The sequence below is a fragment of the Onychomys torridus genome, chromosome 11, assembly GCF_903995425.1.
Source record: "Onychomys torridus chromosome 11, mOncTor1.1, whole genome shotgun sequence".
NCBI classification, from domain to species: domain Eukaryota; kingdom Metazoa; phylum Chordata; class Mammalia; order Rodentia; family Cricetidae; genus Onychomys; species Onychomys torridus.
In genome coordinates, this window is record NC_050453.1 from 31,730,908 (window position 1) to 31,875,086 (window position 144,179).

General features: G+C 40.5%; 2 protein-coding genes across 9 annotated transcripts in view; one reads left to right on the top strand and one right to left on the bottom strand.

Moving 5' to 3' along the window:
- The first annotated feature begins 43,671 nt into the window (after positions 1-43,671).
- On the top strand, positions 43,672-114,394 carry Prrc2c (proline rich coiled-coil 2C). Of its 8 annotated transcripts, XM_036203044.1 has the most exons (36): positions 43,695-43,896; positions 60,012-60,177; positions 61,299-61,476; positions 63,164-63,273; positions 64,132-64,257; positions 65,798-66,018; positions 68,815-68,897; positions 69,416-69,549; positions 69,629-69,716; positions 72,571-72,715; positions 73,441-73,494; positions 74,066-74,630; positions 75,444-75,613; positions 76,175-76,430; positions 77,255-77,462; positions 79,194-81,449; positions 83,305-83,513; positions 84,902-85,056; positions 85,793-86,627; positions 87,835-87,920; positions 92,294-92,482; positions 92,605-92,856; positions 94,006-94,098; positions 96,968-97,069; positions 100,742-100,943; positions 102,765-102,968; positions 104,319-104,431; positions 104,755-104,891; positions 106,167-106,398; positions 106,745-106,867; positions 108,215-108,433; positions 108,979-109,082; positions 109,383-109,509; positions 110,314-110,550; positions 111,971-112,023; positions 112,465-112,604. In XM_036203044.1, the coding sequence occupies exons 2-36, from the start codon at positions 60,066-60,068 to the stop codon at positions 112,535-112,537; spliced, it is 8,451 nt and encodes a 2,816-aa protein (XP_036058937.1). In that variant the 5' UTR covers positions 43,695-43,896; positions 60,012-60,065; the 3' UTR covers positions 112,538-112,604. The 8 variants fall into 8 exon arrangements, with proteins under 8 accessions (XP_036058933.1, XP_036058937.1, XP_036058930.1 ...); XM_036203040.1 differs by lacking the exon at positions 111,971-112,023 and having other exon boundaries at positions 43,672-43,896; positions 106,745-106,852; positions 112,465-114,394; XM_036203037.1 differs by lacking the exon at positions 111,971-112,023 and having other exon boundaries at positions 112,465-114,394.
- A 22,355-nt stretch (positions 114,395-136,749) lies between these two features.
- The window catches only part of Myoc (myocilin), a 10,988-nt gene continuing 3,558 nt past the window's right edge, over positions 136,750-144,179 (bottom strand). Inside the window, exons 2-3 of the mRNA XM_036202996.1 lie at positions 139,160-139,285; positions 136,750-137,765 (exon numbers count right to left, since the gene is read on the bottom strand). Of these exons, the coding sequence (XP_036058889.1) occupies positions 136,981-137,765; positions 139,160-139,285 (911 nt within the window). The 3' untranslated portion in view covers positions 136,750-136,980. The remainder of the gene's footprint in view (positions 137,766-139,159; positions 139,286-144,179) is intronic.

Below are 144,179 nucleotides of genomic sequence, written 5' to 3' on the forward strand. Positions count from 1 at the left end.
CAAGATGCCAAGAGAAATTAATGCATGCATATTTAATGTTCAGCTAGCTTTCTCTACTTTTGTACAGATCATGGCCCAGCCCATGGAATTGTGCCTCTCACATTCACAGTGGGTCTTGCCACCTCATTAACATACTTAATAAAAATCCCTCACAGACATGCCCATAGGCCGCTTCCCCACTGAAATTTTATTTCAAGATGATTTTAAGCTCTGCAAAGATGATAAGTACTTATCACATGTAAAACCACATGTCTTTTTGTTTGGGGAAGTTTGTGGGTTTTGTGGGGCTTGGTGTTTGGGGAGTATTTTTGTAGTGTTTTTTGTTTAAGACAGGGTCTCACTATGGTGGCTTTGGCTGGCCTGGAACTCACAGTGTAGAATGGGCTTGCCTTGAACTCTTACAGCAGTCTGCCTAACTGCTGTAATTTAAACAATATGCCTCCAAGCCCCAGCTATCACTTGACATTTTATATCTCATAATAAATGATGGATCCTTCCAAAGTATCATTTTTTTATTCCAAGCATTATTTAATACAGAGCATTTCTAAATAAATATTTGATTGTTTGATGAATAAACAGACTTCACTGACTGACATTTTTGTCTGTCTTCATCTAGCCTCATTCTTCTGCCAACATAAATGCCTCCCCTCCAATTAACTAAACTTTGTAAACAAGCAAGAACACACTACCAATGGTCAGTTACTCTTTAAGTAAAGGGCAATCCATGAGGCAATCAGAACTGTAACTGCTTGGTGACCGTGAAACAGGTATACTGTTTAGGATGACTAGCCAGGAGGAATCTGAACTAACTAGAACTAATGAGAATAAAACCTGGATTTCCATCTCAGCTCCATCGAGAGCTCTGAGGCCTTGGCCAAATGACTCAGCCTCAGGGTCATCATCCAGAAAATGATGGTACTGACAACGGGCCCTTGTCTGAGACATGCAGAGTGTGTGAGGCACAGGAAATTCACTGCTGATGGTTGCAAAATCAATTTCCATTCTCTGAATTAAAAGATTAGAAAGCTACCACTTGTTCCCTGTTGCTGTTTTCCTGTTGTATAACCAGGAGGTGTGGCCATCTCTTCCCTTGAATTCTCCAGGGCAAAGCTCTCCAGCTAGTATTGCTCTTCTGTCCCTGGGTCCTCCATCACGGTCACCTACATGCACCCTCTGATATGCAGCAGCAAGTGAACATTAACAAGGAAGAGCCTGTTTTCAAGCTTTCGAAGTGGCCCTTCTTTTACAGCTGGTTAATGTGTCTAGGTTCTTACTGACAACTCCCCAGTACAAGGGGCAACTTCAAAACCAGCTGAAGCTGACCAACCACAGATAAAGGTCTTTATCTATGTTATTCTTATTCCTCCTCAAGCAAGGGAGTAGAACAGAGATGTCTTTATTAGCCTATCATAACTTAGATCATATACTGGCTTTTCCCTATGTATAAATTTTCAAAGAAGAAATCAAAGAGTCAGAGAAGTAATTTTTCCTAGTTCACACAGCAGGTAGGAGACAACCCAGGGATCTGAATCCCTAAAGCCCAGTCTATCTCACTGGCGGCCTTGAGAAGAAATGCCTTGGCCTCCAGCCACCTCTGTTACTAAGCCCCAACCTGAGCAACCAGCACTGCCTCTTCCAGGGAGCTTTCCCCGCTTACTCACTCCTCCTTGCTAACGCTACACTTTGAAGAGATCTCTAAATATTGTGGGTACCACAGGCCATGACTTCAAACACTCCAAGTACAGATGGTACCAGGAAATGACCATCATAACTGAATCCATTTTTCAATGAGAATCAGAAGTTCATAGTAAATAATAGGTTTGACCCAAGACTTCAACATCAGAAATTAAATTAGAAATTATGAAAATAAGTATGTGTTGCCTTTTATTTAACAAAGTATCGATTATAATTGGGATTGTAGGTCTACAGGGAGTACCTGTGTAACAATTCATGTGACAGCAAGTCAGAACCATCTTTGGTCTCATACTACTTTCAAGACTAGAATATAAGATAAGTGATTTAAAAAAAACTTTATTACATGTATGTATTTATTGTGTGTGTGCACACACATGCCATGAAGCACAGGAGGAGGTCAAAGGACAACTTGTGGAACCTGACTCTCCTCATCTGTCATGTTGGGATCTAGGGGTCCAACTCAGATCATCAGGATTGGAGGCAAAGTCCTCTACCTGCTGAGTCAGCTCTCCATCCCAAGATTAGTGATGTTTATAATAGTCAAAGTCTGACTTTTTTTTTTTTTTGCCAAATGACTCCGACTTTAATTACTTCATCTTTTTGTCAATGTCTTTTGAAATATCTCTCACGTTGGATACTTGTCAACTACCTTTATGACATTTTTTTTTTCTTATATGGAGTGTTATGCCCAACTTTGCAGCCGAAACCCACTACAGTCTCCTTTTCCTCACTGACCCCATCCCCAGTGGATCACAAAGATCTTCTCCCCCAGTCTTCCTTCCCCCAGCTCTTCCCAGTATCCCAGCAGACATACCAGCTTAGCAGAACAGGGAAACAGGTAAGCCAACTGAAGATCCCCCACTACTTCCTCTTCTTCTCCAAATCCAATCTCCCAGAGCTGCAATAGAACACCAGCTGCAGCCTTCCTTTACCCTACCCAAATCCTCTGTGGAGTCCAAAGTCCATCTCCTCCTAACCTTCCCCCCAGCTCAGTCACTTTATCCCAAAGCTGCACCATAACGCCCATGGCAGCCTTCTCTGCCCTCCTGTTGCCACTTCCTGTGACTCCCACATCTCTTCCCTTCTAACATTCCTCCCCCAACTTACTGCTTTGTCCCAGACTACAACCCTAGCAGGCACCCAAGGGCAGATCCTCTCAGGACATCAAGTAGACTTAAGACTGACCTACACTTCTACTGTTCCTGAGAGCCAATTCCCCCAGTCTCATCCCCACTTCTATAGCAAGAAACCCACTGATATCTTCCTTTCATCTTTGACTCCCCGTCCCCAACAGGTCACAAGACCTTCTCCTCCAAGTTTTCTTCCCCCAACTCATCCCAATATCCCAGCCTCCAACACCAGCAGGCATTCACTGTGAACATACCAGCTGATCAGGCCAGGAAAACAGGCAACACACAACTATCACTCTCTCTGAAAATCCAGAGAGGAAATTTAAAAAAAAAAAATACAATGAGCAAAACATCCACACAACAACAAAAAAATCAGTACCTAGACCTATAATCACCCCAAACCCAGATTCCTAGAAAGCCATCGTGAAAACACTATCACTAACAGTCAGGACAATATGTCTCCACTAGAGCCAAACTATCCTACCACACCTGAATATTCCAGCATAGCTGAAACACCTGAAAACGACCTTAAAACTAACTATATGAGGAAGAAGTCTTTAAAGAAGAAATAAATAAATCCCTTAAAGAAAGCCAAGAAAGCACAAAGAGTTGAAAAATTGCATAAACTGTTCAGGACCTGAAAATGGAAATAGAATCAAATAAAGAAAACATAAACTGAGGGAATTCTAAAAATGAAAGTTGTAAGAATTTGAACAGGAACTACAGAGCCAAAAGAGTATAAAAGATGGAAGAGAGAAACTCAGGCATTGAGGATATGATAGAAGAAATGGATATATCAGTCAAAGAAAATGTTAAATTTTAGAAATTCCTGACACAAAACATAGGAAATCTGGAACACTATGAAAAGACCAAACCTAAGAATTATAGGAATAGAGGAAGGAAAAGAAACCCAGGTCAAAGGCCTAGAAAACATTTTGAACAATATCATAGAAGAAAATTTTTCTAAGATAGAGAGATGCCTATAAATGTACAGAATATCAAATAGATTGGACAAGGAAAGAAAGTCCCCTTACCGCATAATAATCAAAACAGTAAACGTATATAACAAAGAAAGACTATTCAAAGCTGAAAGGGGAAAAGACCAAGTAACATATAAATGTAGGCCTATTAGAATTACATCTGACTTCTCAATGGAGACTCTAAAAGTCAGAAAGGCCTGGATGTGCTGCAGACTCTAAAAGACCACAGACCCAGACTACTACACCCAGCAAAACTTTCAATCACCACAGATGGAGAAAATAAGATATCCCATGATAAAGTCAAATTTAAACAACATGTATCTCTAAATACAGCCCTACAGAAGAGGCTAGAAGGAAAACTCCAACCTCAGGATGTTAACAACACCCACGGAGATGCAGGAAATAAATAATCTCACACCAGCAAAACCAAAAAAAGGGAAGCAGACACTCTTTCTCACACACACACACACACACACACACACACACACAGCACCACCACCAACAAAACAATGGGAACAATAGGAATCAATAATCATTATTCATTGATACCTCTCAATATCAATGGTCTCAATTACCCAATAAAAAGACACATACTAACAGAATGGATACAAAAACAGTTTCCATCATTCTGCTGCATCCAAGAAACACACTTCAACATTGAAGATAGACATTACCTCAAGGTCAAGGGTTGGAAAAAGATATTTCAAGTAAATGGACCTAAAAAGCAAGCTGGTGTAGCCATTTTAATATCCAACAAAATAGACTTCAAACCAAAACTAATAAAAAGAAATATATATATACTCATCAAAGGAAAAATCCACCAAGATGACATTTTTTTTTTCCGGAGGACCAAACCCAGGGCCTTGCGCTTGCTAGGCAAGTGCTCTACCACTGAGGTGACATCCCCAACCCCCAAGATGACATTTTAATTCTTATCATCTATGCCCCAAATACTAGGGCACCCAAGTTTGTAAAAGAAACACCCCTACAGCTTAAATCACATATTGACATACATACACTGATAGTGGAGAGACTTCAATACCACACTCCAGAGGTTTAATTATGGCCCACATAGACTCATGTGTTTTAATGCTTGGCCCATAGAGAGTGGCACTATTAGGAGGCATGGCCTTGTTGGAGTGGGTGTGTCCTTGTCAGAGTAAGTATATCACTGAGTGGTGGGCTTTGAAGTCTTATATGCTCAAGCTATACCCAGTGGGGAATGTAGTTGTTTCTGCTGCCTGCGGATCAAGATGTAGAACTCTCAGCTCCTTCTCCAGCATCATGTCTGCCTGCATGCAACCATGAAGATAACAGACTAAACCTCTGAAACTGTAAGCCAGCCCCAGTTAAATGTTTTCCTTTATAATAGTTGCCATGGTGTCTCTTTACAGCAATAGAAACTCTAACTAAGACACCCACTTTTACCAATGGACAGGTCATCTAGACAAAAACTAAACAGAGAAATACTGGACCTAATAGATGTTATAAATCAAATGGACCTAACAGATATTTACAGAACATTTCACCCAAACACAAAAGAATATACCTTCTTCTCTGCACCTCATGGAACTTTCTCCAAAATTGACCACATACTTGAACATAAAACAAGTCTCACAGATAAAGCAAGTCTCATAGACAAAGCAAATATCACAAGAAAATTGAAATAACTCCCTGCATCCTATCAGAGCACCATAGATTAAAGTTGGATTTCAGAAATAACAGAAAGCTTACAAACTCATGGAAACTGAACAACTCTCTACTGAATGAAAAATAGGTCAAGACAAAAAGAAAGAAAGAAATTAAAGTATTTCTAGAACTGAATGAAAATGAATACACAGCATACTCAAACTTATGAAACACAATGAAAGCAGTGCTAAGTGAAAAGGTCATAGCACTAAGTGACTGCATTAAAAAAATAGAGAGCTCTCATATAGCAACTTAACAGCACACCTGAAAGCTCTAGAACAACAACAAAAAACATAAGCACACCCAAGAGGAGTAGATAGCAAGAAATAATCAAACTGAGGGCTATAATCAATAAAATAGAAATAAAGAACACAATATAAAGAATCAATAAAACAAAGAAGAACTCAAAGCATCATTATTTGCAGATAAGATAATAGTATACATAAGTGACCCTAAAAATTCCTCCAGGAACTCCTTCAGCTTATAAACACTTTCGGCTGGATACGAGTTTAACTCAAAAAATTAGTAGCCCTCCTACATACAAATGAAAAATGTATTGAGAAAAAAATCAGAGAAACAACCACTTTCACAATAGTCTCAAATAATATAAAACATCTTGGGGTATTTCACTTGCTTCTAACCAAGGAAATGAAAGACTCATATGATAAAAATTTCAAGTCTTTGAAGAAAGGAATTGAAGGATATATTAGAAGATGGAAAGATTCTCCCATGCTCGTGGATTAGAAGGATTAACACAGTAAAAATGGCCATCCCACCAAAAGCTATTGGCAGATTAAACACAATCCCCATCAAAATTCCAACACAATTTATTACAGATCTTAAAAGGACAATTCTCTACTTCAAAAGGAAAAACAAAAAACCCAGGATATCTAAATCAATCCTGGACAACAACAACAGAAATACTGGAGGTCCCACCATTCCTGATTTCAACTTGTACTGTAGAGCTATAGCAATAAAAACCACATGGTATCTGGAAAAAAAACAAAAAAAAAAAAACAAAAAAACAAAAAAACAGACACATTGATCAATGGTCAATGGAATCAAATTAAAGACCCAGTTATAAATCCAAGCACATATGGACATCTGAGTTTTGATAAATAAGCCAGAAATACACACTGGAAAAAAGATAGCTTCTTCAACAAATGGTGGTAGACATGCTGAATGTCGGCATGTAAAAGAATCCAAACAGATCCACACTAATCACCTTGTACGAAACTCAACTCCAAATGGATCAAAGACCTCAACATAAAACCAGATACACTGAACCTGGCAGAAGAGAAAGTGGGGAATAGCCTTGAATTCATTTATTGTGGAACTGATCTGCCTCAGAACCCAACTATACCACTCGTGGGCATATTCCTAAGGAATGCTCCATCCTGCCAAGAACCAGAGACAAGATAACCCAGAGACCTAGAGTAAAATTCAAAGACTGGTCTTAAAAAATTGTATCAAAAAAATGACTCCTAATGATATTCTGCTATACTCATAGATCTGTGCTTCATGTAGTCATCATCAGAGAAACTTCTCCTGACAGCAGATGGCAACAGAGACCCGCAGCCAGACATTAACATGAAGAAGAGTCTAAATGGGAGGTCTCCATCAGCCCCTCCCCTCAGAGTTCAGGGAATCTTGTGGAACGGGGTGGAAAGATTGTAAGATCCAGAGGGGCTGGAGAACAAGGCCCTCTGAATCTACTAAGCAAGTCACATACGAGCTCACAGAGACTGAAACAGCAAGCACAGGACCTACATGAATCTGCACCAGGTCCTCTGCAGACATAACTACTAGGCTGGTGTTTTTATGGGACTCCTGACTATGAGAACAAGAGGGTCTCTGATGCCTGTGCCTGCTCTTGGGACTCTTCTCCTCTTGTTGGGTTGCCATGTCCAACTTTGATATGATAGTTTTTGCTTCATCTTATTAAGTTTTATTTTGTCATGTTTGGTTGTTGTCTTATAGAAGCCTGCTCTTTTCTAATAAGAGACAGAAAGGGAGTAGATCCGAAGGGGAGGGGAGGTGGAGAGGAGTTGGGAGGAGGAAAAGGAGGAGAAGCTATAATCAGGATATATTGTATGAGAAAAGAATCTATTTTCAATAAAAGAAAAATGGAAAATACCTTCTTATATGGTCTAGTTTTGCTAGATTCAATTTTACCAATGGCTTGACCTTTCTCCAGTGTCACCCTCATCAATTTTATGAAATCTTTTCTGTTTTGCTGGCTATGCAGTGGCCCTTTGTCACCGATTCCCATTACATGGTCTGCATTATTATGCAAACAGACACAGACAATTGATGAGATATTAAGTATCAAAATCTATGGCCACATTAGTATCTTACACAAAGTAAATGGCATAGAATTTGCCTACAACCTATACACATTCTCCTTTATACTTTAAGTCACCTCTGCATTGTTTCTAATTCTTAATAAATATAAATGCTATGGAGAAAAAAATCTCTTTATCCTGACAGTTGTCCTAATTCGTAGATCCAGTGCTGCATTATTTTTTCTCATTGCACTTTGTGGCTTCGCATCAAATCCTTCTTGTACTAATTTATAGCCATCAGATACTAACTTTTATCACAACTAATAGGCGATAAAGTGCCATTAAGACCAAGACTATATCTGTTTTATTCCTGATACATTATCAGAATCTGGTTCAGTATACAAAGATGAGATTCATAAATATGTGTTGAATTAATAAAGAAAATGTGCACCTGAAGATGGATGACAGGTAGGCTGATAGGTGTGGGTGAGTGGTTTTCAGATGGATGGTGGATGGACAAATGGAACGATTTTTGTCTCTTCCAAATTTCACTAAAGTCTTTTCTTTTCCTTTTATTTTCTTTTTTCCTTTCTTTCTTTTTTATTTTATTTTATTTTATTTTTTGGAAAAGTCTCACTACATAGTACTGGCTAGCCTTCAACTCACAACTCACAAAGATCATCTGCCTTTGTCTCCCAAGTGCTGGTATTAAAGCATACATCATCAAGCCCAGCTGCATTGCTTTTATCTCTCCCTTAAACTCTTCACAAAGCTGGTCAAATCAGGATTTTGTGGAAGAAAAACATTTGCATTTTTTTTGATTACTGGAAACTATACTAGAGGGGCGGGTTTCCCCTTGGCGGCAGTCATTAATGAACTGGATGTCCCAATGCTTGCTGTTTCAGCTGAGTGACAGCTTGCTACTGATGCCTCTGAAATGAAGACAGTTCTCCGGGGTTTACTTTAGAGCTCAGACCTGCTCTGTTTTCTTCCGCATGAATTTCACACCACCACTGACACATAATGTGTTCTGTCCAAGTTACAGAATAACTTGCATCAGTCTCCACGGGGTGGATTGTCATAAAGCAAGGCTGCCTCTTGTTTCATTACTTTTTTGTACATTTATTTGCCCCTCAGCCTTTCTACCATGTAATGATAGCATTTACACAGCTTAACTCTTCACCAGAAAAATGTTTTCATTTATAACAACAAATATTTTCTCATAGTCAGAATTAGCCTCTTTGTTTTCATGAGTTTTTTTTTCTGAAAGCAGATTTTAAAACATGAAATTGACTCACATATGTGAGATTTTTTTATTATTCATTAAGAATCTGAGACATCTCCCTAGTCATATCTCTTTAGATAATTGTCTTTAATTTACACAAATCTGAGAGAGGGGGAAAGATCAAAGAGGCTGAGACTGTAGCTCTGTGACAGAATTCTTGCTTAGGTTCTGTCCTAAGCAAGATGTAAGACCCAGGATTCCAAAACTGAAACAAAAGAGAACCTTAAATAAAACTAATGAGCATGAGCCAGAGAGCTGGCTCAGTTAGGAAAGTGCCTACCTTGCAAGCATGAGGTCCTCAGTTTGATCCCCAGAACCCACATTTTAAAATCCAGTAGTGGGGCTGGGGACTTAGGTCAGTGGTAGAGCGCTTGCCTAGGAAGCAGAAGGCCCTGGGTTCGGTCCTCAGCTAAAAAAAAAAAAAAAAAAAAAAAAGTAGCAATTAAAATCCAGTAGTGGTGAATGTTTATAACACAAGCACTGGGGAGGTGGAAACTAGTGAACCCATGGGTCTTGCTAGTAGGTCACCCAGCCCACTTGTCAAGCTCCAGGCCAGTAAGAGATTCTGTCTTAAAGAAAAGTAGACAATAGCTCAAGATTGTCCCCTGACCTCCATAAACATATATACATTCGTACATATGCGTCTGAGCACATGCATGCACCCATACACCCACACTAAAATAATAGTAAAAAATTAGAATGAGAGGTCGATTAGGTATGCATAGCCATCACCTATGTGCAATGTGGGGAGTGAAGCATGAGGTTTGTAATTTTGCTATCTGATGTTACAGAATTCTTTTGGGAGATTTTTCAATTTCAACCACTTACCACAATGACAAGTGAAGTGTGGCCTGTAAGCCATATGCTGTCAACTTAAGCATGGGATGCAGCTTAGGATCCAATTTCTGGAATCCTTTAATCCTAATAACTGAGAAATACATTCTTCTTAGAGAAACTCAACTGAACTCCAGCTGACCTTCATTGATCAAGTATTTCTGTACAGGCCAAGGAGACAGAAAAGAGTCAGTCAGCTATGGATGTGATATGTACAATCATTGGGAGAGGTTATTATCCAGTCTGGGCCTGAGTCTGATCTTGGATGTTTGCAAAGGATTAGAAAAGCAGCTGTGAGTGTTTCCACTTCCTCATTGAGAATGAAGACTCCCAAGATAATCTAGAAACTCATTACATTATTAAAATCACTTTGTCTCCTGTCAGTGATGACAGAATCCATATAGAGGTCAGCATAAAAATAGAGTTCAAATGAAATCATGCAATTTCAAGAAGTGGAGCCAAAATCAAACTTTGCAAGATAACACTCAAGGAAATTAAAATTAAACCAATGTAATATAGATATAGATATAGATATAGATATAGATATAGATATATCATGCTCAACATGAAAATACAACCACAAAGCTCAGCATTGTACTTTATTACATATCTTTCCGGTACAAGTTCTGAAAACATATCTGCTCTAAAGGAAACCCTTTGAGTGAAGGGAACATTCATTTTTCAAAAAATGTTAAGCTTCAAATATAGCATTTTTACTTTAATAAAAAAAATGCATAGAATAACTTGAGATGAAATAAATTCTCCTTGAAAGCATCTACTTTTATTCTCTTGGACTACGTTTCTGGATATGCACATGTATTCTAACATCTCAGTCTTCCAAACTGGGTTCACTGGATATGTTCAGGGTAACTCTTAAGTCTCTATAGTAATAGCAATCACAAGGCAGCCATTAACTCTGCAAGAGAGACACAAAAATATATATACATTTACACACGAGTTCACCTGAGGTCATTTTACTTGTAACAAAGAGGTCTCCTTCAGCTACCTAAAAGAATCTTACCTGGCATATGACAGATAAGATGTATACAAAAGATAGAATGGCCCATTGACAACAGCAAAAAAAAAAAAAATACTAATAGGCAAAGCAGAGAAGAGGAGCAACCAAGACAGAGAGAAGCAGAGACTCCAGCTTAAACAGCAGAGACGTCCTGGTAACGCAGAAGAAATAAGCCACTCTCAATAACACTTGAGAGACCCCTCGGCAAAAACTATGTCTGTCTGAGGCCAGGTGTACTAGTACATGCCTGTGATTCTAGCAGTGAGGAAGTAGAGCCAGAGAGACTAGGAGTTCAAGGCCAACCTAGGCTACACAGTGGGGATGAGGCCAGTCTGGATTGCATGAAATGCCATGCCAAAAGCAAGCAAATGAAAATAATGCATCATTAACACCAAAAGAACTATGATCTATGTATTCTGAGGGGTAAAGTATCATTGCAGTCATAAAACAAGAACAGAGTGTTATATAAAAACAACACAAAAGGAGCTCACAGAAATTTAAAATGGGAATGAAAGGGAAGTTTAGAATTCTACAGAAAGTGAGACCAAAGATAAAATAATGAATCATAACAAAACTAAGAATGGGGGTATCCTTCTAGGAAACAGAACATGGTTTTTTATTGGCCTGTTTTATTTTGTTATTGCTTTTGTCTGTAATGAGGATCAAATGCAGAACCTCACACAAACTGGCCAAACACTCTACCGTCTATTAGATTTCTTTGGAAATTAGACATCCGAACAAGAGGGCTTCCAGAAAGAGAAATGAACAATCAAAATAAAATATCAAAGAAAGAACGTATCTTCCTAAGAAAACTGAAAGGCTAGATTGCAATAGCTCACTGAAAACATCGAACAGTGAGTGAGAAAAGTCTCAAGCAAGGCTCCCAGAGTTCTGTTTCAGACGTGTGATGCTTACGAGTCCTGTTACAAGGAATAGTGAGCTGTCGTGGAAATAGATACAAGAGTCCAGCTCAGAGTTCTGGTTGGAGGTGTGAGTTGGGAGATGTCTGCATACAAAAAGTATTTGAAGACAAACACAAATGGAACAACTTATGAGGAGTTGTGCAGGCATGATGATAGGTACCTGTAATCTCACACTTGGAAGACTGAGACAAGAAGATTGCTTCAGCTACACAGTGAGTGCTGGGCCAGTGTTTGGCCTTGTTTCCATATACTTCTTCCCACAATCCCAACAGAAAGACTTTGTTCAGTGTTCAGGGCTGTCCAGATTATATAATGTGTGTGTGTATATATATTAATATATTAAGTGAGGTCACACAATCCCAGAAAGAAAAAAAAAACAGCATGTTCTCTTACATATTTGGATCATATCCTATAAGACACACACACACACACACACACACACACACACACACACACACACACACACACACAGGACAACACATAGAATAGAGAACAAGAAAGTAAATATACTGGCGGTAGGGGCACACACCTTTAATCCCAGCACTCAGGAGGCAGAACCAGGCAGATCTCTGTGAGTTTGAGGCCAGCCTGGTCTACAGAGCAAGATCCAGGACAGGCACCAAAACTACATAGAGAAACCCTGTCTCAAAAAAATTAAAAAAAAAAAAAAAAGGGTAAATAGGTGATGAGGAAAGAATGAATGCAGGCAGTTAATACTTGAATCACAGAAGAGGATATAAAGCTAATTATTTTTTAATTCTGCCCAGATTTTAATCTTAATACATTAGCTATTCTGAAGGAAAGCTGGAAAGGGCCCCACTTAGGACATATGAACATTATTAAACAGCTCCCCCTGCTGACCTGGTTTTTAATGATGCTCTTGAAAGTCCTGAGATGGGATTAATGGACAAGCCAGAACACTTGATGACTCAAGAAAAAATAACTGTTCTGTTCACAGACCATGTTTATCCCTAGTATATGACTGCTGTGGAATATTATTTTAAGATGTGTTACATTTGTTTATGCTTTGGAATGTTTGTTAATGATGCAAAGATGTGTTGCATTCTTTTATGTTGCATTTGTTTTATGTTGCATTAACTCTGTGAAGCTGTGTCTAAAACACCTGATTGGTCTAATAAAGAACTGAACAGCCAATAGCAAGGCAGGAGAAAAGATAGACAGAGCTTATAGGCAGAGAGAATAAAGAGGAGAATAAATCTGAGAAAAGAGAGCCAGAGGATCAAGGAGCGAGAAAAGAAGGGACCAGGCACACAGCCAGACATAGAATAAGAAGGAAAGAAAAGATATACAGAAATAGAGAAAGATAGATGGTAAATTTTAAGAAAAGCTGACAAGAAACAAGCCAAACTAAGACCAGGCATTCACAAATAAGAATAAGCCTCCATGTGTATTCATTTGGGAGCTGGGTGGTGCATCCCCCCCGCCGCCCCACAAAAGAGCAAAGAGTAAAAACCAACTATATATGGCTTCTACAGAAGGATATGTTACTATCTCCTTAGTATTTGAGGGGGAAACCCACTCTGCCTTCTGAAAACCATTTGCCATGTGAAGGAGCTCTATCAAATCATGCTGGATTGGTACATTGTTCCAAGATGAAATCACCTTGAGGAATTAACTTCAGAAAGGCTAATTTGGCATATTTTACTATATGAGGCAAGACATGCATTCTCTGGGCAGGGATATTCCTCACATACTAAGGGTACTCTGCACCCACCTACTAGTACTTTGTTGAAAAAAAACTATACTCTGCTAAAAATTTGTAAGTCATCATCCCTATAAACTCTAATACAGATGGATTCCACGAATGAGTGCTAAGTCAGTCAGTCATCTTGCTTACTCTCACCCCGGTAATGTATCATCCAACTTCAGATAGCCAGTAGGTAGCTGAATATTCAAGTGTGGAGCCCTTGAGAGAAAGTGAATACTCATTAGCGTCAGACAGCAGAGATGGCACCATTACCAAACAAGCATGAGGACCTGAGTTTGAACACCTGGCATCCATATAAAATAAGGAAGCTGAGTGCAGCATCATGTACCTGTAACCCCAGCACCGGGGATGGAGACAAGTGGATTCCTGGAGCTCTCTGTTCAGCTTAGACAGCTGAACTGATGAGTTTCACTGAGTGCAGCAGCATGTATGTGTCTGTAACTCCAGCACTGGGGATGGAAACAAGCAGATTTCTGGAGCTCTCTGTCCAGCTTAGATTGCTGAACTGATAAGTTTCAGGTGAGACACCTTATCTCAAAAAATAAGGCAGTGAGCAATAGAGAAAGACATCAACATTTGGCTTTCTCATGTTCATGTGTTTGCGTGTGTATGTGTGTGTGTGTGTGTGTGTGTGTGTGTGTGTGTGTGTGTGTGTAAACATACACAGGTACATGTGCCTCTAGAAACATACACAAACTTGCACACAAATGCATGAAGATGATGATACTGATGATAAATAAGATTATTATATTTATAGCATTATATAGATGGATTATAGCATTATAATTGGAACTTGGTTTCCCATCTACTAAATATGAGTCTGAATGATATCATAGACTAGTCATACTCAATAAGTATGTAACTCTATAAGCATAGGATTGTAGGAAGAATTGGCACAGTAACACCCCGAGGGGAAAAATGTTCCAGAATTATTATCTTACCACAAACTGAGAAACACACACATATATATGTGGATATAAGAATAGCATCTACATCAAAAAAGATAACAGCTTAAGAAGGGCACTCTGCCATTCCCAGAGCACACTCAGAACACCACATCTATTCTAAGAAACATTCTAGCAACAGCACTGATAAAGTAGAATGTAACAGTAGAGGGTGATGAGGAATGGGAGGTAACAGGATATCATTTGCTCTAGAGAACATCAGGAGGAACCTGAAAAGCAAGCAAACCTTTTTTCAGAGCTCTTAGTGAAACTGGCCCTTCAAAATCCCTGAAAACATGCATACGAGTAACATTATACAGACTGAGCAGGTTAACTTTAGGAATATATATGTACATACATATACATGTATGCATGTACCGACAATTAGTGAAAAAAGAAGCCAGGGATTTGAAAGAGGAAGAGGAGGGGTATATGGGAGAATGGATTTGAGGGAGAAAAGGGATGGAAGGAATTATGTAATTATAATCACAAAAATAAAAGAGAAAAATCCAACCACAACAAATTTCCTAGAATCCAAGCAAAAGAACAAGCTACACATGAAGTGATTATCCCTGTCCTCCCAGGAGTTCCTGGGAGCTACAGTCATATTACCCATTGAGCATCTCAAGTCAAAACCCAAGATACATCCTTAGTCCCTTTCTTTACTCACCTCCCCATCTAATACAAGATCTTCAGATTCCATAATGTGCTGATGGAAGCAGATCTCCACACTTGGCTCCCACTTGAGCTAAGGCATCTGTCTCCTTGCTTCTACCCTTAAAATCCATGCTCCCTTCCAAATCCATACTCCCAAAAGTATACATTTCCCTGTCCAAAACATTGCATTAGCTTCCTCTCCCACTGACAATGAATCGCAGACTCTTTAAACACATCAAGTTTTCCCCTCCTCCTATAATAGTGTAAGCTACTTGACTTGATATTATCATTTAAACACCCACCAAAGGAATTTAAGGAAAGAAAGGTTTATTTAAGCTCCTAGTTCAAAGGCAGAGGTCATCACAGTAGATGTAGTGATAGAAACAAGGTTTTGAGGGACCTGGTCACATTGTATCTGCAGTCTGGAGGCAGAAAGGGCAAGAGTTGGTTCCCTTTTACTCCATCTAGGACTCCAGACCATGAAATGGTACCACCCACATTCTGGTGGGTCTTCCCATCTCCACTAATCTAATCTGAATAGTTCCTCATGATCATGCCCAGAAGCTTGTCTCTTAGGTGATTCTAGGCCAGTAACCTTGACTTCCCTGCCTTCTTCAAGCAGAAACTGCACTGCTTCTTAGGGTTCTTCTTAGATGTTCCAGTCTGGGACAAACTCTGCATAATAAGGATGGGAGTCACTCCTTGCTATCTATGGGGTAATGACCACAGGACTGCCCAACTTAATCTAAATAATAATATTTAGTATTATCTAATACTAAAATCTAGGGTTGCTTGTCCCTTATACAAAATGTTACCGGTCTGGGGAGACAGCTCAGTTGGTAGAGTACTTGCCTTGCAAGCTTGAGTGCCTGAGTTCTATCCCCGAAATCCTCACCCTTTTGAGACAGACTCTTCTATAGTCCTGGCTGGCTGCAAATTGTGATATAGACTAGGATGGCCTCAACTCACAGAGATCCACCTGTCTCTATTGCCTGAGTGCTAAGAGTAAAGTCATGCACCACCATGCCCCTGGTACAAGATGGCTACATCATCTTAAGGTCTTTATACATAGTTCTTAAATAAATCCCTTGGTATTTCCTGAGGGGCAGTGGTAAGGGCAGTACTTTTTATTGTAATGTATGATGTCTGTAAAGAGCTACTAAAACTCTCTAATTTTCTGAGTGATGGGAGCATCTCGTGTTCTTTATAACAAGCTGTGGTGGTCTGAATGAAAATGGCCGCCACAGGCTCATCAGGAGTGGCACTCTTAGGAGGTGTGACCTTGTTCAAGTAGGTGTGGTTTTGTTGGAGGAAATATGTCACTAGGAATGGGCTTTGAGGTTTCAGATGCTCAAGCCAGGCTCCGGGTCTCTCTCTCTCTTGCTGCTACCTGGAGATCCAGATGTGGAATTCTCAGCTCCCTCTCCAGTACCGTGTCTGCCTGCATGCCACCATGCATCCATCCCACCACGATGATAATGGACTAAACTTCTGAACCTGTAAGGCAGCCCCAATTAAATGTTTTTTTGTTTTTTGGTTTTTTTAAATAAGAGTTGCTGTGGTCATGATGTCTCTTCACAGCAATAGAAACAAACCCTAACTAAGCCTTTGGGTCCCATCTGAGTTTACAGAGCCCTTGAGCACAAGGATGATGGAATTAATGGCCTAAAACTGCAGTGGTCAGAGGGTGAGAAGGCTTAGCTTCATTCAGCAATCTCCAAGGAGGAGGGCAGGGCCCAAAGCTCCATGCAGAGATTATATAAGCTTCTGATTTCTGAACACTTGGAGGTAATAGGAAGGTGGTGTACCTAGAAAGGGCTCAGAAGCTCTGGGCTTGTCCCTGATCCTTTGCTCTGTCTATCTCCTCATCCAGTTCTTTATTTGTGTCATTTGTAATATACTTTATAGTAAAACAGTAAATATAAAGTATTTCCCTGGGCTCTGTGAGCTGCTCTTAGTAAATTGAACAAGTAGAGTGAGGGGAGAGTCACAGGAACCCCCATTTACAGCAAGTCACTCACACACAGCACAATGTAGGGCTGTCTCTTGGCACGTGAAGTGGGGATTACCTCAGAGAATTGCTTTGCTTTGTGAGAGTCACTGAGCTTACTCAGTTTTTGCTCCAAGAAAGAACAGGCAGATTCAGGGGGGAGCCTAGCCTAAGAAGCAAAGCTTGATGACTGAAAGGCATTGTGGAAATTAGAACAAAACCAGCTTTCTAAAATACAGTAGTGGCACATCCCAGCACTCAGGAGGCAGAGGTGGAGGATCTCTGAGTTCAAGGCCAGCCTGGTCTACAAAGCAAGTTCCAGGACAAGCAGAGCTACACAGAGAAACCCTGCTTGGGGAGGGGGGTGATATTTTACCCCAATAAAGTTTATCTGAGGATCAGAGGAAAAAGCCAGCCACTATAGTAAACATGGTCAGGCAATGTTAGCACACACCTTTAATCCTATCACTCAGAAGGCAGAGATCTGTCTGGATCTCTGTGAGTTCAAGGCCACACTGGGAACAGAGCCAGGCGAGGTAGTACATACCTTTAAACCCAGCACTAACCATAAAGGTCTGAAGGTCTGTACAGACAGACAGGAAGTGACAGAGCTGGGCAGGAAGAGGAAGTGATGTAGTTGGGCAGAGAGAGGAAATGAGATGGCAGAACAGAAAGGCATATAGGCAAGGGTATACAGGAAGCAGGTTTCTTTGGAGGCTGAGGTGTCGATGAGGTGAGGTTGTCGTAGTTTGTCCTATTTCTCTGATCTCTTGGTTTTTCACCCCAATATCTGACTCCAGGTTTTTCATTAATAAGACCATTTAGCAATTTGTGTTACAGAAAAGAAGAGAAGAGAAGAGAAGAGAAGAGAAGAGAAGAGAAGAGAAGAGAAGAGAAGAGAAGAGAAAAGCAAAGCAGCTTTCTCCAAGTGAGCAGAGCTGGTGCAGAGTCCATAGGAGCACCTCTAACTGAGCTCTACTTTCTGGGTTCAACTCTTTTGGTCCCAAAGTTGTCACATTCTGTTAATCTGACCAGCCAATCAACCCCTTGACCTCAGTGAATTCAGATAATCGTCTTGATAGAAACTCAAACAGTCAAGGTGGTTTGTCACTAGCAGAGCCTGGTACATGCCCAAGATTTCCAGGACAGTTTCCCTGAGTTTCCCCACTGCTGGCCAGCGTTGCAATAGCAAAAGTGTAGTACTGTGTTTTTCAAAATCTGAGTGCTTGAATTCACATTTTTTCCTATCCAATGAGGCCATAAATACAGTATTTAGTATAGACAGCAACGAAGACACCATCTTTACTTTTGCAAGAAATGGCTTTTTTTTAAAAAGGCAGCACTAACATTGTGTCAAGTCTGCACGACATTTAAAGTGCTAGTGTGATACTGGAGGAAGAAAGAGGACGAGAGAAGTCCTCAAAAGTCGTGAGGAGTAAGCACAGTTTTATAGGTGGTAACACAGAGGAAGGAATTCCAAGAGAGAGGCAGCTGGAGACAACTGAAAAACAAGTCGAAGATGACTGGAGTAGAGAAATATGGAGTTAAAATAGGTCTGCCTAGAAGCCAAATCCTGAACCTTCCTGTGTCTTCTTAAGTCCATTGGGGGCTAAGGAAACTTCACTTACCCATTCCTTAATCTTCGGTGGCTCTGGTATAATACTTGGCATGCAGAAGCAGATGATTAAATATTTGTTACATGAAAAGCAAATTGTGAAGTTACATTCATTCGTGCTTAGCTGAGTCAGGCGGCCTAAATAACTGTGAAGAATCCTGGCAGATGGAAGAGGCTGTGAGTCAAGATAGGAAATTTACATGAGTTATGCACGCTACTTGATGAGCTCATTAGATGATTCAGAAATTGTTTTCTCAGTGTTCCTATATAGAGTCAGATGGTGGTAAAGGCAAAACTTATTTCCTTCCAAAAATTTTCTTTAAAGAAAAAAAAAGAATCATGAAAATAGAGTATGCTCACTTCAGAAAAATCTGGACACACCTCAAAGCTATGATAAAGACTGCTTAAGTCCCTGTGAGCTCACCAACTAGTGATGTCACAGCACAGCAGTAGCCTCTCTGGTGTCATCAGAGACTGTCCTAAAAATTAGTTTGGTGATGGGGTTTTTCTACTGGCACATACACCAATAACCCTTCATTAAACCTATCTTCTCTTGTTGGACATGGTAACAGTTTCCATGTGTTCACTTCACTTTTGTCAGCATATCTTGAAATGCATCCCTAACATGTTCTGCACTCAACAGTCCTAAATATAGTCTTTCATTGAAGACATAAAAAGAAGGCCAGAAAAGATATACCACATTTATGCAAATTAGCTTACAAGTAGAATTCTCTAGGTTCTTCTGAAACTAACACATATTCAGAATATATTTTCAGCTCCATTGGAATTTTGAGGAGCTGTAAGGAACAGTTTGTAATGCATACAAAGAATAGCAGGTATTTTGAGTCCTACTACACCTTGTAAGTTGCAAAGTTCATTGTAATGTGAGACCTCTGACACCAAGGGACGAGTGAGAGAGCACCATTGTGTACTTGGTATAGATAAGGAGTTAGGGGGGACAGCCTAAAAAGCACACTTGTTGGTGCAGTAATTCATAGGTTTAAACCATAAAAACACAGATTGTTTTTCAAGAAGAATGTCATAAAGCTAGTTGACAAGAAACAGCTGAGAATATATGCCAGCTAGGCATGATCGTGCACTTTGGAGAGGGAGGAGGGAAGACCAAGAATTTGAGGTTACCCTGGGATACAAAGCAAGTTCTAGGCCAGTTTGAGTTGTGGGAGAGCCTGTCTCAGAAAAAAAAAATTATCTGTCATCTCTAAAATTCTAGAATTATATAGAAAATATTGAGAATTTCTGAAAGTCAATAAACAAAAGACAGACCAGGTGGCGGTGGCGCATACCTTTAATCCTAGCACTTGGGAGGCAGAGGCAGGTGGATCTCTGAGACCAGACTGGTCTACAGAGCGAGTTCCAGGATAACCAGGGCTACACCAGAAACCCTGTCTCAAAAAACCTAAATAAATAAATATAAAGGCAGAAAAATTGGATAAAATATTACACTGGGAAAAATCACAGCAGAAAGAATCTGATATCTCATCTATGAAAAATAATTTTTAGAAACTCTAGTAATCAAAAGAATACAAGTTAAAATAGCAATGAGAGAACTGGGCCATGATATAATCCCAGCATGTGGAGGATGGAACAGAAAGACCAGGAATTCAAAAACATTCTGGGCTCCATCATAAGTTCCAGACCAGCTTGGGCTACACAAGATCCTATCTCAAAAAGAGAGAGAGAGAGAGATGGAGGGAGAGAAAGAAAAGGAAAAGAAACAGAAGGAAAAGATGAAGAAGAAATGAAGGAAGGAAATAAAAAGGGAAATAAAAAGAAAAATAGCAATGAAATACCACCTCACAAACACTTAAAGCTTCCACACTAATAAGGATTGATAAGAATTTAGAAAACATGGATATTCTCAATACTGTTCATCTGAGCAAGGTGCGGTGGTAGTGCACACCTTTGATCCCAGCACTTGGGAGGCAGAAGAAGGCTGATCTCTGAGAGCTTGAGGCCAGCCTGGTTACTAAAAAGTGAATTCCCAGAATAGTCAGTCCTCTATAACTGTGGGTTCTATGCCTAGAGATTCAACAAACAAACAAAAAATTGTATCTGCATGGACAAACTCCTTAAACAATATAACAGGTATTTGCATTATATTCTATAGATAGATAGATAGATAGATAGATAGATAGATAGATAGATGGATGATTAAAACATAGGGATGTTATATGTAAGTAATATCTGATATCTAAATACTGTGACATATTACCCTAGAAAGATACTTGTGTCTGCAGAAGAGGTCTAATTTCCACAGAATACTAAGAGATAACTGTATTTGTGCAACTAAATAGAAACAAGAAATCAGTATTATCCCCAGAGAAACTTGTATGTAGACTTTATCAGAATCTGAAAGAGAATGTACATCTCGATATTGTTTGTTGCAGTCAGGAATACAACTCTGTCAGATGTGACACATGTGTTCATTGAGAAACTAGGCAGCAGGGCTGGAGAGATGGCTCAGCGGTCTCTTCCAGAGGTCCTAGTTCAATTCCCAGCAACCACATGGTGGCTCACAAGCACCTGTAATGAGATGAGATCTAGTGCCCTCTTCTGGCCTGCTGGGACACATGCAGGCAAAATGCTATATACATAATAAATAAATAAATCTAAAAAAAAAAAAAAAAAAAAAAAACTAGGCAGCAGTCAGCATTTGTGAGCCAGGCACAGTCAGCTGTGTAGCTACTCCTCAAAGACACAGTGTCGTGAGAGCCAAAATAAATGAGATATGTATTATGATAGCAATGTAATTTTTTTTAAATGACACATATACTTTAAAAAAAAAAAAATACTTTGTTATCTGAGAGGGAAACCTCTGACCTTTCAGTGAAAACTGAAAATCAAGTCTAAGATGACTGGGGTGGAGAAATATGGATTTAAAATAGGTCAGCCTAAATGCCAAATCCTGAACCTTGTTGTGTCTTATTAAGTCCATTTGGAGCTAAGGTAGTTTCCTTTGGTGGCTCTGGTATAATACTTGGCACACAGAAGCACTAGATGAACTAAATGACTTCAATTCTGCAGTGTTTAGAAAAAGAAATTAGGAGGAGGAGAGAGATAGTGAGACCATAAGTAGAATATTAAGGTGATAAATTCTAAGACTGCACACTTCACTTTTCAGGTTCATATTACCCAGGTTGTTTGTGTCAGCCCATAATATCAATATTCTAAGATTTCCAGACTCCTGATACTTTTTTTTAAACAGTCCCATTGTGTAGCCCAGGCTGGCCTTGAACAAGTCTCCTTCCTGAGGCCCCTAAATGGTAGCATCGCAAGCATGTACCACATCCCCAGATTGATTACTCACTTGCTAGCGTAACAAACATATCTTCTGATGTTCCTCTTAATGGAATAGTAGCTCAGTTTAAAATGATCCTGGTTCCTAAAAGCTTGTCCAAGTTTCTCAGTAGAAAATATACTAGAAAAGCTACAGAAGCCTGTTTCTTAGAGTGTCAACTTTCATTAATGTAAAACTCAGTGGAAACTACCTCTTATGTAAATGTAATTACTGTTTACCTCAAGAAATAGATTACTTGATTAATGGTCTCCTGTAGTAATAAAACAAACAATGTAAAAAGGGTGGTATATTCAATTAACAAGCTAAGAGAATAAAAAGGCATAAAAACATTACCTTAAAAATTGTTATGAACTAAAAATACACAAATCACTTTTTATTTCCTTCAGGGGCACACCAATACTTACAATAAATGAAAAGGAAAATTGTGTCAACTATTTGATTTTAAAATCATACTTTCAAGTGATACTGGGAGTCAATATTGTTTTTACCAAAATCTCAATTGTTCAATTTTACCAATAAAATCTCGGGAACCTGATGCTGGGTGAAAACCTGCTAGCTCAAAAAGGCAGAGAAAGCATCCAGCTGATCTGTCCTCTGCTAACATCCCCAAAAGAGACCTTGCTCCTCCATCTCCAAACTCAATATCCTTCCCTTCTACTTCCTGTGTGTCTCTCTATCCATCCTCCTGACTCCCTCTTACTCTCTATGGTTTTTCTCTATGTTTTTTTTTTTTCCCCTGTCAACTGGTTGCTTGCTCTGCCTCTTCACCTATGGTTAACTTTATTTAGTCCTGTTTACAATAAGCAGGATGTTCTTGGATTAAAGGTGGGTGAGCCACACCACAGCTAGAAAGTGGTTTTTCAGTAAATAACAAAATCTCAGTGTTTACAGTGTGACCAAATATACTGTAACAGAACGTTGTGTTTAACTTTAAACACTGAATAACTATTGGTAGATTTTAACCTTCTTTAAAAGGTTTTCCCTTTCAACATTTTAAAATTTTTATTGAGGGACTTAAATTATCTTAGCTGTAAGCAGCTTTTCTCCCAGCTTCCTATAAGAAAACAAACAATAAAACCCAGTCTGACTAAATAAGTCTTTGAAGGGGCAACAGTTTAAGAGACCATCCTTGGTTGTGAGCTTAGCCTCTAAGAGCTGATCCATCTCTCCAGCCCAAGAACTCATTTTTTATGAGTTTCTAAGGTGATTGCTTCAGGCTAACAGGACCGTTTTCTCACATCCCTTTGGAATTTCATTACAAGATCAGAAAGAGATGCACTCACTGGAAAATAATTGATGGGATACTTTGCTGGTTTTCCTCTTATGTGTGAACTTCTACAGGGAAATACAATCACACACACACACACACACACACACACACACACACACACTCAGAAATACTCAGACACTCACACAATACTCACATACATACACTCACACTCATGTACACATTCACATATACTCATACTCACACATACACACTCATATACACACACATACAGGGACACACACAATCAGATGCTACCTTCAACTTAGACGCAAACACCATCCTTATACTCTCAGCATGCCATTTTTATATACAAATAGCCCACAGGACACACATAAATCACATCATCATCATCCTCTCACCTACTCCCTTATAAGGGATAAAACACTGAAAAGAAAGAGATAAACCAATTTAGGAAATCATGGATGTAGTTTTAAGTTATTTAGGGATGCAAGAATATCCAAACTATTAGACCCTCAAACCACTGAAATCTCTGTTCTGTGTGAAAGTCATGGTACTTAGCATCGATGCCATATTCCTTACTGATACTATGAGTTCTGTTTCCACATGAGCATTCACATTTGCTCATCTTTAAGAAGTGAACTTACTTTGAAAACTGAAATTCAGGAAGGTTTTTTATAAATTATATTTTCATAGGCAAGAGCACAATTGAAACAAACTATTGTCTCAACATCTAGAGGAGTCTTGAAAAGAATGTAAATAATCATAAGTACAGCCATCTCTCAGAGTCTGTGGATCCCAGGGAATATCAAAATCTGTGGCTGCTCGAGTCCCTTATATAAAGTAGTATAGTAGTCACATATAACCTGCATAATTCTCCCATATATTCGCAATCAGCCCTTGATTGTGTCTACTACACAACACAATGTAAATGCTATGTAAATAGGTGCTATATTGTGCAGTTTAAGGAATAATGGGAAGGGATAACTTTTGTACATGTTCAATACAAATGCAATTTTTCTTCCAATATTTTTGATCCCACGTTGGTTGAACCCACAGGTGCAGTACTCACAGACACGAAGGGGTGGCACTATGTATGTAGTAAGGCCTGCTTGGCCTTTGCACACTGCCATCGGAAACTATCTTTATACACACCCACTTGTTTAGAATGTTTCCCATACCAGAATAAAAGATCAGAAACCTCAGGGACATTCTTGGATTTTTCTTTTTTGGGGGTGGGGTGGGGAGTAATACATGTGTCTAGAACATAATAGGTGCTAACCAATATTTACTAAATCAATGAAGACATGCCAGCTGGGCATGGTACACAGCTGTCATCTCAGCACTCGGGAGGCTAGGGAGGGGGTCTGCAGAGTTGCACTGTTCCAAGTCAGCTTCTTGGAGTTGTTGGTTCTTTTATTCTGAGCTCTTTACTTTTTTTTGTGGGGGGGGGGCACCACTCAGCTATCAAATAATCACACAGAGACTTTTTCTTACTTATGAATGCCCAGCTTTAGCTTGGCTTGTTGCTAGCCAACTTTTTAAAAATTATCCTGTTTACTTTTTGCCTCTGGGCTTTTTCCTTTTCCTGTTTCGGTAATCTTACTTTCATGCTTGGTAGCTGGGTGGCTGGGTGGCTTGGTGGCTGGGTGGCTGGCCCCTAGAATCCTCCTCTCCTTGTTCTCTTGCTCCTTCTTTTTTTTCCTTCCAGGTTTCTCCTATTTATTCTCTCAGCCTGCCAGCCCCACCTATCCTTTCTCCTTGCTATTGGTCGCTCAGCTCTTTATTAAACCAATCAGATGTTTTAGGCAGGCAAAGTGACACAGCTTCACAGAGTTAAACAAATGCAACATAAAAGAGTGCAACACATCTTTGCATCATTAAACAAATGTTCCACAGCATAAACAAATGTAACACATCTTAAAATAATATTCTATGACAGTTTCTGATGGAGAGAAGCATTTTTTTACAGCACAACCAACTAGCCACATAATTTTCTCTTTCTGCTGCCTCTAGAGGAGCATTACTGTTTGCCACGAAGCTGTCTTCCCCACCTCTCAGCAGCATTACCTTCTGGAGAAGAAGCAGTAGTTCACTAATGAATTGCCTCAAAAGGTATTCCCTCCGCTGCAGTTTGTTTATGTCACCAAAGTTGTTCCTTGGAGGTCTCGCAGTGTTCCCTGGTTACGCAGCCACGGCACAAGAGGTGAGTTTAAGTTGGCTGGTGACTCCTGGAAATTTTTAACAAGTCATTTTTACGTTGAATCTAGGAGCCAAGAGCGACTCTGATATAGCCTGAGTTCACATCAGGAACATCAGCAGATGCACAGAAGATCTGTGCTGAGCAGCTCGGCATTCTCAAAAGCAAAGCCCAGGCAGGATCTTCTGAAGACACACGCAGCCCGGAAAGAGAACTGGATTGTTCTGACACATCTATCGCATCCACTCACTGCCTGTTCACAACACCAAGTTCCCTCCTGCCTCTAGGGGTTCCCCTGCCCACAGTCTTTGACTTTCGGCGTTTCTATGAGACTGTTGTTACCTTCACCTGATGTCACTCTGGTGAAGGTGGCAGAAGAACTTTTGAAATTCACCGAGTTTATATTTTTAAAAATGTGAATATTTATTTTTAATTTCAACTTCCAATGCATGGTCAAAAGTAATCTCATAGCTGGCCTGGAGAGATTACCTAGCAGTTAAGAACATAAACTGTGCCGGGCGGTGGTGGTGCCTGCCTTTAATCCCAGCACTCGGGAGGCAGAGGCAGGTGGATCTCTGTGAGTTTGAGGCCAGCCTGGTCTCCAAAACGAGTTCCAGGAAAGGCACAAAGCTACACAGAGAAACCCTGTCTCGAAAAACCAAAACCAAAACAAACAAACAAACAAAAAACCCATAAATTGCTTTTCCAGAGGACCTGAGTTCAATTCCCAGCACCTACATCAGGAAGCTCAAAACTGCTTGTAACCCCAACTCCAAGGGGACCCAATACCTCTAGCCTTGGCAGAGAGACCTGTACTCACATGCACAAACGCTCACACAAATACACACAGGCATCCTGCCATAATGGACTGTAGACGCTCTCAAACTAGTTAATAAAGGAGTAGAGGCTGTCTTGCTGGAGGTGAATAAACAGCACTAAAGGAGGACTGTTTTTCTGTTTTCTTAGGAAAGTCTCGATTGATTGGCAGCTTATCTCCAATCACTGCTTTTCAGTCAAGCCCGGGTGCTCCAATAGCAACATTTTTTTACAGTCTTAACAAAGCTTGTGTCCCATACATTGAGTTTACCATTGCATTTGGACTAAGCACTGATTTTTCCTGGGTCCTCTTTATGGCTGAGCCTCCTCAAAAAGGTGCTGCCCTCTCCCTGAAGCTAATCCTGGTTGGAGTGCCCTCACAGACCTCCCCAAGATGGGTGCTTTAGTCAACTCCTGCTACAATCAAGATTTAAGTATTTAAAAAAAATATTTAAGTATCACACTGCATTATACTTTTTTAATAACTGAGATATCAAAGCAATGTCAAGGGGACAAGCACATTTAAAGAAAGTAAATACATGTCAACACTCCCACATGTGGTGATGTATTGTGTCCCCAATATACTGGGTTCCCCAATAAAATTTACCTGAGGATCAGAGGAAAAGCCAGACACTATATTAAACATAGAAGTCAGGCAATGTTATCACTCACCTTTATTCCTATCACTTGGGAGGCAGGGATCTGTCTAGATCTTGAACTCTGTGAGTTCAAAGCCACACTGGAACAGAACCAGGCATGGTGATACACGCCTTTAATCCAAGCACTAACCACAGAGGTCTGAAGGTCTGTACAGACAGACAGGAAGTGACAGAACTAGGCAGAAAGAGGAAGTGATGTAGCTGGGCTGAGAGAGCAAATGAGTGATCAGAACAGAAAGGAATATAGGCGTAGATATACAGGAAGTAAGTCTCTTTTTGGAGACTGGGGTGTTGGTGAGGTGAGGTTAGCTTGTGGTTTTTCCTTTTTCCCTGATCTCTCTAGTCTCAACCCCAATATCTGGCTCCATGTTTTTTATTTAATAAGACCATTTAGCAATTCATTGACACCCACAAGACAAAATGAGAACACACTGGATGTGGAGAGTGGCACTTTATGGTGGAATCTGTGCTCTGAGAAAGTAATTATCACTCTGAGTGTAGCTTGAGCACAGAAGACCTCAAAGCCCACCTCCACAGTGACACACTTCCTCCAACAAGGCCACACTTAGTCCAACAAAGTCACACCTCCTAATAGTGCCACTCCCTTTGGGGGCCATATTCTTTCAAACCACTTCAACAGGTCTGTGATGCCATACCAAGACAGCATAAGTCTTTAATTATTTTACACAATCTGAACAAAAAGGTCATGATAGTCCTTATTACCAAGAAGCTGGACTTAAAGGAGAGTAAAGATGATTGCTGAGGTCATAGAGTCTAGTATTCTCATTCTTATTAGTTTCTAATAAGGAAACTAAAGATAAATCTTAGAAATGTGACTTGTTCGTGGTGACCGGATCATGAGCTTCTTTGAATTTTCTTGTGTCAGCAGCAATTGCACAAACCACCAAGCATCCAACAAATGTGTGCCAGATTATACTGTGAACAAAGAATGGGAGGGATGTTATTGCTTATGTGTTAGATGTGCTTCTAGAACGAGGCATTGGGCAATAAATGTGCCTGCTAAATTTTGTTTGTTAAAGCCTTACCTTCAATGTGGTAGAATGAGGAGGTGGGCCCTGGAGCGGCAATTAAAGAGTCCATAGGAGGTGTGTGTGTGTGTGTGTGTGTGTGTGTGTGTGTGTGTGTGTGTATTAGGGCCCCACAAGAGGGATCGTGCTATCTTCCATATCCACTACAGACACTTGAAAGAAAGCTTTCATTAGGAACCAAATTTCCTTGCTATTCTTTTTCTTTTTATATTTATATTACTCTATGTGTATGGAAGATTAACATGTATGTGCACCACGCATGTACCTGTTAGATGCCCAGGAACTTGGTTTATGGGTAATAGTGAGCCACAGTGTGGGTGCTGAGAATCAAACACAGGTCTTTCCAAGAGCAACAAACGCTCTTAACCACTGAGCCATGTCTCCAGCCCCAAGCCTTGCTCTTGTACTTCCTACCCTCTGTGACTGTGAGAAATAACTGTCTGCTGTTTAAACGACCCCGGGTGCAGTAGTTTGTTACAGCAGGCTGAGCTGGCTGAGGAAGAAAATTTGTGAAAAGAACAATTTCAAAAGGAATCTGAAAAAATAATAAGGTGTGGGGTAAGTCGCAAGAAAATATTTTAAAAAAATACTTCATTATGAAATTTTTCTTCAATTCATGAAATAAGGGAATATAATAAACTCCTAAGCATTCATAGACCCACTTGGAACAATTATCAACATTCTTCCATCTCATTCAAAGTGCTTTCTTACTTAATTTTCTATTTTTATTTGCTTAATGGAATTTAGCTTTAGATTTATTTTACCTTTAATTATGTGTTTGTGTGTTGGGGGAGGTATGTGCACATGAATGTGGATGTCTAGGGAAAACAGAAGAGAATACCAGAACCCCTGAGCTGGAGTCACAGAGATCTAAAAGCCATCCAATGGGTGGTTGTTAGGAACCAAACTTGAGTTCTCTGTAAAAGCAACAAGTGTTCTTTTTTTTTTTTAATTTATTTATTTATTATGCATACAGAAGAGGGCGCCAGATCTCATTACAAATGGTTGTGAGCCACCATGTGGGTGCTGGGAAATGAACTCGGAACCTCTTAACCTCTGAGCCCTCTCTCCAGCCCACAACAAGTGTTCTTAACAGCTAAGCCATCTCTCAGGTCAAGTGGACTATTTTTAAAGCAAAATCAAAACACCATATCATTATACCTACAAACATTTCTATAATTATAAGAGATGAAGATTTTTTTTAAATAATATGCCCACATTAACTTTGTCATATTTCATAAAATTGGGGGCAAATCTTTAAATATACCAATGTCTAGACCTAGAGAAACATAACTTTATGTATACACAAATCAATCAAGTTTATAAATTACAATTTCAATAAAGCAATAAAATAAAATAAAAGTTTAAAAAGAAGAAAATCTCAAAACTAAAATTTTCTACCTCATTTTTCCTTCTGTCGCTGTGCAAATGTAAATCTGGGTGCTCAGAGTCCAGAAAATAAAAACAGGCTGTGAATCAAAACCATTAATCATGCCCTGTTATTTTTAGTTATTTGTCTCTTCCTGAGATTTTACTTAGCCTCGGTTCAATATATTTCATCATACTTTTTTCTGGGTGAAAAGTGTTTTTGATCAATTGTGGAAATTTTTGACAAAAAAAAAAAAAATCAACCTAAATCTGAAACTGAGCCCCTCCCTTCCCTGGGGTGATTCCTTCATCACCAAACCTCCTGTGTCAACTGTCTGTCCTAAAGTCACCCGAGGTGGGCAGACCTCTAATCCCAGCACTTGGGAGGTAGAGGAGTGAGGATTAGAAGTTCAACGTCACCCTCTGAGACACAGCAAGTTTGAGGCCAGCCTGAGTTAGATGAGATTCTGCCTAAGGGGGGAAATTGTCCCCAAGTTAAACTATGATTCAAGCATCTTCCATAGAGTTTATATAAAACCCTCTCAAAAAAAACTCAACACCTAGAAATTTAAAACTCACAAACCATAAATGGCAGGGCAACAGATCATATTGCCTTCCTTATGAAAACAAAACTGGCCAGGAGGTGGTGGTGCACACCTGTAATCCCAGCACTCGGGAGGCAGAGGCAGGTGGATCTCTGTGAGTTTGAGGCCAGCCTGGTCTACAGAGCTAGTCCAGGACAGGCTCCAAAGCTACAGAGAAACCCTGACTCGAAAAACCAAAAAAGAAAAAAAGACCCATCTATCCTTAATAGGTGCACAATAATATTTGTTAATCAGGGAGGGTAGGGAGGAAGTTCAGTGGATAGAGCACTTCCTGTGCAAACATGAGGACCAGAGTTCAGATCCCTGGCACCCACATAAATGCTGACTGAGTATAATGGTCACTTTTAATCCCAGAGTTCATGAATTGGAGAAAAGGAATCCCCCAAACAAGATAGTTAGCTGTATTTGCCAAATTAGGGTAACCTGGGTTGAATTAAAAAATCAGAGATGCTTACCTTACAGATGCTTTCAGAGATGGCAGCCAGGAAGAAAAAGGAAGAAGGAACGAAAAACAAGAGGGAGGAGGAGGAGGAGCCAGCCCATAGTCTCAATGTCTCTTTCAAGTCATTGGTTTGTCTCCAATAACATTACCCCCCTCCCACTAGGTCCCACCTCTTAAAGGTTCTGCTACCTACCAATACCACTACCTACTGGTAACAGAGATCTAACACCTGTGCCTCCTGTAGACATATTAGACCCAACCTATGGCAGGATCATGCCGCAGCTATGTTGGCATGAGTGAAGTCATCTTATATCCTCCATCACCACCATTCTTTTAAGGACACCCGAGAATTGTCTACAGGGAAAGTGAAGCCTAAGAATTTTCTTCATAGAGAGGCACTTATCAATACTGGTTTATGTCAATGAAATCCTGATTTTCTAGCTGGACAGCCTGCTTGGCACATCTCTCTAAACAATTCTATTTCACGCTTTCTTGGCCAGAAACTCACCAGCCCTAATATACTTGGATTGACATCATCATGTATGCTTCCAACCACAGACCAGAATACATGCAAACACATTCTTGTCAGCCCATGGGTCTTTCCACTGGTACCATTTTTACTGCCATCTACAGCAGCATGAATAAAATAAAAATATTGCTTGACCTTCTCTTTAGGTAGCGTTTTGTAGACGGGTGGGTATGAGCAAATGCATTCATGTTACTCAGAGTGACAAAGTGACAAAAAAAAGACCCAGCTTTCCTTGTGTCATGTTTAGTTCTCTCCTCGGCATCTCTATGATTTTGAGCAATGTTGCCAGTATATTACTTCAGAATGGTTCATGAGAATCACATAAAGGGATTGTTTTTAAATGCCATTCCCATCAACTAACCAACAAACAAAAACCAGAATTTCCCCAGGTCATTTTTCTGCTGGACAACACCAAGAATATGTGAGAATAATTACCGGGGGGGGGGGGGGGGGCTTCTACAATCTCTACATACAGTAATCCTATATAAATGTTTGATGAATGAGTATATAAATGTGTCGAAACCAGAAACTAACAACTCCTCAATAAGATCTGACCACATCCGCCGAGGTCTGGACCAACTGGAGGCTCATTCAGCTTTGGTCTGTTCCCACTCACATTTCCTCCTGAATAACACTTCTCTGCTCAGAAATGGTGGTTTGTTTGTTTTTTTTAAGTGCTTTGCCTTATTTATTCCTTGGCTTATAAAGGAAGGATTCTACTATCATAAACACTGTCCCCACAGAAACGCCCACTAGAATTCAACAGAATCCTAAAATGATTAAGTAGGAGGCCACCGGCCGAGAAGGCCACAGTACCTTGAATCCTTACAGAAGGAAAGGACACCAAGAACAGCATGGATAGTGACAAGAGTGGATGGAAGAAAATGTAAGCGTGATCACTTAGGAGTCACTCGCTAATACTAACAAGGGACCTTGCCCATTTTCAACTGCAACTAACTACTTCCACTTTAACCAATCAGGTAGTTTTGTTCTTTAACTTGTTCCAACAAACTTTGTGAACCATTTCCCATTGTGACTCACTGAACTGCTGTGGTCCGGTGTTGCTTGTTTCATGAATCACCGAGCACTCAATTCTGCCTGCTAAAAACAACTTAATGAGCCTGTTTATTTTTTAACAAGTGTAAGTAAGAGAAAGTTGGTCTACCTTACAGTACCTACCATACAGTTCAAAGTCAACGACTCTTTCTGACACTGATACCAAGGAGAGTGGAAGAGAAGAGATGTCACCCGTGGACCAAAGGCAGAATAGTTCCCTAACGGCTTCCGTCTCAAGTCACATTGCATTCTAACTTAATATTCTAAAACCACAAGGTGAAATGAGCAGGCAAGCAGAAGCATAGATGAAGTTAGCTTTCGGGGTTTTGGTTTTCGAAGGCAAATGTTAGAGCAGACAGGGGTAAGGTTTTTTTGGTCAGGTTGCTAAAGGCAATGAACAATTGTTTCAGCCATTTCTCTAGGTCATTCTGTTCCAGGTAGTAAGTGAAGTCTGCTAGGCAGTAAGTAGTACAAACAATGTTTCAAGTGAATCACTAAATAAATCAATAAGTAACTATGTGATAATTGGTCTTTTCTACCTTATTCTACTTCAATAGCACATATTCAATTGGCCGGGTGTTTTAGGATCTGGTTTTTTAATATCTTTGAAGTTTCCTTCTTTTGTCCTTCCCCTCACTTCTCTTTCATGATCAAAACCACAAAGCTACTAATTAAAACACTTCGAAATCCTCAACTATGCCTGGCTTTAGGGAGTCTTTCCACATGATATTCCCTGTGTCTCAAGCATTCTTCACCCTCCCTAAATTTTATTTTATTTTTTATATTCATTCATTTGTGTGTGCGGTCAGTGGACATGTCATGGCATGTGAGTGGAGGTCAGAGGACATGTCATGGCATGTGAGTGGAGGTCAGAGGACATCTTTCAGGAGTTCTCTCTTTCTACCATGTGGATTTCTGGGGTCCTGTCAAGGATTGTTACCTGCTAAGTCATCTTGCTGGCCCTCTTTACATGTCTCTATATACAAACCAACTGCCTCCTTTGTGTCCAAACATGGTCCCAGGTATAAACTCCCTGAAAGAAAAAACTAATTCAGGAGCTAGAGAGATGGGTCAGCAGTTAAGATCACAGACTGCTTTTCCAAAAGACCCGGGTTTAATTCCCTGCACCCACATGGCAGCTCACAACAACTGTTTGTAACTCCAGGATTCAACACCCTCATACAGACATATATGCAGGCAAAACACAAATTCACATAAAATAATAATAAATAAATTATTTTTAAAAAGAAAAAAAAACTATTCTATCTGGGTGTGATGGTGCACACCTTTAATCTCAGAACTCTGGACATAGAAGCAGGCTGAGTTCGAGCAACCCTGGTTGACATAGTGAGACTGTCTAAAATAATAATAATAATAATAATAATAATAACAATAACAATAACAATAACAATAACAATAATTCAAGTATATCTTAAGTTGAAAACACTGTTAAAAATAAAGCCAAAAATATATATTTATGACATATGACATGCCATAAGATACCTAAAATCTTTCAAACTATTAGTTAAAATAAAGTTTCCTTCCACTCACTCTTTATGTTAAGACAGGATCTTACTGTGGAACTCACTCTATTGACCAGGCTGGCCTTGAACTCACAGAGATCCACCAGCCTCTGCCTCCCAAGTGCTGGGATTAAAGGCGTGTACCACCTTTCCTCATTTTAAATCAACTATCCCTGATATATTTGTTACAATGATAGAAAGCTGGCTAACATATTTTAACAGTAGTCATGGACTCTCAGGGTAAAGGAAGAGTGTGATGTCATCAACAGGACCAGCCACTAGAGTTCCACGTAATGGTTAAGCTTTATTGTCCACTTGACTAAATTTAGAATCACCTGGCAAACATATTTCTAGGCAGGTGTGTGAGGGTGTTCTCCCTTCCTGAACATGGACAGCATATCCCATGTTCTAGGGTCCTAAAGTAAACAAAAAGGAAATCACTCTGCTTCCTGGTTAGGGACACAATGTGACCTCAACCATTGCCATGCCTTTCCTGCCATGATGGACTGTCAGCAGCCATGTCAGAGGAGCTGCAGTCAGCAATGGAGCTTATGGAGTTCAAACTAAACCCTGGAAAGGCAAACCCCACTTCCTGGCGGGGAAGTGGGGGAGGATTGTCTCCGAAAGGCCCCTTGCTTCTGCCGTGCTTCCTCCTGTTTGCTGCTGCCTGTTCTGCAGTCTGTGGCCCGGTGTGAAAGGATCCCACTGTATCTAGTATAGCATGGTTGTTTCTCTGGAAAATCCCAAATACTTCCAAATCATAATGAAGATGATTTTTGTAAGAGCAATGATGATTGGTTAGATCTATGGTTTAGTTGGACTGTCTGAGTGAGCCTAAAAGATACAGGTGGTTAGGACAGTTAGTGAAGATAATTAGGGAAATGGTTTAGATTATTCTGCCAATTACTCCAATAAGAGATACAAAAAAAGGCAAAAATAGGCTAGAAGTCACCTTCCCCTTTGGTAAATATGAGATTGGTAGTGGATGGAAAACAAGAACAAGGAAATTTCAAGCATCATAGACCTATTAATTCTGCCTGTGAAAAAAACAGGTTGATGATTAAAGAGAACAATTATGTCCCTACACCCAAGGTTAGGCCTGAGTTCCTTGATCATGTAACTTACAGGCCCCGGTATGCACCTTGAAAAAACAAAGTTGTAAGAGGAAATTAAATGACCCTATTATGTGTAAAAGAAAATACATGAATAGAAATAGAAATAGAAATCTGCTACACTAAAACCACAAACAGCTGTCTGCTAGTACAAAGGAACTGACTGAAATGTACTTTGTTATTCAATTATAAAAGAATCACTGCTTTGGGGTGAAGATGTTATGGTGGGAAAATTAATACAAAGAAAAATGTTTAACTACTTGTGGGATTCTAAGGAAAACATGTAACTGGTAATCTTGATGTGATTTCTTCTTATGTAAAGATTTTAATTTGCTTTTGGAAAATATGTAACTTATGGTTGTGAGGTAATCTTTCCTTGCGTAGAAACTTTTGTCTTAGGAGGTATTAAAGGGTAAGAGAAAAATAGGAGATGGAGAAAGAAATAATAAGAAGGGAAGATGTAGAAGAAAAACATCAGGAAAGAGGTAGAAGGAAAAGCATCAGGAAAAAAATTGAAGGGAGTCAACTGGGAACAAGAAAAAGGAAAACATCAGGTAAAAACAGAACAGAGAAAGAACAGGTCAGAAGAACAACCAACAGACAGAAAATAAGATGGAGAACTAGGCTTTGGCTTAGTGTCTGTGTGTCTGTTCCAGTCGCTCACCTAGTCCACATCTCCTGTCCAGTTTCTCTGACCTGCTGGGGGCTGGGCCCCTTGGCAACAAGGGAGTGTAGCCTTTAACACGATAAACCAAAATAACTCTTCCTTCCTTGAGTTTCTCCATCCTAGGTATTCTGCCAGACTGTAAAAACAAACAAACAAACAAACAAACAAACAAACAAAAACACCTGCCTAGTACATCCATACCAGAAAGCATGTGAGGAGGAGAGGCCCTCCCGGAGTGAGGAGGACTCAGGCAGAGGATGTGTGAAATTGGACCTGCGTTCAAGCACCACCTCTGACACTAGTATTAGCTAGAGGCTAATCACTTCATCTCTGAGCCTCAGTTTTATAATTTGTACTACAAATCGGTGTATCAAATATGTGCACAGGTTTCACACTGTGTTGGCCACCAATAGATATTCAGAACTTGGCAGCTGTAACAAAGTAGAAGGAATTAATAGAGGGATGACAGCCCAGACGGAAGCATAGAGGCAGTGCGTCTTTTTGCTGTCTTGGGCAGCTGGGGCCTACCTTCTCAGCTCTCTGTAGCCTGGCTTACCCCTGGATGAATAGGCCCTCTCTCTACCAGAACAGCTCTCTGCCTGTGATCTTCAAGCATATTTTTGGGCAGATAGCAAAAATCAAGGGGAGCTTTTCATGAGGCTTGAGACTGCAGTTCCCATCTCCACTCTACTGTAGGCATCAGAGGTGGGCCAATTGTCGTGCTTTGCCCTGGGCCACGGGGTTTCCTGGGTCATAAGACCCTCTGTGCTAAAACGGGACCAGTTCCATGAAAACTGGGATGGCTGGTCACTTTGCCAGCATCCTTTCAGGTTGGGTAGGTGTCATAGTCAAATATACATTAATGTATAGGACATTTTATTAGTCACTATAATGGCTGAGATTTCCAAATGAAAAGTTTCCTACAGGGGCCAGTGTGATGGCTCCATGGGCGAAAGCACTTGCCTTGTAAGCCTGACAACCTGAGTGTGGTCCCCAGAACCCACAATGGAAGAACACTGACTCATGACCTCTTCATATGTGCTATGACACGTGATCTTCTGGACTCTAAGAGTGTCTGTATGAATGCAATGCACACACACACACACACACACACACACACACACACAATAAGGAAAATTTTTTTAAGTTTTATATAAGCAATACCGAATACTGGAATGAACAGTTACAGTTGAGTGTAATTTACCCAGGGTATTAGATATTTACAAAGCGTTTTCATGCTTTTAGTCACTAATCCCATTTTCTCTTCTTTCTACCAAGACTGTGTGCCATGTGAAGCTAACAGTGACTCGGTAATGAGAATTGAACTAATTCCCATTTGAAGCAATTATCTCAATGAGACTCTAACCAACTCAAAGAAGTATTTCTGAAATAACCATCTAATTAACCCCAGCAGAAATAAGAATGGAGAATGCAAAGTTACTAATAAACAAGAACTGAGCTAGGCATGGGCTGCAGACTTGTAGCACAGGAAATTCCCTCTTCCACGAAGATGTTGCTCAAAATGTCTGGTTACCATGGAGCGAGAAAAGATTTGAAACTGGGTAGCTTCACTTGCGTACTGCATGTACAATAGGTTAGGCAGGAAACAAATAAAGGGTCCTTCAACTTTGCAATAATGCTAGACACAGCAGTCGGGCTTGTAATTTCAGAAGTAATTGAGTGCTGTAAGTACATTTGTCAGCATTATCTCAAGTCTCTATTTTCCAGCCTAAAAATAGTTTAGAAGCATTTTTTCCCTGTGTCTCCAGTGACTACCACCTGTACCCCTCTTCTGCATCTGCTCCACCTGAACCACGTCTTTGTGATCTCCTCAGATCTCAGTCTTCCGTCAGGACTCACTTCCTGGCTCAGGCCAACTCAAGAATGCTTGAGGCAAAACTGTGAACCAAGTCTTCTCCAGCTTCTCTCTCTTCTTCCTCCCCCCTTCCTCCTCCAGCCCAGGGTGACTAAACGTCCCAGATGATGTTCTCTGCTCACGAACTGCACTACACTCTCTGGACTTGGGCCTCACCACTCTAAGAACTTAGCTTCTCTCAGCTAAGATGTTAGGAAAATTTTGAGTGAAGAGTAAATCCCAATTACTTCAGAATTTATTGACACATGATATGACAAATGAATACTTTCAACCAAAATGTATCTTTTATTCAATTAAAAAAGTTTTTTGCTATTAATAATTGATTGGCAAATGAAAATATTATCTCACTTTATATAGAATGTAAACATGTATATATATATATATATATATAATGTAAACATATATGTGTGTGTGTGTGCATTGTAATACTATAATAAAACTTATGAGTTGGCAAAAGGCTATTTCTTTTTCAATTTTATTTTGTGTGTGTGCGTGAGTGCACAAGTGTGCCACATGTATTCAAGGTACTGTCAGTCCAGAAGATGGCTGGGAGCTCACACCAAAGGGTGTGAGTCACTTGACGTGAGTGCTAAAAACCTAACATGGGTTCACTAGAGGAGAAGCAGGAACCCATGAGCCTTCTCTCCAGCCCTAAAGGAGGTTCCCTGGAAGCAATGGCAATATTGTTCTTGCCTTCATTTGCAAGCTTGTAACATCTGCAGTCATTAATGAGGTTACATTTTCATATAGTGTCTGGATGTTGCATGATAGCCAGGACTACTACACAGAGAAACCCTGTCTCCAAAAAAAAAAAAGTAAATATGTGCACAGGTTTCACACCGTGTTGGCCACCAGTCTTTACTTATATCCAGTTTATCATGTTTCCCAGTTTTACTAAGTCGGAGACATCCTGGATTTGTTTGTTTGAAGCTGAGTCTTTATAGCCCAAGCTAACCTTCCACTTACCACCCTCTTGTCCCACCTTCTGACTTCCCATGTGCTGGGCTTCCAGCATCATCATTTGATTAATTCATTTCTTTTTTTTAAAGATTCATTTATTTATTATGTACACAGCATGTATGCCTGCAGGCTAGAAGAGGGCAGTAGATCTCATTACAGATGGTTGTGAGCCACCATGTGGTTGCTGGGAATTGAACTCAGGACCTCTGGAAGAACAGTCAGTGCTCTTAACCTCTGAGCCACCTCTCCAGCCCTAATTCATTTCTTTATTTGCTTACTTATTTGTTTGTTTGAGTCTGTGTTTCACTAGATAACCCTAGCAGGCCTCGAACTTGCTATGATTAGCCTGGCTTTGTACTCACAAAGATCCACCTGCCTCTGTCTCCAGGGTGCTGGGACTAAAGGGGCACACCACCACGCCCATCCTGATTGATTCTTTTATTTGTAACCTACTGTCTCATACATTTTTAGTGCCTCTAGCTTTCTAGAATCAGTCAAGGATTAACTAAACATTTAATTAATTAATAGTTAGTTAGTTAATCTTTTAGGGGAGGTGGGGAACTAGCTCTGTAGACCATGCTGGCCTCGAACTCACAGAGATCCACCTGCCTGTGGCTCCCAAGTTACTGGGATTACAGGCGTGTGCCACCACAGCCCAGCTAGGGTTTTTGTTCTTCTTTTACTTTTTTTTGAGACAGTGTTTCTCTGTGTAGTAGCCCTGGCTATCATGCAACAAGTAGACCAGGCTGGCCTTGAACTCATGAACTCAGAGGTCCATCTGCCTCTGCTTCCTGAGAACTGGGATTAAAGGTGTGCGCCACCACGGCCTGACTAATATCCCTAATCTTTTTTTTTTTTTTTTTTTTTTGGATACAGGATTTCTCTGTGTAGCTTTACGCCTTTCCTGGAACTGGAACTCACTCTGTAGCCCAGGCTGGCCTCGAACTCACAGAGATCCACCTGGCTCTGCCTCCCGAGTGCTGAGATTACAGGCGTGCGCCACCACCGCCCTGACAAGTTTTCTTTGTGTAGTTGTGGTTCCTGTCCTGGATCTCGCTCTGTAGCCCAGGCTAGCCTCGAACTCACAGAGATCCGCCTGGCTCTACCTCCCGAGTGCTGGGATTAAAGGCGTGCGCCACCACCGCCTGGTGTTAGTTAATTTTTATTTACATTTGGTTTTTTTTTTTTCTAAAGCTTTATTTATTTATTTTATGTATGAGTGCTCTGTCTGCATGTACAACTTTATGCCAGAAGGGGGCATCACATCCCTCAATAGATGATAGTGAACCACCATGTGGTTGCTGGGAATTGAACTCAGAACCTCTGGAAGAGTAGTCAGTGCTCTTAACCACTCAGCCATTTCCCCAGCCCTACTTTTGTTTTTTTTAAGACAAGGTCTTTCTATTTAGTCCTGCCTGTCCTGGAACTTGATATGTAAATCAAGCTGGCTTCAAACTCACAGAGATCTACCTGGCTCTGCATCCCAAATGCTGGGATTAAAGGTTTGTGGCACCACAGCCAGCTAAATTAACACTTTATAAAAATAAACATTAGCAAATAAAGCTGAACAATTACACATGAAATAGGTCATATTGTGTGGGGAGTCAATTCATTTTCAATTAAAAACCAGTTTACCTAATTGCATACCAGCAATTGAAAATCTAGTGTTGTTGGGCGGTGGCGGCGTATGCCTTTAATCCCAGCACTCAGGAGGCAGAGCCAGGTGGATCTCTGTGAGTTCGAGGCCAATCAGGTCTACAGGACAGCCAAAACTGTTAGACAGAGAAACCCTGTCTTGAAAAACCAGCACTACCAAAAAAAGTTTTTCACGTATATACACATGAAAAAGAAACTTTTCTTTTTGATATGTGTACATGCACACACATATATACATATGTGGTAAGTGTGCCTGTATGTATAGGTACAAGTGCATGTGTGGCCCTACATGTGGAGGTCTGAGATTGACATCAGAGTCCTCCTTCATTGCTCTCCATCTTATTAGTTCAGGCAGGGTCTCTCAATTGAACCCAGAGCACACAGACGGCAGCTTGCCCTGGGAACTCATGTATGTTTTCTCAGTGTTGAGAATTACAGATGGCTGCCATACCTACTTGACATGGTGTCTCGGGGTTCAAAGTGCTTTATCCACCAAGTCATCAGGCCAATGCAAAAAGAGTTTATAAAGTAATATTTTCTAAAAAACACTTTTATTACATTGTATGTCTTTATTGTGTAGTGTTTTCTGTCATTTGCATGCATGGACAGATGATAACACGTGGGAACTGATTCTCCAGCATGGGTCTTAGGGATTAAACTCAGAGTGGAGACCCACAAAGGTTTCCTAGTGAGATATGATCTTGCTTTACCCAGCAGAGCTGTATTAAAGGATTGCTTGACCATGTGCATGGTTACTAGGTGATTGGAAGGGTCTGTACTTGGCTGTGCTGGGGGTGAGGTCTTTTGTTCCCCACCTTGGCATTCCTACAAATAGCCCTTTAGAAGAGACAGGAGGGGCCGGTAGATGAGGATTCAGACCCTCCCGAGGCTATCCTGTGTTTTTATCTGTTTCTCTCCCCTCTATTCTTCTATCTAACTCTCTTATCCCTCACTCCTCAAGAGTACCCTGTCATAAAATGTGGGAGCCGGTCCCCCACAACTCAGGTCATCAAGCTTGGTGGCAAGCAACTTATTGAGTCATCTCTCCTACACCGAAAATAGTACTTGGCTTTGGACATTCAAATAATGCATGGCGATTTTAGTCAGATTCTCCCCTCTTCCCACCACCAAAAGAGATAGGAGTTAAGGAAAAGAAGCCTGCTCTCTGAGAGTTAAACTTTAAGATTGCAGGCAGTGAGTAAGAGCAGAAATGAGTAGACTCACCTTTAAAGCACAAACTGACCTGACTCTACTGTGATTTGATTTTTATTGAGAGAACATTGCTAAGAGGTAACTATGGAAACAGAGGAAGGAACCCACAGGGGCACTTCAGGCCTGGTGGCCATCCAAGTGCTGTCAAGGAGAAAAGAAGCCTAAATCAGGAGCACAGCAGGATGTCCCTGCTATATTGGCAATCAATGTAGAAAATTACAACCACTAGAAACTCAATATATATTTCAACCTTTGGAACAAAATCATCCTCTTGTGGAACTAGATAAATCAAGAAATGGCCTTACATATAACTACTTATTCCGAATCTATGCCCACCAATCATCTTCTGACAACAGCTTTAGGTTCTCGAGACAGGGTTTCTCTATGGAACAGCCCTAGTTGTCCCAGAACTAGCTCTGTAGACCAGGCTGGCCTCAAACTCACAGAGATTCAGCTGCCTCTGCCTCCAGAGTGCTGGGATTAAAGGTATGGGCTTTTGTTTCTTAAGTAAGTTTAGCTACATAAAAAATGCTCTAGCTAGCTGGGAGTAGTGACCCACAACATTAATCCCAACCCTGGGGATGGGGGACAGAAGCAGGTGGATCTCTGTGAGTTTGAGGCCAACCTGGTCTACATAGTGAGTTCTAGGACAGACAGAGTTACATAGTGAGACTCAGTCTTGGGGGGGGGGGGAGAAGAAAGAAGAAAGAAATGCACTAACTCTGCAAATATGAGTACTGATGTATACACGTTACAGCATGTGATGGCTATTCTGGAGTGTCAACTTGACTACTATCTGGAATTAACTAAAACCCAAAAATGTAGGTCACACCTGTGAGGGATTTTTTTGCCTAATTTGAAGTGGGAAGATCCACTTCCAATCTGCATCTTTGAGCTGGGACCACACACCTTTAATCCAGGTATTTTAAGGTCAGAAGACCCACCTCCAATCTGGACCAGGCCTTCCGCTGGAAGTCCATATAAAGACATGGACAAAGGAAACTTGCTCTTTGCCTCATTAGCAAGTCCAATCCTTCTCTGGCATAAAAGCCTACTTTGAGACTTCAGAATATATGGGAAGACCAGCAGAGACATCCAGTGAAGTGTGATCATCCAAAGCCATTGTTGGATTAGCTGGACCAGTGTGTAAGTCATTTTAATAAATCCCCTTTCTATATAGACACATCCAGAGATTGATTCCATAAATTGTGACCCAAGAGAACCCTGACACGGCTCTTAGAAATTCATTAATTAATATTCTGTTGGTACATGTCAGTCTCATAACCTGGGCAAATATCAGCTGGGTTGATTGTTGGAGGAGTTCTACATTGCTCAAGAAAGGTATTTCAGTACCAGGAAACTAAAGACCAGATTCTAATGGATTGTGGGAAAATCACCAAGGTATTTTCTTGGCCTCTCTCTGGCCTGTTATATCAATCAGCCAATATGTCCCTTTTAAATGACCATTAAAGGGGCCGGGGGTTATAGTTTAGTTGGATTAGCACTTGCTTAACATGTGGAAGACTCTGGGTTCAAGCCCCAGCAATGCAGAACAGTCTAAAACAAATTATCACAAATGTCAATTGGGAGGAAGTTGCTTGTGGTTTACTGCTCTGTGGTTTTATTTAACCTTCTAACACTCTGGTGTCATTCCATGAACACATACCAATTACTAGCGGAGAGCTTTACTTAGACCAGGAGAGGTTGGCAAGAAATCTTTGAATTTATTATACATTATAGGTACTTCATCACACATTCACGAATTATTTTCTTGCTTTTGGGAAAGGAAGATCAAACCCAGAACCTTGTACACGTGAGGCAAGATACTACATGGCGTACTTTCTTGTCTCTACGTCACACCTCTCTGGGAAATATCTACATGAGTGACTTTTTTTTTAAGATTTATTATGTATACAGTGTTCTGCCCGCAGGCCAGAAGAGGGCACCAGATCTCATTACAGATGGTTGTGAGCCACCAGGTGGGTGCTGGGACTTGAACTCAGGACCTCTGGAAGAACAGACAGTGCTCTTAACCGCTGAGCCATCTCTCCAGCCCCCAGCATGGGTGACTCTTAACTGTTAGTTTTCTCTGCTAGTTGGTCCAAGAGATAAACACTGCCAGAAAAATCAAAGAAGTAAACAGTGCCTAATTTACACCCATAATCACAAATGCCAAAGGTGGCCTCGGGAAAGCACACCAGTCCTGTTGTTCCTCACACTTGGATTACTTTTTTCACGCGGAAAGTGCCACACCGTGCCCTCTCCCTTTGCCCCCTACTTCGCTGAGAAGCGTCTAGCAAAGCGCTGGTTGTAAATTTAGATGCTCGTCCATCAGTGGTGCCGATGCACGGAGACAAACCAAGTTGTATTCCCGACGACTCAAGACTTCTGGAACCTTCCCAGGTGGAGGAGAGCTTTGGTCGCTCCCGAGATCGTTCTGGTTGATGGAACTCCCTCCTTCCAGTAGGAGGCAGCGTTCCCCTCCGCTGCACCGCAGCCGAGCTGCCACGGAGGCGGCGTCACGTGATCCCGCAGCCTCACCGCCCCGCCCCCCCCCCCCCGCTCCTTCCGCCCCCCGAGGGCGGGCTTGCGGAGATTTTTCTTTACGTGCGCGGCGTCATGACGTAACACGTAGGGGCTGGCTAGCCGCCATCTTGCTTCTTTTTCTCGCTTGCTCTCACCCTCTCAGGAGGTAGCGAAAGTGCTTTGGCGGTTTGTACGGCTGCGGCTCGGGCTTTCCGTACCGGGCGGCCTTGCGGACGATCCCTCGAGGCTCCCTCCCCACCCCCTGACCCGTACCCGGCGAGCCCCTGGAAGCGCGCAGACTTGGTCTTCACCCTGGCGGGTAAGGAGAGCCAGGGCGTCCGGGCGGTGAGGAGGCCCGATGGAGGAGGGCGGGCGCGGGACGCAGGAGGAGGCCTGGGGCCCGCGGCGCCTCTGCCTGGGGGCTCCCGGCATCCGCGGCGTCCGCGGGGCTCCGGCGCGGGCCCGCCGCCCATGTGCGCGGCGTGTGCTGCGGCGGCGGAGCGGAGCGGAGCGGCCCTGCGGCGGCCGAGGCACCTTCTGCTCGCGGGCCTGCGCGGGCCGTTCTTCCACGGCGTGGAGGATGATGCCCGCGGCTGCTCCGAGGGCCCCTGCCGCCCGTGGACGCTCCTGGGGGGTGATGCCCGCGTTTGCAGCGAGCAGTGTGGTGTGGGCCCAGGGCGATCCTAGAGGCTCTACGGGGACCCGGGACCAACCCTACTTCCGCTAGGAACATGCTGGACAACTTCTTGGGAGGATTCGGGTCGTCCTTCCTCCCGCTAGGCCGCTCCAGCTCCGCATTTGCGGGAATACCGCTCGGCTGCCGCCTCTTCTTCAGAGAGCGTTTAGTACCGCTGGTTGCTAGGGCAAAGGCCCCGTTTAGGACTGAAGAAAAGAGCATGGGAGTCAGTGAGGACTCCGGTTTGGTGCTACACTTATGAAGCTCTCTAATCCCTTTAAAGAGATGTGTGTTCGTTTAAAAGTTCGTTCGAGATCTTTGGGGTGGGGGTGTCTAACTTGCCTGATAATTCCTAGCTTTTAAAACTACCCGGATTTCCGCATTGACTGGTCTTCAGCCTAGGTTCATAAATTCATACCCCGGTAAGATACTTAGAATTGTAGGTGACTCTGTTAAGATTTCTCTTTGGGAACGCACCAGAAGAATTGGAGGATGCTCGATTAAGTGCTCGGTAGTCAATTCCTGTAAATAGAAGTGATCGGTAGGGTAGTATTAGGCGACCACCATGTCAGACCTTCGGCATTTTTAAAAAGTAGATTTAAGCTTCTGTGTTGGCCATTAAGATGCTGCTTTGGCTGGAGCCATTTTTTAGGTGTGTGTCACAGATGCACTGCAGCATCTTTTCTGGCTTTCCCCAAATACATTGATTCTCCAGAAATTAGAAATAGATTGACTTTGTATATAGTGAGATTAGTTATTATTTGCTTTTCTGGAATGGATTTTTCCAAATAAGTTGTTGGGGTGTGTGTGTGTGTGTTTGTTTTTGTTTTGAGGAGGGGTTGTCGGGGTCTGTAGGTGTGTGATGAACATAGAATGCCTACTGTTCTCCCTTCATAACTTAACTTCACAAGAACTTCACATACATTATCCTTCTTTATCCCTTCTAATCTTTGAGGAAAGTACTCATACTTGTTTTACAGATGAGGACATGATCTTTGAGAGACTGAAGTAATAGATGAAGGTCACACAAATTTTTAGTGGTACTGTAGTCAAAGCTGTATTTTCGAAATCCAAAGGGGATGCTGTGAACTGTCAGGGTGCCCATTTGTTCTTGCACTTTTATAATCCTTGCTAAAGTACGTTATTGACTGGTAGTTTTTCTTAAGCTTACCTTCAGTGTTGAACATTGTTACATATGAAGGTTAAAGTGTTGCCAGGTGTTAACTGTGTGTTTTATCTGTTTGTGGATAGGAAGACTAGAGAAAGACAGTGATGTGCTTGAGGCCAGTCTAGGCTTTGTACTAAGACCAAGTGAATGCTGAAAGGGACTTTTTTTAATTTTGAGAAATTATTGTTAGACCATTCCTTCATTTATAAACTGAAGATGATAATAACAGCACCTCTCAGCCTTGCTGTACAACTTAAGACTGCGTAAAGGATTTAATACTATGGTTAGTGCATCGTTTAAAAAAAAAAAGGACAGCTAAAAATGGAGGGAGAACAGTGGAGTACTGGTAGAAAGATTTAAGGGGAAAAAAAATACTGTTTTCCAATCAGGATAATCTGTGTTCTCAAAATAACCCAAGTCTTTGGTTACTTAAGTAGTTTTCTTTTTCCTGTTCTACTTCTCTTTATATTTACATGCCAGACTTTAATTCGTAAAGATTCCTCCTTTGTGCTCTGTATAGTAAATAAAACCCTGGGATCAGTTCTAGCTCAGAACAAAGTGCAGAATTTCTTCAATGTCTGTGAAGATAGTACTGTGCCCCTGAGTCTGTGCACTGCCCTCTTCCCACACTTGAAGTTGTAGTTAGCTAGGTGACATCTTTCTATACAATTTATGCCATACCAGTATCTATATAGTTCATTGTTAAAATTGCAAAAGAAATCAATTGCATGTTTACAAAACTGTATATTCTATTCTCTGCTCTCCTTTCTCTCTCTCCTCTTTATGTAGCTTTGGCTGTCCTGGAACTCGCTGTGTAGACCAGGCTGGCCTCAAACTCAGAGATCTCCTACCTTTGCCTCCCAAGTTCTAGGATCAATGGCATGTGCTACCAGTGCTTAGCAGAGAACTGTATTCTTACAGTGAAAGCAGCCCTGAAGTTTATATCTAAGTTCTGACTAAGTCTATTGCCTTGTCAGTGGAGTAACACAATGAATACTTACTTCAATCTCAGTTGATGTTAATTGTTGCTTGGAAGTCTGAGTTAGTGTTAGTTTCCTGAGGATCAAGTATTCATTTTTTGTTTGTTTTGTTTTGGTTTTTTGTTGTTGTTTTTTTGAGACAGGGTTTCTCTGTAGCTTTGCTCCTTTCCTGGAACTCACAGAGATCCTCCTGGCTCTGCCTCGCAAGTGCTGAGATTAAAGGCGTGGGCACCACCGCCCGGCGATCAAGTATTCTTTAGAGTCTCTTTTGTGTTGTGTTTTCCATCTAAAGCTAACTATACATTTGTCATATTTCTCATTTTGTACAAGAGATTAACAGGAGGCCAGCCATGTTTAGGGGCCTCTGTCTGCACCTATGTGCTGGCAGAGTCATTCAAATGAGTGCTGTTACTGAGGTTAAACAGGCAACTTCTGTCTCAATTGCAGGCATATGTGGCAAAAGCTATTACTACTAGTATGTTGGATTCCCCTGTTCAGCTGGATGCTGAATGTTAAAGGAAGGTACAGCCAGCATTTATAGAGAGCATCACTAGTATTCTTTTCTTTCTTTTTTTTAAAAATTTATTTATTTATTTTTCTATTATCAGCTTGATGCAGTTTAAATTCTTATCCTAATAGTGAAATGTTTCATTGAGGCTTGCCCAGTAATTGAGTAAAACCAAAACTTATTTTAAGCCACAGTCATCCTAGGGTCCCCCTGCTATATAGCCTCCCTGGTTTTGTGGGTTGCAGTCTGATTGTTCTTTGCTTTATATCTAGAATCTACTTATGAGTGAGTACATACCATGTTTGTCCTCCTGGGTTTGGGTTACCTCACTCAGGATGATTTTTTCTAGTTCCATCCATTTGCCTGCAAATTTCATGTTGTCATTGTTTTTCTCTGCTGAGTAGTACTCCACTGCATCACTAGTATTCTTTTTGTTTGTTTGTTTTTTGTTTTGTTTTTTGAGACAGGGTTTCTCTTTGTAGCTTTTCACCTTTTTCCTGGATCCGCCTTGCTCTGCCTCCGGAGTGCTGGGATTACAGGCCAGCACCACTACCGCCCAGCTAGAATTCTTAAAAACTGCTTCCTAGGAATTTTTGATTTCCTGGTAGTCTGTTTTTCTTTACTAGGCTTTTTCCATGCTTCTATCACCTACCTTATATGGTATAATTGGCATGTATAGTTTATCATGCATTATTTCCCATTCTGATACACCTACCTCATATAGTGGTTGGCATAGTTTCTTTTTACATTGTTGAGTAAGGGTTAGAAAAACTAAATAATAGATCCATGCAAAAGAGTATACTTAATAATACTCATTGAGATTGATTTGCATCATAATTTTTTTGTGCCAGGAGGTGGTGGTGCAGCACTCAGGAGGCAGAGCCAGGCGGATCTCTGTGAGTTCGAGGCCAGCCTGGGCTACCAAGTGAGTTCCAGGAAAGGTGCAAAAAGCTACACAGAGAAACCCTGTCTTGAAAAAAAAAAGATTTATAGTTATAATGTCTAGTCTATTTATATTTGGCAAAATTAAAGAAAATATCCTATCCTATATTTGTGAGTCTAAGGTCTCATATCCAATTTATCTTTTATCATCTAAGAAGTATTGTTGAGCCTGGTTCTTAGAATAATGTCTCAAAAACAGACAGAAGATGGGGGAAATACTAACTTTTTAGAAGGTTTAAATTTCATGAATACTGAATACCTTGAATCTAGGATGGCTTGAGCCTGTTAAATGTTTGGTCATTTTAAATTGGACAATCTAGTTAAAATTGGAGTAATCAAATAACTGTGTTCTTGACTTAATACATCGTTCCTCCCTGTCCCTAGTTAAGTATATAGCTTAAACAACAGAAATTTATTTCTCAAAGTTATGGAGACTAGAAGTTCATGCTAAAGTTGCTAGCATGGTTTGTTTTAGTGAGGACTGGCTTCTCTGTTTGCACATGACTCCTTTTTATTGTACTCTCAGGATAGAGAATGAATTCTGTTGTCTCCTTATATAAAGTGTTGATCTAGACATGACTTAATGCCATCATCTAATAAGCCTAATAACCTCTCAAAATTATTTCTCTAAATACCATCACCTCTGGGTTAGGGCTTCATCATTTTCTGGTTACACAAATTCCTCTTATAATCTGTGGCACTTTTTATGTTATTGCAACTTGAAAATGACATTTCTAAACGGGTGTATTTAATGGAGGCATCACTTATTGTAATGATTTATCTTTGGCATTTTATATTGTATTGAATTATGAGGAAGGAAACATCAACTATATAGAATCTTTAACTTTAAATAACATGTTACTTATTTTTATAAAAGTATCTCCTTAATGAAAATTGCCGTTATCTTGGGCACTTTTTTGAGAATCATCTGAATTAATACTGATGCCTCTGTTTTATTGCTGTATTTTGTTTTTTGATAAATTTCTTCATTTGTAAATTTTAATGATTTAGATTTTTAAGTACTGAAAACCAGTCCAGTAATTTTATATTATTTTACATAACAAACGCTTAGTTTTTGAAGGGTGGATCCCAAAATGCATTGCTAAGTTAGAGTGTAGGTCTGTAATGTTGTGAATGTGAAAGACAAATACCAAAGTTTACTAATGTTTTTAAGGCTAGTGATGAGAAAGTACTCTGGGAGAAATGGAGGGAGAACTTACTTTGTAGAGAACAGGTCACCTTTTTAAAATCGTTACAAGTATTTTGAGGGAAGAATAAGCTTAGTCTTCTAGAACATTTAAAAATAGTACAGAAAACTCCCATATTTCCTCATCCAGGTATCCTGTTACTATTTTACCTTATTTCCTTTGTCCTCTGGCTTCACCTCTGCACACACTGACACATTTTCTGTGTTTGCTTTTTAGTGTCTAGGTCTAAACACTGTAGTGCCTGCAAACCTAAAATTCAAATCATACTCTTAGGCCAATACTTTTCTGAGGTCAGTTCTTGAACTTGTTTTGGGAAATGAACAGAACAGCCAGTTAGTGAGTGATTCTTGGAGCATGTTCAGTGTTGTTACTTCCAGAGGTTTTCGTGACTATTGCTGACCAGTCCCTTTGTTATCTTCTCCCTTATTTATTCTCTTGTCATATACCCAAAACAGAAATTTGCCCCATTGGAGTATTTGCTTTCAAATACAATTTATGTGTCCTCGCTTGAAGTAGGGGTAGAAAGACACAAGAGGCCCACTAGTTAGCTTCCTTCCTCTTTTCCCATTTGCTTTTCAGACCTTTTACAGCCTCAGATTTCTAAGCTCTATCTCTGCTTAGTGGATGAGGACACTATATTTCCTGGTCATGGTTTTTCTGTGGTATATGATAGGCACTGAGTAAATAGTTGTAAGAGTGAGTAGGGGTTAAACATTTTGAGCTTGAAGCTCTGTCTAGAAACATACATGATGTTTTGGTGTATCAGCAATTACAAATTGTATCAAACATTGTAGTTTGAAGGAAATTTGGGGGAGTTGGCTTTACTGGTAATATTGGAAGCAATGAACTATAGGTGAGATGACCACAGGGGAAAGAAGAAATGGGGGGAAGAGAAAAATGAGGCTGAAAGCTGTCAGTCACATGAACTTAAAGGAATGGCTTATACTGAAGCTATTTAGCTTTTATGTTTTTGTGTGGTACTTGGCTATTATCAGTAGCTAATGTGTATTTATTATTGTTGTTGTTCTTATTCAGTAATACAACTCATTATGACCAGGTATGGTGTCACACCTAATTCCAGCTCTCTTAGGGCAAAGGCAGGAAGAGCCCTTAGGAGTTCAAAGCTACAGTGTGAAATCCTAGTCTAAAAAAGAAAACCCTGAAAAACAATAACAACAAAAATGTTTTTGGGAAATGGTTGATATCTGTATAGTAGATGATCCTTCTCCTGTCCTTACCTTACTCCTGGTGTGGGCCACCATACTCAGTTTAGTTCCAATCCAGGGCTTCTTGCGTCCTAGGTAAACATTGCCACCTAAGCTATACCCACTGACTGCCCTGCCCAGAGTGCAGATTTATTTTATTTTAGATTTGTTTTATGTGCATGTATGTTTAAGTCTTTTTGCCTACATGTATGTCTGCACCATGTGTGTACAGTGCCCAAGGAAGCCAGAGGAGGGAATTGGGTGGTTATGGTGATGAGTTCTGGAGTCACACCTGGATCCTTTGTAAGAAGAGTGTTTTTAACAGCTGAGCCAAGCCATCTGTCCAGCCCCAGCAAGTCATTTTTTAAAAATTTATTTATTTATTTGATGTGCTTTGGTGTTTTGCCTTCGTGCATGTCTGTGTGAAGGTGTCAGATGCCCTGGAACTGGAGTTACAGACAGTTTTAAGCCGCCATGTGCGTGCTGGGAATCAAACCTGGGTCCTCTGGAAAGGACCATCTCTTCAGCCACCAACAGGTTGTTTTTCATGTTGCCACATAAAAATCAATGGGGCATTGGACTATATTTAAGGGATCTAAATTGTTACATAGGAATAACGACAGGGTGATAAACATTTAGAAACCTGCATGGCCAGAAACATACTTTGTTGTTTATTTACATTGGGCAGATTGGAGTTTATTGAAATACAGAGGTTACTTTTATGCATATACTGAGTATTAAAGATTATTTAATGCTTGCAGAATTTTATACTTGGTAAGCCAAGGGATTTTAGAGATCATAGCTAATCTCTTTCAAAGATGTAGAAACCACTTAGATTGTTTTATCCACATCAGCATTCTAGCTGAGCATTCACGAAAAAGCATTCATTGTTAGCACTGTTCAGTAGCAGCATCCTTTTATCTTGAAAGGCTGATACTTGTATTATGCTAAACTGCTTCCCAAATTTCATTTAGATCTTTGGGAAACAAACTACTTGCTTTAAAACACTGATTCACCACGTGCGCGCCATTATTTTCAATGGTAAAAGCGGGGAAGGGTTATTTATAAGGCTTTGATTTTACAGATTGAGTTCTTAAGATGTTTAGGGACCGTAATATGAACGACCATGAAATGTATTGTTAATATTGTACAAGTTTAGAGGCTTTTTGTTATTTTATTTTTAAGATTCATGTGTGAGTGCTATATTTACATAATTTCCCCTCCAACTCTTCTCACTTCCCCTTCTTCCTCACAAATTCATAGCCTCTTTTTCTTTAATAACTATTGCTACATATATACATATAATTATAAATACAATCTGCTGGATCCCTTCAGGCTGCTCCCGTGTATATGTTAGGTCAGACTCCCTGGGATCCGATAGCCAATAAGAGGGAGCCTTGTTCCTGGAGAAGACTGATTTCTCCTCTCAGCAGCGGTTAATTGCCTGTAGTTTTTCATTTGTGGGTGTTCCTTCATCCATGTTGGCACATCAACTGGTGTTACCATTGTTTTGGTCTTGTATAGGTGACCTCTTTGTGACTTCCTGGGTGTAGCTTTCCTGTCCTGTATAAAAGACAGAATCTTGGAGGAGAGATCCTGCTCCTCTGGGTATTACAATCTTTCTAATCATTGAAGAGGTGTTTTAAAGTTAAAAATGATACAGGTAGAGAATGTAGTGCTTTTGATCCCTATAAGTATACTGATGCGTTTTTGAAATCAGAAGCTTGAAGGCTGAAAACAAATGCTTGAGCTTTCTGTTTTAAGGGTTTGGGAGATTACTAATTACATAAGTTGCACAGGTTTGTTGAGAAATTAATGTCAAATGCAACCATGTATTCATACAGCCCTTTTTAAAACTAGTTTTCTTCCATTGGCTCTTGACATGTAGAATATCCACAAAGGTAGCATTTCTTGTCCACCTGGCAAGCCCTATAAAATCTGATTTCTGTCTACTTAAACTTCCATCTCCTCCCTTTCCCCTTTAGGCATGAATTTTACAGTTGACCTTACACTTCTGGGCTAAGGTTCAGTGTGGTTTACAACTGTGGCTGTACTTAGAGACATGTAGGGGAAGTTTTTCAAAGAATACTTCTACTCAGCCTGGCCCCAGCAATTCTGCTTAAACTGGCTGGTAATGAGACAGTGTGTGTGTGTGTGTGTGTGTGGTTGGTTTGTGTGTATGTGGGAATAAGCCAGAGAAGGACCATTAGAGCTAATCAGCCAGCAAGGCCAAACTCCTTCTGCCTTTCCCCTACTACCTGCAGCTAGATGTCAGTGTTAACAGCATATATGACTGTGGCTGGTATTTTTTTTTTTTTTAACCTGGGTGCGGGGTTTCTAGCTAGGGTCCTCATATTTGGGTGGAACCTACTGAAACGTTTTCTTACCCCCAGCATAGATTATTAAGATCTCTGATAAATTTGTACTTCCTGAGTAAGAGCACTGATTCATTTGTCTTTAGCTCATGTCACCTCAGAGAAGCCTTCAGGATTTTGTTGCCCTTTACCCACTTGATTTTTTTTTTTCCACTCACATTCTTGTTTTACTTGTAGATTACAGGTTCCATAAAGTATGACCTGTACTGCTACAAGTGAACATAGAAAAGGAGCTGATGGGCAAAGACTTAACTTGTGAAGGGAGTCTTGTGTTTTACACAGGAAAAAATTAGAAAGGTAATAGACAAACATATGCATACTTACTATGACATTCGTTTCATCCTTGTCAGGAACTTACCTTTCATCACAGGCACATATAACTCTGCTGTGCTTAGTATTAAAATTAACTGTAAATTAATTGTACCTCTAGCACTAGTCCCAGAGGATGAAACAAACACTTCTGTGTTGTATACATTTATCTTTGTAAAGCCTCAGCCAGTGAAACTATTTTAAACCTGCTGGAGCAAGTTAGTATATTTTCTCAAATATAAATTTAGCAGTTGCACAAAGACTTTTCAAAGTATATATTCATTCAGCAACATTTACATATCAGGTATGTGTTGAAAGCTAATAGCTTTACTTGATGTTTTAATATTAAGGTGTATTATAAAAAGACAGATGGTGCCTTTGTTTTTGTCGTACTTTTTAAAAAGCGTTTTTGTTCGTGTGCATTTGTGTGTATGTGTGTGAGAGAGAGAGCGGGGTATGTGTCACTGTGGAGGTCAGAGGACAACTTTTGGGACAGTTCTGTTGAAGAAGGGTCTTTGTTGTTTCTGCAGCAACCAGATGTTTAGATTAGCTGACTCATGAGCGTCCTAGAGGTTCCCCTTCATCTTCCTGTGTTGCTGTAGGAATGCTGCTGGCATTGCAGATGCACACCATTCCATCACATGTGGCTTTTCTTTTTTTGTTTTTTGTTTTGTTTGTTTTTCGAGCCAGGGTTTCTCTGTAGTTTTGGTGCCTGTCCTGGAACTCTTCTGTAGACCTGGCTGGCCTCGAACTCAGAGATCCGCCTGGCTCTGCCTCCTGAGTGCTGGGATTAAAGGCGTGCGCCACCACCACCCGGCACATTTGGCTTTTCATGTGTGTTCCACAGATAAAATTTAGCCCTGCTCATTCAGCTCTTTTTTTCTCTGGTTTTGAACACCATAGGCATCTTAGGGCCTCAGGGTATTTGTCTTGTCTTTTCTTCATCTCTAAAGTTGTCGTCTTCCCTTTGGACCTAAGTCAGAGAAGCCTTCAGTGACCAGCTGATCGGAAGTGAGTCCACTTTTCTCATACTGGCATTGTTGCCGTCTGAAATGACACTTTAGTCATTTAAATCACAACACTAGAAAATGAGGCCCTAAATCACTAATGGTCGATTGTTGTATCTGTGGTCTGGAAGACTGTATTGTAGTAGTCTCCACTTACTAGAGCACTGTTCTAAGACTTCTGTTGAGAGAACTCCCGGGCTCCCATGTGGAACTGGCCGGGCCAAGCCAGAAATGGGGTGGGGTGGGGAGGCTATTTAACTTTTCAACAACTCTTCCTTTGATTGTTCTGAGCCAAAAATTGGTAGTTTTCCTAGATAACTTTTATTTCTTAAGACTTTTATTTCTTAGATTTTGTGTGTCATTTTACCACTAGTTTTATCTAGTTTTGTTTAGTTTTTTTTGAGACAGGGTTTCTCTGTGTAACCCTGGACCAGACTGGCCTCAAATCAGAACTCTTGCTTCTGCCTCCCAAATTCTGGGATTAAAGATGTGGGACACTATCCTGGCTCACTAATTTTATCTTAGTTTTTAAAATTAGACCATCTGTGTTCTTGGGGAGGGTATTTTGTTTTTTTTTTGTGTATAATTTTTGAGACAGGCTTTTCATGTAGCCCATGTGGGCCTAAAACTTACTGTGCAGCCAAAGGAAATATCAAACTCCTGACCCCTCTTCCTCCATGTCCCAAACACTGGGACTAACAGAGGTATGTAACCATAGCTATGTTGGACCCATTTTTTAAACTTCTTGCTTTGTCTAGTAATAGAAATACTTGACTTGGAGTGTAAATATGATTTATATTCATTGTGTTTTGATAGAGTATTTTCTGTTAAATAGTTTTGCAATATTGGTTTTGAATTTGCATGTGTGTGTCTTGTCATAGATTTTTAAAAAATTTTAATTGATTCTCTTACATTTATGGGATTATAATCTTAAACAGTTTTCATGCCAGTTCCAGAAGCAAAACAGGTTTTGTTGTCCCCTTACTATGTTCTGAGATTTTTTTTTCTTCTTCTCCTATATTGTCTGTTGCATGCATTATTATTTTTTTTGGGGGGGGGGTCAGGACTGCTGATTTCTCACTTTCCCTATCTTGCTAGGCTAGTTCTTTTTCTTCCATCACCTCTTGCAGTCCTCCCATCCTTTGACACTTTATGTGTGTGTACCTGAGTGTATGTATGTGCATGCAGTCAGAAGTGTCAGCTCTCTTGGAGCTAGAATCACAGGCCTTAATGTAGGTAATGGGAACTGGACCCAGGTACTGGAAAAGCAGTAAGTACTTTTAACCACCGAGCCATCTGTACAGCCCCCAGTATACTTGTTTGGTTTTTGAGACAGGGCTTCTCTGTGTGTAGCCTTGACTAACCTGGAACTTGCTCTATAAACCAGGCTGGCTTCAAACTCAGAGAGATCCACCACTCTCTGCCCCCAGAATGCTGGGATCAAAGCCATGTGCCACCGCTGCCTGGTGATTTAATCTCATCTCTTATTGGCCTATTCTTGGCCTGCATTTGCTCTGATAGATTTAATAGTAAGATTTTGTTAGCAAAGAATCTAGGAGCCTTTTAATATGTGGAAGTGGTCCCAGTTTTCATTCAACATAATTGTTTTGGGATTAAGTAACTAATAAATTGTTTTTCATAGTGATTGCACCATGCCATTTCTTTTCATCAACAGTGTATGAAAATTCTAGTTTTTCCATATCCTTACCAAAACTTGAGTGCATTGTTTTGTATTTTTAGTTCTCTTGAAGTTGTGGTTACAGTGAAAAATAATTCTAAATATGTCCATAGACTTACTTGTCACTTGTGTCTTATGCCTATTTTTAAAAGTACTGGTTTTCCCTGATTAAATTCTGAGAACTCTGTATGTTCTGAGTAAGAGGCCTTTTTTTAAAGAGGCCTTTATTAGGTTAGTTTGCAAATGTTTTTTTTTTCCTCCAAACTATAGCTTGTTTTCAAGTTATCTTTCCTTCGTCATTCATACCCAAGCACAAACACACAGCACACACAAAACACAGACATGTATATTAGGTGTTGGCTAACCTGGTAGCATACACACACACACACATCTAGGATCTAGACTATCCTGTTTTTTAGGGGGTTTTTTTGTTTTTGTTTTTGTTTTTTTTTTTGAGCTGAGGATCGAACCCAGGGCCTTGCACTTGCTAGGCAAGCGCTCTGCCACTGAGCTAAATCCCCAGCCCTCCTAATGTTTTGTAGTTTTCAGTTAACAGGTCTTAAATCTCCCTAAGTGTTTTCTAGGTTTTCCCCTGGCACTTAACCAGGTTTTCTACATATATTGCCCTCTGATCAACAGATAAGACAATTACTTCATTTTTTCAATCTGATTTCTTTTTGTTTAACTTCTACTGGCTAGAATTTTATTACAGACATGAAGAAAGTGAATATCCTTTCTTTGTTTCTGATCTTTGAGGAGATAGGGGTAAGCAATTCAGTCTTGTAATTGTTCCTTTCCATTTAATTTACTGAGCTTTTATCATAAATGAATTTTGGCTTTTTCTGCATCAAGGGACATACATGATATTTCTACTTTCCTTTGCTACTGTGGTAAATTACATTGCTTATGCTTTGGCTGTTGAGCATACCTTCCAGTTTGCATGCTGGGAATCAAATCCACATACTTGAACTGTATTCCCTCCCCAGTGGAGGTTAGTTGGTTGGTTGGTTGGTTGGTTGGTTGGTTGGTTCATTGTGGTACTTGAGCTCTTACGTAGGGCTTCACACAAGCTTGACAATTGCTCTGCCACTGAGCATATCTCCAGCCCCTGAAGTGGTTCTTTGAATATTGTATTTTAGCTTTAGTAAGTCTGTGTGGGAATTTTCATTAAATTTATCATGGTTTTGACCATAGTTTTTCTAGTTTTCTCTTTAGGAAATACTGTGTACAGAAATGACTACTTGAAATTATTTAAAGACTCAATTGATAATGTTTTTTTGGTTTGGTTTTGGAACTTGATAGGCTGATCTTGATTGGCTTGGTCCTACATTAGCCTTCCAGTGCTGAGATACAGATATGGGCCACTGCACTCAATTACTTTCTGTGTTTGATGTTTATTATATATTTCATCTCTTTGTGCTATTTGTGTTGGTCATTACTTTGTTCTAACAAAATAGCCATGATTCTGTGGCGCACTATAATCCTCAAAAATGAAACTAAATCTTGATGGCACCCATTTTGAGTTGTTTAGGTTCTAGCTGCAGATCTGTTCTTTTAGAAATTATTTTATAAAGCCAGGCATGGTAGCCCCATGGCTTTAATCCTAGGCAGAGACAGTAGGATCTCTGATTTTAGTTCTAGCGTGGTTTACATAGGGAATTTCAGAACAACCAGAACTGTATAGAGAGAACCCTGTCTTAAAACAACAAAGAAGTATATAAAGACATCTTACACGGGATGTTAACTATACAAAAACCCATTTTAACATGGAAGCTTTTACTTTGTTCCATGTAAAACCAATAATTTGTGGCTTTAAGGAAACAATTGCTTGTTTTGTATTTAGAATTTCTTTATAATTTATAGGAGTATTTTTGTTTTGTCCTTTTAAAGTTTGTTTTTTTGTATGTATTTGAAGTGTACATTGTACTGCTTTGGTAAACACCAAATTACTACTGAAGTTTTAAGTCAATCACTGTATCCCTTGCTTCCCATTGTTACCTGGACAGTGTTAAAGGCACCCAACAAACCACTCTTTGATTTTGTTGATGTAGGACCTCGTGTAGGTTTGGAACTCACTATGTTGCTGAGGATGGCCATGAACTCCTGATACCCCTTCTGCTTCCCAAATGCTGGAATTATGGCTTTTACTGAGTTTGCAGTATGCAATACTTTAATTGTAGTCCTCCAGCTGTGCAGTTGCAAGGCTCTTCTTTTGACCTAATTCCCTGTCTCTGCCTTCTAGCACTTACTCACTCCGCTTCTCTGTATTGGTTGGTTGAGTTTTAACACGTATAAATGAAGTTCTTTAGTATTACTGGTGTTGCTCTTTCTGTTTTTGACTTACTTCATTTAGCAGAATGTCCAACAGTGCTGCAGCCTGCATGGCTTGGAAACCTGATTAAGATGGGGAGGGAATGAAGAATTGATAGACAGTTTGATGGAGTAGCACCAGCTGGAGCCTCAGCACTTTTATGCAGGGAAGATTAGCTAATCTCATAGGATGTCTCTAGGCAAGTGGTGTCTTACTGTAAACATCTGGAATGAGGAAGCTTCACTTGGTAGTTTATGTATGTACACACTGTCAGCATTGGAACTCCACTCAGGCTGGCTTAGAACACCTGAGTGAGCCCACTCTGAGATGCAGGGATTACAAGCATGCTCCAGCCATGCCTGACTTACTGAATTGAACATTTTAGTACATTTGCTCACTGGCTTTATTGCTTGGTGAATTCTGTTCATAGACTTAATATTTGGGTTTCTTATGTTGAGTTCTGTTTTATATGTTTAGGTATTTGTATTCTCCAATTTCATTTTTCGACTTATTTTCTTAAGCTGGACAAAACACCCTCCTAAAATGTCCCTATATTCTAAGTACAGTTAAATGTTCTCAAAAGAGAAAAAATATGGGATGCATTCTTCAGTAGTACGTAATTTTGAATTATCAATTAGTATTTTGATGAGCTTCCTTATAGAGATGAGTAATGAATACCCCACAGTAGGAAGAATAGACCTTAATTTGGGGTGAGAGAAAAGATAAAGTGATTAAGGCTGTTTACACATTAGAATCACTTGAGAAACTTTAGAACTGCACATTGCTGCTTAGCTTCTCGCTCCTGTATTAGAATAATTTTAGTGTCTAGGTAACACTAATGTATTATATCAAGAGTTGAGAATCAGTGTAAATGTGCCTATTCATAATGAGTCTTAATATATTTGTTCCTCCTTGTCACTGAACATAATTCTTGCTGTATCATGAAACTGAAAATTTGCCGGTGGGTTAGATTGTTTAAGTACATACATATCTCCCCACTCCAGCTCCAGCACCTTTTGATGCAGGGTCCCAGTGTATCACCATGGATGGCCTGGAACTCTATGTAGACCAGGCTGGCCAGGAATCAACCTGTTTTCCTCCTCACAGTGCTAGAATTAAAGGTTTGGGCTACCATGCCTGGATGTATACCTCCCTTTTAAAATCCTCATTATTATTAACACTGTTGAGATTAATTGAACATATTTGTGTAGGTAGGTAGATAGCAAGACAGGCAGCACTCAAGTTGTACATGTAGTTCTTTTTGATGACAGGTAAGTCAGACTATCAAAGGACAAGTAGATAATGGTTAATTTAATGTATCTGGAGGGCTGGGGTTGTAGGTAGTTCCAATGGTAGAACATTTGCCTAGCATATTGTATAAGGTATTGGGTCCGATTCTTAGAGAACTACCGAACAAGCAAACAAAAAACCTTGTATGTCACGTGGCTGATAGATACCTTATGGGTTTTTAAAGTGTGTGTGTAGAAAATTGTACTGTCCTTAGCTCTTATTCTGTAGTTTTTAAGCTATTAATAGTTTCTGTTGTGAACCATTGTGAACTATTTATTGGCCAACCCCGCCTTGCTTTCACCTTAACCAACCTCTCTAGGACACACACATGAACATTATCTCTTTAAATTGAAAGGAAGTTATATGAGAAATAATTTGTCTATTTCTCCTTTTATCATGAATTCCGTCTAGTGGTCTTATATGCCAGTCATTTCAAAACTTAAGTTAAATTCTTGTGTCTTTATTGAGTAGACAGTCTGCTAGGTTCATCATATCTGAAGTATTCATCTTAGGATTATAGCCTTTATCCTCTGGGATACCATTTAACAGTTAGAAGCAGTTATAAATAATGTATTTGTCAAGTGCATAATAGTTTTATTTTAGCTAATATTGGCCTGTATTAATGAAGTCATGAAAATATTGGCATATGTATTGAAGATAAATATCTCCTTCAATACCTATCTTTTTAAAAAGATCCTGAGATGTAAATTTATTAAACTTTTTAGTCTGCAAATACTAAAAATTTCCTCTTATTTTTCTTTCTTGCATATATCACAGAGTACTTTTAAGGGGTGTGGCAGGAGGTTTTGGACTCGATGAGTTTCCACCGAAATGTCGGAGAAGTCAGGCCAGAGCACAAAAGCAAAGGATGGGAAAAAGTATGCAACACTCAGTTTGTTTAATACTTACAAAGGAAAATCCTTAGAAACTCAGAAGACTACAGGTGAGTAGATCCAGTAGCATTTATGTTCATAGATTTGTTAATGTAGATGGCACTGCATCTGCTGCTTTTGATTAAAGGTTAGGGCAAGCCCATTTATATTGGCCTTAATATGTATTCACATACTTTTCAAGGAAAATGAATTAAATATTTTACCATTAAAAATTTGCACTTTCATAGACCCTTTGGGAGAATTGTTCCTATTTTTTAGTTATAAGTAGGTGTGTGTGTCTTCGTGTGGATATGTGGACATGAGTGCAGGTGACTGCTGAGGTCAGAAAAGATAATGATGTATCTGCTGGAGCTGGTTACATATGGTTGTGAGCTACCAAATGCCAAACATGGATGCTTAGAATTGAACAGCCAGTGTTCTTAACCCCTGAGCCATCTCCCCAGCCCCTCACAGAACCATTTATACATACTTTAGTCTCCCTTCTGGCTAGAGAAAAGAAACCATATTGAAAGACACAGAGTCATGTATACTCTGTTTAGCTACAGGGAAGAAAAGTCAGATGAAACTACAGGGCAAAGTGGAGGGAACACTTTCAGTATTTGAATATAATTTATTCTGGAATAGTCTTTTGTTTGTGGGTTTTGTTTGTTTGGGATTGGGGGTGTTGAGACAAGGTCTTCTTGCTGTGTAACTCTATCTGGCTTAGAACAGGCCAGCCTCCAACCTGGAGCTATTTCCCTGCCTCTACTTCCCAAATTGCAGAGTTAAAAGATGTGTGCTACCACTTTGAGCTTTTTCTCAACATTTTTAAGTTTAGAACAAGTTGCCTGGAACATTCTAAAAGTAGCATTGTTGCACACAACAGCCCCCGCCAGGCCCATAGTATATAGTGGTGCAATTTTAGAAATGAGGGTTGGTTTGGGTGGCTTAGTGTGGTGTTTTTTGAGACAGGTCTTGCTTAGTTCGCAAGATAGCTTATCTATTGAGTGGCTAATTTATTTTTTACCTTCAATTTACATTACAGATGTACAAACTGAGTTTATGGAACTTAACTTTAAGATTAAGGACTATTCAGGGATTCCATTGGTTCCTGTGCCTCTATAGTTGAAGGATAAAATGGGTAGATACTACAGTAGATGTTCTAAGAAAATTGATGTTACTGATACTTTAGTTGCAGCTCGACATGGATTACAAAGTCTTGGAAAAGTTGGTATTTCCCGGCGGATGCCTCCACCTGCTAACCTTCCAAGTCTCAAAGCAGAGAACAAAGGCAACGATCCTAATGTGAATATTGTGCCGAAGGACGGCACAGGATGGGCATCAAAACAAGAGCAGCATGAAGAAGAAAAGTGAGTCAAAATCCATTAGAAAAGAACACTTATTTCTTTATAGGAAACTTCTGTGTCAGTAACTGCTGTGTGCTGACAGTTCTGTGTATAACACATATAAAAACACTGTATGACAAAATTAAGATTCAGAGAGATCTTTCATCAGATGAAAAAAACAAGTCGGCTTGCTCTTTCATGCTCATCTGATGCCTCCTATCTAAGAATGTTAAAATCTTGGGACTTCTTAACACTACTTAGCAACAACATGAAAAATGAACGTAAAACATCCTAGGAACAAATTTATGAGCCCTGCCACATCTACTGCGAACTTAGATTAATTCTGAGAGTTAAAAAGGCTAGGTGGTAGTGGTCCATGCCTTTGATTCTAGCACTCTGGGAGGCAAAGACATGCAGGTCTATGAGTTCCAGCCCAGTATGGTTTACAGAGTGAATTCCATGACAGCCAGAACTACAAAGAGAAACACTATTAGAAAAAAAGGATTCTCTCTCTCTCTCTCTCTCTCTCTCTCTCTCTCTCTGTCTGTCTGTCTGTAAATATATAGTAGACATACAACTATAATGAAAGCATTACAGTCTTTAGGCTCTTGGAGTCTAGTGGGATTGTCAACAGAACAGATGACATAGTAGCTAATCAGCAAGTTTACTTACATCTCATAGTCTGCACCACACTCCCTCCTCTCCCACCCTCTTCACATCAAGCATTCTCTTTCTAATAGTAAAAACTGATTCTGAAAGAAATTAAGAAAAGAAAAATTAAAAAAAAAATTGGTTCTGTTGCCTAAGTTGCAAGGTGCTAAAGAATTCTGTCTCTAGCATTAAAACTGCTCAGTGTATCCTAGGTGCTCAAGCATAATCTATTAAGTGAAAAACAAGAATTAGTACTATCTACCTTAATCATTCAGTAAATATTTTGTCAAGATTTGTGCCAGTTTATTAGCTGAGCTAAATAGTAATTTTTAAAACTTGAATAAGTTATTGAGGAGTTGATAGGATTTACATTGCTTTGTTTGCATAGATCTTATCAAATTTCCATATTTCTGCTTAATTTATGTAGTATATTTGGCCACCTTTGCCGAAACTTAGTTAGTTGTGGAATTATTTTATGGTAACAAGTAAGCTAGGGCTGGGTGTACTAAAAATAATACTGGCATCTTTAGTCTCTTGAATTGCCCTTTTTTCATTTTTAAATATTGCCATATTACAAGGACTGAATAAAATTATGGACTATTTTTAATCAGGTTTATTCATGAGAATGGATCAGACAGATTGCTATTACATTTGAATTGTAATGCAGTGACGGATCTATCAACTATCAATAGAGTTTCCCTAGCCTTCACTCCTAATTATCCCAACCTAAACTGTATGTCTACATATACTTACGTTTCTGTTTATATGTATTTCTTTGAAACATTGTGTTGGTGGCTAAAGAAATATGAGTATTTCTTGAACAAAATGGAAAATAAGCAGAGCTGTCAGGCTGGGTTGGTTATTCAAAAGTAGAGATGAATGGAAGAAAACAGCCATTAACTTTAAAGGTAATGAATGACACAAGGGCAAACCATTTATGAGAGATGCTGCTGTAATCTATAAGTGTTAAACTTGTAGCCAAAATTAGCACACTTAATTTACATGCATTAAAATATTTAACATGTAATATCTGAAATAATGGATTAATATTTTTTTAAAGAGCACCAGAAGTGTCACCAGCACAACCAAAACCTGGGGTTGCAGCTCCCCCAGAAGTAGCACCTGCTCCCAAATCATGGGCCAGTAACAAGCAAGGTGGGCAAGGAGATGGTAAGTGGACATTAGCTGGGGTATCTGGTTAGGTTTGATGGTTAGTGAACAGCCATGTAGGAGTTCATTAATGTAGAAAGCGTTGTCAAAGAGATATATTCATAGCCTTATAAACTCTATTAGGCTAATTAAATTTCTTTGTCAAAAGTCATATATGATCTAAGGAGAGCTGTAAGTTATCCTTTACCTTTTAAAAAAAATTTAAGTATCAAGACACGGCTCAAAAGACATGGGTTTTACCCTCAACACTGATGAATACAAGTATGTTGTATATAGACATTGTATTCCCTAAATGTCCCACACTTTTTTACATACCCTGTCAGGACTTCTAGGTGTTGAAAAATTAGAGAATGGTCATAAAAGCACAGTAGTAGCTATCATACTCCTTATAGAAATGAACAAGTATGTAAGCTAGTAGTGAGATGCCCTTAGTTATTTAGTGATAAATTAAAGTAGTAAATGAAATGAAAGCATCTTAGCCTTGCTTGGGACTTGGTGATCTTTAGCTGGAAAGTCTATTTCAATAATACAATTTAAACTAATTATTAAAAGCTTTTAGCAAAGAAGTTGGACTTGAGTAGGAGAAGTCAGAACAAAATAAAACAGTAACATTTCACTTGCCTGTTCAACCTCCGTTAGTCCTCTCTATATATCTGGCCCCTTCCTCTCTAGAGTTTTGTCTTTTCATGGCTGTTCATTAACTTTTCAAAGGCTATGGTGCAGTTAAATAGTTTTATTAATATAAGCAGTCATTGGAATTTAATCAGAAAGAAGCAAGAGCTATCGTGGGAGGGTTGCTGGAATTATCTTCATTGTAAAAGTTACCTTAATTTTTTTATTTAAAAAAAAAAAATGTAGGAATCCAAGTGAACAGTCAATTTCAGCAGGAATTTCCTAGTCTGCAGGCAGCTGGAGATCAGGAAAAGAAAGAAAAAGAAGCAAATGATGAAAACTATGGACCTGGCCCCAGTTTACGGCCACCAAGTGAGAATGCTTTCTATCTTTTTTATCTTGGAATATCACCTCGTGGATGCTTGGGCGTGTGTGTGTGTGTGTGTGTGTGTGTGTGTGTGTGTGTGTGTGTGTGTGTGTGACACTTTCCTAGTAGACTAATGCTGTATTTACTTAAAACACTGGGGTTTGGGACCAACAGTAGTACCTACACTGTTATTTTAGAAATTGTTGGAAATGTATTATACTTAATTTAATAAATCAAAATTTCTCAGATGTCCAGGTATCTTGTGTGCAAATAATATCTTATCCTTTTGTCCTTGTCTTTTTTTACCATTTGCCCTCTTGGAGTGCATGCATCTACCTCAGCCTTCCAAGGTCTAGGTTTATAGGCATATGCTACTGTGCCTAGCCATATATTTGATCTTTTTACAGTAACAAGTTTTTAAGCATGTTTCTCTGTTGTATAAGATCATTCCATTTCTTTACTGTTTGTATTCCACGGTTTCTTGATTTCTGAATTCAAACTGAGGAAATAAATTATTTTGGATAGTGAAGGATACTTTATGTACATTATAAAGCAGAAACTAAAACTAGAAATATGAAATGTTTGAGAGACATGTAAATGTTATCACTACAGATTTTAACAGACACTATATTCATGAGGTTACTCTGGCAAAAATTTTATAGGTTTATATTTTTAATGTTACGTTGTATTTTACATTTTAGACCTAGTTCTTGTGAAACCTGAATATATCATCTACTTTTATTTTTTAACCTTCATAATGTAATCAATTAATTCATACTAGAACTTGTGTCAGCTCCATTATTTCTGCTTTCGATTAAGTTTTGACCTAAAAGTTACTTATTGCCTCCTAATAACTATGGCAGTGTGAGTGAACAGACTGAACCCAACAATGTTTCTGAAGGCTAGGAATCCAAAAGAAGCCTGGTTAGAAGTTATGACTAAGGGGTTCTCTCACAGCCCCTTTGCTGGTACTGCTCATGACATGTCTTCCCCAAAATAAGTGATAAAAAGACTGATGTAAAAGATTGGACTTTTTTCTCGAACGGGAACTGTTTATCTCTTTTAATAATCTGTTCGTGGTTCCCTTAAAAGCACACAGTGGTTTTACTTGGCTGAGGATTTGAACAAGATAATTTCACTGAATCTCTCACCTGGGCCTGTGTAACTAGTAATAGTTGATGGAAGGTAAATGGATGTGAGCATCTCCATCAACTCTTCTGGGCTGCACCTCACCTTGCTTCCCTCTATGACTATCTGGCTGTAGAGCAAATGAGAGCAGTGATTTATTTATTTATTTATTTTAACCTCTACAGAAATACTGATACAGCTCAGAGGTTCTAATAGCCTTCCTCTGTTGGCTAGTCGCGGCAGCCTGAGTTACAACTTTTCTGCTTTGGAAGCCATGACTCTATACTGCAGACCCACACTGCATTTCTCCCCCTCCTCTTTACTGCATTTATTTGATGACATTTCCTTGAAATGGGCATAGGTTGGTTGGTGTCACTGTTATGTTACTAAATGTTTTCTTTTTTCTCTCCGTACCAGATGTTGCTTGTTGGAGAGATGGTGGCAAGTCTACCAGCTCACCTTCCTCTGATCAGGATGAAAAGCAACTTGGCCAGGATGAAAGCACTGCTATAACATCAGAACAAAATGATATTCTGAAAGTGGTGGAAAAGAGGATAGCTTGTGGTCCTCCACAGGCCAAGCTCAATGGACAACAGGCTGCCCTTGCTTCTCAGTATAGAGCTATGATGCCTTCATATGTGAGTATTGCTATAGTAAAGTAAGCAAATCACGTGTATTGGCTGCACAGGTAGCTTTATCATTAACAAATCACAGGACATTACACTCAGCATTGGATTTATGGGTCAATAAAGAAGGATATATCACCAGACTTGGTGACCTACACCTTTAATTCCCTGCACTTAGGAGGCAAAAGCAGGTAGAACACTGTGTTTGAAGCCAGCATAGTCTACATGAGTTCCATGACAGCCAGGGCTACATAGTGAGACCCTACATCAAAACACACATACAGAAGAAACACGTATATTAATTGCCATATCACAGCTTTTATTTGTTATAGAAATAGAATTTTACTGTAATACTTTATATCAGTGTGTACTTTGGTTTATGGATTTAAAACTTTTTTTGGAGAGGAGGCTCATGGGATTTGCCAAATTGCCCAAACAATAGTTCATAGCTAGGGAAAAAAGTTAAAAACCGTTTAAGTTCTAATTAAGTTTTTTTTTTTTTTTTTTTTTTTTTAAGATTTATTTATTTATTATGTATACAGAAGAGGGCACCAGATCTCATTACAGGTGGTTGTGAGCCAACATGTGGTTGCTAGGAATTGAACTCAGGACCTCTGGAAGAGCAGTCAGTGCTCTTAACCTCTGAGCCCTCTCTCCAGTCCTCTAATTTTTTAATTCTATCGTATGGTCTTGTTTTTGAGACGAGATTTGTATGAAATTCAAGTAGGCTTCAAAAGGAGTCTGATCTCAGGCTCCTGAATCCTGAGGTTATAGACATGCTCTTACACCTACCTAAATTAATTTTTACAAAAAAAAAAAAAAAATGGTGATAAATGCCCATTATCCACGATTTCAGGCTATTAAAGCAATTCTATATACTATATTTCATTTGTGGATTTTTTTTGTATTTTTGAAAGGAGACAACCTGGTAAAGTACATTAAGAGCTAAAATTAAAAAATGAATTCTTAAATATTAGGTCACTGTTAGGATCCAGGCAATGATTGATTCTCTGGAATCAGTTCCTATTTCTTGTTAGAGATCTTGTTACCTGTGGGTACATCTGTCTTTTATACTTTTTCTTTCATTGTTTTATATTTTGAATTGCTTAAGTTGAGTGTGCTCTATTTCTTCTCTCTGTCATGTTTTAACCATTCTAGAGAAGCAGAGGGAAATGACTTGCTATAAATATTTTCTAAAGGTAGAGGGTTACAGTTCATTGTGCATGAGGCCCTGGCCTTGTCTCCTCAGTGCTGAACAAGAACATCCTAAGAAGGATGAATCTGATTTAAAAAAAAGAAAAAAAACTAACTTTACAAACTGACCTGATCTTTAAAAATGATTATACTCTCTCGCCTCCTCACTTTCAGATTTTGTGTATAGATTTTGGAGCTTCCAGGTTTGAATGTTGGAATGTCAAAGCAAAGGAAAGAGGTGGCTTCAATACCAGTTGCCTCTGATCCTGTTGAAAAAAAGTTTCACTAGTTATCACAAGCACACACCTTTTAACACAGTATATATTGAGAATTTAGGAATTGTTTCTGTTATTAATGTATGACAAACTCCAAATTTTAAGCTGAAAAGTCACATAAAATTAATCATGTCTGAAGTATCAAAAGGAGGATCTAATAAATAAAACTAAAGATAGTTTTGCCTATTTTTATTCCTTTCAATATAGGTGTGTGATGCAGACAAGTGCACCCCCCTTTCTGCTCCATTTTCCTCCAAAGTTCATAGTTGAACTTTATCTGGTGTTTAATTTGACCTCATTTCAGCCCTACTTAGTAGGAATGCCTTCTTTAAAAGCTTGGTCATACAAACAACCCTTTTTTTTCCTAATGGAAAAAGATTTTTGTTTTGTGTCAAGACATTTTTTTTAGCAGAAGCTAATCTGGTTCAGGATACACATAGAGTAGTTAAGATACACCATTGATATTATTTACATGATTGGCTTGTGTGTCGATAAAAGAGTAAGTACTTGAGACTTTCCCCTTCCAAATCATAGGATGAATCCCCCTTTTTAAAGCTTTCCTTTTCAAAGCTGAGATCCCACAAAAATCAACTTGACCTTTTATCTGGTCTTAATTTATGTCATCTGTGTAGTAACGTGGCTGAGAACCTGTTTTCTATACCATGCTTAATGTTTTTCAGGGTATTCCTTTACCCATCTCTTGCCCTAATTTTGGTATGGAATTTCCATTTCTGTAATGTTTTTATGTCATTACATAAGCTATAATTATATTAATGAGATACAGAGGTTCTTCATATGCCCTAGTTAATACTTTTGTGGTAAAATTTGCTGGAGGGGTGCAAGGGCATATGTCTTTAAGGCAGGCTGATCTCTGAATTTGCAAACAGCTGTTTTATAGCTAGTTCCAGGCCAACCACAGCTACCTAGTGAGACTCCTGCCTTAAAAACAAAAGACTTTCAGCAATCATTGTTCCTATAAGTGATTCGTTACTGAGGTGGTTTGTTAGTGAAGATGAGTGATGTCTATATTAGCAGACAAAGTTAATTATTCATATCATTTGCCTTAATCATTCATACTTCATTACATTTTAAGAGCCACTCAGGGCTGGAGAGATGGCTCAGAGGTTAAGAGCACTGACTGTTCTTCCAGAGGCCCTGAGTTCAATTCTCAGCAACCACATGGTGGCTCACAATCATCTGTAATGAGATCTGGTGCTCTCTTCTGGCATATAAGTATTTAAGTATACATGCAGGCAGAACACTGCATACATAATAAATAAATAAATCTTTATAAGATTTGTATATCCTAAGTTACTAATTTTTTTTGTTTTCTTCACAGATGTTTCAACAGTACCCAAGGATGGCATATCCTCCTCTACATGGTCCCATGAGGTTCCCACCTTCTTTATCTGAAACAAACAAGTAAGACTATTTAGAAAAGCCTACAAGAGATATGTGCATGTTAAGATTTTTTTTTTGAACATTGGGTATTCATTTTTCTATTCTCAAAGGCCATTTGCTAGTAATTAGCTACCTTTTTTAAAAAAGATTTATTTATTTATTATGTATAGTGTTCTGCTTGCATGTGTCCCTGCAGACCAGAAGAGGGCATCAGATCTCATTATAGATGGTTGTGAGCTAGCATGTGTGTGCTGGGAGTTGAACTCAGGACCTCTGTAAGAGCAGCCAATGCTCTTAACCTCTGAGCCATCTCTCCAGTCCCATTAGCTACCTTTTTTAAGGAAAAAAAAACCAAATAGTAAGTGTTTGAACTTTGTAAGCTACTAATTATATAATAATAATAGTCATATCATGGCCAGTGTATATCTTACTATAGAAAACACTAATGTTGAATTGAAATGAAACTAAATTCCAGTATTTTAATACTTTCAATTCAATATAATTAGTGAATTTTTTTTCTCTGCCCTCCCAATCATTAGAGGCCTTCGAGGAAGAGGTCCTCCTCCTTCATGGGCTTCTGAGCCTGAACGCCCATCTATCCTTAGTGCATCAGAACTGAAGGAGCTTGATAAATTTGATAACCTAGATGCTGAAGCTGATGAAGGATGGGCAGGTAAGAAGCAAAATTTATTAAGCATTTTAAACTGATTGGTGGTTTATAAGGCCCATCTAAATTTTCATCTGTTTAACAGGTGCTCAGATGGAAGTAGATTATACAGAACAGCTGAATTTCAGTGATGACGATGAGCAAGGAAGTAGTAGTCCTAAGGAGAACAGCAGGTAACCTGGGGCAGTGTTGCTGTTGACAGTGTGATTTTTTTTTTTTTTTTAAACTTTTCTAGAGCTTTATTGGGAGAGAAAGGGGGAGAGAGAGATTGCGTGGAGGAGGAAGAATACGGATGGAGAGAATGTGGAAAATGATATCGTGATTTTTGTTGATAGTTGTCTGTTCTGCAATGATGCTTCATAGACATTTGTTTTTTGTTATATATAAAATTTCTTCATTTTTCTCCTGGAGTATTAGTGAGCTAGGGGAGTGATTAGTAAGCCTAATTAATACAGTACAGCTAATCAAGGAATTAAGATTTTATATTTCTTCAGAAGGTACATTTTCAAAAGGTTGTTTGTATACTTGGTGTCTAACTGCAGATGAATATCTGGGACCATTTTACTGGCAGAACTGGAGACAATTTCTCTTTTTTGTTGGTTATTCACCTCAGCAGAATGCTGTTTTGCTGTTTATTGAAGGAGGGAGGAGGCCTTAAATAAAGGTTTACAGCACAATGGAGGAATTCCAGAGGGCAGATGTAGCGTGAATCTTAACTGGTCTTATTAATAAAATCAAACCTGAAGCCAGTTATTGGGTGAATGCTGGAAGATAAGAGAAACAGAACAAGCCACAGCTACCTCGCCTCTCCAGTTCCTCAGCTGATCCTGTTTCCTCAGACTGAAAGCGTCTCAGTCCTCATCCAGAATGAATTTCAGCTGAACTGTGATGCTCCAAAGCCTGAAAGCTTAACCAGCCAAAATGCTTAACCAGCCAATGCTTCTAGTTTCTGGTCCTCACGCTTTATATACCTTTCTTTTTTCTACCTTACTCCCTGGGATTAAAGGCGTGAGTCACCATGCTTGGCTGTATCCTTGAACAGATGGATTTCTGCCTCTGGAATGCTAGGATGAAAGGCATGTGCTACCACTGCCTAACCTCTATGTTTAATATTGTAGCTGTTCTGTCTCTGACCCCAGGTAAGTTTATTAGGGTGCGCAATATGTCTGAGAACACAGTATCACCACATTTCCCCTTTTTTGTCTAAAATTAAAAAAAGATTATAACTAATATAAGAAAAAGTATCCAATAAGTATATACAATACATATAGTCAAGAATTACATTAATGATGTCTAGTCCATTAACATTTGACAGATTCAGATGAAAAATTAAACTGGAGACAATTTCTTAGACTACTTAGTTGCTTAAAGGTCTTGATTCCACCCTCACCCCCCAACCCTGCACCTTTAAAATTGTTAGGGTTTTTTTCTTTGTTTGGTTTTGGTTTGGTTTGGTTTTTTGAGACAAGGTTTCTTTGTGTAATTTTGGTGCCTCTCACTCTGTAAATCAGGCTGGCCTCGAAATCACGGAGATCCTCCTAGCTCTGCCTCCGGAGTACTGGGATTAAAGGCACGTGCCACCGCCATCTGGTGGCTAGTTTGTTGTTTTAAGAGCTTTGGAAAATTGGGGCCTTTATTTATCTCTTTGCTTTATTACTCTTTGTTTGTTTGTTTGTTTGTCCAGAGCTGAGGGCTGAACCCAGGGTCTTGCACTTGCTAGGCAAGTGCTCTACCACTGAGCTAAATCCCCAACCCCTGCTTTATTATTCTTAAAGGGCATCCAAATAAGGAATGTATGGGTTAATGTATAGTAAAATATTAGGCTTCTCTATGCCCAGTTGGTAATTTTCTCAGCCATGGCATTGTGATATGCTATAGTTTCATGATCAATCATCTGTGAGATGTCCGTGATATACTAATTTGATTTATTTTCCTTACTGAACCAGAATAAATTAGAATATAGTCCAATATCACTTATTTATATTCAGGTGATATTTTTTGAGAGGGCAGAAAGAGAAAAAAATGGTATGTTAGAGTCTTTTGCATCACTGATGAGTATCTAGTTTGAGCAGCTGCCGTACTGCTATGCTAGTAAACCCTTGATAATGTGAACTAACTAGTCCTCAAGCCACTACAGAAACATAGTGTGTATTATTGAATGAATTAACATCACTAAGTCACAGACCTATCATTCATTGCTTATACACTTTCTTCTCCTGAAATCACGTAAAACATTTCAACACAGAGAAGTGGATATGATCAGATAAAAAGGTCAATTACTGAATCTACTTTTAAAAAGGAACTACTTGTTTTAAATAGGATAAGTCATGAAATTTTTTTGTCTGAGTTTATCAAATGTTGCTGGACTAGACATGGTTAATATAATTCTTAACTATATATTGTATATACTTAATGGGTAGTTTTTCTTGTATTAGTTATAAGCTTTTTTAAAAAATTTTAGACAAAGGGGAAATGTGATGTGTTCCCCAAAATATTGTGCACCCTAATAAACTTATCTGGGGTCAGAGAACAGAACAGCCACTAAATATAGAGGTCAGAAAATGGTGGCACACACGCCTTTAATCCTATCACTTGGGATCCATGAGGATCTCTGTGAGTTTAAAGCCACAATGGAAACAGCCAAGCATGGTAACTCACAACTTTAATCCCAGAAAGTGAGCCTTTAATCCCAGGGAGTGATGGCAGAAAGGTATATAAGGCATGAGGACCAGGAACTAGAGCTGGTTAAGTTTTTAGGCCTTTGAGCAGCACAGTTCAGTTGAGATTCATTCAGATGAGGACTCAGAAGTTTCCACTCTGAGGAAACAGGATCAGCTGAGGAATTGGCAAGGTGAGGTAGCTGTGGATTGTTCTGCTTCTCTGATCTTCCAATATTCACCCCTATACCTGGGTTCAGGTTTGTTTTTATTAATAAAACCTTTTATGATTCGTGCTACAGAGAAGTCATTTGCTTGTGATGTAATTCTACTTAGCTGTTTTGATTTCTTCTCCATTTTGATTCTTCAGTGAGGATCAAAGTTCAAAACCACCTGAAAACACAGAAAACCGAAAAGAAGTAGATGAAGCGTCTGGCACTAAATTATCTTCTCAGATACCTACTCAGCCTCCAGTAGCAAAAAGTCCTTATGGAAAGGGACCTCCATTTAATCAGGTTCGATGGGGCCATACAGATCCTTGTCATTAGCAATCCTTCAAATGAATTAATTTTAGTTCAGAATTAGAGGGACTTGGGAAAGGTTATATGGCTGCAGGCAGGAGTAGGATGTTGGTGGTAGTTTCATGTTACAGCTTACTTGAAACAAGGTCTTACCCTATAGCTTGGCCTCTGCCCTCATGGGTGCTGAACTGTCAGACATAGACGTATGTCACAGTACTTGACTGGGACTGTGTGTTTCCTTTTGAATAAGCCTGAACCTTTGCTGATTGTATTGCCTGTTAATTGGAATTATTGATAGAGTAGTTAAAATTATTAAGCCAAAAATGAGGCTTCACTTTTGTCTTGTTAATCAACTCAGGTCAGAATAGAGGTGTATTTTGATCTCATCTATGAATTGATGTAGCAATAGTTACATTGCAAACTGAAAGGGGTTATATTCAAGAAAATTCGTAATTTTTAATTAGGGATTATTTTGTGGGCAGCATATATTTGAATTTGTACAAAACAGATGGAAGGACATACGAATCACTAAGCTAAAAGGAGCAGGCAGGCAGTCTTTGAAAGGAAAGGGAAATTTTCACCATTTGCACAGTGGTTTGCTTTTTACCTTACTGAAATGGCAGTGAGAAGTAGTGTTACAGTGACTGATAACGCTTTTACTATAAAATGAGGACAAGGCTGATTGATTGACTTTGATCAATCTTTTGTTCTCATTACAGGAACGTGGACCTTCTTCACACTTGCCACCACCTCCCAAGTTGCTTGCACAACAGGTAGGTTTTAGATAAATGTTGGTGTATGGTATGCTGTGTATGGTTTTATTTATAGTTTTCTTTTAATGAAACAGTGCTGTCTATGTTGATAGCTTTGATTAAACAGTTGTATATTGTTCACTCGGGGGCTTTGGCATGTCTTACTTCTAGTTCTTTTCATCATGCTTATCTAACAGGCACAGTGTGCCTCTCACTAAAGAATGAAAAGCGCTCAGCTGATAGCTGCCACTTCCACACTAGCAGTCTTTCTTCCTGCTGCCCTTGCTTGTCCAGCCATTTGCTTGTTCCCTGAAGTCAGGCCTGTCACCTACTACAGCGTTACTTCGTGGCATTTAAGAAAGACAAGCTGTCTACATACCACTTCTTCATCATTTTGCCTCATCTGCTCCATTTCTTTGTTCTCCATCATAGCAACATTCACTCTGGGGAACCCATATAATGCAGTAATAAGAGAGCTGATTCTCACAGGTTGTTCTCTGACCTCCATATGTACACACATGCATACACAAATAGATATAAAACAAATAATTTCAAAAATTGAATTCTTGTCTTTGATATCTTGCCACTTCAGCATCCCCCACCTCCAGATCGACAAGTACCTGGAAGACAAGGCCCTTTTCCTTCAAAGCCTCAAGTACCTGATAATGATGAAATCTGGAAGCAAAGACGAAAACAACAGTCTGAAATATCTGCAGCAGTGGAGCGTGCTCGCAAACGGCGTGAGGAGGAAGAGCGGAGAATGGAGGAGCAGAGGAAGGCAGCATGTGCAGAGAAATTGAAACAGCTGGACGAAAAGCTGGGTATCATAGAAAAACATCCGTCTCCAGAGGAACTCAGAGAGAGGGAGAGAGAGAAGGAGAGGGAACGGGAGAGAGAACTTGAAAAAGAGAAGGAACAGGAACGCGAGCGGGAGCGGGAGAAGGAGCAGGAAAGACAGAAAGAAATGGAGAAGGAAAGACAGCAAGAGAAAGAGCTAGAACAACAGAGGGAAAAGGAGCAAGAACTACAAAGGGTAAAAGAAGAGGAGAAACAGGCTGAGTTGAAGGAAAAGGAGAAAGAAGAGAAAGTCGAACCCCAAGAGCCCATTTTAGAACCTGTGACAGAAAAACAAGAAAGTGAAACCAACTGTGATAAAGGTATGATGCTTGGCCTACATTTTATATTTAATTAACTTATTCTACTTTGTTGGGGAGTGGTGGAGATTGGAAGCAGGTCTTTGCATGTATGTGTGACATGGCATTCTCTAGAATATACGGAACTGGTTTTTCTTGGGATAGAAAAACATTTATGTCTGAGGTTTAGTGTGAATACTAGTCACCCCCTTGTGAATAAGTTTATTTCAGCATAACTAGTGATCCACTCTGAGGTCTTCATGTTTGTTCAGTTGCACTGATTTTTGTTACACACTATCCATTAGTCCAGTATTTGGGGCAGGGGTACATTGGGTTTTGATTTGACAGAGTCTCACCATGTGGCTCTAGCTGGCCTGAAAATTCCTGTGTAGACCCGGCTGACCTCAAACTCAGAAATCCATCGGCCTCTATGTCCTGAGTTCTAGGATGAAAGGTGTGCACTGCTACACTTGACTCTGCTCTTTTTTGATATATATATATAGGTCACTTGGTGTTCGTGTAGCTCTTAACATGTAAATACTGAGTATCACATTAATATTTATTGAAATAAATGTGAAACATTAGGACCTGATTGTTTACTGTGAAGTAAATATATTTTTGTGTAATGAAGGATTTGGATCTGTGATCTCTGTTCAGTCCAGCTTTATGAGAATCTGTTTTGATAATCTAATAGTCTGTTGGTGGTGGTTTCCAATATTAGGTTACAAAACGAAGGTTTAGAGAGAAATGCTTTTTCCTCTTTAAAGTATATTATGCTTCGTTTTCTCACAAGAGCATGTGTTTGATAGGATTATCTCTGACTGTTTCTTTGAGCAGAAGAGGAGGCAGTTTTCACTAGACAGGACAGCAGTCGCAGTGAGAAGGAGACCACACAAGTGGGGCAGGAAGCAGAACCTGAGTCCGGCTCTCAGCCCCGACCTGCTGGATTATCGGGCTATTTCAAACAGTTTCAGAAATCATTGCCACCACGATTTCAGCGGCAGCAGGTAATAGGAAAACCAGAAATACTTCACCACTTTTGTGTGATTGAAAAGATGTTGGGCTGGAGAGATGGCTCAGAGGTTAAGAGCACTGACTACTCTTCCAGAGGTTCTGAGTTCAATACCCAGCAACCACATGGTGGCTCATAACCACCTGTAATGAGATCTGGTGCCTTCTTCTGGCCTGCAGGAATACATGCTGATACATAATAAATAAATCTTTAAAAAAAAAGATGTATTGTTCAGTTTTCTGATAATTTAACAAAACCTAAACCATATAAAGCATAGAAACTTCCCTTAATTTTTTTTCTTTTAAATACACTTGTGAGAATTGGTTTTACTTTGACTTTCTCTGTAATGCCTTTTTTATTCATGTATACCTCCTCTTCTTCTAGGACATGATGAGTTGCTTATGTTCATTATAAGAAAGTACTATAACTTACTTAATCTTTTGCCAACTCTGTGCTAATTGTCTTGGTCTTTAAATATTACAAAACACCATTGTTTTCAAATACAATTTATTTGATCTTAACTAGAATCCTCAACATGTGATTTTTGCTTTTCTAGGAACAGATGAAACAGCAGCAGTGGCAGCAGCAGCAGCAGCAGCAGCAAGGTGTACATCCACAGACTGTTCCTTCACAGCCATCTAATGGTTCGGTCCCTCCTCCACCACACAGACCTCTTTATCAGCCAATGCAACCCCACCCTCAGCATTTGGCTTCTATGGGTTTTGATCCAAGGTGGCTCATGATGCAGTCTTATATGGATCCTCGAATAATATCGGGGAGGCCTGCTATGGATATTCCACCCATTCATCCTGGTATGTTATAGTGACAGTGTGACATTGCTTACTCACAGTATTTAAGGGGTTTTTGTCTGTCACCCCTTTTTATCACAATTCCCTCAATATTAGGAATTTGTTAGGACCAAGGAACTCTAGGTCTTTATCCTAAAGTTAGAGTTTTTGGTGCAGGCATTGGTGCCAGCTGTCTTGACAAGAACAAACTGCTAGCTCTGTTCCTTTCATAGATGTATTGTAAGTTTTGGAGATGAAAATTATTCTTGCGAAAAACTGTTAGTATTCTCACTCTGCCAAATATTTCAGCTTTTGAATTTTATTTACGTATGTATCCCTTCCTTTTGAGTTCCTCCACCATTTATCGTCAACTCTTGAATTTCTTTATAAGTTACCCAAAAGTAAGTTATCCTTTTTTTGAGATCTACTTAAAATAGAGCCAGATAATCCATCATCAGAATGATACTGTGGACCTTTTAGGAGTGATTAAAAAGCTGATCACAAATTGTATCTGATTCAAAACATGGTGACAGATACCTTTAATCTCAGGACCCAAAAGGTAATAGGATATTGAACAACTAGGATGAATGAAATTGCTGTAGGAAGTAATTTTCTCGGAAAACTTGTCTTTTTGGTATAATTCTGATCATTATTTTTCTGTTAGTTGTTTTTAACATACATAATTTTTTTTCTTTTAAAGTAAAGTAGACTCCTATTGTGTTTCCCCCCCCCTTGGTTTTGTTCTTACTAAACAATTTTAAACAACAATTAGTCTATGTTTTTATTATGGTTTTGTTTCTTTCTCACTTTATATAATTCTCTTTTATGTGTATGAACTTTTCTAACAGGAATGATTCCTCCTAAGCCATTAATCAGAAGAGATCAGATGGAAGGGTCACCAAATAGTTCTGAGTCATTTGAGCATATAGCTCGATCTACAAGAGATCACGGAATTTCCCTTTCTGAGCCTCGAGTGATGTGGGGGTCAGATCCCTATCATGCTGAGCCTCAGCAAGCAGCTACTCCCAAGTCAGCTGACGAACCTGGGGATGCAAGGTAATAAACTATTTAAATGATTAAAGGATTATTAGAATTTTGTGTTTAGTATCTCTGAAGGTCATTCCAGGGACAAAGGTACTTGCCATTAAGCTTGACGACCAGTGTTTGATGCTTAGAACCCATATGGTGGAATTAGAGAACCAACTCCTAAAAATTGTCTTCTGATTTCCACAGATGTACCATGACACAAGCAAGCTCTTCCCATCTCTGTCACTGTTCATATGTGTGCACTCATACACATAAACACACACACACACACACACACTAATTTTTTTTTTTTTTTTTTAAAGATAATTCTGATTTAGGACCTGATAACCTATTAATGTGCTTCATTTTATCTTTGGACAATCAATGAGGGCAAACTAGTTGTAAATTAGTTTTTTGGACTGAATTCAATGCTTAAACTTAGAAAATGTTTGGGGTTTTTTGTTGTAATTTTGTGGGGGTTTTTTGTTGGTTTTTTTTGGGGGGGGGTTGTTTGTTTGTTTGTTTTTGTTTTTTGAGACAGGGTTTCTCTGTAGCTTTGGAGCCTGTCCTGGAACTCGCTTTGTAGACCAGGCTGGCCTCAAACTCACAGAGATCCACCTGCCTCTGCCTCCCAAGTGCTGGGATTACAGACGTACGCCACCACCGCCTGGCCAGTAGATGTTTTAAAAACAACCTTTTTGGTTTTTCGAGACAGGGTTTCTCTGTGTAGCTTTGGAGCCTGTCTTAGAACTCACTCTGTGGCCCAGGCTGGCTTCAAACTCACTAAGATCTGCCTGCCTCTGCTTCCCGAGTGCTGGGTTAAAGGCATGTGCCACCACTGCCTGGCTAAAATAACTCTTTATAGTACATCATATATAAAAAACGTTTGCCTAATATAGTCTGGCATGTGGGGTGATAAAATTCCTATAGTAGTAAGAATTGATAGACATTTTCAGTCCTTAGAGAAATTATGTAAGACCACAGGTAAAAAGAAATAATAGTTTATAATGGAGCAATTGGTGGTGAACTCTAATAATCTACAACCAGAGGCTTGGGTTTTCTTTTATGGGGTGTAGTTTAATGATAATGTTGTATGATTATTCATAATGAACTAGACTAGGCTTGTTCTTGTATATTAGTTAGGAAATTATTTGTCTTAGTGCATCAGAAGTTCACATCTACATGGTCTGAACATTTTTTTTTGGTTGTTAAATTGAGGTTGTAACACCCATTATATAAGTGTACATTTTATAAGTATCACTGTATGCAATTATAGCATTTTATAGCATAGCTATAGAGCTTCATATTGCATGACTGAAACTTGACCCCATTTTTAGAACAACATCTCCACATTTCAGACTACCTTGAGCCTTCTAAACCTCATTCTGTATTCTACGTGAATGAGTTTGATTACTTTAATGCACCCTTTAAGTGAGACGGAACAGTTGGTTGGTGTCTTTGCCACTAGCTCAGACTTTTATCTGTGTTACAGTGTTTACCAATGTCTTTTCTTACTTGTCCCTGAGTAATACTGTATGTGTATCATATTCTCTCAATTTTATAGACATGCTGTGTTCTTCTTGCTAAACTTTTTATTTGAGAATAACAATGTTCTTTATGGTTAGGGTTCATTGTTTTGTACTTTATTCTTTATAATTTAAAATTGGAGAATTATGGGAATAATGTTGTGGGGGGTGGGATATATGTACACATGGGAAAGATTGTTTTGTTAGTTATACCTCTGAATTCTCATCATCACAGGCCTGAAACTGCTTTGGACCGTGAGCAAATTACTGCTGGTTATTCTATAGAACATAGTCAGCTGGAGACTCATTCAAAAACAGATGCTGCTAGAGACTCAGCTGAAACCGAAGGACAAAAGTTTTTAAGCAGATCAGTGGAAGATATAAGACCTCACCATGCTGATACAAATAATCAGTCTGCTTGTTTTGATGTGATTGAACAAAAGAGCTTAACTACTCCTCCAGAAGAGCGAATTTCGGCACTAGAAAGTCAACCTGCCCGGAAAAGAAGTGTTTCCCATGGATCTACCCATGCTCCAAAAGCAGAGGAGCAAAGAAACGAGCCCTCTGTCAGCCTTCCTAAGGTTACCAGCAGGTGTATTGATTCTAAAGAAACTGTAGAAAAGCCAGAGGAGAAGCCAAGAAAAGATGGCTTTCTGCGATCGTCTGAAGGACCTAAACCAGAGAAAATATACAAATCTAAATCAGAAACTCGTTGGGGTCCAAGACCAGGCTCCAACAGAAGAGAAGACAGTAGTAATGATAGGCCTGTAAGAAGGTCTGGTCCCATTAAAAAACCCGTGCTTAGAGATATGAAAGAGGAGCGGGAGCAGAGGAAGGAGAAAGAAGGTGAGAAGGTTGAAAAGGTCACTGAAAAGGTTGTTAAAACAGAAAAACTGGAGAAGAAAGAGCTTCCTCTTCCTCTGCCACCTCCAACACCAGTTCAGGCACAGCCATTGGTTCCAACACCAGTTCAGCCAGAACCAGAGAAACTACCATCAACAGAACCTTCAGCTTTGGCTCAGAAGCCGTCTCAAGAGAATGAGAAGCCTTTGGAACCTGTGGCTAGTGTCCAGGTAGAGCCTCCAGTTAAAACTGGAGACCAACAAAATGTTGTAGCACCAACAGCCAAAGAAGAAAAGCAGTCCGAGAAAGTCATCCACAAAGACTTTGTTGGAACAGAACGACCTCGGCCGGATTCCAGACCAACAGTTAAAAAAGAATCCCCTTTACAAACTCCTAGGACCTACTGGAAAGAAGCTAGAGAGAGAGATTGGTTTCCAGACCAGGGCTACAGAGGCAGAGGCAGGGGAGAATATTACTCCAGAGGTCGAAGCTACAGAGGCTCTTATGGGGGTCGTGGCAGAGGTGGTAGAGGGCACACTCGTGATTATCCTCAGTATAGAGACAGTAAGCCGAGGACAGAGCATGGCCCTTCAGGACCTCTCAGACAACGAGAAGAAAGTGAAACACGGAGTGAGAGTTCCGATTTTGAGGTTGTTCCCAAAAGAAGGCGACAGAGGGGTTCAGAGACTGACACAGACAGTGAGGTTCATGAAAGTGCAAGTGACAAGGATAGTTTAAGCAAAGGCAAATTTCCCAAAAGAGAGGAACGGCCTGAAAACAAAAAACCTATCAAGCCCCAGTCTTTTAAGCCTGAAAATCACGTCCGAATAGATAATAGGCCATTAGAAAAACCTTATGTAAGAGATGAGGATAAATCAAAACCAGGTTTTCTTCCCAAAGGAGAGCCTACAAGGAGAGGTAGAGGAGGAACATTCAGGCGAGGTGGAAGGGACCCCGGGGGCCGACCATCACGCCCTGCCACCTTAAGAAGGCCTGCTTATCGGGACAATCAGTGGAACCCAAGGCAAGCAGAACCTCCAAAACCTGAAGATGGAGAGCCACCAAGAAGACATGAGCAGTTTATGCCTATACCCGCAGATAGACGACCTCCAAAATTTGAGCGGAAATTCGACCCAGCTAGAGAGAGGCCACGAAGGCAGCGTCCAACCCGACCACCAAGGCAAGATAAGCCGCCTCGATTTCGACGGCTGAGAGAGAGAGAGGCCGCTTCAAAAGCAACTGAGGTGCTGGCACCTACAAGTGGCACAGTTAATAATGTTGTTCAAGAACCAGTCAATCCCCCTGGGGACATATCTGGAAATAAGACCCCAGATTTGTCTAATCAGAACTCTTCAGATCAGGCAAATGAGGAATGGGAAACAGCTTCTGAAAGTAGTGATTTCAATGAGAGACGTGAAAGGGATGAAAAAAAAAATGCTGATGTGAGTTCACAAGCAGTTGTAAAGGCTGGAGAGAATGTTTTGCCTCCAAAAAGAGAAATAGCAAAGAGAAGTTTTTCTAGTCAGAGACCTGGAGTTGATCGACAGAATCGTCGTGGCAACAATGGCCCACCCAAATCAGGAAGGAATTTCTCAGGTCCTAGGAATGAAAGAAGAAACGGCCCACCATCAAAAAGTGGAAAGAGAGGGTGAGTACTGTGTTTAATATTTAAAACTGCCTTTACAAAAGTAAAAGCAGGAGATGCGGTTGGAAGTTGCCTAAGGGGCTAGTTACGTAGAGGAACAAGACATTGTCCTCCCCAGTGCTGACTTCTGTTCTCCAAGGTGGTGCTTGAGCGGCAGGACTTAGGTGTGCGATCCTCAGTGTTCTAAAAAGGCTGTCTTGGGAATGTGTCTGCAGCTTTGGAAGTACTAATATGGCGAGAAAGGAACATGCAGTTTCTTCATTTGTTAATTGCTCCTGACACTAATGAGTAGCTCTCCTCTTTTCATTTCTCAAAGGGTGTTCTACGACTTGAATATGTTACAGACATGTATCCTGGCACTCTGTGCTGTTTGCTCAAAAGTCCTTATTGAGTTGTCAACATATATTCCCTTCTGGAACTTTATAATAAATAATCCAACTAGAGAGACCCAGAAAGCAAATTCCTGCCTATCCACCCTGGCTCGGGTGGCCAACATGAGTCCCATGGCATTGGATATTTGTTTATTTTTAAGGAGTTTTCAGGATCGAGGATATAGTAGATTAGTTGGTGGAAGCGTTTACCTAGAACTACATAAAACCAGGCATGGTGGTACTTACCTGTCATCTCAACATTTGGAAAGGTAGAGATAGGGAATCACAAGTTCAAGATCATCCTTGACTAGATAGTTCAAAGACAACCTGGGAGATTAGACTGCTTCTTTTAAAAAAAAAAGAAAAGAAAAAGAAAAAAAGGAAGGAAATTTTTAAAAACTATGCTAAGGTTGCCCTTCTCTTTTAAATATGAAAATGTTGGTTAAATGTTAATATTGGTTTCAGTATTAAGAATATGAAGAAAAACCAGAGTATGGGATATATTGTAGCATGTACTACACAGTAAGCATTCCTTAGGCAAAATTTCCCAGGTTTGTGTGGGGATGGAGAGATTGCTTAGTGGTTAAGAGCTCTGACAGCTCTTGCAGAGGACCTTAGCACCCATGTGATAGATAGCTAACAAGCCCCTGTAACTCCAGTTCTGGGGGGTCCTCCAACCCCCTCTTCTGGTCTCCTTGGGCAGTGCACACATGTACAGACATAAATACAGGCAAACCAAACACTTTGATGGTCGAATTTCAAATAATAATACTTAAAATTTTGATCTGACTTTTGAGCTGTGTAGATAGCAGCAGCTTTAAACTTACACAAATACCAGTGGATGGTTGTGGTTGCGACAAGAGTTCTGAAGGGCCCATTTAGAAGAAATAATTCATTCTTCAAGTGTTGGGAGTCATGTCAGGCATTTAGTAATCCTTTATCTTGAGAAATTGTGTGGACTGATAAGAAAATTAATCAGTAAGCCCTTATATTATGTGTTTATCTTGGAACTTACTAAAATAAACCTGAGAATTGTTATATCAGGGAACAAAAACTAGGAATGTATTTGACTTATGAAGTGAGTTTTCCTGTTAAAGTTGTTTTTAATATGTTTACATCAGTATCTAAAACTCTAAGGTGTATATATGCCAAACATTTAGAGTGCTATTTTAAAATCCTGTTTTCATATAGTGCCCACTTTAGGAGTGGATCCAATCACAGATATGACAGATTTTTTTCCCCTATGTCCATGTCGTAGCTCATTTATAAAACAGTGGGCAAATGGACACAATAACCTCCTGAGGTTTAGAATTCTAAAATTAATTATTGGGGAGAACTTCAAAGACCTCTGCTGTATTGGTATCCTCAGTTTTAGTGAGGTTATGCCTTCAGGCGGCTGCTGAGACAGACTGGGCCTTCTTAACAAACTACCAGGAAGAACATTTTTCTATTGTTGGAGTATGTGAAAATCATCTCATTTTCTATAGGCCATTTGATGACCAGTCTTCAGGCACAGCTGGTGTTGACCCTGTCAATGGTAATGCTGCACACCACCAAGAAGGAGCACCTAATGGTGCTGGACAAAAGAATTCCAAGGATGGTACTGGAAAAAAAAGAGAGGACCCCAAACCAGGTCCTAAAAAGACCAAAGAGAAAGTAGATGCTCTCTCACAGTTTGATCTCAACAATTATGCAAGTATGTTACAGATTCCTTTATTTCTTGGTAAATTTAAGCAGATACTATAGAAACATATATAGCATATATAAAGCATTAGACCTTTATGTTAAACATAGAGATGACTGTGAAATTCTAACTTTGGCTTAAACTTTATAAATATTGAGTACAGTTTTTGTTAATGATACTCTAGGAAGGTTTCACTGTTCTTCATGGAATTGGTGAGGGTTAAAATTGATCAAACCAGTAAAATTGCAGGGGTTGGGGATTTAGCTCAGTGGTAGAGTGTTTTCCTGGCAAGCACAACACCCTAGGTTCGATCCTCAGCTCTGGGGGAAGGAAAAAAAAGCACATGCCAGTAAAATTGTGAAATAGGCACGACAAAGCAGAGGAAAACATTAAGTGGAGATTTTGAATTAGAACTGAAGTGGTTCTGGACTTTATTTACTTATTTATTTATTTGGTTGGTTGGTTGGTTGGTTGGTTGGTTGGTTTTTTGAGACAGGGTTTCTCTGTGTGGTTTTGCACCTTTCCTGGAACTCTTGGTAGCCCAGGCTGGCCTCCAACTCACAGAGATCCACCTGCCTCTGCCTCCCGAGTGTTGGGATTAAAGGCGTGCGCCACCAGTGCCTGGCCTGAACCTTTATTTTTTAAAAAAGAAAATGAATGAATGAATGAGTAGAAGGCTGAGTTGTTAGGGTCTAAGAATCCAGGAAGAATCCACCAGGAAAACCGGGTTCGAGCAAACAGAAAATTTATTGGAAAAGTCTGGTCTATCAGGGAAGTGACTGGTATAGAATCCGAAACATGTCCCCAAGACAGGAAAGCAAGCATTTTAAAGGGGGGGGGGGAGAAAGAGGGCAATCCTTCAACTTCAACCAATCAAAACAACATGGGGATACGCAGTTAGGGACTTTCCATGGTGGCGGACCCCCAGCCTATTAGGAGAATGTTGCCTCTTCTCTTTCAAAATACCTTGTGCTTTCTTTTTTTGTGGTGATGTGAGGTGAATGAGTGAAGATCCGAAGTGGGTATACTGTTAGTTACAAGAGTTACTTCAGCAGAAGCATTGCAATACCTCTAGTTGGTCTGGCAACAGCTACCAAATAGCTCATGGACAGGTATTCTCAATAAGCTACTGGAATGCTGCCACACGCCTCTAATCTCAGCACTTGACAGGTAGAGGCAGGATGATCTGTAGTTCAAGGCCAGCCTCAGCTGTACATGTTTGAGACTGTTGTGGGCTACATGACACCCTGTTTCAAAAATGCAATTTTAGGACTTTTTATTTAGTCTTGTTTATGAAACTTTTTCATTAAGGTGCAATGGCTTTGAAATTTGCTAATCCATTATGGGTCGTCTCACAAGGTAGGAAATAAGTTATACTCTAAAATTTTTCATGCCTGCAGGTGTTGTTATAATTGATGATCACCCTGAAGTAACTGTAATTGAAGATCCCCAGTCAAATTTGAATGATGATGGCTTTACTGAAGTGGTATCTAAAAAACAGCAAAAGCGGTTACAGGATGAGGAACGCCGAAAGAAGGAAGAACAAGTTGTACAGGTTCAAAGCTCATCATTTTCTTGCTAGTTCATATGTTGTTTGTCAGAGCATGTTAGCAATGGGCAGGTTTACTCCTAACGGCGTTTGTATTTAGCTAAAGAGTTATCATCTCACCTGGGAACTCTAAACCTAAATTAGGTAATTTTTAAAATGAGATAATTGCCGGGCAGTGGTAACGCACGCCTGTAATCCCAGCACTCAAGTTCGAGGCCAGCCTGGTCTACAGAGCTAGTCCAGGACAGGCTCCAAAGCTACAGAGAAACCTGTCTCGAAAAAAAAAAAAAAAAAAAAAAAAAAATGAGATAATTGCTGTAGCTTGTCTTTTTCCAACAATAGATCTAATGTGTTACTAATTTGTTCCATGGTAGAATTCAGATTGTTTTAAATTATCTTGGAAATTGAATGATCACAGTACACAGATCCAGAAGTGACTTCTTGTCTTTTGGAGGGAGGGTTCGGGGAGATCAAATTCACTTCAAACTTTGTTAAATATTTCGGATTGATGGGGGGGGGGGGTTAATCTTGTATATAAAAATAAGTTTTTTTCTCTTTATTATCTTTTCTTCTTGCAGTTTTAAATCTCATTAGTACCCTGACGGTGTCCAATTTGGAAAATTGAAATAGCCAAGTTAGCACTAGGAAGTTGTAGAAATAGTAGGAAGTAGAAATTACATGTGTGCATTGTTTCTTTGGGCATATTCTTGACAACAGAAATGGTTCTGTCAATTTCTTTAAGGTGTGGAACAAAAAAAATGTAAATGAAAAAGGAAGAGGTCAAACTTCTAAACTCCCTCCAAGGTTTGCCAAAAAGCAAGCCCCAGGGACTCAGCAAGCACAAGCTCCAGCCTCGGCTGCGGTGTCCATCTCTTCCTCGGCTGCGGTTTTAACATCCCCAGCAGCTTCAGTTCCAGCCTCCACCTCAGCTCCAGTTCTGGTTCTGGCCTCAGCCACTGCCCTAGCTCCAGCCTCCACCCCAGCTCCAGTTCTTACTTCAAGCTCAGCTCCAGCTCCACCTCCAGCCTCAGCTCCTGTTCCAGTGTCCACTTCATCCTCAGCCACAGCCTCTTCCTCACCCCAAGTCTCAGTTCCAGCTCCAACTCCTATCCTTGCCTCAGCATCAACTACAGCCTCTGTCCCCATTCTCGCCTCAGCTTCAATTCCTATCCTTGCTTCAGCCCTGGCACCAGCTTCAGTTTCTTCCCCCACCCCAGGAGTCTCAGCCCCAGCTGTACCAACTATTTCAACGTCAACTGCCCCAGCCTCAGCGCCAGCAGCCTCAGTTCCACTTGCCCCAGCCTCGGCTGCAACCACTGCCCCAGCCCCAGCTGCACCAGTACAGACGCAGACCCAGACCCACAAACCAGTCCAGAGTCCACTTCCACCTCCAACACCATCTTCAAAACAGCCACCACCTTCAATTAGATTACCTTCAGCTCAAACATCTAATGGCACAGATTATGTAGCCACAGGAAAATCCATCCAGACTCCACAATCACATGGTCCTCTAACAGCTGAATTGTGGGATAACAAAGTGGCTGCTCCAGCTGTGCTGAATGACATCTCCAAAAAATGTAAGTATGCAACAGAGAGAAGGATGGGGTAGGAAAATAGATAGAAATACTGACATTTGTTTTCTATTTTACTTAAAAATTCAGTTAAGCTTTTTTTTCCCCACCTAGCCATCTCATTTTCCTAGTAGGGAACAGTAGTAGCAATTGTTTCTTAGTTTCTTCTTGAAATGTTTATTTCTAAAATAAGCATAGTTAACAACAACATACTTTTTTTTAATTTTGAAATTTCATATCACCCTAGTTAGAATGGCTGTTAGAAAAACCAACAGATGCTAGTTGAGAAAAGGAAACCCTTATACACAACCAGTAAATTATCTCTGCCAGTATGAAAATCATTATGCAGGTTCTTCAAAAAACTAAAAATAGAATCACCATAGGATCCAGCTCTTCCATTCCTGGGTATATATCTGAAAGGATTTATGTCAGTAGAGATGCTCAAGCTTTGGTGTTTATTTAACAGTATTCACAGTAGCCAATATAAGTAATCAGCCCAGATAAATCAGTAACCGATAAATTAGTAAAGTTCTAATATAACACAGTGGAATTTTATTCAGCCATAAAGAAGGATGAATTATGTCATTTGCAGAAAAGTGAACAGAAATGGGGATCAACATGTTAAACAAAATAATCCAGATTCACTAGAACAAGTCGTCTGTTTTTCTTTATGTGTGCTTTAGATTGTTTGTGAATGGGGGAGTAGGTGCACACAGGTAAAAGTAAAGAGGACCTACATGGGAGAGAGAAAAGATCTGTTGATCAACAAGAGAGATATTGGAAGGTTAAAAAATAAAGCTATGTGTTTCTCTCATGTGGAATGTAAAGTTTGTATAAATTTAGGAAAGAGACCATTTAAGATGAAATGGAAAGAAAGGCACCATAGCATGAAAGGGTAGAACAGAGTGTGTTTTATGTAGACAAAGTGATGATATATGTATGTAACAGACCTTGATTGGGCCTTACTTATTTTGACGTGTAAGAATCTGTTAGCTTGATAAGGCACACACCTTAGACTGGCAAGTCTGAATTCAAGGACAGCCAGGAATACACAGAGAAAAACCCTGCTGGGGGTGGGGTAGTGGGGGCGGTGTGAAAAAAATTTGTGATGTAGAGAATTGTATTATTGTCAGACTACCATTGCAACTAAGGATTGAATATTAGACTTCAACATCTAAATGTTAATGGTCACATTTTTCTCAATGACTTTTAGTAGGTCCTATTAGTCCACCACAGCCACCTTCAGTCAGTGCGTGGAATAAGCCCTTGACATCATTTGGATCAGCAACTTCATCAGAGGTAAGAATAGACTTACTGGCATTGATGGAATTAGTGACCTAGTTTTTTACCAGATTCCCCCAAGTGCCCACTTTAAGGAGATTTCTACCAGGGTCCAGAACAGATGCTACACTGAGGGCTATTCAATGAATCTAACACACTGAGCTCTTTAGTCCATTCACTTTATTCTTCCAAGTCAATTTTATCTACACAGTTTCTTTTCTGTTTTCATGCTTAGCTCCTCTCAGTCCTCTGCTCTCAATCTTTGTTCTCTCATTTCTCTCTCTCCATTCGTTAAGAACTTATTAGTAAAAACTATAAACTCTCAGGGACAAGGATTCTGATAAGAGTCACACTTGGCAAAAACTTGGTCAGCTTAATTGGTGATTGACAACAGCTGTAGGTTGTAAAAAGTTCTGGCTATCTCTTAAAGGGATCGCTACAAGGTTTACAAGGAAAGAAATAAAACAAATGAGAGATTTAAGGAAAAGGCAAAGAATACATGTACTATTTTATGTGATTAGTAATATCCAGGCATGGTTAGTCAGTTAACAGCCTTTTTCTGTTAGTCACTGAATCTCAGGACCTGTATATAATTAGTCTACTGAGCCTAAAAGTCTTGCACTAAAAACTGGTATAGAAATAAAAATAGGGTTAATTGTTATTTGAATCAGAGTGGGGAGGTGCTAGTTAGTGGAGGAAGCTTAGGGCAACACAGGTGCTATTGATCTCTAGAAGGACTAAGATACACTTCTGGTTCACTATAATTCTTCTGAAGGGTTTTGACCCAACAAGGCCAGGCCCGTGCAATTCTGCTCTATGAAAGTTCTATGAGGACATTTTGTCTGGCCAATATTTACCTTGTCAGTGGCTAAGGGTGGAGAACAAGACCTCTAATGGACCAATAGACCTAGTATGAAGCATATTTTTGTATGTTTCTATTCATAAAAATTGTTAAGCCGGGCGGTGGTGTCACACGCCTTTAATCCCAGTGCTCGGGAGGCAGAACCAGTTGAGTTCAAGGCCAGCCTGGCTACATAGAGAAACCCTGTCTCGGGAGGAAAAAAAAAAAAAAAGTACAGTTAAATAAGAAACCATCTTCTAGGCCATCCACAACTATGTGTACCCAAGATTGAGATGTAGTCATGAGATTACATATACACATTACATGGAAATGCACTGTAAATGGGGAGACTTGAAGCTGATACTGCACAGGAAGTTTACAAGAGACAGCCAATTCATTCAAAAGGCAGTAATTCCGTAATGCCTTGCGTGATGGTTTCCTCTAGCAGATCCCTTAGTTCTGATAGGTTGACCTTCTGAACTCTAGTTGTCACCTGCTGTATACTCTCATGGCCTTTTCTACCAGTGGCTCTCAATAGTTTTTTAAATAATTTCTCAAACTTTATTGTAGCTCATTATTAACCTAAGAGGGCCATTGAAACAGATTAAGTTCATGCCCAGAATTTCTAATCCATCAGGTCTGGGTTGTGTTTTGTAGCCAGGTGATATTAATGCTACTGGTCCTCTATATTTACAAGCTGTTTTTTCACCTTTAGCTAAAGGTTAAACATTTCTTTTCATTCTGATATCCAGAAAAAACCTTGTGGTACAGACCGTAATACAGTCACTATTTTCCAGGCTTTCCTCATGTTCATATATAATAGGGTACTACAGTTTACAGGTTACTGTTCTGTCATTTTTCACTGTGTGCAGTATTGGTAAATGGTGTTTTGTCAGTGGCCATTCTCCCTTCTAAGTTCAGCTCCCTTCTGGTGCTGAAGATAGAACTGAAAGACACTGTCTTCATGGGGCCTCCATGATAGTGTGCGGAGAGATCGGCAAGAATGCTGTGTAATGAGGAGACTAGACAAGGATTTTGTCAAAGTAGATGGAGGTAATTTAAAGTGGCAAAGAGATTCTACTTGTGTGATATTTGAATAAAGATTTGGAGGAGATACAGAGAATAGGCCAGTCAAATATCTGAGAAAAAAGGTCAATTCTCAGTTCAGAGGATAGCAGTTCTGAAAGTCATGAGGCAAGAACAACTGGTGTATTCAGAGTAGTCAGAGAAGTCCCTTGGCTGGAGTGAACAGAACAGAGCTGAGAGCTTATAGGGGCTTTGGAAGACAGGGAAAACCATTGGAGGGTGTCATGGATGCAAAGGAGTGACAGGGCATAACTATAGGTTGTTCTGGTAAGAATTGTCTGCATGGGTGAGGGGGCAAGGGAGTTTAAATGACAGTAGTCAGATGATATAAACCAAAGAAATGATATTAAAGGTCATTGAGCAAATGACCTTTAATATCATGATAAATGTAGAATGTCAGGAAAAGGAGAACTATTGGTGTGAACAGGAAGAAAGAAAAAAATTGTCATCAATTTCAAATGAGCAGCTACACATGAATCAGAATTAGCGATGAGAATAAGAAGTTTTATAGCTACATCGGAGATGTTATTGCCTGGGCACAAGTGTTAAGAGTTCTTACTGCTCTTGCAGAGGGCTCAAGTTTGGCTCCCAGCACCCACATCAGGTGGATCAGAGTTACTTGGAACTCAAGTTCTAGGGGGATCTGATTGATGTATCTGGCATGTGCTACTACCCCACCCCCCCCCCCCCGCAAAGATTTATTTATTATGTATACAGCATGTATGCCTGCAGGCCAGAAGAGGGTGCCAGATCTCATTACAGATGGTTGTGAGCCACCATGTGGTTCCTGGGAATTGAATTCAGGACCTCTGGAAGAACAGTCAGTGCTCTTAACCACTGAGCCATCTCTCCAGCCCCCCACACTTTGCTTCTTATCATCTTCACGTTCTCTGCAACTTCCAGCTAGAAACTGCTTTCTGAGAGAATGCTGTTCCTTTACCTTGAAATTTTTATGTTAGCAAAATTGGCATTTCAGACATTGAAGAGAATTCCCTGATATCTTTCCATTATGTTTTATTTGAGAGAGAGAGAGAGAGAGAGAGAGTGTGTGTGTGTGTGTGTGTGTGTGTGTGGTCATCCTGAAGTGTCATTCCTCGGGAGTCATCAACATTGCACTTTGAGCTACTGTCTCTGACCAGAATGTGAGGCTGATTAGACTAAGCTGGCTGGCCCTTGAAGCCTGGGGATCTACCTTTCCACCTCTCTGTTGCTAGGATTTCAAGTACATCCTAGTCCAAGCCCACCTGGCTTTCTATATGGGTGCTGTGATCAAGATCAGATACTGATGATTGTATAACAAGTACTTTAATAACTGAGCTATTTCTTCAGCCGCATAGGTTTTTTTTTTTTTAAGGTGTGTGTGTGGGTATGTGTGCAGTTGTAGGTACCCAAAAGAGGCCAGAAGCATCCACTACCATGGAGCTGTAATGTCCGACAGCTTTGAGCCGACTGATCTGGGTACTGGAAACCAAACGGGTCAGTCTGCACGAGGAGCCCTCTATCAGGCCCTGCTAGTAGTCCTTGCTTATCACTTTGGGTTAACTTAGAGAACTCAAAACAGGTATTCTCTTATAGTTACTGTTGCTCATTTTCTATTCATTCAACTACATAGGAGATTGTAATTTCTACATCATTAGTCATTTTTAGTTACAAATTGCTGTAGAACACTCTTAACTTCCTATAGAAATTTAAACATTGACTAAAATAAAATTTTATTCTAACTTACAGCAATTTTGTCTAGACTTTGGCACCCATAGTATAATTAGCCACACTAAGTTCAGTAAGGTCAAAAATCATATGGAGTAGCAATTTGTAAGTCACTGTGGCTGCTGCATGCATCTAGCCTCCTGTGTGCTGTCTTCCATCACTGTTAACTGCTGGGCTCTGGCCTCACTCACCTTTTGTGCTGTTAACTTTTACATTACATTAGCTGTTCCAATTTTTCTGAGACACTTTATATTGGTAGTTATTCCTTTCCAGTATGTTTTGCTCAGGAATTTCCTCTAACATTCTAAAGTGACCTTTGCTTAATTCTGTCTTAGCTTTTCTTAATATCCCCTACCCAACTTTTTGGTCCTTCATTTTATCCAAGAAAATCCAAATGATATTGCCTAGCACAAAGAATATGTTCAGAAAACTAGTGTTTTAATTAGTGGCTTGATTCCATGGGTGTACATATCACCTCACCATTCACATAGTACTTTATTGGGTTTTTTATTTGGGTTACTCTCAAAGCAGACTTTCAGGAAATTGTTGATACTGATAGTTACTATCTTTCTTTTCCATTTATACCTTTGGCATTTGTTGATTTTACATTTGTTTTAATGATGGCATAACTTGAAGCTTTTCTTGATTTTCCTCATCACAGAGCTAGGACTTTGAAGACTTAAACTGGATGCATATTTCAGTCAAGTCTGAACTTTGCTTACTGTGCTATACCAAATGTTAAACATTATTTTATTAGGGAACAAGAAACGGTCAAGAGAATGGTGTGGAGATTGGAATTGACACAATTCAGTTTGGTGCTCCAGCTTCAAATGGGAATGAAAATGAGGTGGTTCCCGTGCTTTCAGAAAAACCAGCCGACAAAGTTCCAGAACCTAAAGAGCAGCGTCAGAAACAGCCACGGGCAGGGCCTATTAAAGCTCAGAAGGTGAGTACTGTTTGTAAGGGAGATGTGATTCTGAAATGGACAGAGACAATTATTGTAAAATCGGGTTTAGTGTCTAATAAATCTTTCACTATAATGAAGTTTGTAATAAACATTGACTTTAGCTTCCAGATTTAAGTCTGGTAGAAAACAAAGAACATAAACCTGGTCCCATTGGAAAGGAGCGATCATTAAAAAATAGAAAAGTTAAAGATGCCCAACAGGCAGAGCCAGAAGGACAGGAGAAACCCAGCCCAGCTGTGGTCAGAAACACAGACCCTGGCGCAGCAAAAGAAACCAAAGCCGTCTCAGAGATGTCTGCTGAAATAGGAGCAATGATCTCGGTGTCATCTGCAGACTATGGCACTGATGCAAAGGTAAGCAGCATGCCCTGATGCAAAATGAGTGACGGGAACATCAATCCTGTACTTTTTGTGCTGAGCATTGTATTATGCTGGTTGTTCTTTAGCAAGCTTTTATTTGGGGAGATACTTATATAATATAAATGTCTCTGCAAAAAAAAGTTACATTTTTGTAGAAGTTTGTATTTTGTTGAATGGGCTTAAATAAAAAACTATAAGATTAGAATTCTTTCCCTTGAGTTTGTAAGCATTTCAAAGATGTCTCTGTCTGGTATAGCTTTATCTGGCCTTCTATTATAATTCTAAACTTAAAAAAGGGACACACTTGGAACAAATCACTGTGTCTGTGGTTGAACACTAAAATATTGACTTGCTTTCCACATTGATTGAAAGATGTATATCTTTTAAAATAGAGTCGGCTCCCTTATGTCTCTTGAGTTCAGGACTCCTGAACTCCAATCTGGATCAAAAATACTCTCCCTGAAATATAGGGGCTAGTTGTTGTGTTGTTGTGTTGTTGTTGTTGTTGTTAGGTTTTGCTTGTTTTGTTTTGTTGTCTTCTTTAAACTATTATATCCAGTAATAGAACATTTCGTTGTATTACATGTTGTTAGTAATGTAGAGAAGATGGTAGTTTGTTTAGAGATACTGTAACATTTTATGTAAAAGATTCCAGCATCCACATGTCTGCAGGCTCACTATGTAACCAGATATGCCTGTAAGGGCAAGTTACGGAAAATGACTGGGAAAAGATACTTGTCTTCATCTGGAGACATTGCTTGAAAATGAAGGAAGAAGTGATATTTTGTGTTAATTGTCATACACCTTTAATTTTTTATGTAAGTAGGAACTAAAACAGTCCTACTTTACCATATTCAAAGAAGAGATTTAAACAATATAACTCACAAATAGTTAATCTTGTTGATAGCCTCCTACCTAATGCTGTGAAGTACATTTTAAATATGTGCAAAAAGTCTAGCAGCAGTTGAGATATTGTTCCTTGAAGGTACCATGCTTTATTAGCCTTCTTCTGGATTGAAATTCAGGGCATAAAGTTTTATGATCTCTTTCCTTCCAAAACAGCTTTACCTCTATTCTATTAAACTGTCATAAGGTGACTTATAAATTCAGCTTTAAAGGACTTTTTCTGTTACTCCTCCACAGGAGTCTGTAACAGACTATACTACACCTTCTTCTTCTCTGCCTAACACTGTGTCTACTAATAATGCAAAGATGGAGGATACTTTGGTTAATAATGTAAGTAATCAGAGATTTGACGGGTTTGGATAGAAACCTGGCTGTCATCTAATACGTTGTTGTCTTGTCTTAAATACACTGTCATGACCAATATTGGACTCTTAACAGGGAATGAGTTGATAGTAAGTTTGTGTTTATGAGCACTGCAGTAAATATACCTACTAAACCCAAAGCTGTCGTCATTTTCTTCCCCAAAACAAGTTAGTAGCTTTCTAAGACCAAGACTTGTGTTAAGGATTGATTTTTATGGGCACTCATCCTATTAACCTAGTTTGGTAAAAAAGTGTTGGGTTTTCCCTTATATACTACAGTTAATTTTATTTGGTTGAGTAATTTGTTCACAATGAGACTTTTTTAATGGTGCAATGAAGCTATACTCATTTAAGGTCATTAGAATAAAAGAAACCATTTCTGAAGAATCAAGCATTTCTTTTGAAATTTAAATACATAAGAGGGGGCTTTGCCAGCATTCCTTTTATGAAAGTTGAGCTATAATATGTACATGAGTATTCCAAAATTTCTTAAACTTTCTAGTATTAGGCGATGTTGTGTGGCAAATTAAGCCCTTGTTTACTAGGGACAAGATTATAATTGGATGTTTTAAGTCAGTACAGTATATCGTTTTTCCTAGTTCACTACAGATGAGAAAATACTCTAAATATGCTAAGTAACTTGCTGTGGTCACATGCACAGTATAATTTTGGACATTTAAAAGTTTCTTGTATTTTTCTCACTTTATAAGGGAAAAATTTGGTCATCTGATCTCCCTTTCAAATATAAATTTCTATAATAATCAAAAGCTATCATATTTAAATGTTGATTGTTCTTTCCAAAAATACTTTTATAGCTACAATTAAAATTTTCTTCAAAAGGACTTAATCATTTTCAGTATAAAAATCTTGATTTTTGTCTTATATTTTTCCCTCATGCTGTCTATTCGTCCCTCTAGCATCAAGTATGTGGAATTTTAGAAAGGTGAGCTACATTAGGGGTCAGTTTATTAAGATTATAGTCAAATCAAAGCACTTGCACTACATAGCTGAGGAAAAAGAATAGAGAGGAATGAGTTGTACTTGATGTTGAGAACTTGATTGGCTTGTCCAGTTATTAGAAGTTGTAAGATTGCTTCATGCACCATACCCTGGAACCTACCACTCCCCTCTCCACCTTTATGAGAGAAGATTCCTGTGCAATAGGAGCTCTTCTAAGAGCTGTTTGTTGAGTTTCAATGCTGATTCCACTGCTAGATGACCAGCCAGTAACATTCCAGCAAACTTCATGAGTTTATGCTTTAATTGTGCCATCTCTCCTTAGTAAAAAATGGGAAAAAAAAAATATTTGCAATATTTTCAGCTGGGCTGTGGTGACACACGCCTTTAATCCCAGCACTCAGGAGGCAGAGGCAGGCAGATCTCTGAGTTCAAGGCCAGCTTGGTCTACAGAGTGAATTTCAAGGTAGCCAGGACTACACAGAGGAACCCTGTCTTGGGGCAGGAGGATCACTTTTTTTTTTTTTTAGAAAGTGTATGATGCTCTCTGCTGATCTATGATCTGAAATATAATTGGAGAAATGTAAATTTTATAATTCTCTAAACCTATAACATTTTGTCATTTAAAAATATATACAGAGATGAGCACTTCAATAGTCTCCATGTGCTCCTAAGGCCAATTAGCATGTGACGTTGTACACTGACAACTACTTGGAAGGAAGAAATCCAGTCTTGTGTATATGTGAATAATCTCCATTTAATTATTAGTAATGTGTCTAAGTCATTTATAAAAGCAAAAACATAATTTAGGTAGATGGCTTCAGTGTTGCTTCCGTGGGCCAAGAGTGGTAGTGATTCTGTGCTAATTTTAACAGTCTCCAATGGGAAAAATAATAAGGCCTTTTGAGATGTCTTGATTAATCTGTTAGAAGTTTCCATTTCAGATGTAGAACTTTGGTCTTTAAAAATATAATCTGGAACTGTATTGTGAGGCACCAGGAACGGAATCTGGGTCCTCTGTCAAAGCAGTAAGCACACCGAGGCATTTCTCCAGCCCCAGTATAGGCTTTTCAATCAGTGTCTTAACTTGGGTAGTAGCTTGTATTACCAGTATTAAAATTATTGTGCACTTTGCCCCACAGAGTTAAGTACAGCTGACATTTTTTATTACTATAGTTTCAGGATTTATTAAAGAATCTTTGTTAACTAATAAATGTTTTTGACAGATCTCCATTAGAGATAGTCCATAGTATCTCCGTGATTTTTTTAAATCTGAAATCACCCCAAGCAGTTATTTTTCTGAATAAATGAGTGAATCATCAAAAACAAACATAAAGCAGTACACATAGTAAAATTACAAGATCTAGGGACTAATTTTTTTTAATACAGATAGTGCATAGTAGCTAAAGTTTCTAACAGTATTTGCTGCAGTCCTCCCCTTACACACTAGAACGGTTTGATGTGGTGAGGTAAGGTATACAGAGGCTGATTGTGTTGGAGGAAAGAGGTCTTCTACCTTTGCATTGCTGGGTTAAATGCTCAGGATAAGAAAGTCGTATTTCTTAGAACTTCATCGCACAGAGTATGGCTCTTGGATCAGTATTATTAACACTACCTGGGAATTTGTTTAAAATACAAGATTTGATTTAAAAATACCTGAGTAGTATGTACTTTATGTTCAAGGCAGGTTCTTTTTTCCTGACAATTTGTGTATACCCAAGCAGATAGTTTTTCTCTTCAGAACTTTAAACATAGTTATCAGCCTCTGTAAGCATTGTAACTTAAGTAGTCAGATACAGCACCCTTAGAATACATTAGCACTGTGACTGATGGGGCTTTTGCAGCACACTTAGATTGTGATATGTTGCCTGCCTTTTCAGGTGCCCCTGCCCAACACCCTTCCCCTCCCTAAGAGGGAGACTATACAGCAGAGCTCCAGCCTAACTTCAGTTCCTCCCACTACTTTCAGCCTCACCTTCAAGGTATGTACAGCATCCATCTCCAAGGCTCCTTAATCATTGCATGCAAGGGACATAAGTTCACAGTAATAGTGGTTTTGAGTTATGTCAAATTATACCTTAAAATTACGTTGGCTTTTAACACTGCTTGGCAATGGCAAGTCTATTATGCTTGTGAATTTTGACATAAAAATAGAATTACAGTTTGTGATTTGTACTCAACTACACAGTACTAATTATGGTAAGAATGTTTTTTTTTTCCTATAAGTCATCTGTAAATTCAATGAATGCAGGAATATTTTATGAAAAGGCTATTAACATAAGCATACTTGCTAAGCAAAAGTGGGAAGTTTTGGTTTGGGGTACTAAAGATTGAACTTGGGACCTCACATTTGAGGCAAGCACTGTACCACCACATCCCAGCCATATGTTTACTTTTAGAGATACATTTAGATATAGTGTAGCCCAGGCTAGCTTTTAACTTTGCCATACTTCTGCTTCAGCTTCTTAGATAGCAAGGGTTACAGACTGTCCTGTATCACCAGGCCTGGCATTTGCCTTGTTTTTCTAGCCTATTTTCACGATTTTTTACCTATGTGAATTCTATAAGAAGGTTACTTGAGGTTATCTTCTATGATTCACCTTAGGGTGGGCTAGTGGTTAGGGGGAGAAAACATGAATTTTTTTAAATGTCTGTAGATGTATTTATTGATGCCCTTTTGGGTTCATAATCTGGGCAAGCATGGGATTAGCCTCTAAAGGCAGATTCTCCTGATTGGGTTGTCGTGAATCTTTGATGTTGCACAGGGGAGGAAGGGGAGGCGAAATTGTTTCAGTCATGTGGCCAGTGTTCATTCTAGACTCTTGCTGCTCAACCTCACGGTCACTTCTTTGTAAGAGTTAATAAACCTGTGAGGCTGTGACGGAGATGTCCATTGTGCCCTGTTCTTCCTGTTGACTACCTTTGCTGCTGATTTTCTACTCAGAGGACTGTCTCAATCTGCATTCCTTTTATATAATTCAGATAATTTGTATGCTTATATTGATCAGATTTCATATAAGCAAATGTAATGTCATTTATATGTTTCTGAGTCAGTTGTTAATTCTTTATAATACCTCTTGAGCTTTGCCTTTTACTCATTTTCAATATTCTAAGAACTGTTACATACAGAGTAAAAATTAAATTAGCTTGATCTGTCATCCTGTCGTTTTACTTTTTTTTTTTTAAACCTTTCTTGGAAAAAATACTTAGTTGTATAAGGTTCTATATGGGCATTATTTCCAGCATGTAAAATAATTATAGTTTTAGTATCCTTCAATTCCAAAGACAAACTGTTTCCTTGCTGTATAAGAAGTGAAATTAAGCCAAGTATATATGTGAACTATATCCCATATCATGTTAATTGCCTACTGCTAAAAAGACATAGTAGTCTTCTCAAATTACTACAGCGCCAAAATGTCAGGTTACTATAACAGTGGGCAACAAACTTATGTTCCCTACACGATGTTTGCTTTTGTTTTACAGTTACTTTTAACAGATTTTAATGAAGATCAAAAGTTGGCTTGTCCTAGATATGTACATTGTTTATTTCAGAAGAAATCTCCCAACTAATAAAATAATTATGTTTTTAGACTTCCTCTTATTACATTATATATGGAGAGTGTAGTACTTAAATAGGGTTGGATGTTCATCCACAAAGTCAGTCTTCTGTCAGAAGCTAGGCAGAAACCTCAGCTGTCCCTTAAGGGATGGAGGTGATACCACAAACCTGGCTATGGATTCCATCATTCAGAACAACTAAGGAGAAACTCAACTAAAATACCAGGGTACAACATATTCCAAGTAAGAGCTCAAATTCAGGGCAGTGCAGGAGCAGAACGGTCTCTAGATGTGCCATTCTAGGATTTAGAAAGGATCTCTGGATTTGGGGGGAGAGGGCAGGTTCTAGTAACACCCTACCCTCCACAACTTTTATTTTTAAAATAAAAGTATATTTGAATTAGCACAGTGATTGTGAGAAATACATATGCATTCTTAAACATAAAGGAGTTGAGCAATTTGATGTTTTAATGGTGGCGGTCAGCATAAAATTAAGTGATGAGTATTATGTGTGTTTTTTTAAAGGGTGTTGCTAAAGTTTTCTCCAGTCCTGCCTGGCCCACAGTCAGGACAAATCTCTCTCACCCGCCAGTTCCGCAGCTGCTCAGACCCAACCAAGTAAACACACAGAGACTTACATTACTTATAAACTGTATGGCTGTGACAGGCTTCTTGCTAACTATTCTTATATCTTAAATCAACCCATTTCTATTCATCTATAAGTTGCCACATGCCTCGTGGTGGCGACTGGCAGCGTCTCTATGCCTCAGCCTTCCACTTCCCAGAATTCTCTTCTTTGCTTGTCCTTGCCTATACAATCAGCATTTTATTTATACAGCGCAATATCCACAGCAAAAGGGAATATGATAAAGTACACATTAAGGTTGTTTCAGAATTTAGAAATTGCTTGGCAGTGGTAGCACACACCTTTAATCCCAGCACTTTGGAGGCAGAGGCAGGCAAATTTATCAGTTCAGGTCTACAGAGTTCTAGGACAGCCAGGTCTACACTAAGAAATCTTGTCTCAGGAGGAAAGGCATTTAGAGATTGGCATTTTAAGAGCTAATATGTTAATAGTATTAAATGTTACTTAGGAAAAATGACCTCTTAAGAGATTGTGGTGGGTTTTCCTTTCAACCCAAAACTTCCTCTAGTAATACTGAGAACCTCATAGCCTTGGTAAAGGGATCTTCCTCTGCCCTCCAGTTCAGACACTAAATAGCTAAAATTATTCAACATTTGAACAATGGCTGGTCTAAGTTGATGTGTGCTGTAAGAGAAAATGAAATAGATGCTGCATCTGAAATTTTAATATTAAAAAACTTAAGAAATGGGTGTGGTGACGTTTGTGTAAATCTCAGGACTTCAGAGATGAAAGCAGTTCAAAGTCATCCTCCAGTACATAATGAGTTTAAGGCCAGTCTGTGGTACAATAAAACAGTGGAAACAAATTAGAGATATGTCTTAGTGCTTTTTATATCAATTATTATTTTAGTTATTTATATATAGTCTTAAATTAACTGATAACCAAATTAATGCTACCTTTTTGTTTTTACATTTTTTTAAATGTAGCTGGTAGAAAAATGAAAGTTGTGTATGTGTTATCATTGTTGTCTGAAAGTTAGTGAGCAGTGCTGCTCTGATTTGAAGGTCTAATTCTGTCTTCTGAAAAATGAAGAGTACGGGTAAATCAGGGCCACAATACAAATGGCTGCAGGCAGTACAGCGGCCTAGAATTTTGTCCTAGTACTTTGCCATCTGCATTCAAGAAGTGTTGTTTAAAGAAAGAATGGAGAGAAAGGATGCTTCAGAAGGCCCTTCCTGACTTCCATCCCATAGAGGAGTCATACTCTTTTTCTTACACTGGTGGGGAGGTGGAGCTTTAGCCATAGTTCAGTGTGTATTTCTTAAAGCCTCCGATTAATTCTATCTTAAAATAATAATGACCGTTTGGGTGAGAGAGCAAGTAGGCTTAAACTCTCAGTCTGACACACTATTTGGAATCTACATTCTAGGATGTAGAGAGTGTGGTCTTTTGGTTTTTCTTTGTTTTTGTTCTAGTTTGTTTGCTTTAACAGAAATCTGTTTCGTTGCAGATGGAGTCTGCACGTAAGGCATGGGAGAACTCTCCAAATCTGAGGGAGAAGGGGTCTCCGGTCACTTCTACAGCACCTCCCATTGTGAGTGGAGTCAGCAGTAGTGCCAGTGGGCCAAGCACAGCTAATTACAACTCCTTTTCCAGTGCAGCGATGCCTCAGATTCCTGTTGCTTCGGTCACTCCGACAGCATCATTGTCAGGTACACATTTGTCATACGTAGTGTTCCTTACAGGAGTGATCATAGTTGCCTGATGGACCTACACAAGCACTGTACCTCTGAATCGCTCCCAGCTTAAATGATAGGCTATTTATTCTTTAGGAAAAAGTTCTCCCCTTCTCTTACCTAACCTCTTATTTGTCTCTCAGAATTTTAACGTTCCTGTTTTATTGATTGCTTACTAGAAAAGATTTTTCTACATCCTCCCTCGTTAAGAAAAAATGTATCTTTTCTAAATTTTTTCTGTAAAGTTCACCTTTTTGTCAATTTTACTATATCTAAATAATTTTAAACCCAGTTTAAAAATACAAATTCCCATAGGTTGTTTTTTTTTTTTTTTTTCCCCTTCAGTGCCTGTCCGGTTTAAAGGTACTAATGGAGTATTTTCTAATGAAGAGTTAGTTAGGCAGTGTTTTTACTGTTGGAGTGGGTCTGGGGAAAGTCTGTCACAGACTGGACTTAGAAGTAACTCCTTCCTTCCTTACAGTTTTGCACAACTGCTGACTTAGAGGCTTTATAGTTCTTAAAAGAAAAGCAAAGGTTTCTAAATCCTTGACTTCCAGGATAGCACATTCCTTTCATTTTTCCTAAATGCAACCATGCTGCTTGTGTAAAAACAAAGTTTATTTCAGGCTTTTACAGTATTCCATGATGTTTCCAAAGCAGTGAGAAATGCCTTTCTTTTTTTTTTTTTTTTTTTTTTTTCTCCAGAGCTGAGGACCGAACCCAGGGCCTTGCGCTTGCTAGGCAAGCGTTCTACCACTGAGTTAAATCCCCCACCCCAAGAAATGCCTTTCTAATGGATAAAAAATAGACTTTGTACAGAATTTGCTTGCTCTAGTTGGTTTTTATTTGGTGATTATTACATTGTTCTTTTTCCATATTGTGAGAACCCATTCCACAACTGGTATTTGGACTGTCCTGTACATGTACATGTTTTTTTATTATCTGTAATTAATGTATTTAGATGAACCCAATGTAGGCATGGTGGCACACACTTGTGATTTCAGTACTTGAGATACTGAAGCAGGAAGACTGGAAAACTGAGGCCAGTCTGGGCAACTATGTAGGCACTGTCTCAAAAGAAAATGAAAGAAAACCCTCAGCAATGATTCCTGTATTGTAATGTTGTGCCAAACAATGCCCAGTTGTATCTTTCTCTCTTTAAAACTTGTCCATTCATTCCACACTGCCCATTTGTAAGATGTCTTAATAGACTAGCTTGAATTCCCATCTACTTGAGTGGGAATTGATATAAAATAAACATAACACTGTGGTAGGATGACTTGAATGTTCCCCAGCCTTTCTTTGGAATCCAGTGACCTCCTTTTCCCAGGTCTAGCTTCCCTCTGCTGTTTGATTGAGCAAATGTGACAGGGATAAATGTCTGTCCATATTTGGTAGTGACATGACTGGTTTCTATTGTTGTTGCTGTAGTTTGGTTTTCTTCCCTTTTCTTTTCAAGACAAGGTCTCTTGTATTCTTAACTGGCCTAGAACTCTGTAGATGAGTGAATGATTCTGGCTCCACCTCCTAATGTGGAGATCACAGGAACTCTGTAGTAGGATTACAGGCATATGCCACTATGCCTGGTTTATGGAGTGCTAGGGATATGGTGCGTGCTAGGCAAGCACCTCTATCAACTCAACTCCGTTGCCAACCCTTGAGATACTCCAGTCCCCTCAAATATTTTTGATTTGTGGTTGCTTGAATGCTTTAATATCTATAGGTCCCATAGAACCAGAAGATATAACAGGTATGAAGAGTGAACAGGCTATGTTTTTCTCCCTTTTTCCAATACAGGAGCTGGCACTTACACTACCTCTTCTTTGAGTACAAAATCTACAACCACATCGGACCCTCCTAATATTTGTAAAGTAAAACCCCAACAATTACAGACAAGCAGCCTACCTTCTGCAAGTCATTTTTCACAGTTAAGCTGTATGCCTTCCCTGATTGCCCAGCAACAACAGAGTCCACAAGTTTATGTGTCTCAGTCAGCAGCAGGTAATAATTTTAGGTTTGGTTATAGGAATTTAGAAAATGAAGACTCATGCTTTTCTCATAACTCTTTCAAGCTTGATGGTTTGTTTGTTTTTAATGTACATTTCAAACATGTCCTTTGTGGATTTGAATCCTATCCTTCCATGACAAGAATTCTGGGACTCTTAGAGGGGTGTGTGTGTGTGTGTGTGTGTGTGTGTGTGTGTGTGTCTCCGTTTTTTGTCTTGTACATTTATGACAAATTAGTGCCTTAAAATTTACAAAGTAATTTGTGTGTGCCTTCTATTTCATTAAAATCACCAAAGTATCTTGAAAAAAAAAATAGTGAAGTTCTTGAGAACATTAAGAACAGAAAATAAGAAAAATGTTGTAATGGTGACTGTTACAGTGGCCATCACAAATGCTTAAACTCACTGAAGGTTTAAATTCTAAATAATGCCATTCATAATAAGGTTATACCTGATATCTAAAGAAATGTTTTACTAGTAATGCATAAAGAACGTGAATTAACAGTTCTTTCTTAGAAGATTTATTAATCTATATTGACTGTTTTATAAATAATCTTGATTCCTATCTGATAAGTTTAAGGGTGTTCATTTGACTGTGGTATAATAGTCACAAAAATAGTATGCTTGGGTCTTCAGAATATATTGCTATACAAAAACAGCAAATCACAAAATTGTATGTTTGAAATATGTAAAAATATATTTAAAATCTGTGCCAAACCTTTTTGCTTTTCAAGACAGGGTTTCTCTGTGTATCTTTGCGCCTTTTCTGGATCTCACTCTGTGATCCAGTCAGGCCTTGAACTCACAGAGATCCACCTGCCTCTGCCTCCATGGTGCTGGGATTAAAGGCGTGTGCCACAACCACCCGGCGCCAAACTTTTTAATTATTAAATCCCAATTGTTTTGACATATGTTGCCCTATTCTAGTCAGTAGTTTAAAACTGGAGTGGATTTGCTGAATCAGTGGTTAGGTTCAATTTTTGTGTGAAATGCTTCCAATAGATAGCCAATTGAAAACATATGAGAGCATCTATTTCATATGACCCAGTAGTACCAAATTTACAGTGTTTTATTTACATACACTTCTCTTCTAGAAGTTTTATATCTTTACATTTACACTTTTTCTGTGACTATTAGGTTTCACATTTGGAAATAAGCTAGAAAATTTTTTTTTTGGAGCTGAGGATCAAACCCAGGGCCTTGCACTTGCTAGGCAAGCACTCTACCACTGAGCTAAATCCCCAACCCTAGAAAATATTTTTTTACTGCTGTAAGCAATTTGATTTACTACTTGGAAAATTCTGAAATTTAGACAATACTGTTTATTTTTCCTGATGGTCTATAGCTCAAATCCCAGCCTTCTATATGGACACAAGTCATCTATTCAATACCCAGCATGCACGATTGGCTCCACCTTCCCTGGCTCAGCAGCAAGGTTTCCAACCAGGCCTCTCTCAGGTAAACATTCTTTGACACTTCTCTTGGATTCTTAGTTTTTTGTTTTTTGTTTTTTGTTTTTTAATCCACTTTGAATTGTCTTGTGGATAGGCTATTAGCAAAACTTGGAAATAAAGTTTAATTCCCCAAATTACCAGAGCTTAATAGTTACTATTATGCAGTAAGTCATAGAATAAAAAGAAAATTGTTGTTAAAAGGGAACTGATAACATACTGTAAATCTTTTCTTTTTATGTCTGGGTTTTTGTTGTTTTATTTCCCCGTCTTGTGATTTGTATGTATGAAGCTCGTAGCTGTATAATGCACTGTTTTTTGTTATTGCAGCCAGCATCGGTTCAGCAGATTCCAATCCCTATCTATGCCCCACTGCAAGGGCAGCATCAAGCCCAGCTGAGTTTGGGGGCTGGACCTGCTGTTTCCCAGGCTCAGGAATTATTCAGTTCTTCAATTCAACCATATAGGTAAATTGTATTAAAAGTTGACATTTTTAATATTATAATTGCAGATTATGTGGTATCTAGTGCTAACTCTTTCCCCAAACCCTAGGGTACCATGTTATAAACTAAATAATTAAGCATGTTCATTATATGTTACAAGCCTCTCTTTGGTGATTTCAGCTAGGCCTTGTTTTGTTCATGGTTCAGATAGGATTTTTATAACCTGTGGGCCACCGTCTTGATTAGAGGATGACTTAAGAGTCCCAGCACTCGACCTTGACCTTGATATCCTCCCTATGCTAATTCCCTGCAAGATTCCACCCTCCTGAATGCTTAAGGGAAGCTCCTTGTCTGTGTATCCAGCATATTGGGTGTTAACGGCTTAGATAGCTTAGATACAAGATTGTAAAAACATCAGAATCGAACTTCTGCCCTCTGGTGTTCTCCCATTGTACTGTAAGCCTGTATTTAAGACCTCCTTCCCTCCTTCAATAAACAACATTCAGCATTCAAAAAAAAAAAAAAGAAAAGAAAAGAAAAACTGACTAGAAACAAGCCCAAGCTAAGGCCAGGCATTTATAAATAAGAAAAAAAAAAGGCATGTGTCACCACGCTTGGCTGTTACCTAGTGTGTGTTTGAACACACAGAGACCCTGCCTGCCAAGTGATCGGATTAAGGGCATGTGCTACCCCTGCCTGACTTTTGTGTAGGGCTTGCTATTTCCTCTGATCTCCAGGCAAACTTTATTTATTAACATACAAAGAAAATATCACATTTCAGCACCAAAAAAAAAAAAAAAAAAATAAGAGTCCCAGCACTCAGGAGACAGGCAGAAGAATCACTGCAAATTCAAGACCAGCCTACGCCATAGAATGATCCTGTCTCAAAACAACAAAACAAGAAGCTTTATTTTCTTCCATACTTGTCTTAAGACAGACAAAGGGGAGGGGGGGAGGAGAGAGAGAGTGTGTGTGTGTTAAACAAATCAAAGAGAAAACTAGGTTTGGCTCTCAGTTTTATAATGAACATGTAAAACTTGAATCATTATCATAATTAGGAGATAAAATGTAAACTGTTGCTAAAAGTAGGCTTTTGCATGTGGAGCTTCAGAACTTTTGCATATAGAGCTCTGATGCATGCTGGACTGTAGTCTTGAAAAAAGTGGCCATAGACATTGCCTTCTGTACCTCATTATTAATTAGAGTACTTGGTCATTTGAGATACTTGTTCTTACGATTTTCAGATTCTAAATAAAATTAATGTATAACATGACCTTCTATTCCTTAATATTTACATAGATCGCAGCCAGCCTTTATGCAAAGCAGTCTGTCCCAGCCTTCTGTGGTCCTTTCTGGTACGGCTATCCACAACTTCCCAACTGTCCAGCACCAGGAACTTGCCAAGGCACAATCGGGCCTTGCCTTTCAGCAGACTTCAAATACTCAGCCTATCCCCATACTATATGAGCATCAACTGGGGCAGGCGTCTGGACTAGGAAGTTCTCAGCTGATTGATACACATCTTCTTCAGGTAAAGGAGTGCTTGCTTACTCAGGATGTTCTTGTTGGGTTTTGATTTTGTTTTTGTTTTTTAATCCAGATTCTTTTAAGCACATAATTATAATTTACAAAGAATAAAAGACTTTTGTTGTTGTTGTTTTGGTTTTTCTCTCTCTGTATCTCTGGCTATCCTGAAACTCACTTTGTATACCAGGCTGGCCTCAAACTCAAACTGTCTCTATGTCCCAAGCACTGGGATTGAATGTGTGCACCACCACACACGGCTAAGATCTTCCATTTAAAATGATCATATTGATACAGATTGCATGGGAACTTCCTTTTTAGTTTTTCTTCTGTTTTCTTGTAAATTTTTCTAGGCAAGAGCAAATCTTACCCAGGCCTCAAATCTTTATTCTGGACAAGTACAGCAGCCTGGTCAGACAAATTTCTATAACACTGCCCAATCACCAAGTGCTCTCCAGCAGGTAAACTATGGCATGGTAAATTTCCTCAATTTTCTATATTATTCTTTGTATTGTTTCTGTTATTTTGGGGATATTTATAGAGAATCAAGATAGAGGAAGTGGTTTTCAAACTTCACTGCAATGTTCTGGGGATTCCATTAGCTCCAATGAAAGTGAAAGGTGCTTCATTCAATCCTATAACAGCCAGCACTTCTAATTCATTCTAGTTTTACCTCTTTTTTTCTTTTTTCTTTTTTTTTAAGCTGAGTTTCCATGATACAGCTTAAAAGAAAAGAATTCATGAATATGAAAGTTTGAAACCCATTTTTTCAAGAATATAATGTCACATGCCCATTAGTGTTAGAGATTAAAAAAAAAAAAAACTAAGCAGGTTAATAACTTTGGTGGCTATAGCAAAGAGTGTCAGTAAAGACAGCACCTTAAATGTATGGATACAGTTAGCTTTCCAGTGGAAAATGAATGTTCTGTTCTCTTCTGACATTATTACACACGGTAGAAGGCTAGAGAAGGGCAAGTCATTAGTCCTTTGCTTTGGCTTGCCACTGATAGGAATGACAGTTCATAATATCTTATTGACAGGTAAAAGTTGTTTGTGTGTGCCAGGCGGTGGTGGCACACACCCTTAGTCCTAGCACTAGGGTGACAGGCAGCTGGATCTCTGTGAGTTCGAAGCCAGCCTGGGCTCCAGAGTGAGTTCTAGGAAAGGCACAAAACTACACAGAGAAACTCTCCCCCCCCACACACACACACAAAAAAAAGAGTTGTTTGTTTGAAAATTAGAAAGTTTTTGTTAAGAACACTCATTTTGACCAGACTTGCAAATAATATGGCAGTATTGGTGGAGGAAACTTTAGCTGTTTGGATTCTATTTTGTTTATTTGACATGCACTATGATTATCTTAAAAGTTAGTCAATATTCCATTGAAAATAGTTTCTTCACTACAGTTAACATATACAGAACTGTAACATAGGGTAATGAACTCACCAGACAGCACATTTCTCAAGACCTGTCCCTGTTGTTACACAGCATATGGCTATATATTGTCATTAGACCGCTAATACAAGAAGAGAGATAGTTAGGGTTGAATGCGGTGCTTCATACCTTTAAACCACATGCTTGTAAGACAGGCAAGCAGATCTCTCTGAGTTCAAGGTCAGCCAGGGTTACAAAGTGAGATCTTGTCTTAAGGAGGAAAAAGAAAATAGTGATACTAACCTAAAGATTTGATGTATATTTGATGAAAACATTCTTACATTGTTAATTTTAAAAGTATTTGAAGATCTCTGTGTGTATACATATAGATATATATACACAATAATCATAAGCAAATGATTACAGTTTCTCTTTGCTTCTTTTTCTAGGTTACAGTACCTTTACCAGCATCTCAGCTTTCCTTGACTAATTTTGGATCTACAGGACAGCCTCTGATTGCTTTGCCTCAGACACTTCAGCCCCAGTTACAGCACACAACACCGCAAGCACAGGCCCCAAGCCTGAGCCGTCCTGCACAAGTCAGCCAGCCTTTCAGAGGATTAATCCCTGCTGGAACACAGCACAGCATGATGGCAGCCACAGGGAAGGTTAGTGTGCAGAAGGGTTTACTGCTGGTGGTGCTTAGAGATGAGAGATGTGCATGTTCACATGACGGTCACACGAACATACATGTGTGCGCACACAATAAAACAGATACAACTTTAAAACAGCTGTAAGATGGCTCATTGGGTAAAGTCATCTGATGCCAAAGCCTAAGACCTCAGTTCAATTCTAGGAACCTACATGGTGGAAGGAGAGACCTGATAACCCAGAAAATAAATATATAAGTAAGGTATAATAAATAAAACATCAATTTTCACAACCCCACAGGAAACCTCAGATGCATGTATGCTTGTTTTTCTTACATTATTATTTGCTACTTTTTTTACATTCCCTGTTTTTGTCTAATAACAATTCAGAGGGTTTTAATAGAAACTTTAGTATTACATAATCTCTTACTTAATTATAAAAGTCTGCTTGACCCAGTGACTGAAATTTGAAACCAACTATAGGATTCTGTAGTTTAACCATCATCCATAGTACATTAAGCACAGAATTAAAGGAATGTTAACTTTATTTTGTTTTTTCTCAGATGTCTGAAATGGAACTAAAAGCCTTTGGGAGTGGCATTGATATCAAACCAGGGACACCTCCAATTGGTGGCCGAAGCACCACGCCAACGTCTAGTCCGTTCCGGTAAGGAATTGACATTTAAATTTGCTTAGGAAATTGAAAAATAATGAAAAATTCTATTTAACACCTAATTGTTAGTTTTATCTAAGATGTTAACACTGTATTTTAAGAACATCCTTTAATACAGGTATAGGAACTCTTTCTCACCTTTGCTTCTCTTAATAGCACTACCATGGGATTTTTTTTTTTTTCCAGTTAACAACTAAATGTGGTGAAAACACAAAAGGAAGAAAATGTCTTTGAAAAATCTAACAGCATTATTTACTTGGCACTACTCCACTAACCAGTGACTTCTTTTCCAAGGGCTACTTCGACAAGTCCAAACAGCCAGTCTAGCAAAATGAACAGCATTGTTTATCAGAAGCAATTCCAGTCAGCCCCTGCCACAGTGAGAATGACTCAACCATTTCCTGCCCAGTTTGCACCCCAGGTAGGCAGCTCCAAGGGAGGATGAAGGTAGTGCTTGTAAGTGGTGGCTAAATCATAACATGGGTGAACCAGTTAAGATGTGCACCTCTGAGTGAAGACTTGTCTGGTTTTAACAGCAGATGTTTGATACTCAAATATATTCTTTCTAAATAGGCAGACAGTAGTTGTTTAGTTTTAGAGCAGACAGTAGAAATACTCAAGATTCCCCACACAACTCTTGAAGTTTGAGTCCTGTTCCTTTTGTCTTGTTTTGAAGAAGTTTAATTTTCAGCGAAGGGTCCCAGTGCTTAAGTTTTCCAGGCCTAAAGTGGGTTTTTGTTTTTATGGTATCTGTAATTAAAGTAAGAGTTTCAGAATGTTTTAAATAAATGGGTGGGTATGTTTGCTTCTCCTTCCTTCCCTTGTTGATCATATTGAAGACTGACTAAGGTTGATAACTCATAGACTAGAATTGGTTCTTACACACGTTTTGAATTGCTATTTGTCTTGAGATGGTGTTTGGCTTTTCTTCAGTTGCCCCTTTCAAGGCCCCGCGATCTACTTATTTAGAGCCTTTCTGTCTCCCTGTAGCATTTGCAGCTGAAGTGCTGTAGTATGCTTTGCCTGAGTTTTTCTGTTAAACTTTATAAGCATGGCCTGTATGTTCTTTGTCCTTATTAATGGAATGGCACGATCCAAAAACTGACTGGCAGAGTGGGCACAGTTTACTCTGGGATAAGCCAACCTAGTCTGGGTGGCTTTTTTTTTTTTTTTTTTTTTTTTTTTTTTAACAGTTCAATGTTGTATGTTTTGTTTTTTCACTCAGATTCTCTCTCAGCCTAACCTGGTCCCTCCATTGGTAAGAGCCCCACATACTAACACCTTCCCAGCGCCTGTACAGAGGCCACCAATGGCACTGGCCAGTCAGATGCCTCCTCCGCTGACCACAGGCCTCATGAGCCATGCTCGTTTGCCACATGTAGCCAGGGGTCCTTGTGGATCACTATCTGGAGTCAGAGGTAATCAGGCCCAGGCTGCGTTGAAGGCTGAACAAGATATGAAGGTTAGTACAGTGTTAACAGCCAACAGAGCAACAATCTGTCTCTGAACCATGTCTTAAATGCCTCTGGACCCATAATGATATATCCAGGCATTTGTTATCTTTATTATTAGACTTAACCAAGCTAACTACTTTTATTTGCACCCCACCCCCATTTTTTTCTCCCTTCCATCCTTACCTTTTCCTCCTTTTTATGACCCTCCCCCTTTTGCCACTGTAGTCAGGAATAAAATTAACATTTAAACTATATCCAAATGAATTGCTTTTGAAATAAGTGAGGGAGATCTGAGTTTGGATGCACTATTTTTAAGTATTAAAAAGTGTAATATGGATTGTTTATTACAGCTTACCCATTTTATTTCTTTTTCCCCTTCCCTCCCTGACTTCCCCTCCCCCACCCAGTATAATACATAATCATGGTTATGTGAACTCTGGAATGGGTAAGACATGTTAGCTATCTTTGGTTTTTATTTCTTCACAAGTCATTTAAGTGATTTTCATCTCAAACTTTTCCACATCCTTTTTTTGCCTGCCACTTGAAGTGGCCATATTCCAGAATATAATTATAAATGAACTCAGTAAAGCACTTTGGGATCCTTCATGATGAAAGGCACAAATAAACATGGATTTGCTGAGGCCATTAGGAGTCTGTGTGGGGACAGTTGTCTGCATAAATCTTACCCGTCTGCCTGTATAACCAGTTAGAGTTTGTTTCTGTAATTACTTTCGGGGTGACTCTAAGAATCTTAGTGATTTTACTTGCTTTATCATGACATGGATTAGACTAGATTAGTGCTTACAAGCAGGGAAATGTGCACAGTAATGCTTTACTCTGAATTAGAAACATGTTTGTGATAATGCTGATTAAAAAATTCAGTTAATTGACTGATAGCCTTTGTGTTTCTAATGCTGAGTAATCCAACTCAAATTCTCCCCTATAAGGGAAGTCTTGTTACACATCACTTAGTTTTGTTAGGCTTGCCTAGGGTTCCATCTGTTTGTTACTACTAAAGTACTAGCCCCAAAAGCTTTGCAGATTGTGCAGCCTTCTGCTCCTGGCTACTTGCCACTTCATTTTCAAACATTTCTCATGTTAGAAATGGCATTAGAGCTTAATAATATTAGAGGGATGGGAGAAAACAAATTTCTTAAGTTTCTAGATCTTTAGATAGTCTATATTACCTCTAGAACATGAAGGAGTTTTTGTTGTTGTTTTCTTTGTTATGTGAAAGAGGGGTAGAAAGTTACATTTTAATTTACATATTGTAGTACTATCATTTACAGATGAACGTAAGTATCTTCTTTGGGGCACATAGTCAATGAAACTAAGATTATTTACCAGCTCAGATTGTGGTAGGAGCTATCAGAACTTAGTGATCAAGTGAAGTTGTAGTTACTAATTTCTGATGCTCTTCCCCTGCAGAAGAGAACTGTGGGAAGAGGACTCAGCCACAAGACATTTGGTCCTAGGTGTTGGTAATGCCACAATATAAGTGCTTCCTTTTCATTTTATTGTAGACCACCTATTGATAACTAGAAGTTTTAAGTGTTACAGTACATGTATGTTTTCAGATTTGCAAGCAGCCTCCCTGACTAAAGTATCCATGAGCTGTACCCCCTAAAAAATACAAACCAACAGCAATGTGTATTTTATTGTTTATAAGAGGGCAGACGCTAGAAAGATGGTGGGAGGTGGTCTTCCTGATTTTTTTTTTTTTTTTAAATCACATAGAATATTTTCAAAGATAGGAAGAAGCCTATGCATTAAAAACTGAAAGATCAATGGGGCCAAACCAACTTAGGGAAAACTGATTTTTGTGATTGGTACAAAAATTTGAACTGAGATTGATTTGAGAGGCTTTGGTAATGTTAGGTGATGTTGCAGTATTTTCAATTTTTGTTTCCTTATTTTTTAAGGCAAAGCAGAGAGCAGAGGTTCTTCAGTCCACGCAACGGTTCTTCTCTGAACAGCAACAGAGCAAACAGATAGGAGGCAAAGCCCAGAAAGTGGACAGTGATTCAAGTAAACCTCCCGAAACACTGACGGACCCTCCTGGTGCCTGTCAGGAAAAAGTAGAAGAAAAGCCACCCCCTGCACCCACCATAACCACCAAGCCTGTCAGAACTGGACCAATCAAACCTCAGGCGATCAAAACCGAAGAAACAAAATCTTAAAAGCTTTGGTTTATTTTGGGGCATTGGGGATGGGTGGGCAGGGAAAATGAAGTCAAATGATGCCAGCAGCCATGGGGGTAAAATGGTCTGTGACATTATCCTATGTAGAGCTTGAAGATGCACAAGGGGCATGGAGCATTGTACACTGATAGAGCTGCTACTCCAGTTAAAAGGAGGCTTTACAGGCTTGCACCTACTGTGTAACGTGTGCTTGGTTGACATGCATCTTCAGTCAGTTTATATAAAAGTGTGTCCACACATGTGTAAGTGCATACAGTTCAGACCTACAGAGCTTTGTGATTCAATGAAACACCAGAAATAGAAGGAAAATGACACCACCATGGCGCAGTTGGGCACTGGGTGGTCCCATTGATAGATCAGCTGTGGTTCTTTTGCTCCCTTGTGTTCTTTGGATGTGTCTGTGGCATTTCTAGGCTTGAAAGTAAAATGATGCTAACTGGTGCTGGATAGAGGAGCCTTATTTTTTATTACGGCAGCTTGTTATTTTTGTAACATGGTGATTTGGTTGAACACAATAAAGTACAGTAGTGACTGATCTCCCCTTCTTCCTGGATGAGTGAGCAGATGATTAAATACTGATGTCAGCATTCTTGAGTGTATTCAAGTGAGCAACATTTGGCTTCTGCTTCTGTTTAAAATGATGCTGTGTTTTGATTGTGGTCCGAAGCTTTGAAGCACTACTTGGCATCTCCTTCCTTGGAGGTCTCACCATTTAAGCAGAACAGATTTGATAAAGTGTTGGTAAGGTGAGGTCTTACTTGTCTCCACTAGGTCATCTTCATATGAATCCAGTGGTTATAAGGTTTTGTTTTAGGGGTATTCTTTCATTTTTTTAATAACGGTTTTTAGCTGATGTTCATGAGAGAATGAATCCTTAGAACTGTGCCACTAGGTGAAAGGAAATCCTATCTAAGAGTGTGTTTCTTTACAGAGCTGTGTCATACCATCCTTTGGGCCCTCTGCTGGAAAAGTAGAATCAAGTCTCAAATAATGCCTTTTCAATTGTATCTTCTAGTATTATAGGTGTAGGACAGTACTGTATCATACCTCTGTGAATGTAAAATAGCTTGTACCTGCTTTATGATACATAGTAGTGACTGTGCTTTATCAGAGCTGTTTTTAATGATGTTGCTCAGAATGTTTTCTTTCCAGATGATGATTGAGAAACTAATTTAAAAAAAAAAAAAAAAATGGTGCCAGGTACCACAAGAGTAACAGGACTGTGCTGTTTTCTGGGGTTTTGTTTTTTACTTTCTTTTTCTTTCTTTTTTTTTTTTTTTTTTTTTAATGGAGTGTGCTGGATGTCTCTACAATTTTGTTCAAGTGACTGCAGAACCTGGAAAAGCTGTTGCTGCTATTGATGCATAACATACTGCTATTATTGGTCTTTTTATATAAATATAAATATATATATACATATATATAATTTGGATTTTTGGAAACTAGCTGTGCTGTCAACTTTGGAAAAAAGTATCCCAGTTTACCGTGTTGAGTTGGCATTGTACAGAAATTTAACAGCCATATTGGTCTAGAAATGTTGAACTTAATTTTTTTTTTCCATTTGTACAGGGGTAACGCACTGTATTAAATATGTAAGGTCTTATCTACGTGGGTTTGATTACAAAAACTAATAAAGTATTCTCTAAATAATGAATCTTGCAGCTTCTAATCCATTCCAAAATCTGAAGCTAGGCTCGTGAGTGTACCAAAGACCATAACCAAGAATACATTTACGGTTGGGGGGGGGGGGGTTGTCATCCAAAGTTTGGATGAATTTCAGGAATTTTGAAGCTTATGCAGTCCACATCAGCATTGTTGTGGGGGGTAATAATTATGGCCCGAGTTCTCAGGACAATCAGACTTTGACTGGAGATGAAGCAAGAGAAGAACTAGGAGTCAAAGGTCATTCTCATCTCAATACATTTGAAGCCCAGCCGGGGCTGTGAGACCCTGTGCAGGGAGGAGGGGAGAGGAACCTATGGAGCTAGGGTGGGAACGCCTTTAATCCGGCCCTCAGGAGGCAGCGGCAAATGGATCTCTGGGTTTGAGGCCAACCTGGTCTACAGAGGAGGTTCCAGGAGAAAGCTAAGATTGATCTTGATGGTTTAAATGCCAAACAGAAAACATTTCACTATTCTTGGATAGAAGTTGAAGGACCAAAAGTAGACCTGAGTATTCGTGTGTTTCTCAGTACTTTTTTTTTTTTTTTTTTTTTTTTTTTTTTAGCACATTCACAGTCATTAGCATTATTTCCTGACTTGACAAAGGTCTGGAAGATTTTGTTTATTCCTATGTGTTTGACACATGGCTTCTCGACAGAGCTTTAGCAGAGCCAGTCACTGGGTCATAGATAGATTGTGGTTCCTACACACTTAAAATACTTGAACATTGCCAAGTTTTCAGGTCTGTATTTTTCTATGAGAGGGTTAGAAACCCTGACAAAGAGCTATAGTCACTACATCACATATTTGCCTTCTTATTAAGTCGCTTCTGTCACCACTACTTTGTATATTCCATCCAACCCTAAGTTTAATCTCCATAAAGCTTGCATTGTGTCTGCACACCAGTATGTGCTACTCAGTTGTGTAAAACATCACTGATACTTTAGCTTAGGTCTGCAATGGAAATTGTAAAATTAGCAAAAGTAGTTATAAAGTAGCAACAAGTAATTTTATGGTTGGGGGTCACCACAACAACCTTTAAAGGATCATGGCGTTTGTTTGTTTTTTACTTGCTATGTGTCCACTTCCCTTTGGGGGCAGACTGGAGCTGTCATCCATTGTATTTAACATGTTTCACTAGAGGGAGTAGAGCAGGCAGAAGCCTCAGCATTTTTGTATCAGTAGACTAAAGTCTCACCCTACTCTGACCCCAACTAAGAGAGTGGCTTTCCTGAACATCAGTCAGCTGCACCGACTTCAAGCTTGGAAGCAGACCTGGTCACAAGTAATGGAAGATGCTTGCACTGCAGAAGCAGTGTCCATTTGGGAATTGCAGCCCAACCTCTGAAGTGGACCAAGACAAGCTGAGTGAATGCCAGAGGTGGGCTGTGACAGATAGGGGCAGGCCTTCAGTGCTAACTCTGCAGTCCTGGCACAATCTGGACAGCTTTCCACATATATCCCAGAGATGATCATTTCTCAGAACCACACGGGTGATGGCAGAATTCTTCTCTATAAATGGTTACCCACCAAGTTGGTCTGTGGGCTCAGCTGCTGAGAACAGCTTAAGGGAGTTCTATGCTAATTTGCATATGGGAAGCAGCAAACAGCTGTGGTTGTGGCTGATGTGCTGTCAAGACAGGCGGGACCAGCCAGGCCAGGGTAGTAAACTGCTCTCCCATCTTTGCATGGATCCTCACCTCCCCCTTAAGGCCCCATCATGTTTCTGGAGGCAGAAGCAGGTGGATCTATGAGTTGGAGGCCAGCCTGGTCTACAGAGTGAGTTCCAGGGCAGCCAAGGCTACACAGAGAAACCCTATCTGTCCATCTCAGCAAGGAAGAAATACTGATTCGTTCCTGATTTATGTATTTCTTATTCTCCACTATTTTTCATCCTATATGCTTCCCCTCCATTTCCCTCTTCCTGTAAGTTCCTATAAATTATCCGATAAATACTTGAGCTATTTTAGTGTCCTTACTGTGAGTATCATTGTTAGTACTCAAGCACTGATAAAAGCAAAGGATGCTTGAATATATATTGAGACCTACAACTATATAAAAGAGAGATTGGACTCCGATTTTCACCACGGAAAGAGAGTACTCACAAGTCCCTACCCATTCCTGGGGAACTAGTGCCTTAATGGTTGCAGGAAGGGTATATGTACTAAAGGAACTAGGTGGGAGGAAGGGATTCAAAAAGAAAGGGAGGGTATGAGTACAATCAGTACATTGTATAGATGTATGAAGAAAAAGTGCTTAGTCTAACGGAAGCTTTAGTCAAAAAGGTCCCATCAGAAAAGATACACGAACCAACATTTGCACAAATAACAAAGAAACAAAATTTGTAAGTGGGAGGAAAGAAAGGTGAAATGATCCAAAAGTTTGTGACTTCAAATTCTAAATGTAAATATTGAATGATTGAAATGCCAGACAAGAATGCAACCTAATTTAAAAGCTGATTAATGATCTCAAAGAGGAAACGAAGTCATTGGATAAGACGTAGAGATGTAGATGAGGAATTTATCAGAAGTAAGGGTTTGGGAGGAGATAAATCATGCAAATGAAAGGCTCAGTAGATCAAGTATTAAAACTGTCTGGCAGTGGTGACACACACCTTTAATCCCAGCACTCTTTTGTACTTTCTTGATTTTTTTTTTTTAAGCTGAGGATCGAACCCAGGGCCTTGTGCTTCCTAGGCAAGCACTCTACTACTGAGCTAAATCCCCAACCCTCTTTTGTACTTTCAAAACATTACTTACCCTGAGAGATGGTCAAGGGGTTGGGGATTTAGCTCATTGGTAGAGAGCTTGCCTAGCAAGCGCAAGGCTCTGGGTTCTGTCCTCAGCTCCAGAAAAAAAAGAAAAAGATCATCACACAATTTTGTTGCAGATTCAGATTTCTCTGGTGTCTACAGCAGTGAACCCAATGAACCCAGGCAAAGGCAGATCCCCACTCCCCACCCCCAGGATTTCTCTGTGTAGCTTTGCGCCTTTCCTAGATCTTGCTCTGTAGACCAGGCTGGCCTTGAACTCACAGAGATCCGCCTGCCTCTGAGTGCTGGGATTAAAGGCATGTGCCACCACCACCTGGCTGGCAGATCTCTTAAGTTTGAGGCTAGCCTGGTCTTCAGAGTGAGATCCAGGACAGCCAGAGCTGTTACCCAGAGAAACCCTGTCTCAAACAACAAAACAAAGCACATCAGTGGATCAAGTAGAAAGGATTGAAGACTGTCAATCATAACTGCGACTTTCAAGACCTGGAATGTGACTGAGAGACCAAATGTGAGTCTGGTATAGAGGAAAAACCATGTTCTGTGAAATAACAGAAGAAAATCCCTCAAATCTAGGAGAAGATGGACACTTCGAGGCATTTAAATCTCCAAATAGACCAAAGAAAGGAACTTTTCATATCGCATAGTTCAAATTCTGTCTTCGTGCTTGCTGTTAACAGTGAAAGCTGCATGGAGAAGTATTGGTTAAATTATTAAGGCCACTCCACGTAGTTAAAAGGGAGGTTTATTTTGTGGGGTAACTTACAAATGAAGGGGTAGGTTACAGGGTCTGGCAAGGGTATAGCGCAGTCCGGCGGTGTTCTCTGGAGAACTCTGCTCGGTCTACCTCCAGCGTCCAGAGTCCGGGAACCAAGAGACCGAGCTCTTCCAGATCCTTGGTCTTCCGCTTCCTCCTCCACCCTGCCTTGTGGGCGTGACCATTACCGAAGCCTCAGTGGGGGTTGGAACTTCCAGGCCAATGCTGGGATGGCTACCCACTACAGAGAAGCAGCAAGCTAACAAAAGCAAACTCAGAATTACATCGTTACCTCCATAGACACCTGCAAAGTCAAGGACACAGGGAATGATGGATTTTGAGCTCTGAGAATAAACAGCTGACAAGATTCCAATACCCAGCCAAGTTATCTGGGAGATAGGAAATTCCAAGAGAAAGATGAAGTAAGGCAGGTGTCCTTGACACCCAAGAAGGCACTGCAGAAGGTATTTGGTGAACATAGATGAGGAAGAGCCCTGATCGCTAGAGCTCAGAAAGGACATATCTTCTAAGAAGAATAACCATGAATTTTATAAAAGAAACATCAAATTCGTAAAGCCGATGTATTAGGGTCACTTAAATGAATAGAATTGATAGAATAAATAAAATATATATGAGATTTATTAGACCGACTTCAGATACTTCAACAAATACTGCCTCCCAATGAAGAGGCCAAGAATCCCCTAGCTGGTCAGCCTTCGGGCTGGATGTTCACAGCAGTCCTACTCTGGCGCCACAGTCCTTCCTGGAGGGATCCTGGAGGGATCCTGTCTTCAGTCTGCACTGGAGTCCTGAAGAAGTTGGGTTTAACACGAGAGACAAACTTGCCAGAGAGGGTGAGGGCAAACACAAACTGAACTCCATGGCTTAAAAGCATCGAGTTGGGAAGTAGGTGTAGGAGGAGTGTGTTAGGTGAGTAGCAGAGGGTGAATAGGGTAAAAAATACATTGTACATGTGTCTGAAATTTAGTAACCAAGAGTTGATTTTTGAAAAGGTGAGCAATATTAATAAGCCATTAACTAATTAAATAAGAGTCAAATGAATAAAATTAGAAATAAACATAAGAGGGCTGGAGAGATGACTCGGCAGTTAAGAACACTGACTGTTCTTCCAGAGGACCCAGCTTCAATTCCCAGCACCCACGTGGCAGCTATCAACTGTCTGTAACTTCAAGATCTGAAACCTTCACACAGACTTACATGCAAGCAGAACACCAATGCACATAAAATAAGAATAAATAATTTCAAAAGAAATAAAAACTGCCAGGATAAGAGAGAAAAAAAAAAAAAAGGACTATTTTAAAGAGCTCCAGAAACACACCAAGAACGGGGGGCGGGGAGGAAGTTGAAAACTGCAGAGAAATGTGAGAGACACACCAAAGAAAAAGCCAAGCACCAACCAGCAGGCTACCAGGATGCAGGAAGGGAAGCAGAAACCTCATCCAAAGGGTAAGCCTAGCCACCTGGTGCAGACACTTGGTCCAGTTCACAATACAAGTCAGCTCTTAATAAACACCTCAAATCCAGTTGCAGTATTGCAGAGTGCTGTGTCTGGCAGGATGGTCTACAGTGGAAAGGAGTCCTTCTCAAAAGGGAATCTGTTGTCTTACAACTGAGCTCTCCTAAGGACTGGAGACCAGGGAACAATTGCAAGTAGGGGAGCATAAATCCAATCTGCCCCAGTTCAGGAGACAGTTGGGCCTGGAGGTGTTGGATGCTGGCAAGTGGAAAAGGAGAAATCATAGGATGTCAATCCAGTTCACCAAGGGAAGGAGCTAGGTACCCTCCATACCTAGGATCAGACCTCTCAGCTGAGAAAAACTGGAGATTTGATAATCCAGAGTCTGACCAACTACTGGAGCCAGCAACTCCTGTGGGGTTCCCTGCTATAGAGTCCAGAGAACTCTGAAGCTGTAATAAAAGCTTCTGGCATCTTTTGGCCCATCTCTCCAGCAAGGTAAGTAATGCTTAGTGGGTTTTGAAAGTACAAAGAAAGTGTGTCTGTCTGGATCTCGGTGCTGTAATTGCTTCTCCCTCTCCCCAGCCCACAACTGAAATGTTAGCTATGACCTGCACCCTACAAGCTAGGAAATCTACCAGAGCTGGGAAACCCTGTCCAGACCACATACACTGCAAAGCTATGTGCAACCTGCAGAGGTCACTAGTACATAAAGAAGGGAAAACCCTAAGGTGAAGCCTGTTACTTATCCAGCATGGGCTCAAAAACAGCATAAATCACAAATTCCATTGACCCTCTTCCCTTATCCAACCCCCACCCCCACCCCCAACACACACACACACACACACACACACACACACACACACACACACACACACACACCCCTTGGATCCAGAAAGAATCTATCCCAACACTTTATTTTTTATTCTTTTTCCCTTGGGTTACGTGTGTGTGTGTGTGTGTGTGTGTGTGTGTGTGTGTGTGTGTGTGTTTAAATTTTTATTTTTATGTTACAAGCATTGGTGTTTTGCCTACATGTATGTCTGTGTGAGGGTGTTGTATCCCCTGAAACTGGAGTTACAGGCATTTGTGGGCTGCCATGTGCGTACTGGGAATTGAACCCATGTCCCCTGGAAGAGCAGTTAGTGCTCTTAACCGCTGAGCCATCTCTCCAGCCCCTTGTGTGTGTGTTTGATTTTAACTTTTTTTGTTTTTTTTTGAGCTGAGGATCGAACCCAGGGTCTTGTGCTTGCTAGGCAAGCGCTCTACCACTGAGCTAAATCCCCAATCCTATTTTAACCATTTTTTTTGTAGCATCGTTATCTTTTATAATTTATTTTTATTTCATGTATATGATTGCTTGCCTGATTGTATGTATGTACACATCATATCTGCCTGGTGCCCAAAGAGACCCCCAGGAACTGGAGTTGCACACGATTGTTTGCTGCTTTGTGGGTGTTGGAAACCGAACCTGGCTCCCCTGGCAAGAACAGCAAGTGCTCTTAGCCACTGAACCATCTCTTAAGCACCCTATTATTATCACATTTCAAAGGATTATTTATCTTCATACATTTATCTACTCATTATTAGGCAACATTTTTTTGGCTTTCTGTTTTCAACCTTTTCTATTATGCTTTTAGTACTATTTTGGCTTTATCCTACTAGGCTTTTAAAACATGCATGTGCTGGGTGGTGGTGGCGCACACCTTTAATCCCAACCGTCAGGCGGCAGAAGCAGGTGGATCTCTGTGAGTTCAAGGCCAGCCTGGTCAACACAGCGAGATCCGGGACAGGCACCAAAAACTACACAGAGAAACCCTGTCTCAGAAAACAAACAAACAAAAAACAAAACAAAACAAAACAAAAGTGCATGTTTTTTGTTTTATATTCCCCTTCTTATGTTTATGTAATTGGGGTTATGAATTTCATTATTAGGAAATTTTTCTTTAATTTTTCCTAATCTCCTTAATTTCCTCTTCCCCTTCAGAGATTTCGGCCACTATTTCTTTGTTTCGTTTACTTGTTTCAATTCTATTCTCCTGCCCCACTCCTTTCCATCATCGATGCACATACAGTTTTCAGAGGATGTCATTGCTGTTAGAGCCACTTGATCTCTCCAGGATAGGCCACTCCATGAGAAAAATCCCCAGATCAAATGGAGGGGACAACCAAGCCATCAGTCATGTGAGACACAACAGAAACACAAGAAATAGAAAAGTCAGTGCAACACAGCTCCTGCAAAAGACCATCCCCTCCACCTTTGACTGGAAGATGCTGAGACAGCAAAATGTCGCGTGAGGAAAGTGTTTGAAGACGCAGATGAACAAAGTAGGAGAAATCTACCCAAGACCTGGAGAGGAAAGCAGGAACACGGTGGAAATGAAGAAAGTGGAGGATGAAAAGGCCAACAACGTTGCAGAAAGCTCGGTGATGAAATCAAGATTTTTTTGTTTGTTTAAAAAACAACAAAAAAAAAAAATGTTAGCATTGGAAAACAACAAAACAAAAATGGTGGAGGGTATCACCGATTGAGTCAATCAGATAGAAGCCAGAATACCAGGAATGCAGGACATACTGAATTCAAATTTCAATAGAGAAAAAAAAAGAACACAGCAGGAACTCTGAAATATGATCAAGAGACCAAACCTAGGAAGTGATGGAGAAGGAGCTGAGAGGAAAAACTCATAGGCATACAGGATCTAGTTAATGAAGTTATCGCAGGAAATTGCCCAAATCTCAAAAACAATTGGACATCTAAACACGAGAAGCACTTAGAATCCCCAGGAGATATGACCAGAGATGAACTTCTCTATACCATACTGTAGTCAGGACACCAAAGACACAAAGCAAAAAACAATATTAAAAGATATAATGGAAAAATGCCAACTCAGGGACAGAGAGAAATACAACATAGTAATGCATTTCTCATCAGCTACTCTAAAAGACAGGAAAGCATGACATTTTCTCTTTCCCACTCTCTCACTGTCTCCCCCTGCCCCCACTGTGTGCAGGTGGGTTGGTATGCCCCTATAGTTGTGTGTGTGTGTGTGTGTGTGTGTGTGTGTGTGTGTGTGTGTGTGTGTGTGTGTGTAGGCCACAGGTCAACATCAAGTGTCTTCCTCAGTTGCCCTCCGTCTTATTTATTTGTTTAGGTTGAAACTTTGTAGCCCTGGCTAGCTTTGTATTTACAGAGATCTGCCTGCTTCTACCTCCCCAGTGTTGGGATTGCGGAGCTGTATCTAGTCTCTGGCTTTCACCTTATTTCTTGAGATAGGATCTCGTTGAACCAGGGGCTCACTGATTCTGCTAGGCTGGTTGGTCAACAAGCGCCTGGAATCTGACTGTCTCCCCACCTCCATCCTTCAAACACTGGCATTCCAGACATGCTGCTGTGCCCAGCTTTTAAGTGGGTGCTGGGGGATCCTAACTCAGGTCCGGATGCTTAACACAGCAAGCATTTTACCCACTAAACAAGCCATTGCCTCAGCCCCTAGACGAAGCCCTTACAGTTTTCTTTGATTTACTTGGTAGTAGAGAAAACTGGGGTCAAAAGGTTTGATCTGGGGGTTAGCAGGTTTTCACGCTGATGAGAAAGATCCAACAGGAAGAGGAAATTTGATGATCACGGATGATGTTGAATGAACTTTTCCTGTGGAGACACAACACACACACACACACACACACACACACACACACACACACACACACACACACCAGACCAAAGTAATGATTGCACCAGAGTCCAACTTGATGAAGCAATGAGGTTTGTTGTTGTTGTTGTTGTTGTTGTTGTTGTTTGTTTGGAGCTGAGGATCAAACCCAGGGCCTTGCGCTTGCTAGGCAAGTGCTCTACCACTGAGCTAAATCCCCAACCCTAGCAATGAGTTTTTATTGGGATGTCTAACAGGAGTGTGAGGGAGGGGCTGCTTACAGGGAGCAGGGATGGCGCAAATGCAGCTGCACCATCAAAAAGCCCATCCCAGTCCAGTTGAGTCAGGAAGCGGCCGCCATGGGACTCGCTACACAGCCTGCAGACAGCTCAAGGGTCTAGATCTCTCAAGTCTGTGCAGTCTGGCTGGTCAGAGTCTGTAGAGAGATGGTGAGAGGCAACGAACACAAAGCTGGGGGTGGGGAAGGGGGATGGAGGGGGATAGTGGGAGTGAAGTTCTCTTAAGCTTCTTTCCGTTTTCTTCAGCTAATGGGAGGAAGTCAGCAGGAAGCTAATCAAGCATTGTTGCAGCAAGGGAACACAGGTATCTCTAGAACATTGCAGATTGAGTGCACAGCAGCCTTGGGACTGATAACCACAGCCCCATAGAGTGGGAAGAGTTGGTTCTCAGGAACTGAAGCTACAGCTCCCCCAAGGGCCTGGCCCCAAGCCATTACCAGCTCGGCCAAGCATATTTCTGGTTTTAGAAAGGGAACTGTAGTTCCTTCTCCGTACATCAGGGCCCTGGGGAAAAGCCTTGGATCAGCCCTCAAAGCCCTCAGCACTGCTGCTTGGGGGTGAGGAACTGTCTGAGATGAGTATGTCACATCTTACAGGATTCTTTAGGACAGTGGTTCTAACCTGTGGGTCTCAACCCCCTTTGGGGGTCACATATCAGATATTCTACATACCAGATATTTACATTACGATTCATAACAATAGCAAAATCACAGTTATGAAGCAGCGACGAAATAGTTGTAGGGTTGGGGTCACCACAGCATGAAGAACTGTCTTAAAAGGTTGCAGCATTAGGAAGGTTGAGAACCACTGCTGTAGGATTTTTCTAAGACAATTGCTGTTTCTGGACAGTTTTTACTGTCAATCACTTTGGATAGAGATGAACTATAACAAACTCCTGAGGTTTCCTATCTCCAAAGCTATTAAAGCCAATCAGCAACACAAAAAGCAGGCCATTTTAAGCTATCAGAGGACCAGGGGATGGATATAGCTCAGCTGGCAAAGCATTTGCCTAACATGCACCAAGCCCTGTCTGTGCCCAGTCCCCAGGACTGCATTAAGGGGGCATGGTGTTACACGGCTGTAATCCTAGCAATTGAGAGATGGAGGCAAGAGGATCAAGGGTTCAAGGTCATCCTCATCTACATACTGAGTTTGAAGTCAGCCTAACAGATTTGAGGCACACCTAGCCAGGGATACAGGAAACCCTGGGGGAAAAAAAAGAAGAAAAAAAAGGAAGGAAGGAAGGAAGGAAGGAAGGAAGGAAGGGAGAGAGAGAGAGAGAGAGAGAGAGAGAGAGAGAGAGAGAGAGAAAGAAAGAAAGAAAGAAAGAGAAAAAGAAAAAACAGACGCTAGGTAGAAAGATTGAGAACTCAGTACAATTTCTCTAGATCTTCTGAAATTTGCATACAGTAATTGCTTCTGGCCCCTTCAAGCATATGCAAGGTTGGGGGTAGGGTCGGGGGGATCCATGCTTTGAAATCATTTTAGACACTTAGGTACTTCAGAAACCACATGGCTAAAAGAAACAGGAATGCAATGCTAGTTAAAATTCGGGTTCAAGGGCATGAGGACTTAGCTCATTGGTAGAACACTTACCTTGTGATCACAAGGCCCTAGGTTTGAGCTTTGGCTTAAACAAACAAAAAGCAACAACAAAAGGGTTGGGGATTTATCTCAGTGGTAGAGTGCTTGCCTAGCAAGCACAAGGCCCTGGGTTTGATCCTCAGCTCTGGAAAAAACAAAACAAACAAACAAACAAACAAACAAAACAAAAAGATGAAATTTCAAGCTCCTACTTCAATTTAAGTAGTTTTTGGGGTCTCAGGAGTTCAACTTTGCTATGCTCTGAGATATGGAGGGAAGAAGCAGGGCTCCTGTTTTCAAAATGTATGAAATTGGGTTTGGGAGGACCAGGTTTACCCATGGCAGTGCAGGAGTGAAAATACCTCTGTCTACCTGTGTTCATATAACCATTCCTATATTCATTCCCGGGCTAGACATATCTATCTATTTAAGCATTCATTTCAACATTTTTAAATGGGGAGAGTTGATAAAGGAGGAATTTTTAGTAAATATTTTCTCAGTCTTTACCACTACCCTAGGAGAAAGATAGTATTCTTTGACAGATACGAAAATCAAAACTCAGAGGTTAAATTATTTGCTCAAGGTCACTCAGCTCAGAAGAGGAAGCTGGGAATTTGCTGACACTTCAAAGGCCAAAATACCTGCCACCCTGGCAGGGGTAATTTGTTGGAAGCAGGATCTCAGTACGCAGCCTTGGTTGGCCTAAAGCTCACTATGTCACCATGCTGGCCTCCATCTCTCAGAGATCTGCCTGCCTCTGCTGCCTAAGTCCACCAGAAGTCATTTCGGGAAGGGGAAGGGTCACTGACTGTGCTCACTCTGGGAAAACAGATGCTCATGAACCAGCTCTTGAATGTGCACTCAATAGCTATAGGTCAATAGCTATAGGTCAAGACGTTTGCCAGGTCAGGTCAGTTCACCATGGTCTAAGCTAGTGCCTTTCCTCATGCCCAAGCAACATACAGACATAGTTCTTTGTTCAGGAGCCCCAACTTCTCTCTGCCACAGCAGGGGCCATTTTGCAAGGCTAGGTGGGTAGAGAACATTTGAGTCAGCTGCTATGTGCTGCAGGTGCAAATTAATCCCATCAACTCAAGTTCTGGAGAGAGAGTCACTCCAGGAGAATAAGAGTAAAGGAGACAAAGATGTTGGTCATTTGTTGGCTCTTTCCTTCTCTGAGGAGGTAGTGTGGCTGCTCTGTAAGCACGGAGTGTAATGATAGCATTCTGGGGCTGTTATTGTTGTCTTAGCAATACCATGTGCTGATGTGGCCACACATCAGCAGACCTGGGATTCAAAGGTGAGTCCATTGTTTGTCCTCAGGAACCAACCTGCTCAGCCATAAGCCTGGCCTGTCGAGCTTAGGCCATGGAAACCCATGATGTAACAAAAACAGTGTCGCCCCATGAGTGGGGTGCAGTGTACAGCCTCCTACTCCTTAAGGAAAGGCGTAGCAGGAGGGCGGGAACTGCAGATTGCTTGCCTCTGTTGTAGAGAGAGCATCAGTTCTGAACATCAGACAGACTCAGGTTCAGGTCCCGGCTCGGTGCCTCCTAGTGAAGCCTCCTAATTTCTCTCTTGCTCGGTTGTCCCATTTGTCCTGTGGAGATCATAATTCAAGAGAAATGGTCTCTATCAAATAAGTGCATGTAAAGGGCTGCCCCATGGTGAACGGCAATGCCCCGCGGGTAGGCTGCCAATACCTCTAATACCAACACCAATCCTCTGGTAGCCAGGCCCTGAGTGGGTCGCTGTAAATGACCTAACTCTGTGCTCCAGCTTTGCATCAATCCTTTCTTGTCCTCTAGAAGGTGGGAACTCTGGGAAGAAAGGTTTACATGGGCCAAAGAACCCTTCAGGAAAAATGCTCCTCTGGAGTGACAACCAATAGCTGAGGATCAGCATGAGAAGAGGCCACTGAGTAATTTGGGGAGACAGAGTTCCCTTCTTTGGGTCTCCATTTCTTCTCCCTTACCTGGGCCAGTTATGGCTGTTTCTTTTCTTCACTTACTGGTTGGAATAGCCACTTGTGTTTTGTTCAAGGGGCCAATGAGACCCGGTCCCTTCCCGCATCCACCCCCAGGTTTGAGGGAATATCTGCCTCTTGACTAGGCCGGGGAGGGTGAAGCTCTGAGGATGTGGCAGTGAGACCAGCCTGGACCCAGCTGAGCACCTGACACCCGGATTCCATTTCCTGCTTCCCAGGTGCAGCATATCTAAATCCCTCTGTTGCACCTAGTGAGGCTTGGCCCAGAAAGGCTCCATGGAAAAGATCCACCTCTCCTACATCGACCTGGTCTCTGAGGTGAACAAGCGTAGAACTGCCATGGCCACAAGGTACCAAAAGGTTCTCGTCTAGCTTGCTTGTCAGGAGGGAGAATGATGGCTGAGCCTCACCTGGTTTGGCAGAGGCTGTAGGAAGTAGGGATTGTGCAAATGTATTCATCCACTGGTCTCCTAGCTGCATCTGAGAGGGGAGGCAGACACTTTGCCCCTCACTGTGCAGGGCAGAACTTTTTCACAGGTCCCTTCAAGAGGTGATGGTGCTCTGTGTTTGGGTGTGGTAGAGTGACCTTTGAATTAGTGGATGCAGGGATTGTGTCTATTTTTTTATTTTAAGTGTGTGTGTGTGTGTGTGAGAGAGAGAGAGAGAGAGACAGACAGACAGACAGACAGAGAGACAGGCAGAGAGAGAGAGAGACAGAGAGAGAGAGAGAGACAGAGAGAGAGAGAGAGAGAGAGAGAGAGAGAGAGAGAGAGAGAGAGAGAGAGAGAGAGAGAGAGAGAGAGTCCACCTAGGAGTTGGGGGGGATTGAACTGAAGTCATCAGGCCCATGTGTTGAACCACCTTTTCTTCAATGATATGATGGAAGTGTTTCAGCCCTAAAAGTCCTCCCCAGGGACATTCTTTTGATGGTAGATTAAGCAGGTAAAATACAGAAACCTCAGTTGAATTTGAGTTTTAAGTAATTTTTTTAGTTTAGTTTAGATACATCTGTGTGATACTACCAAATGGCTGTACAAATACAAATTTAACTTGGCCCCCTGTTGTGATCTGTTTGTTTGATTGGTGTTTTGGGTTTTTGTTTGTTTGTTTGTTTTTGTTTTGTTTTTGGAGACAGGGTTTCTCTCTGTGTGTGTAGTTTTGGTGCCTGTCCTGCATCTTGCCCTCTGTGGAACTCACAGAGATCCACCTGGCTCTGCCTCCCGAGTGCTGGGACTAAAGGCGTGTGCCCAGCTTGGTTTGGTTTTTGACACAGGGTCTCACTATGCAGCTCTGGCTATCCTGGAACTCACTATGTAGATAAGGTTGGCTTCAAACTCACAGAGAGCCACCTGCCTTTGCCTCCTGAGTTGCTAGGATTAAAGATGTATGTCACCACACCCAGCTCACCCTGCATTACTACATCTGGCATGCCTGTGATGTCAACTTTGGGGATGGCTTCGATGTGGAGAATGGTAGGACTCTACTGAAACTGTCACCTGGCTAGATACAGTAGGCCTCACCATGTTGGGGCACGTGCAGTTTCCTTTATGCAAGGGGCAAAAAGATTGCTTTGTTTTTTGCAAATGCTAACATGTAAGTTTGTTTACATGATTTTCAAGTTAAATTACCTTAAAAGAGGCAAGTGATCTTAAAAAATCTTCAAAGAGACCTCAGGTGGAAATACAAGTCAATGGCAAGAAATGGCAGAGCTGGCACTTTGTGATACTTCTGGTGTTACGACAGTTATAAATCTGGACATCCTGTTCTTACTAAATCTTACAAGATACTAGCCAAAGAACCAGACATTATTGAGTTGAAAAATGGCCTTCCATTTCCAGTATTGGTCTCGGTGCTCTCGTGTGTTTATTGAAAAGTAAGGTATGTGTGAATTGACAGGAGGTCTGTGCGTTTTCTTAGGGTGCACACATATGGGTGCTGACAGCCACAGGCAATTGACAGCCCTCGTTTAGATCCCAAGGAAGATCCTGTTTCCAGCAGCTTGTGGTTACTGTGCCCTAATGTCCACTTTAAAGGAGAAGCGCACATAAACAAATTCGGGGGCCTCCCTCTCACTATCAAATGGCTTTGCTCACATCCTTTCAGCAGCACAAGGGATTGGCTTTTGTCGGGATCCCATGCCAATATGTGTCTCCGTTTCTTCTGCAGAAAAGTCTAAGACCTTATCACGGTTTAGAATCTGCATGTAGCATATGATTAGTCTCTAGCTGAAAGCTAACTTTTACAGCCTGGGTGTACTCAGCGTTCAGGGAACAGCAAAATCCCCCATAGTAGCTTCATATGCTGGTCCTATGCTCTGATGGACAGAGTTAGCCCATACCTGAGCAAGGTGGGAAAGGCCTCGTACACCTCAGCAGGGAGAAAACGAACAACCCGGCTGGCTGGAAAAGGGGAAAGTCAGGAAGAAGAAAGATGAGTGTGAAGGTCCTGAGGGAGGACTGGCCCTGAGTACAACCCAAGCTGCATGCATTCACAAAGAGTAGATGGCAGGGGAGAGAAAGCCAAGTGACGAGAGATTTTGCTTTAATGGTCAGAGACCCTTCTGGGGATGAGAAGGGTGAACTGTACCCCATTGGTTCCCCAGGACCGACAGGGACTGGTGAGTTCATTCTAAGAAGGGCAGCCTCCTAACTAATTCTCTCATTTTTGCACATGGGTAGCTCTGAAGATATGATCAAAAGGTGAACTGAAAAACCTATAAAATGTTAAGCGCTTCTCTTTGGTGCGGGTATCTGGAATCCAGCTTTCCTGCTCGTCCTCCCCCCACCTTTAAAAACAACCACTGCATTTTAGTGTGTGTGTGTGTGTGTGTGTGTGTGTGTGTGTGTGTGTGTGTGTGTGTACATGCATGGAACATGACACTCGTGGAGGCTGGAGGACAAATACTTTCAGGTGTCAGGCTGTCCATCCATCATGTGGGTCCTAAGGATTGAACTCAGACCACCAGGTGTGTCAGAAAGCGTCTTCACCCACTGAGCCTCTCACCAGGCCCTATCCTGCCTTTATTTGAATAAGATGTTTTTCCTCCTAGAGATGAAGCAATCACCAAGAAAAGTGGCGAAGACAGGGAAACGCTGCCCGTTGTGGGTGTGGAACAAGAGCCTACCAGTAAAATCAACTTCAGGGTGCCTCCTGCTCCACCTCCTTCTCCAGCTGATGCTGCAGACATAAGCGAGTACAAACTCAATTATTTTAAGATGGGCTTTTTTTTAAAGATAGAAGTTCTTTTAATTAATTAATTAATTAATTTGTTATGTATACACTCGCCAGAAGAGGGCACCAGATCTCATTACAGGTGGTTGTGAGCCACCATGTGGTTGCTGGGAATTGAACTCAGGTCCTTAGGAAGAGGAGCCAGTGCTCTTAACCTCTGAGCCATCTCTCCAGCCCTTAAGAGGGGCTTCTACATAGATGCTGACACACGAGCTCCTTTGGGGTCTCTGGGCTTGCCTTTGAAGGCTATCCTAGAAATCACTGTCGTCCCTTTCTGTCCTCTAGAGCCGCTGTTGAATGTTGCTTGTCCTTGTGTGTGTTACTTTTTCCTCCTTGCTGACAGAACAGCTGAAGGAAGAACAGGGGGGTTTATTTGGGTTTATGCTCTGAGGGGATACATTGTAGCATGGCAGGAAGCAGGCTTCACAGTGCAGAAGTCTGGGACAGCTGCTTGTTCTGTCTCAGCAGGACGCAGGGTCAGGATAAATCTCAGGGCCGGTCCCCCAATGGCCCTTTCTCCAGCTAAGTTCTATCCCCGGGAGACCCTGCAGCCTCCCCAGCACTGCTACCGTCTGGGGCCAAGTGTTCAGACACATAAGCCCATGCGGAGACAGTTCATATTTAAGCTAGCACCCCACTAACACATTTCAAGGTAACCTGGGTTTTCAAGTCTTTGAGATGTGTGTGTTTGGTTTTGTTCTTTGATTTGGGCTACGCTATCTAGAACATTGCTGTTTGTCATCTCTATTTGAGTTTTTAAAAATGATTGTGTCTCGTTTATGATAAAATCTTGAACCAGTTGACAGTCCAGGCCTTGATGGTAGTAACTCTAAAAGTTACTGGGGACTAGAGAGATGGCTCAGTGGTTAAGAACACTTGATGTTCTTCTGGAGGACCTGAGTTCACTTCCCACAGGCTCACAACTGACTGTAACTCTAGTTGCAGAGGACTGGATGCTTCTTCTGGCTTCCATAGTCACCCACGTAACACATCTCTCTCTCACACACACATACACACATACACACATACACACACAATAATTATAAAGATAAATCTTTTTTAAAAGCTCCATGGGGATTGTGGATTTAGCTCAGTGGTAGAGCGCTTGCCTAGCAAGCACAAGGCCCTGGATTTGGTCCTCAGCTCTGGCAAAAACAAAAAAAAACAAAAAAACAAACAAAAAACAAGAAAAAAAAAAGGGCTCAGTGGTTAAGAGCACTGACTGCTCTTCCAGAGGTCCTGAGTTCAATTCCCAGCCAACCACATGGTGGCTCACAACCACCTATAATGAGATCTGTTGCCATCTTCTGGCCTGCAGGGACACATGCAAGCAGAACACTGTATACACAATAAATAAGTAAATCTTAAAGAAAAAAAAAATCCACAAAAAAGCTCCATGGTCCAGAGAATCCTGAGGTGTTTGGGGGGGGTTATCAGACTTTATACCAGGCACTTCCATAGTCATATAGATTTTTCATACTAAGCTAGCTACATTCCCAGCCCCTGTGCTGATGCCAGGGCTGTTGAGTTTTTAATTTATTGTCAATATTTTCAAAGTTTACCTCTGTGCGGTTGAAGTGATTTTCAAATTCTGTAACAGAACACACTACCCTTAAAGGCAGCTGACTATAGAATAATTTGGTGGGTAGCAGTATATCTCCTGGATGACTGACCCAGGCCCCTCAGTAGAACCCATAGGGTCCCTAATGACTTAGGGAGCTTCTCTGAATAGTTTGACGGCATTGGATCTGTGTTCATTCAGATTCACGTTGGAGAACGTGCTTATCTGACATCCTCTACTTCATCTCCTTCTTCACGAAGTTCTTTTTGCAACAGTGCTTGGATTTCTCTTCACCACAGTGCTAGGCTGTGTTCGCTTCTGTGAACTTTGGCCCAATGTCGGGCAGGGAGGGGGCACACACTGAAACCTGTCGTTGCCATCTGAGTGGTTGACATATGCCCCCTCATCCTTGGCCAAGTGAGGAAACAGACCCTCAGTGCCCCATAGAGTAGCCACTAGTTATGTGCAGTTATTTACATCTAAATGTATCCAGATAAAATGAACATGCTTTTCTACAGTTGCACAGGTCACACTTCAGGTGTTCAGCAGCTACCTGTGGCTAGTGGCTATCCTGCTGGATCACTGATATTGCAGGTAGAGAATGTGACAACTATAGAAATTTCTGTCATACACTGCCGGGACAGATGTTACGTGAAGGGTCCAAAGTCACACAGCTAGCAAAGGAGGGGAAGGGTTGGAAAGACTCACTCCTGTGTGGGTAGTTTCACTTCTAGTTTGCTCTCTACGCACATTCAAGGATATTATTTTGTCCAACAAATAACCAAGAACATGCGATATGAGTCCGGCAGTGTGCTAGCGTTATAGTGTTGTGCGGGATGATCAGTCTCTGTCCCAGTGGAATTTGCATTCCAGCAGGAAAAGACTGGCAGCCTACAAACATAAATTCTATCATACACCTGGAGGGTTAAAATAGAAAATGAAGAATAATAAATAAAATAACCAAGGAGCAAAGGAGACTCTACGTGCCTTAGGAAACGGTAGACTGGTTGCAATTTGAAGGAGAGTTGTGTGGGCATGCCTCTTTAGAAAGGTGACATTTGAGTAAACATCTAAACGCCGTGACGGAGGTAAATGTGTGGGTGTTGAAGGCAGAGTGAAGAGCTGCTGTGAACGTTGAAAGACAAAAGCATCCATGGCATATTTGAAGGACAACAAGGAGGCTACTTGGGGTTGGCTGGACTCTAGTGCATCAAGAAATTAGTAGAAGATAAAGTCACCAGGAGGACGAGGAGGAGATGAGAGAGAGATGGAAGTGAAAGAGGAGGAGCCGGGCGGTGGTGGTGCACACCTTTAATCCCAGCACTCGGGAGGCAGAGCCAGGTGGATCTCTGTGCGTTCGAGGCCAGCCTGGGCTACCAAGTGAGTTCCAGGAAAGGTGCAAAGCTAAACAGAGATACCCTGTCTCAGAAAAACCAAAAAAAAAAAAAAAAAAGAAAAAGAAAAGAGAGAAGGAGGAGATGAGGAGGTGAGTCTCTCTGTGACTCTGGCTGTGACTTTGAACAAGGTGAGAATTAATAAGCTTTCAGAAAAAGAGGATCATCTGGCTTGCATATTATGGAATTGTCCCAGTGGTTTTATGGAGAACTGACTGCATGGGTGAGGGGGTGGGGGCAGTCCTAGTAGCTTGGGAATGAGACAGTCATTTGAACAAGTACCAGTTATGGTGAAGAGTGGTCAGACTCTGGACCTGTGTGTCTGAAGGAAGTGTCAATAAAAGATGCTGATAGATTGGTTGGATAGAGAGTGTAAGAGATATGGATAAAGGATGATTCCAAGATGTGGGACCTTGGGCTGGTATGATGGCTCAGCAGGTAAAGGTGCTTGCCATCAAACTTGATGAACTGAATTCAGTCCCTGCATAGCTACATATGGACAACATGTGTTGTCCTCTGACCTCCACATGAATGCCGTGGCATGTGCATCCACCCATACAAGTAAATAAATGCAGTAAAACAGTAGAAAAAGATTTTCAGCAATGGGAAGGATGGAATTCCACCAGCAAGAGGCGCAGGTTGGTGTGATAAGGCAACCCAGGAAATCCATCTCTGCCTATAAACGGCCAGATGGAGATGTCGAGTTAAGCAAAGGAATATGCAAATTTGGTGTTTGAGAATAGTTACTGCGCTCATGATGACACTCTGGGCGTCATCAGCATGGAGATAGTATTTAAAACCCCAGTTCTAAGTAAGATTGCCAGAGAGATGAACAGCCCTGAGCCTGGAGAACCTCTGTCATAATATCCAGAGGTTAAAAGGAAAAAGCAGTAGAATAAAGAAACAGAAGGTGACAGCAAACCCTAAAACAGCAGATGACAAAGCAGTCAGGGACACAGGAGAGCAACGTCCTGGAAGCTGAGAAAAGAAAGGCTCCTCCTTTTCACCCCTCCTTCCTCTGCTCGCCTTTCCCAAAGCTAGGGTTTAACTTGTGGAGGGAGAGAAGGAACCTGGGCAGGGTAGGATGGGGCTGAGTGGATTGCCTCACTTCCCTGTGTGCTATGAGAAATCACACCGCAATCTCTCATGACCCAAAGCCACTTTCCATCTCCTCCTCCTTCAGACACCTGGCAGCTGGTGGGATGAAAGAGTCCATGCATTCTGACTTCTGGGTCTTTGGGTCTGATTGAGAAAGAATGGTTAAAACCCACTTGTCAGGGCCTCAATTGTATTCCTCCACCAGAGTCCTGTGTTGAAGTCTTAATTCAAACTGAAAAACCCTGAGTTTGAAATGCTCCAAAATCCAAACGTTTGAGGGCAATTACGTGATGCCAAAAGTGGGAAATTCTTCACTTACCCTTACGTGACGGGACGAACAAAATGAGGTCACCCTAAAGATATGTAAAATTGCCTTCTGACTATGTGCATGCAGTATACAAAAACCTTGTGCAGGTAGCTGAAATCAGAGGAGCTGGTGTTCATCAAGCCCCTGGGAGAAACAGCCCATCCCCAGCAGGGACAGCAGCAGAAGAGCAAAGGGAACCCGTGTTCCTATGCTTCAGGCTCACTCCTGAAATGCCCCGTAACCCTGGGGAGATGTAAAAGTCTTCCTCGTCTTTTCTATCTTCAAATAGCATACCTGAGAGATCCGAACACCAGACTGTGGAGCTAGCAGCTGTGGAACCCACAATGAAGACATGCGCATTAGTAACGAATGCTGGCCATCTGCCTGTATTCTCCCACATGTGGTGAAAGCAGCACAGATACACCTCAGCAAGAGCCCGGGAGATGGTGAGTTTGGATTGGCTGATACCCCAGTGGGATAAAGTTCAAGATGAACTGGCAAGGTCAAATACGCTACCGCTATTACACCACTAGAAGGAAATTAACTTCAGTTACTAAAAAGCAGAGCTCTAGGACGATGGCTCAGTCTGTAAAATGTTTGCCTTGCAAGAGGAAGACTGAGTTTGACCCCCCACCCACCCACCCAGAAGCCACGTGGAAATTTAAAAGGCTGAATGTGGTGGTGCATACTTGTGATCCCAACACTGGGGGAAGACAGGAGTTCTGGTGCTCACCGGCTCAAGTGCCAGGCTAGTAAAGTCTGTCTCACCAAAAAAAGGGAACAAGTAGATGGTGGCTGAAGAATGATGTCCCAGGTAGTCCTCTGATTTTCACACACCTGCATGGACACTTGGGCACACACATGCACACACACATACTCAAATACACACACAAAATGTTTGCACACAAGAAGCAATACTACAGGTACTACAGGTATGAAGAGTTACTTATGAGCCGACAGCCTCAGTTTTTACAAGATGGAAAGGGTTCTGCATCTGGTGGTGATGTTGCCACAAAACCACTTAATGACCCATTATGTACATTTAAAAATGGTCAAGATGTGACCTGTGAGATGCTCAGCTGGCTAAAACTCTTGCTACCAAGCCAGACTCCTTAAATTCAACCCATGTCCCACACCATGGATGGAGGAAACTGACTCCTTTAAATTGTCCTCTGACTATACACACACTAGTAATTTAAAATGGTTATGATGGTAATTTTTATTATGTGTTATGATGATTTTTTTAATTGGAAGAGAAGTTCTGTAAGGTGTGCTCCCCTGAGGGTTGTGGCTTGAGAATCTGCTACCAGAGGTTGGGGATTTAGCTCAGTGGTAGAGCGCTTGCTTGGGTTTGGTCCTCAGCTGGGGGGGCGGGGGGAAGAATCTGGTACATAGCCTGGCATGGTGGCACACGCCTTTAATCCCAGCACTCAGTAGGCAGAAGCAGGAAGATCCCTGTGGGTTTCAGGCCAACTGGTCTACAAAGCAAGTTCCAGGAGAGCTAGGGCTAAGAAACAGAGAAACCCTGCCTTGAAAAACAAAATGAACAAAAACCAACCAACCAAACAAAATCTAGTATCTGGGCCAGGAGTGGTGGTGGCACACGCCTTTAATCCCAGCACTCAGGAGGTAGAAGCAGGCAAATCTCTGAGTTTGAGGCCAGCCCAGTCTACATAGTGAGTTCCAGGACAGCCAAGGCTATGAAGAGAGACCCTCCCTCAAAAAAAAAAATATAGTATCTGTAACAACAGATAAAACCTGAAATGAATCTAGAAAAGAGGGCAGGCTGAAGGAGAGATGCCGAGATTGTTCAGGAAGAGGCAAGAACAGAACTGGATGGAGGTGGGAAGGTGTGCATTCCACTGCTGACCTGAACAATATAGGAAAGAGCAGGCTTAAGCCTCTCAGACAGACAGACACACCCATGGACACACCTGGGATGTCTTACAGTCATAACTTCCTACCCAGAGGCATTGTCTGAAGACTGGAACATGTGCCTTCAAGCAAAGATTTCTACAGATCTCAAGGACAGTAACATTGTGTAAGATAACTTTATTTCACAGGGCAAAGGGTTAAATACTACCCAACTCAGTGGTCCCCCTTTAGAGATGCTGCTGCTTCTCAAAGCTTAGGATAACCATGCAGCTTACAAGGACAATGGCTTCATGAAGAAACAGCCATGCTTATAGATTTTGCTCCAGATTGCTGCAAGCTATGAACTTTTAAAGATGAACACCTTTTCAAAAGCTGACAGAAGAGAACATAGCACACGCAACTGTCCAGGTCCCTAGGCTGCGTCTCTGTCTAATCAGATGGTGACTCTATATATTGACCTGGATGAATGAAAGCTTGAAAAGCAGAGAAAAGCTCTGTGCAGCTGGCTGGCTCTCTCTGCGGCTGCTTTACCCAGGAGCCCCCCACTTCACCTTCCTCTGCCTTTGCAGGTAGGGATTCGGGATCCTCACATCTCAGAGAGCTTGATATCGTAGGCGACCATGTTGAAGTTGTCCCAGGCAAAGAGCTTCCTCTCCAGGGGGTTGTAGTCAATCATGCTGCTGTACTTGTAGCGGTTCTTGAATGGAATGGTCAGGGTCTTGCTGATTCCAGTGCCAGTGTCATAGGCAAAGTTGACCATTGCATGGGCTGAGGAGTAGCTGCTGACTGTGTACAAGGTGCCACAGATAATGAAGGCATTGGCCACGGACTGCTTGCGGATGTTGGTCTCCCAGGTACGCTCGAGTTCCAGGTTCTCTGGGTTCAATTTGGAGAGGACTATGGCTCCTTTGGCTTCCTCTGTGCTGTAGATGACCCAGAGGCCGCTCTCATCCACAGCTAAGTCGATGTCTGTGTAGCCCCCCCAAGCGTATGGGAACTGTCCATGGTAGCCAGCCCCAGGAATTTCCTTCTCGGCCTTCACTGATTCAGTGTTCAGTTCATACCTGAGCACAGTTCTGGACTCAGCCCCCTGGAAATAGAGGCTGCCCGCATACACCACAGCACCCGTGCTTTCCAGGGGCCGGGGTAGCACATGAACCTTTGAAGGGTAGCCCTGCTCGAACTGGCTTATCAGACTATACTCATACACCTGGCGGATGCCTGTGCCGACAGTGTCGATCCTCCATGTGGTCTCCTGGGTGTAGGGGTGGGTGGGCTTAGGGTCTCTCATCCATACTCCATACTTGCCAGTGATTGTCTCAGCCGTCCTCAGAGTGACAGGCTCTCCTACCCAGACTAGCACTCCACATCCTGATGAATTAAAAAAAAAAAAAAGCCATTTATCTAGTATCTATAAGTCTTTCAAACACAGAGAGCAGGATTGTGGGAGCAGAGCAGGGGAGATGGGGACAGAGTGGATGGACATCTGAGTCCTTCCACCCACTTACCATGTGACCAAGTGAGGTGCTTAGCTCTGTAAGCCTTGGCTTTCTTGTTCATTTTATTTACTGTGTGTTGGTGTTTTGCCTGCATGAATCTGTGTGAGGGTGTCAGGTTCCCTGGAACTGGAGTTACAGACAGTTGTGAGCTTTCAGGTGGGCACTGGGAATTGAACCAAGGTCGTCTGGAAGAGCTGCCAGTGCTCTTGACTGCTGAGTCATGTCTCCAATCCCCTGGCTTTCCCATTTATGAAGGAAGCTAAAGGTTTGGGGTAGTGAGGTTGTCAATATAGATGTGATTAGACATGCCCAGGTGCTGGGTCTAGAGAAATACATAGCAAATGTCATCTTATGAGTCAGGGAGATGAATCTTGCTTGCACTCTGTAAGGGAAAAGGCTGTATTGAGTTCTGACTGTGTTTGTAATTCTCTCCTTGAGCTTGACAGGGGTTTGTGGGTGTTTATTACTTTGATCTTCATGATTTTCAAGTTGAGTTTATTTTATTTAAACAAGAAATCAGTTCATTGTAAGTATAATCTCTATATGACAAAGTTTTTCAAGCCTAACTTGAGGGGTACATATTTAATGCATCCATTTAAAATATCATAAAAACAAAGTGTGATTTTTTTTAAAAAAATTTTTTTAATGGAGCTGAGGACTGAACCCAGGGCCTTGCACTTACTAGGCAAGCACTCTACCACTGAGCTAAATCCCCAACCCCGATTTTTTTTAATCTAATAAATAGATGAGAATTTCAGTTTAGTGAATTCAAGATAAATCTCTCTTCTTTCATGGGTACCTTGAGTTTCCTCACAAAAAGCAAATAGTGATGCTTTTCCCTCGGGGGATCACACTTGAAATGCTTCAGGACACCCTTCCATACCCTTCAGTGCTAGCAGGGATTGTTAATAACACAGTCTGTATTTCATGGAACACTTAGAGAGGGACAAATGTACTTTTCCTTGATGGACAAAGGTCAGAAAAATACCTTTAATAACAGAAATGCTAAGATGATGCATGGTATATACCTGCCCCTCCAAGGGTGGGAAGTGGGAGGATATAGGGCTTGTGGGGGAAAGGTTGACTTCCTGTACACCCTTCTAGACAAGGCAACAGAGAGGGTTCTACCTCCCTCTCCCCAGCTCTGCTTCTAGGAAAGTTACCTGTCTTGTCCCCTAGGTGAACAGTTGTTCTACCCAAACTGAACACAGAACAAGACACACAATGGCCAGGTGGGCTCAGAAGGGGAGAGATCTAACTTCATACCGTTGTTTCCCTCTTTGTTCCTGGGCTGGCCAGATGGACTCTCTTTCAGTATCTGAGAAGCAGGAACCTCAGTTAACTCTGACTTCAGTTCCTGGAAGGCCACCGTGTCCAAATTCCACTGAGAGACTGTATTCGAAGAAAGAGACAAGTGGTAGTCAGCAAAGAAAGAGCACAAGAATGGACTTGGGGGGGGGTAACACTTGCTATGCTCCTGAATACTTGATATTTGATATTTGCTTTGGGGGCCAGGTAAAGGAAAATGCAACATGATAGAACCACATCACTGATTGGAACTGGGGTGATGTCTTCACTGGGGTTCACTTTTCTCTTTGCTTTTATGACTATTTGAAAATGTGCATAATTAAAAAGCAATTATAAAATACAATAAGAGTTTTATGTGATTTATATAAATTTATATAACTCTCCACTAGGGAGATTGATTGCTTGTAAAGTATGGTTTCAGGAATTCAAAGACAGTCTGTTACTAGGATTCTCTTAAATGTTTGAATTTCAACAACTAAATATTCACTGCAACTTAAGGGGCTTTACTTGTTATATGTGTAAGAATACTTGTAAGACTAGATCAACTTTTGGTTTTTAACTATACTTTTATTTTCACTTAACATAATTTTGTATATTGATGGGTAGGATGATGTTTCCATATATGTACACATTGATTAGTGATCAGCTCACAATAATTGCATATCCATCAATAATAATCATTTTGGACTGGAGAGATGGCTCAGGAGTTAAGAGCACTGGCTGTTCTTCCAGAGGTCCTGAGTTCAGTTCCCAGTAACCACATGGTGATTCACAACCATCTGTAATGAGATCTGGCACCCTCTTCTGGCCTGCAGGCATACATGCAGACAGAATACTGAATACATAATAAATAAATAAATCTTTAAAAAATTAATATTCATTATTTCTCTGTGTTGGGAACATTCACAACCTTTTGTAGATATTTTGAAATATGTAGGTAATTGTCAGTAACACATTAAGCTTTGCATGTACCTTTCTGAGATCAATTTGCATAAGGATGACAGGTTCAAGTTTCCTCTAGGAATTCCTAGAAAAGGGAAGTGGCTACCACATGAAGGTCATTGTGAGCCACCTTTTCCTAGTGTCAGGTTCCTTACTGTTTGCACCTGATGAAAATTATTTTCTATTTGACAGTAGGTTGATTTCCCATTTGGTGACTTACTGAGAGCAAGGTGTATATTAAGAAAACTGTGCACACCTGACTCAGAAAGAAGAAAATGAGATGTCCTCTTTGGCATCAGAGAAAATAAAATGGAAAGAAAAGACTAAGGCTAGGTATTTTCATAGATGGCTTTCCTAAAAATAGCTGAATTATTGACACAGACACCAAAAAAGTGAGTGTGTGTGTGTGTGTGTGTGTGTGTGTGTGTGTAGTTAGCTCTTGATAGCTTTTCCCATAGTTTAAAAAAAACCTACTCATGGTGCCTCCAAAGTTTCAGAAGCTTCCTGCTGTAGGCTAACAGAGTTCGCTGTATCTAGGCTGTTCTACCTCTTGGACCATATGATCCAGCCAACCTTAATGGAACTCGAGGTATTGGTGGCAGCAGCTAGGTATGCTGTATGAAGCAGCTTTACAGCCTTTGTATGACTTTAGTCACAAGATGGTCCTGGCACACCTGGAGCTCTTTAATTTTGGGGTACTGCAAACAGTACGCAATTAGGACTGAAGTGATGGGTATGATGCTTTCCTTCATTGAAACCATTAAATCAGGTATTTTGGTATGAGGAGCTTGTATTCCCCAAAACCAACTTTGGGTAACCATCAATAAGTATGCTTTTGAATGGCTGTTTGAGGTTCAATCCATCAGAAGCTGGACCTTCCTGCTGCCACAGAGGGCCTAAAATTCACCTTGGAGTGACTCTTTCTTTGATTGTCTCACACAACACAGAACACCCAATAGCTTCCTAACTTATATGCATATATAAAGGTTATCTAAATGAAATCATTAAATAGCAGGAGAGACAGAGCCCCAAACAGACATCTACTAAATGAAGCTTCACTACTGGGAATGGGTTACATGGGAACCTCCAAGTAACTGAGGCTGTTGCAAAGACTATAGGTTTCTCTCCACAAAATGATGGTAAGGTCCTATTGCTAAAAATAATACTTATATAACTCATTGAACACAGAGAAGTTGAGCAGTTACCTACCTAGAGCCTTCACCTCTACTGGCTAGTGTTCTTGGTACCAAAAGGTACTCTGTTTGCTACCAAAGGGAAAGATGAACACTAGCCAGCTACCAACCCTTTGATCTACAATGGTGTCCTGCCTGAAAGATATGCTAGGGCAATAGTAGCACAAAGCTTGTGGGAGTAACCAACCCATGTCTGATTTTATTTAAGGCCCATTCCATGAGATGAACACGTGTCTTCCACTGCTTGAGTGATCAAGAACCCAAGATGAGATAGGACAGGGACCTAAGGTGAAACCAAATACAAAATACAAAAGGGACATAGCAATAATATGACTGACTCTTAACATTCTGCTGCATGTTAGCATTCAGACCTGCCCTGTGGGGACATGGCCAGTGCACAGGCGGTACCCTGGCCTGCTCAGGATCCTGACAACATCATGCATTCATTGCTGCATGACCTCTCTGTACATGTGCTGTGTCCCCTCATAAAGGGTGGGCCCCGCCCACTTTCTCTATCCCCAGAAGGTCAAGTCTGCACCTCCTCTCTCCCCCTTTCCATCTCTTTTTCTCTTCTTTTCTTTCTCTTCTCTTCTCTGCTCCCTTCTATCCAATAAAATCCTCTATGTGATCACTGTCTGCCTGGTGTGAATAACTTTCCGCTGTTCCCCTTGGCTCCACTTGCCAAGGCCACTGCCGGGCTATTTTTCAAATTTAACACTATACTCTTAGAGCAGTGTCTCGCTCAGCCATCATCAGAGAAGCTTCCTCCAATAGCAGATGGGAACAAATACAGAGACCCACAGCTAGCCCTTACTAGAGAGTGAAAGACCTTGGACTACTCAGCCCTAAAGGGAATGTCTCTATCAAATTCCTCCTCTCCGGGCTCAGAAACCCTGAAAAGAAGCAGCAGAAAGGATGTAAGAGCCAGAGGGGATGGAGAACAGCAAGAAACAAGTCCCTTTAATTCAACAAGATTGACACATACATGAACTCACATAGAGTCTGAGACAGCATGCACAGGGCTTGCATGGATCTGTACCAGATAGTGCCCTGGAACTGAGAAGTGGACACATGCCCATTCCTAACCCAGGAGCAATCTCTAATTGATAACCACTTGCAAATAAAAGATTAGTTTTCTCCAAAACTCAGTTTCTCACTGAGGACACAAATTACTGTTAAGGGTAGGCCATATGCCCAACAGAAGATTAACTCACTGACATCTTTGGAGTTTCCTTGTCTCAAGATGTCACATCATGGTTGTTTGTTTGTTTGTTTGTTTTTTTAACCCTATGGGTTTTGCATATATATTATGGCTTGCAATTATGTATTTTTATGGGACTCCTGAATGGTTTTCTTGGGCTGTTCTCCTTCTGTGTATTTGTTTTGTCCTATCCTGGCTTGATTTTGTTTTATATTTTATTATTATACCTTAAATGTCTGTTTGTTTTCTAAGGAGAGACAGAAAGGGTGTGGATCTGGATGAGAGGGGATGTAGGGAAGAACTGGAAGGAATAAATGGAAGGAAAACCATAATAAGAATATATTGTATGAAAAAAATCTATTTTCAATAGAAGAAAAAGATAATTCGCTCTGTTAAACCTCCCTGGCTTAATGTGCTATGTGGCTTTTGCATCCTTATTGGGCTCAGACAGTGGCTGGTGACTTCAGGAGAGCCACTGAATTCTTGACCAGTGACTCCAACCTGGGGCAGAGGTCAGGCCCCCCACATAGAATAGTTACCCACCAGATCTTCTGCCAGAGAGGCACAGGAGTACAGAATTCTGTTCTACCCTAGTCCCACGGTTGGGAACAGGAGACCTCAGCTCTGTTGTCTCTCTTCCTGCCTTCCCTTCTCTTTACGAGGAACCATGCCTCATATACTTTCCTTGTAGTAAACAAGAGCTGTAGTAACAGACTATCAGGGAAAGGCTTCCAGAGGCCACTTGGCTCATTTCCAGTTGGCAGGTGCAGTGGTTGGATTAGGAACCTCCTGGTGACCTTGTAGTCATCCCAGCCAGGAGCTTCTGGCAGCCTTGGGATTCCCCTGGGGAGAGCCATCTGGCATGTCTGCTGAAGGCTTGGAAACTCTGTGCAAAAGGACCTGGGCTGAGCCAGATGTTGTAGTTTCCTTCAGTTCTGCCTTGGCCCAGCTATGGGGCTTTGGGCAAATGAGTCAACCTCCTGAGCCTCAGTACTGTTAGCTGTACAAATATATCAGGTTATTTTTGAGGATTATATAGGAACCATAAATAAAATAATCCCAAATAAGGAAGTGTCTAAACTCTGATTTTTCTGGAATGTTTAAAGTTACTAACATTTCATTTTGAATATAGAAGGAGAACAAATGATCAGGAGAATAATATCTGTATTGTATCAGATGTTTGAAGCTTTCGAGCCTTGTGTTTATTTTTGTTTATTTTTGTTCTTAGTGGTATTGCTAAGGTTCAGTCCTTCTATCATTAAAATGTTTTGAGACTATCCACCTACTCTGTCCTTAACCTCATACTCTAGGGGAGCTGGACCTAGGAACTCAGCCCATTATTAACTAATTTGTATGAAAATGCAAATGGCATTGTAAAGATTTTTGTAAATATTTTATATTACTGTGAAAAAGACAGTATTATTTAAATGCAGAGAATAGGTTAAAAGAATGCCATGCTATTTCCAGATGGACATAAGACTTCAGGAAAGTTGAAAGTTAGTGAGCAGCCGGTGTCTCAGTCGTCCTGGGTGCTGTCCTTAGATCCAGTGTGCGCTACAGGGACGTTAGGGTCAGGATGGCCAGAGGTTCTTAATGGCTGGGTGACATTTGCACACAGTGGTGGAACTCAAGTAGAGATGAA

Excerpts from the sequence above, each read along its gene's own strand:
- Prrc2c (XM_036203037.1), top strand. The coding sequence starts at position 60,066 with ATGTCGGAGAAGTCAGGCCAGAGCACAAAAGCAAAGGATGGGAAAAAG. Across the intron at positions 73,495-74,065 it reads CCAAGTTGCTTGCACAACAG|CATCCCCCACCTCCAGATCG; the intron begins GTAGGTTTTAGA and ends TTGCCACTTCAG. Across the intron at positions 77,463-79,193 it reads GACGAACCTGGGGATGCAAG|GCCTGAAACTGCTTTGGACC; the intron begins GTAATAAACTAT and ends TCATCATCACAG.